The following is a 144,179-nucleotide window of genomic DNA, read 5'->3' on the forward strand; positions in this document are numbered from 1 at the left end:
TCGTTAACTTATTATCTACATTACATTTTTAAATAAATAAAATATTCATGTCACTAATTTAATTATCGAATTTAAGTGAATTAAGGTTTTGACTACCGAATTTAGACAATCGATAATCAAAACTCATCGTACGTTGAAATTCGATAGTTAAATCGATAACATTAATCTTTTAGATGACACATAAATAATAAATTATCGGCTTTTGAAGCTGTTAAACAAAACATTGTTTTATATAACTTTAACAATAAGAAACCCCGAGTTGTGAAGTTGAAAAGAAGATGTCCGAAATATCAATTGATCATAATAAAGCCTCGATTTGACAATTCAGTCTTTAGAATTTGTATTGTTTTTAATGATAATCGAATCTAAAATATTTGGTCATTGCATTAAGAATAAATTTACATTGATCTTTTTTTATTTCACCAAACATAGCAAAAACACATAGAAATGTGACGAATTGAGTAGTTTTATTGGTTATTTATTTTTATTGTAAATTACCTAACAATATTAGTGCATATTTCAACCACCACCAACCAAAAGGTCGTGCATCAAAATCATTTATAACAAATATATATTGCCTAGAAGGAATAGTCGTTAAGATTTGAATATTTGATCACTTATTATTTGGCTCTACATAAGAATATATTATTAAATTAAAATCATAATAAATAATAAAGTCACGTTTGAATTGAGTGATATAATCATTTGTGGGTGAGTGGGGTTGGTCGAATGTTATTAGAAAAAGACGATTTTGGAATTGGTGTTATAATGTATGAATGTGTTAGGTCGAGGTTAGATTTGTCATTTTGATACTCACCAAACCTTTGACCACTACATAGGACTTAACTTTCATATTGTCCATTCTAACATATAATGAATTTATTTTAATATTCATGATCATGTTTTCACATTTATTTATTTTTTTATTCTATTAGAACACTTTAACAAACACATAATTAATTATACATATTTTTTATCACATGAAATATTATATATTTAATTTTTAAATTGAGATTTTTTACTATAAATTAAACAATTATCTAAATTAAGTAAGGTATTTAATAATTTATAATATTTTATTCAAATATATATATATAGCAAACTTTCTTAATTAACTTCACACAATAGTTGAAATGAGGAGGATGTGACATATGTTTACGTAAATTACTATCCACGGAGGGTTTATTCGAATTCGGGTTATTTAAATAACTCGATTATTTAATTGATTGTTGATGATTTAAAGTTAAATTTTTTTTTAATAAAAATACTTAAAATGTATTAATATATAATGATAAAATAAAAAATAATAATTTAAAATATAATGTATTTTTTTTATTTAGGAAATAAATTAAATATGAATGATGTGGTGTTTTTGGGTTATAACCTTATAGATTATTTAAATAACTTATACTGTCTAAGTTGAAAATATGTGTATACTTTAATTAAAAAATATTAAAAATTATATATATTAGTTTATTACTTGTATATAGCATCAAGCAAAAAAATGTAACAATCTGTGGTAGGAAAATAGGTTTATTTATTTATTTATTTAAGATTTAATAGATAGACAATTTACACAAGCAATACATTTTTATTATTGTTTATCCAATCAGAAAATTCTTCACCAAACATCCACCAACCATCCAACTTTCTTGTAGCTTATAACTTAAATATAAATTTTAAATTATTTATGAGAAAGGTTGCTCAATATATAATGACACAATTGGGATTTTATATATTTTTTTAGAATTTATTTTTTTATAATAAAATTATAGTTTAACCTACTTTTTTTTTTTATCAAACACAAGTTTTTTTTGGGATAAAATCCAAAAAAAATAAAAGTAGAAGAAATAATATCAAACAAGTTCCAAGGAGTTTGTTTGATTTTTTTATGGATATTTTTTATAAAAAAAATGAAGTATGTTATTTGCTTGGATCAATTATAAAAATGTTTTTTATATATATAAAATTTAATAAAAGTTAAGTAATATATTTTTGTATATTAATTGATAAATTAAGTGATTTAATTGTTCAAATTATAATAATTGATAAATAAAAATATTTTTAAAAAATCTAAGAGCAAACTTAATTTGATCAATGGGTTACACTTCAATTCGATAAATGTTTTTTTTAATCCAGTTACAAGATATTTCTTTATGCTCTCATATAATTGTTAGCATTTTTGCGTCTCTTTAATTTTATCCTTATTTTAGTTTATTGTTTTCATTTGTTAAACCATCATCATTTTTTTAGTACCTCAATCACATTTTAATAATTAATTAACTGACCTATTGTTTAAAGTTACTAATGTCATTTTTTGAAAACATATACTTATCGCAATTTAAAAAGACAGAATAAAGATATTACTTTGTTATGACAAATTCAATTTCAACAATTTATTTAATCAATTGTTTATTTATTGTTTTTATATATTTTTTTAATGTATAGAGATATACACAGAATAAAATTAATAATAGATATGTTATTTTATGAAAAATATTTACTTAAGTTAATCTAGTGTAATTGTCTATTTCCTAAATAAATAAATAAAGTGTTAAATTTAAACTTATTTGTTAGGCTTAAAAATAATATTCATTGAAATAAAATTTATGTATATACATAAAGACATTAAAGGTTGAATTCATTCTAAAGTGTTATATATATATATTATTTTTTAAATAACCATGAATCTAATACTTTAGTTAATCCACTAAAATATTTGTAGAATATTAATAAAATATTTATTTATCAATTTTAAAGGATTATTAATAATAAAGCAAATGCATATTTTAGTTAATTGTTATGTAACCTTTTATTTATTATTTAAATAAAATGCATGTTTTAAAAAATACATATTTTAGTTAAATATGTTCGCATAATTACAGAATTTGCAGTGTATAATTATATAAAATAAAATCTAGGGAAACGTGTCAAGATGTGTACATGTTCTACCTATTAAAAAAAAATAATTAAATTATTTTATGGCTAGATCTTAGATCCACCAACAATTTATTAGTAAATTATTTAGATCTAGATTGTTGTAAAAAAACACAATGAAATAGTTTTGAAGGAAAAATATATCCAATTTCAAACAAGCATATAATGTGCTCATAATTTGACATAGGTTACTCAATTTCAATTGACCAAATACTTTTTTCTATTATATTTATTATTATATAATTTAATAAATTTATTAAAATATTAAAATATATATAATTGTCATATATTTATTTTTAACCATTCAATTTATATCAAAATGTAAACTGTTAGCATAATTCAAGTGACAAAAGTTATATTTACTATATAAGATATTACATTTTTTATTCTTATTTATAGACCCTTAAATTGAAACTAGAATTTAAAATAAAAAATCAATCAAAATATTAAAAAATAAATTAATTTTATAAAATTTAAATTTTAAATATAAAAAACATTATAACAATTAAAATGACAATATAGTTTATAAGAAAATAAAAGTTGGGTTGATTTTAAAAATAATATAGTGTCTTCTAGCTTTTTATATTCGAAAAAATTTAAATTTATAATAATTAAACTAAAACTTAAAAAAAAATCAAATAACCCACAATCAAACAAACTCCAAGTATTTTACTAAAACAACAATTTCTATAAATGTTTTACAAAATAAAGTTATTTAAAAAAATTATTCAAATAACTACGATTTATGAATAAAATGTTTTAAGTTGAATCAACAAAAAGTAATTTAAAATGTATATTTATTTGTTTAAAATATGATTTGTTCACCAACTCCCCTCTCAAGTTTCACTGTCGTGCTGTCGCACTAAGAAAATAGCATCTTCCAACCACGTTTCATGTTTTTTTTATTAATAACTTTTACTATTTTTTTATTTTTCCATTTCATTTAAAAGATTTTAAGAAAAATAAAATAAAATTTAAGATAATGATTTTCAATAGTTAAATGGGATGAAAAGATATTAAAAATTATTATTATTATTTAAATTATGTTTATTATTCATATATTAGCGCACTGATACAATTAGCTAATTATTTTTAAATGAGTCAAGATGTACAATAAATTACTGTTCTTATAGTTTAATTTATGGAGTGATTTTTTAATATAATATTTACATAATTAATAACTAATAATTAATAATTTCATAATAAATCATAATTTTTTTTAAAAAAAAGAAAAAGAATACATCATTTAATAAAAATTATTAAAACATACCAAAATAAGTCAAATTTCATTTTACTTAGGGGTAGTTTGATCTTGATTATATTTATTTAGTTAAAAAAAAACTTTTCTATCTTATCACTATATCATAATCATTAAATCACTCAATTCAACCATCAAAATTTTATTTTTATTAAAGTTAAATATCATTTCTCCTAAATAACCTAAGTTATCAAAATAATTTAAAAAACCCAAGATCAAACAACTCCTTAGTTTATATTCTATTTTATTATTATTTTAGGACCAGTAGGACCCTCACCACCAACTAAATCCCACCAATACAATGTCTTGTTTGGTTATCAAAGTAAAAAAAATTAAGAAAAGAAAAAGATGACATTACAAATGACTTTTTCAGTTTTACTTTACTTTACTTTACATTTCCTTTCATATTGATATATTTATTTCAATAATAATCATAAATGTAAGAGTTTGCTTGATATTTAATTTATTTGAAATTTCTATTCATTTTTAACTTTTTTTTTTTTTAATTGAGATTCTATAAAAATAAATAAATATATATATCTTAACATTGAATTGATGAATTAAATAATTAAACTAAAATAAAATGTAATATTGGTCTAAAAATAATAAAATTAAATTTGTTAAGGGTAGTGAAGCCTTATTCAATTAGTTAAATAACAATAAATAATAAACATTATTTCACTTTCTTCCTTCCATCTCATAATTACCTAGATCCGAATAAAAACGAATTTAAATTTTCTAAATAATTCAGCAAAATCAAATATCACTTCACTCCCTTCTCATTCATCAAATTAATCAATTTATTATACAAAATGTTATATATTTTAAATTATTATTTATTATATATATATATCAATATTATTTAAGTCTTTTTATAATAATATTAAAAAAAAAATATCATCATCTCCTTAAACTTATACAAATAATTATATTTTTTTTTTAAAAACAAAGCCTAAGAATTTGGGCTTATTTGGTATTTGCTATAAAAAAGTAAATAAACAATTGACCCTATTCCGGGTCGAACTAGGGTTTCCGAACCCGACGTTTATGGAATTCAGATCTAGGCTAATTTTAGTTAATTATTTAATATATTTTTCTTATTTAAATCTCATGAGAATATTATTATTAATAATAATTTAGAAATAGAAAAAATATTGGATCGTGAAAAATCCGAAACCCTAATCTTAACCGTTCATCTGAAACCTTCAAACCTATATAATACCCTTTAACCTCCCTCCATTTTCGTCGTCCGCAGCCTTTCTTTCATCTTCATTCTCAGATCTCAGATCTCATTTTCAGATCCAAAACAATGGCTCTCCTCGTCGAGAAAACCACTTCCGGTCGTGAATACAAGGTCAAGGACATGTCTCAAGCCGACTTCGGTCGTCTCGAGATCGAACTCGCCGAGGTTGAAATGCCCGGTCTCATGTCCTGCCGTACTGAATTCGGTCCTTCTCAACCATTCAAGGGTGCAAGAATCACCGGATCTCTTCACATGACCATCCAGACTGCCGTCCTCATCGAAACCCTAACCGCACTTGGTGCTGAAGTCAGATGGTGTTCATGCAACATCTTCTCGACTCAGGACCATGCTGCTGCTGCTATTGCTCGTGATTCGGCTGCTGTGTTCGCATGGAAGGGTGAAACTTTACAGGAGTATTGGTGGTGTACTGAACGTGCTTTGGATTGGGGTCCTGGTGGTGGACCAGATCTGATTGTTGATGATGGTGGTGATACTACTCTTCTTATTCATGAAGGTGTTAAAGCTGAGATTGAGTTTGAAAAGACTGGTGCTTTTCCTGATCCCACTTCTACTGATAATGCGGAGTTTCAGATTGTTCTTTCTATTATCCGTGATGGGTTGAAGGTTGATCCCAAGAAGTACCATAAGATGAATGAGAGACTTGTTGGTGTTTCTGAAGAGACCACCACTGGTGTCAAGAGGCTTTACCAGATGCAGTCGAATGGAACTCTCTTGTTCCCTGCTATCAATGTCAATGACTCTGTCACCAAGAGCAAGGTTTGTCTTTTCATAATTTTGTTTAGATCTGAGATTATGGTATTGATTCTGTTGATAGATTAGTTTAGATCTGAGATTATAGATCTGTTTGATTGATTCTTGAATTTTGATTTTTTAACAGTTCGATAACTTGTATGGTTGCCGTCACTCTCTCCCTGATGGTTTGATGAGGGCTACTGATGTTATGATTGCCGGAAAGGTAGCTGTGATCTGTGGTTTCGGAGATGTTGGAAAGGGTTGTGCTGCTGCCATGAAACAAGCTGGTGCCCGTGTGATTGTTACTGAGATCGATCCAATCTGTGCTCTTCAAGCACTGATGGAAGGTTACCAGGTCCTAACACTAGCGGATGCTGTCTCAGATGCTGACATCTTCGTGACCACCACAGGAAACAAGGACATCATCATGTTGAGCGACATGAAGAAGATGAAGAACAACGCAATCGTGTGCAACATTGGTCATTTCGACAATGAAATCGACATGCTTGGACTTGAGACATACCCAGGAGTGAAGAGGATCACAATCAAGCCACAGACAGACAGGTGGGTGTTCCCTGATACCAAGACTGGTATCATCATCCTTGCTGAGGGTAGGTTGATGAACTTGGGTTGTGCTACTGGACATCCTAGCTTTGTCATGTCTTGCTCGTTCACAAACCAGGTGATTGCTCAGCTTGAGCTGTGGAAGGAGAAGGATACAGGAAAGTATGAGAAGAAGGTTTATGTTTTGCCCAAGCATCTTGATGAGAAGGTTGCTGCTCTTCATTTGGCTAAGCTTGGGGCTAGACTGACCAAGTTGAGCAAGGACCAGGCTGATTACATCAGTGTGCCTGTTGAGGGTCCATACAAGCCTCCACACTACAGGTACTAGGTTGAAGATGAATCGATCGATGAAGAATGAATGGGTAAGAGAAGACCCTTCTTTTGGTTTTTCATCCTTGATTCGAACTAGAACAATTCATATCCAGTTTTTTTTTTTTGCTTTTTTTCTTTGAATTTTGCTTTATGAAGGTTGTTTGGGTTGTTGGGTTATGGAAAATTTGGTCTCTTTTTTTTGGTTTAAAAAGAGGACCGAACATGAAGGGAATGGTGGCAGAATAAGGTTCAGAGTTGTTTTGCTTGTGTCGGTTGGTATTATTATTAATTAATTTTGCACTTTTTCAACTTTGGAGTAAACTTCATTTTTTATGCTTTTTTTTCAATGAATCTGAATTAATCATGTTAATTAAATCCCATGCCCTTTCAATATAAATCATAATCATATACATTCTCTATTAATTCAAAATTTCAAATAAATCAATTTCAGAACTTGCCTATATGGAGTTGGCCCAACAAATCTCCTAATATTCAATAGTTGAAAATAGTAAGCAAAAATATCTCTAAACAAAAATTAGTTCATCAAACAGATGTAATTAGTATGATGTAATTAGTATGTTTTGAACTCAACCAATATTGATTATAAACTGGTTAATCGTGAATTGGGTTATACTCTATATTCGATTATAATATATGTTTTTCGGGTTCGGTTTAGGTCGAAGTGATAATAAATTTTGTGATGCTTGGTTGGTCATTCATATTACATTATATTTTAACCAACCCTTATTTGGTCACATGATTCTAATTGTCCCAATTAAAATTAACTCTAACCTAAGTCCATACATGTCAATCCACAACATTAAGCCCACTTAATTAAATTGTTAATCTATATTCAATTCCTTGTAAAAAAACAATATCACAAAATAAAACTAGCATTTAGCCCGTGCATTTGCACGAATAATAATATAAAAACAGTGAAAAAAAATTACGGATAACATTTTTTATTTTATTTTTAACCGTTTTAAGTTTATGGGTGAGTAAACCCACAATCCGACTCAATTATCCATTTACTCAACATCATTATATATTAGTTAGTTAAAAAGTTGAACTTATATTAATATTAAAACGTCCCGCGTTTATCAAATTTGGTGTTGAATTTAAAATATAAAGTCTTTGTAGCCTAGTTGGTTAAAGAATTGTACTTGTTTTGTTAGGTTGCAAATTCGAAACATACCTCTAGCATTTTTAATTTTATTTTTAACCGTTTTAAATTTAAAAACGGGTCAACCCACAATCCGACCCAAGTATCCAAATTAACCACAGCTCTCGACCCGGCAATCCGGACACTTTAAAAATTAAGCATCATTATATATATATATATAGATTAGTTAGTTAAAAAGTTGAACTTATATTAATATTAAAACGTCCCGCGTTTATCAAATTTGGTGTTGAATTTAAAATATAAAGTCTTTGTAGCTTAGTTGGTTAAAGAGTTGTACTTGTTTTGTTAGGTTGCAAATTCGAAACATACCTCTAGCATTTTTAATTTTATTTTTAACCGTTTTAAATTTAAAAACGGGTCAACCCACAATCCGACCCAATATATATAGATTAGTTAGTTAAAAAGTTGAACTTATATTAATATTAAAACGTCCCGCGTTTATCAAATTTGGTGTTGAATTTAAAATATAAAGTCTTTGTAGCCTAGTTGGTTAAAGAGTTGTACTTGTTTTGTTAGGTTGCAAGTTCGAAACATACCTCTAGCATTTTTAATTTTATTTTTAACCGTTTTAAATTTAAAAACGGGTCAACCCACAATCCGACCCAAGTATCCAAATTAACCACAGCTCTCGACCCGGCAATCCGGACACTTTAAAAATTAAGCATCATTATATATATATAGATTAGTTAGTTAAAAAGTTGAACTTATATTAATATTAAAACGTCCCGCGTTTATCAAATTTGGTGTTGAATTTAAAATATAAAGTCTTTGTAGCCTAGTTGGTTAAAGAGTTGTACTTGTTTTGTTAGGTTGCAAGTTCGAAACATACCTCTAGCATTTTTAATTTTATTTTTAACCGTTTTAAATTTAAAAACGGGTCAACCCACAATCCGACCCAAGTATCCAAATTAACCACAGCTCTCGACCCGGCAATCCGGACACTTTAAAAATTAAGCATCATTATATATATATAGATTAGTTAGTTAAAAAGTTGAACTTATATTAATATTAAAACGTCCCGCGTTTATCAAATTTGGTGTTGAATTTAAAATATAAAGTCTTTGTAGCCTAGTTAGTTAAAGAGTTGTACTTGTTTTGTTAGGTTGCAAGTTCGAAACATACCTCTAGCATTTTTAATTTTATTTTTAACCGTTTTAAATTTAAAAACGGGTCAACCCACAATCCGACCCAAGTATCCAAATTAACCACAGCTCTCGACCCGGCAATCCGGACACTTTAAAAATTAAGCATCATTATATATATATAGATTAGTTAGTTAAAAAGTTGAACTTATATTAATATTAAAACGTCCCGCGTTTATCAAATTTGGTGTTGAATTTAAAATATAAAGTCTTTGTAGCCTAGTTGGTTAAAGAGTTGTACTTGTTTTGTTAGGTTGCAAGTTCGAAACATACCTCTAGCATTTTTAATTTTATTTTTAACCGTTTTAAATTTAAAAACGGGTCAACCCACAATCCGACCCAAGTATCCAAATTAACCACAGCTCTCGACCCGGCAATCCGGACACTTTAAAAATTAAGCATCATTATATATATATAGATTAGTTAGTTAAAAAGTTGAACTTATATTAATATTAAAACGTCCCGCGTTTATCAAATTTGGTGTTGAATTTAAAATATAAAGTCTTTGTAGCCTAGTTGGTTAAAGAGTTGTACTTGTTTTGTTAGGTTGCAAGTTCGAAACATACCTCTAGCATTTTTAATTTTATTTTTAACCGTTTTAAATTTAAAAACGGGTCAACCCACAATCCGACCCAAGTATCCAAATTAACCACAGCTCTCGACCCGGCAATCCGGACACTTTAAAAATTAAGCATCATTATATATATATAGATTAGTTAGTTAAAAAGTTGAACTTATATTAATATTAAAACGTCCCGCGTTTATCAAATTTGGTGTTGAATTTAAAATATAAAGTTTTTGTAGCCTAGTTGGTTAAAGAGTTGTACTTGTTTTGTTAGGTTGCAAGTTCGAAACATACCTCTAGCATTTTTAATTTTATTTTTAACCGTTTTAAATTTAAAAACGGGTCAACCCACAATCCGACTCAAGTATCCAAATTAACCACAGCTCTCGACCCGGCAATCCGGACACTTTAAAAATTAAGCATCATTATATATATATAGATTAGTTAGTTAAAAAGTTGAACTTATATTAATATTAAAACGTCCCGCGTTTATCAAATTTGGTGTTGAATTTAAAATATAAAGTCTTTGTAGCCTAGTTGGTTAAAGAGTTGTACTTGTTTTGTTAGGTTGCAAGTTCGAAACATACCTCTAGCATTTTTAATTTTATTTTTAACCGTTTTAAATTTAAAAACGGGTCAACCACAATCCGACCCAAGTATCCAAATTAACCACAGCTCTCGACCCGGCAATCCGGACACTTTAAAAATTAAGCATCATTATATATATATAGATTAGTTAGTTAAAAAGTTGAACTTATATTAATATTAAAACGTCCCGCGTTTATCAAATTTGGTGTTGAATTTAAAATATAAAGTCTTTGTAGCCTAGTTGGTTAAAGAGTTGTACTTGTTTTGTTAGGTTGCAAGTTCGAAACATACCTCTAGCATTTTTAATTTTATTTTTAACCGTTTTAAATTTAAAAACGGGTCAACCCACAATCCGACCCAAGTATCCAAATTAACCACAGCTCTCGACCCGGCAATCCGGACACTTTAAAAATTAAGCATCATTATATATATATAGATTAGTTAGTTAAAAAGTTGAACTTATATTAATATTAAAACGTCCCGCGTTTATCAAATTTGGTGTTGAATTTAAAATATAAAGTTTTTGTAGCCTAGTTGGTTAAAGAGTTGTACTTGTTTTGTTAGGTTGCAAGTTCGAAACATACCTCTAGCATTTTTAATTTTATTTTTAACCGTTTTAAATTTAAAAACGGGTCAACCCACAATCCGACCCAAGTATCCAAATTAACCACAGCTCTCGACCCGGCAATCCGGACACTTTAAAAATTAAGCATCATTATATATATATAGATTAGTTAGTTAAAAAGTTGAACTTATATTAATATTAAAACGTCCCGCGTTTATCAAATTTGGTGTTGAATTTAAAATATAAAGTCTTTGTAGCCTAGTTGGTTAAAGAGTTGTACTTGTTTTGTTAGGTTGCAAGTTCGAAACATACCTCTAGCATTTTTAATTTTATTTTTAACCGTTTTAAATTTAAAAACGGGTCAACCCACAATCCGACCCAAGTATCCAAATTAACCACAGCTCTCGACCCGGCAATCCGGACACTTTAAAAATTAAGCATCATTATATATATATAGATTAGTTAGTTAAAAAGTTGAACTTATATTAATATTAAAACGTCCCGCGTTTATCAAATTTGGTGTTGAATTTAAAATATAAAGTTTTTGTAGCCTAGTTGGTTAAAGAGTTGTACTTGTTTTGTTAGGTTGCAAGTTCGAAACATACCTCTAGCATTTTTAATTTTATTTTTAACCGTTTTAAATTTAAAAACGGGTCAACCCACAATCCGACCCAAGTATCCAAATTAACCACAGCTCTCGACCCGGCAATCCGGACACTTTAAAAATTAAGCATCATTATATATATATAGATTAGTTAGTTAAAAAGTTGAACTTATATTAATATTAAAACGTCCCGCGTTTATCAAATTTGGTGTTGAATTTAAAATATAAAGTCTTTGTAGCCTAGTTGGTTAAAGAGTTGTACTTGTTTTGTTAGGTTGCAAGTTCGAAACATACCTCTAGCATTTTTAATTTTATTTTTAACCGTTTTAAATTTAAAAACGGGTCAACCCACAATCCGACCCAAGTATCCAAATTAACCACAGCTCTCGACCCGGCAATCCGGACACTTTAAAAATTAAGCATCATTATATATATATAGATTAGTTAGTTAAAAAGTTGAACTTATATTAATATTAAAACGTCCCGCGTTTATCAAATTTGGTGTTGAATTTAAAATATAAAGTCTTTGTAGCCTAGTTGGTTAAAGAGTTGTACTTGTTTTGTTAGGTTGCAAGTTCGAAACATACCTCTAGCATTTTTAATTTTATTTTTAACCGTTTTAAATTTTAAAACGGGTCAACCCACAATCCGACCCAAGTATCCAAATTAACCACAGCTCTCGACCCGGCAATCCGGACACTTTAAAAATTAAGCATCATTATATATATATAGATACCAAACTAATGCTAAAACTCTAACATACATTATGATCACAAGACAACATTAATTGTTTAAAAACTTAGAATAGTTCTTAATTTATAGAACTATCCCTTAAGTGCACTTGGATCAAATTTGGTTATCATATGAGCTTGTCTTGTCTTGATGATAGGATATGGACCCGTTTCTATTTTGCCTGCATCAAAAGACAAACCATTTAATTTGATTAACAATAATTTCATCTATATGAACAATAATAACAAAAATATGATTCATAATCATACCCGATATGAGCCTATGGATATGGATGATGTTTCTGAAAACCCTAGCTTCGCAATGTTCGACAGTTGCAACGAGAAAAATGCACATCATAACAATCAATGTCGTCGATTTGCAGGAAGTAGCCATTTTTGTGTTCTTCCCTTTATTTTATTTTTGTTTCCTTTTTCAATGTTTTCTTTTTTCTTTGTGGGAGAATGAAAGAAGATAGAAGTATATATAAGAACATTTGTGAAGTAGATAATAGCAAGTTGGGAGGTTGTCCGGAACAATAGGATATTGTTAAAATGTTGATATGGTTTATGGTTGGAGTAAAAATGACCTTAAATGAATAAATATATTTTAATATCTTAGAGCTAGTTTGATGTGATTTTTGTTTTGGGAGTTTTATGTAAATTAATTATTTTATTTTTAAATAAGAAGAACGAGCATGACACATTGACACCCCATAGTCATGACCCTCCTCCACTTCTATTCAAAACGATTTTCATGACATTTTGATCTCTTAGCCGACTATTTCTATCGGGACAACTCTAGTAGGGTAAAGTTAAAGTAATATATTTTTATAATTTATTAATTAAAACCCTAAAAATATATTTACTTTATTTTTATAATTTAAATTTTAAATAGAAAAACAAACAATTAATAAACTTAAATATTTTTTTATTAAACAAATTTTTTTTTAATAAAAACTCACTTAAAAACATTTTGAACCAACATCAAACAAGTTCTTAATGCTAATGTCATTATAGTTTTTTAGTATAAGAAAAAGAAGAATATGTCATCGATAGTAAATTATTAACCTAATTCTTCTTTATTTAGCATTTAAACTATATTTACTCTAAAACTGTTTTTCTTACTCAATCTGAATTGAAAAACATCAAATCTGTTATAATAGAAAATTAGATTTTGATATAAAACAACTGTTCTATTGTGGTCGAATACATAATCTGTTCAAATTATCGAACTAACGCTATTATGATTAAAGAATTTTTATTTTTAAGTTTTGTTTGATAATTGTTTTTTTTTGTTTGAAATTGTTATTATATTAGTATTATATACTTAATTTTTTTAATTAGTTATTTTAAAATATATGGAATATGAATGATTGAATATATATAAACTCAACTATCTAAACAATTATCAAACAAACCATATATTTGATACATCCAATCCATGGAATATAAAATCGCTAAAAAAATTTGGTGGACTTCGACTAATCTCAAAGATAAAAAAAAAAGCTAGATCGAAGATAATTTGTATAAAAGAAATTAATTCAAGAAACTCTTAAATAATTTAAATTATGAATAGAAAATTTAAATTAATATTTATTTTTAAATTTTATATTAAATAATAATAAATTTTAGTCACTTTAAATAACCCTAATATATATGTATTTTTAAGATTATTTGTATATAGGCTTAAGAGATAAAGGGGCTAATATTTCCATTATCTTTGTACATGGGCATATGTATTAAGATATAAAATAAATAGAGGGCCAAAATAGACATTTAGTATTTCTTGCGAATCAACCCAAGTCGGGCATCATCAGCATATAGCAGAGCGGCTCTCTGAAAAAGACTCGTTTTTCATTTCGATCGAAGATCGATTCTCGCAGATTCATCTGAGAATAGTGAAAGAGATATAGATCGGCATCGCATTTTGATTCCGAACAAAGATGGAGTGTGTATTTGGACTTGTCGGTAAGGGTTTCGCTCTTGTAATCTCCGATACATCGGCCGTTAGTAGTATTCTCGTTCATAAGTCTAACGAGGACAAGATCATGGTCCTCGATTCTCACAAACTCATGGGAGCCAGCGGTGAAGCCGGCGACAGGTCTCTATTCTACTTTCCCCTCTATCTGTCTATCTGTCTATCTATCTATACGGATATGTAATACTTGGTTGATTTTGACTGTTTGTATCATCTTTCAGAGTCCAGTTTACTGAGTACATACAAAAGAATGTGTCTTTGTATCAATTCCGTAACGGAATTCCATTGACGACTGCAGCTACTGCTAATCTTACCCGTGGAGAGCTAGCTACTGCCTTACGCAAGGTATATATGATCTTTCTAGGGCTTATGTTATCAATTGATATTTCTATCTAGTATAGAAACTTTCTGGCTTAGATTAATCAACCATATTGCTAGATGTGACTTGTAGATCAAGCTGGTAAGTACATGGTTGCTGTGGTTAAAATCTGAAACAAGATTCTGTTAGGTTTGAACTTAGAAAAGCCTTGATACTATAAGGGTAGATAAAGTAACCTTAAACTTTGCAATGTTCTCATAAGACTTTCCATTCTTAAGGTCACTGTCTTTGGGAGCCTGAATAATAACTCATGACAATTTGACATCATGTACTTGGGGATTACTTGGAATGTTTTTTTAATTAATATCATCCTTCCCACTTTAAATATAACTTCTCTTTTTCATAAGGCCAACATGCTTTCCATTCTTTCTAGAATCGGGTTACAAACTTCCTTACTTTGAGTCTTTGCCCCTACGGGTAGTTCCACATATGTGGCTGAGAACTTATTTTGTTTAAACTCGTCACTTCTGCCATTTTTTCTCACTTCGACCACAATTTTAAAAGAACACTTTTGAACCTGCTCAAAATATGATAAGAACAAACTCTTTCTGTTAGCCTTAATAATACAGAAAACATCATGTGCAGATATTAAATGTGATATCTGGAACGTTGTTTTGCTAAACTAGCACCCCACCCCATATATTAGAAGCTCCCAATTTATGTATGTGATCACTCACTACATACATCTGAAACTACCAGTTCACATGATCATAACAAACACACACTTGATCTTCTTACTATCTGCTGAATCCAATAGGTTCATTAGCAATCAACTAATTCGTCAAATATATGTATACCTTGGTTACAATGCCATTTGGTTACCTGGGACCACCTTCTGGAGAACCCTTCACAGTCGATTTGCTATACATTTCACTGTGATTTTATATGAAGATGACACGAGACTAATTAGCCGAAAGTTTTTGAATTCTAATATCCTGCTGCTTTCCGAATAAGTACTATTAGCGTTGATTTCCATGTCACTACAATTACTATTACGGCAAAAGTGTAATTTACACTCAAATAATCTATAATTTGATTATTTACACTAACAAGAATATACTACAAATAATTTAATCTAATCAAAACAACCCTAAACCAGACAAGCTCATGTTTGGGTGACCTTGAGAATCAGTCAAGAATTAGAGGTTTCCCACATGTTTCCTCCACAGTCACAAACCAGTCGTTTGTATCTTCTCTTCAAAATTGAATGGTTTTGGAAGTTTCTCGGAATGCGTCTTTTATAATGTCTTTGATGTCTTGGGGGGGTGTTCTTTAGTGCTTGGAGATGCTTCAAACATGATTTGAGGTCTTTTCTTTCTCTTCCTTCACCATGTAAGAAGTTTCATCTCACAATTATTCTTTATCTAAAAAATCCTAAATTGTATTAGATTTTTCAGCATCATGAAAGGCTCTCTTATCTCATAAAGTATCACTATTTATTAATTGGCCCCATTTAAAAACACTTTAGCTTACATTATCTTCTTGTTTATGTTTGCAAGATTTGGAAGTAAATGAATTTGCTGATTAATGATTTTGATTATATTATTGCTAGAGTCCGTATTCTGTGAACATTCTACTAGCTGGATATGACAAGGAAAAGGGTCCTTCCCTATACTACATTGACTACATCGCATCACTTCACAAGGTTAACACTGCTGCTTTGGGTTATGGCTCATATTTTTCACTAGCCATGATGGACAGACACTACCACAAGAATATGAATTTGGAAGAAGCCATTGAACTCGTGGATAAAGTCATAATAGAGATCCGTTCAAGACTTGTTGTAGCTCCTCCAAACTTTCTTATCAAAATCGTTGATGAAGATGGTGCTAGAGAATACGCATGGCGCGAATCTATCAAGGACACCAAGGCTCCACCAACTCTTTGAAGGCGTATGATGTTCAAGACTCGTTTTTATTCAATGTTATGAAAAAATTATGTTATGGGATTTGACTAATTTGAAATTTGTGGTTTCTTTTGTTTTGGTGGTAATGAGTTGGATTTTCCTTCAAAACTTTGGATAGATTTATATGCACTATTAGTCTTTAATCCTCCTCCCTTGCATTGTTGAGATTCAGGCTCTTATATTCCTTCCATATTGAAAAATGAAAGAAAAACTATTTAGGTCATTTCCCAATTGGGCCACATATCATGTTTTAGCAAGATTATCTTCCTTACTAGTTTATGTTTTTTTTTAAAATCTATTATATGACAATGGTTGATTCTTTGAAGGGGGTTATATCTTACTCGCAATTCAATTTGTTTGAGTTTGCGAGTCAACTTTAGCTCGTTCGTGTATTAAGTTAGATAAACTTGTTTAGGCCTATAATCGGGAAGTTTAGTGGTATTTAAAAATTCTTATCATTTAATTAATGTATTGAATATGAACATGACTAGTGCATATTTATTTAATAATCAATTATTTTTTATATTTGAAATTTACTTCCAATGAAGAATATTATAAATAGGGAGTTGTTTATTTTCTCTCATTTTCTTTTATATCTATAAATAAAATATAAATTTTATAATTTGATTGCTACAATATGATAACTTGTTATTGTTTAAATTTCAAGAAATTAAGGAGTTGTTAGTATTATTTTATTTAACTAGCATGTAACCGTGAAAAAAATATTACGGTAAAATTTTTATGAGCGGGTCAACCCACAATCCGACCTAAGTATCCATTTACTCTCACATATATATCAAAATTAACCACAGCTCTCGACCCGACAATCCGGACACTTTAAAAATTAAGCATCATTATATATATATAGATTAGTTAGTTAAGAAGTCGAACTTATATTGTTAAAATGTCACACGTTTATCAAATTTTGGGTTGAATTTAAAATATAAAGTGTTATTAGCTTAGTTGGTTAAAAGGTCATATTTATTTTGTTAGGTTGCAAGTTCGAATCATACCTTTAACATTTTTAATTTTATTTTTAACCGTTTTAAGTTTATGGGCGGGTCAACCCACAATCCGACCCAAGTATCCATTTACTCTCGCATATATCCAAATTAACCACAACTCTCGACACGACAATCCGAACACTTTGAGGCTTATTTAGATAAAATAAAATCTCACTAATAAATCAAACAAGTTAAAATGGACTTAAAGTGAATACTATCTATATTAGTTTGTTTGTTTTATTTTGCAAATGGAAGAAATATAATATATATATATATATATATATATATATATATATATATATATATATATATATATATATATATATATATATATATATATATATATATATATATATATATATATATATATATATATATTCAAGGCCTAGGCAAGGATGCCCACTCCATTTTCTTTCCTTATTCACCGGATGGACAAGTATGAGCAGCAAAAGTCAGAACCACATTTCCCCTTCTTGATGGTGAGTAGTTTAAAATTTAACTTCCCAAATTAGTTTAATTTATTCCATTTTCTAACTATCTTTTTTTTTTTTGAAATTTGATTAAATAACCTCAAAGATAAAGATAAGGTTATAAGATCTGATGGTAACTTATTAATTAAATTGCGCTCGTGGTCTTTTTATTTTTTTTTGACGAAATTGTCCTTTTCGCGAAACGCGAAGGGACTTCGCGTTTCGCGAAGTGACAATGTGTGAAATGTCCAGATTACCCTTACTATTTAATATAACCTCTCTCATTTTTTTTCATTTCTTTTCTTCTACTTCTCTCTCTTCCCGCTCTTCTCCTCCTTCTCTCTAAACTCCGGCGGCGATCTCGTCGGCGATCTCGGCGGCGACGGGTCGAAATCCACTATGAGCTCCACGACGAGCACGAGCTGTATTCCAATTGGCACGTTTATTTTAAGCATGTTTATTGATGTTTGGTTTCTTCGAATCACTGTTGTTTAGGGTTTGCTTCCCGTTTCGCTAAGTGCCTAGCGATTCACGAAGGCCTTTCCGTTTCGCTAAGTGCCTAACGATTTGCGAAGGCCTTCCCGTTTCGCTAAGAGCCTAGCGATTCACGAAGTATTAATTATCCGTTTCTAAATCAAATCATGTTTTTTATTGCAGCTAAAGTTTTCGTTTTCTATAACAGAGAGTGGAAACTTGATGCTGATGGAATACTGTATTTTGATGCATCTTCAATCAAAACATTGTGGTCAGATATGTACTTAGTAAGTTCAAAATTCTAAATCTTACCTCATTCTCCTCCACATTCTGGTCCTCCTCCTCAAATTCTTCGACTTTCACATCCTTAGGATCCTTCGCCTGCAAAATAGCAACATTGTGGTTAGATATGTACTTAGTAAGTTCAAAATTCTAAATCTTACCTCATTCTCCTCCACATTCTGTTCAACCTTAGGATCCTTCACATGCAAAATACATACTGGTCAGATTCATACTTAGCGAATCGGGAGGTACCTAGCGAAACACTAGGTACTTAGCGAATCGCGAGGTACCTAGTGAAACGCTAGGTACTTAGCGAATCGGGAAGCACTTAGCGAAATGCTAGGACTTAGTATGGACAAAATTTTACCTCGTTCTTCTCCTTCTTCTTGCCCACCTTGCTCTTCTTTTTCATCTTCTCCATATCATCTAATTTGGTTAATAATATGGACATCCTTTTGTTGGATTTATCTAACAACTGTTGGGACATACTAAAAACCATCCTCTTCATCGAATCAAGGTGAGTTTGTTGAGTTTCTTTGATTGTGATTTTCAACTCTTCGATGATCACTGTTTTCAATACTTTCAGCTCCTCCTTCAACTCTATTTTCAGCTCTTTCACCTCCTCCTTCAGCTCTTCACATTTACATCCAACACCAACAGTAGGTGTCCGAGGACTTGACATCGCGGTGGGGGGAGATTGAATGCGGGTCGGACTCGATTCATAAACAAGCCTCCTCTTCAAGTTGACTGATTCTTTGAGAGTACCTTCAGCCTTTCTCTTCCCGGAGGCAGGTTTGGGGGGAGTACAATCTTCATGTTCACTTTCATCTTCATCAAAATCTTCTTTGATTACCTTCCCTTCAGTAAATCCCTAAAAAAAACATCAGTTGTCTCGTCCATTTCTTCAAATTCCTCACCACTATATAACCTCTTCTCCATGGAGGACTCTTCCATTTCAGTCACATCCGTGGTCACAAGGGCAGATTTTACCTCGACCAATGTGTTTTTCCTGTTGGAATGATAGAGTAACAACCTTGGGCGTAGAGGGTCATTAATCTGATTCTTTCTGGCGAATTTAGGGACAAAGCTTTGGATGACCTCATACGTCCACACTTGAAGTGTCAGTGCGAACCCATATATGTTATATGCAAAAGGAGCATAAGGATCAACAGTCTTCTCCTTCTTCGAATAATATGAGCTACTGAGATGTTTCATGTTCTTGTTTAAACCCTTGAGGGTGGCCCTAAAGGTGACCTTCCCCCATGGATATCGGAGGAAAGTTTCCTCGTCTTCCACCATGTGGAGTATTTTTGGAAATATCACCCTCCTTGGGTCAAATGTAAATAGGTACTCGTAAATCAGGCATACCAGCACCATCTTGAATGCATCGTCCTTGTCTTTGCATTTCAAAAAAGCAGTCTCCAACTCGCTCATTCGCACACTATTTTCCCCTTTGAAATATTTAACCGAGAGAGGTGGACAACCTCAGAATTCTTCTTCGTTCAACTCAGGAAAACTGCCGAAGTATAGGCCTGTAACCAACGCATACTCCTTCATACCAAATATAAGTTCATGCCCATTCACAATGAAAGTTATCTCCTTGGAGTTTGAGCTTACCCTCCTCATCAACATATGATGTACTATTGTTCTTGAGAACTGCAAAACTGGGGCTGTGAATAATGATCTGAACTGGGTATTGTAAACCCTCTCCAAAAGATCCATATCCTTGAACTTCTTAACAATCTTCTTCAGGCAGATGGCACTTTTCCAAGAAATCCGACTAGGAAACTAGTAACTGTGGTTTCTGCCATCTACAAAATGAACAACATCATTAGAAATGTAAGAACAAACACATACACCATCGCAAACCATATGTACTTAGCGAATCGGGAGGTACTTCGCGATTCGCTAGGTACTTAGCGATTCGCTAGGTACTTAGCGATTCGCTAGGAACTTTGCGAATCGGGAGGTACTTCGCAAATCGGGAGATACTTCGCGAATCGCTGGGTACTTCGCGAATCAGGAGATACTTCGCGAATCGGGAGGTACTTCGTGAATTGGGAGGTACTTCGCGAATCGGGAGGTACCTAACGAAACCCTAATGGCGAAAACTGAACATAAGATAACAAAAACCATACATAAACTAATAAAAAACCTTAAACAAAAAATCAGAAACAACTTAACATGCAAAAACCCTTAAACTTTGCATGTAGAAACCAAAATCCATAAACAAAAAACCAGAAAATGATCGGCTTTGGAAGGGAGAAGAATGAACCACTAGGTATTTAGCGAATCGCTATGTACTTAGCGAATCGGGAGGTACCTAGTGAAACCCTAATAGCGAAACCATTAACTGAACATAAGACAACAAAAATGGACCATACTAATAAAAACCAGAAACAAACAAGAAACACTAAAACTTAACATGCAAATACCCTTAACATGCAAAAACCAAAACTCATAAACAAAAAACCAGAAAATGATCGGCAGGGAGAAAAATGAACCAACCTTTTTAATGACGAACGAGAAGAAAGAACCGAGAAGACGACGGGTAAAAATGATCGGCCTTGGCAAGATTTAGTGAAGACAAAAGGTTAGAGAGAGAGACGAGTCGGGAGGTTGAAATGAAATGTTATGATTTTTTTAAAAATATAAGGTATAGCGCGTGTGCGTACGCGCGCCTCTTCAACTTCCGTAGCGAGTCGGGAGGTACCTAGCGAATCGCGAGGTACTTATCGAATAGTGAGGTACTTAGCGAATAACGAGGTACTTAGTGAATCACGATGTACTTAGCGAATCGCGAGGTACTTAGCGAATCGCGAGGAACTTAGCGAATCGCGAGGTCAATGAGCTCCAGGTAAGAGAAGATGGTTTGAATACGATTTCGTTAGTATATTTGTTTAATAACGAATAAAATCGAATTCAAACCATTCTCTTACCTAGAGCTCGTAGTAATTTACGAATCGTGAAGTACAAATTTTTTTATTGGTTTCATAGGTAATCTATCTCGTTTGACAAGGTATCAACAACAAAGTCATGGTTTTGAAGAGAAGATGTGTTAACAAAATAAACCTTATAATTTTACATGGAAACATTTAGATTCTTCAGAAAAGGCCTTTGAAGAATCAATCATTGAGCTCCAGCTAAGAGAAAATTGTTTGAAATTTATTTCTTTAGCTTAATGACTAACAAAATCAAAGTAAGCCAATCTTCTCTTATCTGGAGCTCAATGCTGGATTCTTAAATGGCCTTTTCTGAAGAATCTAAATGTTTCCATTAATGTAAAAAGATAAGGTTTGTTTTGCTAACACAACTTCTCTTCATAACCATGAAGTGATGTAGATACCCTGTCAAATGAAGTTCATGATTAACTATAAATAACAAAAAATCTTGACACTTATCAAATCGCGAGGTACTTCTTCGCGAAACGGTAAGTCCGTAGCGAAACGATAAGTCAGTAGCGAAACGATAAGTCCTTAGCGAAATGATAAGTCCTTAGAGAAACGTTAAGTCCTTAGAGAAACGTTTAGCGAATCTTCCCTAAAACGGAAACCCATATGATCAAAGATTTTATGCAAATATGAACCATGAACCTAACGAAATGCTCAAATATGAACCAATATGAACCAAATAACAAATAAGAACCCACAAATATGAACAAATATGAACCAAATATGAACGAAATATGAAAAGGTTTTTGAAATGAAGAAAATGTAAACATGAACATAACTCGAATTAGGTTTATGTTTGAAATGAACATCTTCTTCGACCTTCAAATCTTCTTCGACCTTCAAATACATAGAATCGGAGACCTGCATACAAAATAGATTTAGGGTTAGTTTATGAAGATCGTGTAAATAAAAACATAAATGGATTAGATTAGAAATAAATATGTTGTAAATCTGTATGAATTGAACCGCCGCCCCGCCAGCAGCCTCCGTCGCCGTCGTCGCCGTCGCCGCCTTGAAAGTGAGCACATGAGAAGAGAGAGAAAGAAAATGAAGGAAATGAAAAAATTACAGTATTTATACTAAACCTAATCCACTTCGCGACATGCTAAGTCCCTTAGCGTTTCGCAAAAAAAGCAATTTCGTCTAAAAAAAATATAGAATCACGAACGCAATTTAATTATTAAATCACCACCAGATCAAATAAGTGGATCTTTGAGGTCATTTCCTCAAATTTCCCCTTTTTTTCACTATAAAAAATCTTAACTCGGTATATATATATTTTTAATTTTTTTATTAATATAATAACTTATTATTAAATATATATTATATATTTAATTACTTAAATAATTTTTTTATAATATAATAAATATTATCATTATCTTTATAAATAATTAATATATAATTATTTCAATATAACAATTTTTTTATGAATGATTCAGCAAATTATAAAAATAAAAGTTATTTAAGATAACGATAAAACAATATAAAATGAGTGACACAAATACAACCACTTAATAATTAATAAAAATATATCACACCAATCTTATTTTAAACTCTTGACGATTTTGCTGAAAACATCGTTTATTACGTCTCGTAAGACCTTCTTGGTCACACCTCCCACAAATTATAATCCTTAGTGAATTGTCTATTTCAGTTCAAATTCGTTGACTTTGACCTCGTTTATTTTTCTCCTTTCTCAAATTTTCACTGGGAATGAGATTATCATATTTTTCTCAATTATGTGCTAATGGAAACGTCCAATATGCTTCGTTAGGTATTAGATGAAATTCATACTGTCGCATCTCAGAAAGTGTTGTCAAATTGTGATATGACTCAATGTATTGAGTCCAATCAAGCTTGCATACTAAACAACCAACAACAATATGCGAACATGAAGAGTTATACCAATACCATTTTCCACAAGAACAAAATCCTATACGTAGGTCGACGATATGCTTGTTGTCACCTTTCAAAAAACTTTTATTTGTTTTGTAACGTGTAGTAGTCACCTCAAAGATCCCGATTTACTGATGGTATGGAATAATTTTATGTGTTGATGCCTTGATTTTAATCTTTTCAAATAAATCTCTTGACAACTTGCAATAAATATGGCTATTTTGAAGATCATTAAAAAAATTTCGTCCGTCTTTCTACAATAATTTTTACTGAGCGATAATATATATATATATTCAGTCATTGATGTGATCGGTGAAAAACGAGCAGACCTTAACATACCGTTGAAACTTTCAACCATATTAGTTGTTACTTGACCATAACAATATCCTTCATCGTGAGACATAGTCCACATCTCTAATGGAATATTTCATAACCATTTTTCAGAATCAACATTAATCTCTTTGATTTGTCTCATCGCTGTTTTAAATTTTCTCACTTGACTAGTGTCTCTAGCCAACCAGAAAAATATCTTTAAATGTGACCCTGAATGAGCAGAACTAAAATGACTATAAATATGGAAAAGACAAAAACGATGTATACCCATATCTCCAGTAAAACCATTTTGTTATTTCTTCATTGCTTCAATGATTGCGGCATGGCAATATGAAATTATGCACACTCTCATTCTATTTCGGCATATAAATCTGCGAATGTAACATAAGAACCAGGACCAGTTATCAATCATTTCTTCATTAACTAAAGAATAAACAAGTGGATATTGGAATCAAATCCATTGCAATTAATAACTTCCCGTTATATTTTTTTTGAAAAATGTACAGTCAATACTAATAACTGGGCGAGCATGTTGTCACCCTTCATCCATCGATTTGAATGCCCACCATACACACTTTAAAACAAACGTATGGCATTTTGTAACATCAGTTTCAATTGAAGCACTCGTCCAGGATTAAAATGCATCAATGAACTTAAAAATTTAGGAACTTTAGAATAAGAGGTCGTTCAATTACCGTACACATATGATATTGCCTTTTGCTTTGCAATCCAAGCCTTCTTGTAGCTAACATAATAGTTATACCTATACATTGCTACTATTTGATTCCTTATGTTATTTACTTTGAAGTATGAACTCTCTATTACCTAAAAATGTAAATTTGAAATAATAAATAACGATTCAAAAATTATATAAGATCAACAATATTCAATACTAGAAATATTCTTACTTGTGACTTTATAGCACTTGTAATCAATTTTGAGCTAAGTTTTTTGTGATCTCGTTGGATTGTTCGTAAAAAGCACGTATGCTCAACAAGAAGTTTTGTGATTTGAAAGTAACTATATTGCTTTCTTTTTATAACTCTAGTTTTCCATGAACGGTCAGCTACGGTACATTTTGTCTCCTATCGAGCCGTAATGCTTCTTACAACATGATAGTTTTTAGATTTTTTATGTGGTTTGATTTTATTGCAGTTTGCTTATCTACAAAACATTGACCTTCAAACAGATCATCGATAAGCGGGTTAAAATTAGGAAAATCACCTGAATTTTCCGTAACATTGTTGTTGAGGATCTCCTCTGTTGTAAACCATGGTGCGGTAGGAATATGTTCTTCCATATTTGATAGTCATTAATTTGAATATTTCCTTCTTCGTCATCGTTACTTGATGAATCCGAGTCATCTGCGTTATCATCACTATTATTTTCATTGCTTTCTAACTTTTGGTAAGAATTAAAATTATCAGTTTCATTTATATATCTTGTCACTCCATTATTGATGATTTTTTCCATCTGAATTTGTTGTGATTAATACAAACTTGAGAAAAAATCCATTCTAGTATCACTGTATAATGTTTGGAAAAGAAAATAATTATAATCATCATGATTAGAGTAATTATTTCAATTGTTTGAATTTTTCATCCGCTAAAAATATATAATAATAACTATCAATATTAATAATAAGAATTAAATAAATTTTAAAAACTATTAGAAACTTAATTACTTGGTTTTGATTCCTTATTTTCTTTCTTTCTTTTATATATATATATGTATATATAATTTCACAAGGTTTAATCTAATGTTTATATTATTTATCAAATAGTAGAAAAGATAATTCAATGAAAAATTATGAAACGAAAACTCAATGAAAAGTTTTGAATATAGAAAAAATGTTTTGAATATACATAAAAAGTTGTGAATTGATCCTACAATACAAATATTTTTATTTATTTATTTCTACATTGAAAAAGTGTAAGAAGAGACAAAAAAAAAAAAAAAAATTAAATAATTTATAATAAATATTTGAATGAAAAAGTTTTAATAATATATGAAATGTTATAAAGAAATCATAAAAAACAAATGGTAAAGAAACCACCTATATTAATTATTTATAAAAGTGATGATATAATAAAAATAATTATTATTTAAATAATTAAATATAATGTATATTTAATAATAAGTTATTATATATATATATATATATATATATATATATATATATATATATATATATATATATATATATATATATATATATATATATATATATATATATATATATATATATATATATATATATATATATATATATATCGAATTAAGAGTTTATACTGTAAAAAAGACTAGTTTGAGAAAATTGAACAATGAGATTTTTCCGGTCGGACAAAAAGGTAATTAAGCGATTCGTATCTTCCGACTGGGGAATGAAGGGATTTCGTATGTCTTAAATCCTTTCTCGAGTTTTTAATATGTAAAAGGATCCTGTCGTGTTGTGTAGTTCCGAAATCGGGCAATGAATCTCTTGATTTCTTTTGATTCCAGCAAAAGATTTGGGATTAATGCATGTTAGAAGATCTAAGACTCTATTTGAAGAGGTCTGAATGTTTGACAGCCTAATATTGTTCTTGTTATTTTTAAGTAGGGCTGTTTCAAGAGTTGAGAGGCTAATTTTATAAAATTAAAATAAATATAATAATTATACATTTTATTAAAATCATATTAAATATACAAATTAAATATATAATAATATTAACTAGTATAAAAATTATTTCAAAATATATATTACAAACATTAATATAATAAGTTGTAAACGAAAAAATATACTATAATAATTTATCAATCAACTAAGTATTATTATTCTTGTATTCAATTAATATCTTGATTAATTATATTGGAGCGCTAGCAACCATAAATGATATTTTTACATTTTGAAAACAAAATGCTCTCTACTTATCTATTTACTGGTTGTGTTTCAAGAAATTTTTAATTTAGTACAATAAATCAATAATTACTAGTCAATAATATTTTTTAATTTTTCATTGAATACAAATTCAAAGAGTTTCTCATATCGTTCAAAATCAAATTGCTCAAATCGATCTCGAAGCCCATAAATAAATTTATGGGCATTAAAATGTAACCTCAAAAATGATTTTTACAACCTTTGTAAACTTTAAGATGATTTTTAATTTCTATAATAGGGTTGAATTTATAATAAGAAAAAATTAAAATATTAGAAATAGAAAGAACAACTAAAATATAAGTAAGGTTATGATATAAAATAGTTACATAAAAGATAAAAAAAAAAAATGAGTCAAATATTAAGGAAAAAAAGCTATAAAAATAATAAAACACTTACAAAATTTAAAAATTGGAGAGAGAAAAAATTAGTATATTATTATATATATTATGGAGGAAATTTTTTTAAACATATTATATGGAAATAAATAGAAAAAAATATGAACTCAAGTGTGTTTTAAAACCTCCGGTATATCTAAATATGAACTCAGTTATTACTGTTCAAAAAATCACATTGTACCTGGTTGGAGAACTTTTAGTTCATATATTTATAATAGTTGAGATATTTGAAAACATGTATTTTGGTGATACGTAGATGAATATGGTTCAGCAGGTTGAATTCAAGATAAAAAAAAAGAAAAATTAAAATTAAAATTAAAAGAAAAGTGATTTTAGTCTTATAAAATTTCATTTATTTCATTAATTAAAATATTATTTATTTTATATTATTATTTTTTTATTTTATTTTTATATATTAATTCCTTAAAATCTTCCACCATTATTATTTTTTTCTCCTTTCTAAATTATTTAAATAATTCACAAATCCAAAAGAAAGGCCTAATTGACTACCAATAATTGCTAAAATGCTAACGCATAAAAAAAAACCCTGGTGACACATTTATTTTTTTAACGAAAATACCTCAGTTGTGAGAGATAACCGGCATTCGCGAGACGCACCCGACATTCGCGAGATGAAACGGCATTCACGAGACGAAAGTTAAAAAAAAAATTAAAAAAAATCGTTTCGCGAATGTTCGGTTGCTTCTCGCGAATGCTGGTAGCGTCTCGCAATTGTGGACGTCTCGCGACATGAGCAAAATCGTCCGAAAAAAAAAATGTTACCCGCGTTTTTTTTCATGCGATAACACCTTTAGCCATTAGGGGTATTTTAGTGTCATTTCATCCGATTTTTCCAATAATTCGACAAATAAAAAAATCAAACCTGGGATTGGAATAAGGGTCGGTTGCTTTGTTCCAAGATCACTGTCAAAACATTTTTTTTATTTAATAATTAGCTGTTCTAAGGACCAATTTGATTTACTCATTTTGTTATTTTTTGTTTATTTCTTTATTTAAAATACTTTACATAATTCTAAGAAATTAAAAAAATATATAAAACATCAAAAAAATATATTATTTTCAACAAAAACTTGATTGGCTCTTTCTTTTTATTTTATTTATCTACTTTATTTATATTAATAAAATTCTAAGAACATATATAAAATAAAATTATTTCTAATGAAATCAATATATAAATAAATAAAAATTAAATACAAGTTTGTTTGGATTTTTCTTTCTTTTAAACTAACATTTATTTCTTTGTAGGTGTCATTTTATGAGTCTCATTTATCGTTTACAAGTACTAGTATTTTATTTTATTTTATTACATTTTAAATTTAAGACCATGACATAGACGAATGTGTTAGAAACAAAATAATACAAAACTATACATATGTTTATGTGTCGATTACCTTTCGACTTATGATTGGATAAATAAATAAGGTGTAAAATAATATTTTTTTAAATTCTAAAAAATTAAAATAGAGACTGAAAAGTGATAGACACATGAGATCTCACGTGTAACCAAGCACCGAACCAATTACAAAATTTCTAAAACGCGTTTGAACACACCAAATATTTTTCTTTCATAATTTCTCGAATAGTATATTAGGTGATAACTCTAAGAAAAAAATCAAAGGCGGTCTAAATCGATGTTTTAAATGTATTTTAGTTGCGTTTACTATTTTTGTTTCTCGTCTCACTTGAAACTTGAGGAAAATGTGAGTTATAAAGCGCGGCTACATAGTAACGAAAACCCTTTCTCGGTAAGGGTCAATTTTTGACATTATATATATAATTATACTTGTTCACAAATAATTTTTTTTTTTTTAATTTTGATGAACTTGAGCATTGCCCTCTTAATAACAAATAAAACATAAGAAGCTTTCTCTTTTACACATGATTAAATTATTTTTAAATAATTGGTTTATATATTAAAAAATCGGTTAATTAAAAAGTTATCAGAATTTAGGAATATGAATATAAAGAAAAATAAATAACATTTTGATATTTTAGTCTAGCTATTCAAATACATTCCCTTGTTAAATTTAAACCTAATCAACCTCCACTACAGAATCCCTGTTCATGGATTTCTCTTTGAAGAACTAAAAATAAGAGGATCTTACATATTATTATTTTTATGTTAGTTAAGATAGGATAATAATGTGTATTTAATTTATTTAAATTTAAAACTATTATGAAAAAATGTTATTGTTGAATGTTAAATTACTCTTTAATGCCAATCTTTTGTGATTTTAAAAAGTTAAATTTGTAGTTATTTTTTTTTTTTTTTGGGAAAAAATTTGTAGTTATTTGTCAATTAGAGGTAAATTAGAGGTAGAGTTATTTGCATTTTAGAGGATAAGAATACAAATGGTACTAAGACTAGACATTAATGCTCAATTATTTTATTATTATTATGTGAAACTGAAGAAGTAAATAACATAAATAAGTTATTTAATTTTATAATTTTTTTTAAAATTTATAATAATATGTTTATAATTATTAATATATTTTAATATAAATTAATTTATAAACATGTTATGTATTTTACAGAAATAGATATTTGTTTTTTAGTCCATACTCTTTTAACTAAAACGAAAAGAAATCAAGTTTCCTAGGTGTGAAATCAATATAGTAAAATGAACCATTTATCCCATGAAAGAAGATATGGTAAAAAAATATTTTGATATATATTTCTAAATAGATAATTAGCATATCTAAAGAAACTTTAATAATAATTGATTTGCTTTATTAAATTTTCAATTAAAAAAAAAGGTGTAATAATTAGTCAGTTTATAAAGTATTTGAAAATAATAAAGGTAGATAATTGTTTCTAACCATTTAAAAAACTCTCAGACAACTAACTTGAGTTGGAGATTAAATGATAGAATTTCGTCCATCATCTTACCTATAATATCTTCAAGGACATTCGCTTTTATAAGACAAACTTAGGGATAATCGGGTAGTTAGTACCTATCTCTGAGCCGATTATTATTTTACTACCCGACACCGATGAATATTTCTTTTTATATCATCATTCCTGATTTGATCAATTATTCAATTAAATTTTTATAAGATTACATAAGTTAAAAAATAAGAAACATAATTTTATTAAATAATAAATATTTTTAAAAATTAATAAATCAAAATGTTGAAAAAACAAATTAAAACATTACTTACTTTACCTACATATTTTTGTTTAGACGTGGAAGAAGATAACAAATTTATTATAGAGTTGAAAATATAAATATTAGAATAAAGTTTGAAAAAAAGTTAAAGAACGAAGATTAATAAGATAATAGAGAAATAACAATTTATTATTTAAAGAAAAGTTAAAGGTGAAAAATTGAAAAGTAATGAAGGGAAGGGCATAAGACTATAATATATCCCAAGAGCGGACCATTGGACCATTGGACCCGACGACTTATGGGTGACTTGTGGCCCACGCCTCCTATTTGTCCAGGGCGGACGGCGTGCCGACCCATAATCAAGCTCTAAGCTAATTATAACTCGAATCTAACAAGATCCTAACTCGAATCTAACAAGATCCTTTCATACCTATGTTAACAACTTTTCTTTCAAAATCCACCGGATAAACCTAGTGTCCATGATGAATTAATGTATTTATTAAATCTGTCGGGGGTCGGGAATGATGGGACAATTCTCGAGAATGATTAAAATGTGTTTGGAGTCATATATATTTATATTTTTAGAATATTAAGATATAAAATTAAAGTGAAGTGTGGATAAGAACATGATAAATGATGTATTAAAAATAATGTTTATCTGATGAGGTATTTGAAAGATCACATTAATTACTAATAAAAAATATTTTATTTTTATTATTAATATAACGGGTATTCAGTTTGAATTTCACACACTCCTCATTCAGACCCCGAATCTGATCGGGTACTTTTTCCCCTACTCATGTCTGTCCCAACCTCAAACTCGTTTTAAAATACCCGAACCCAACTATTAAATGCTCACGAATATTAATATACGAGTATCCATTATCATCTTTAGGTAAACTTCCATTCTTGTATTAATTCGATACGATACTTTAGGGCAAGTGAAAGTATTTGAAAATTTTGAATTATAAGTTATAAGTATAGTGATTGAAAGTTTATGTTAATGCCTTTCACAACTTAAATCTCGAAACAAAATGAATATAATGGTGTGTCTTGATTATAAGTATTTTTTTTTATTAATTTGATTGGTTTGGTAGTCCATTTAACCTAGGAAAGAAATTTCAATTTCTTAAAGAATGATATTATATATATATATATATATAATTTAATAATTCAAATTTAAATCTAGGTAAATAAAAAATAAATCTTAAAATGCATTTTTGTTGTTGGGTTATAATATTCTTTAAAAATTTTAAAATATTCATGATCCATAAAAATATTTCAATATTACATTAACATTTTAAAAAAATAAACTTTAATTTAAAAAATATTAAAAATTACAAATATTTGAGATATCTAATTAGATAAATGAAAATAATTCCATTAAACCCATTTAAAGATATTATAGATATTTAAGAGATTTCAAATATTCATTTTTAAGATTATCTATTTTTGTTAATATTTATTTATTCCCCTTTATATATATATTAAAATCACTTAAATTAAAAAGATTTATATTATTTATTGTGTTATTTTTGTAATAATTAATTAAAGTTTCCTTAAATTAATTAAGAAATTTGATAAATAAATAAATAAATAAAAAGCAATGTTGTATCATTTAATTTATTAATTTTCTTATTAAAATAATAAAATTTCTTGTTATGGTGTTAAAAGGCTTAAAAAGCCTAAGGACAGAAAACGTGAAATATTGGTAGTACTATCTTCTCTAACTCCCTCCCCCCACTCTCTCTCTTCTCATCCACCGGCCGGCGGCGTCGACGGCGACGGCGACGACGGCACCCGCATCAGGTTTACCGGTTTCATCTAGTGATCTCTTCTTTAACTACTGTCGTCAGAAAGAACGGAAGCAGTTGCTGGCATTGATGGAGAAGCAGAGAGGGAATGGCGCCGATCAAACGATAGATGATAAAGCTTCATAGAAGGAATACGATTTCTCGTATATTTTTGGTAAAATCTGATCATTTCTGCTTGTTTGATCGCTCTTTCGTCTTCTCATTTTCCGATTATATAACTGTTAAACCTTGTGGTTTTTAGTGTATGTGATTATAGTCTATGTGTAGTGTGTACGACCGCGCTAGTATTTCTCTTTTGTGAATGTGTATTTGAGAAGATTTGAACTAAGAGATGCCATTAGAAAGAATAAAGTATAGAAATGATGACATAAAGCAGTATTCCAGTTGGAAATCATCACGAATCCTTCCTTTTCCTGTAATATATGATTATTATAACTCAAATGTTGTTAAAGTTATTGATTGTTGTTTTGTTCTTTATGGAGTAGTTTAAGCAACCCTAAGCTGCTAAGGTGATGGCAATTGTACAAGAGGAGTTTTCTTTCATTGAAGATAAAGGAGAATTGGGATTCATAGACTTTGATGATGATAAATCTGTTTGTAGTTATAAACCTGAGGAAGAAGGGTCAGTTATTATATCTGTTCCATTTCCACCAGTCAATGGAAAACCTCAATCAATTACTGTTGGAGAGTCTTCTTCTATCCAAATTACTATAAACAACACCAATGATGAATCTGTGGAGCTATGGACTATTGATATTTACGATTCAAACCCTAAGGACTCGTTCACCCTTTCGCTGATGGAACCTCCTTCGGCGAATTCTGATCCAGATTATGTGCAGAGGTTTCGGGAATCTTTTAGCTTGGGAGACAGAGTATTACTTCCACACAAGATATTAACTGTTTGGTTAACATGCAAACCAAAGGATATTGGGTTGCACACTACTGTAGTGAATTTCGACTTGGAGGGTGTGGTTACAGAGAGAATGGTTTTCCTTTTAGCGGAAGACAAGGTTTCTCAATTCTTAACATCCAACAAACCATACCGTAGAGATAGGAAAACTAGGCTGCCAGAAGTCTATAATCGCAACAATTTTGTAGCTGGTTCACCACCTCCAAGGAATTCAAATAGAAGGTGTAAAGTTAAGCTTCCAATGCATAAAATTCCAGACGATGTGAGGGGTCTGTTAGAGGCAAAGCAGATACCTGAATCTATCACTCTTGGTTTAACTAAAGAAAATTACTGTCAATTCTTCAAAACCTTGTTAATCATGGAAGAAATCAAATTGGAGGTAAGTTTCCACCATCTGACCCAATCATATTTTTATTCTAATTTTAGCTTAATAAAAATTGTGCTTCTTCATTGATACAGGATGTAATGAGAGGCTATGATATGGAGAACATCTCATTCAGGAATAAGGGTCTTTTGTTGGCCCTTGAAGTACCAGGACTAGCTGAGAAGAGGCCTTCACTAGTTTATGGAGATTTCATATTAGTTAAGTCCACATATCAAGATCCCAACAATGAAGCAACTCCTACATATCAGGTATCCACATATTATGCCATTTTCTTTTACCTTCTTTTTACGAAATTTCCCTGAATTTACTTGAGCTAGATTAGAGAACTCAGCTCTATGAGGAGATTAGAATTAATCTATAGGTCCTGTTAGGTTTTGTGCTTTTTAGTTTGAAAATGCTAACTTTTGGTGTTCTTGGTTTGTAAGACTTTAACTCTCAAAAAAGGGCAAGTTATCCATCTCTTTACCCCCTCAAAAAATAAAGTCAATCTTTGCAAATAAATTGGATAAGTATTTAGAATGTAAGGCTTGGGGCTTGTTTGATCTGGGTTTATTTTGTAAACACTATTGGATGAAAAAGTGGATTATTTGGTTCAATTCCAAATAAACTAACATCCCATTATCAATCATCTGAATCCCTTCTAAGCTATTATGAATATCTCTAGGGTCTTGTTTGATCTGGGGTGGAAACAAATCTGGATTATGAAATCAAAACCTTATTTGTTATTTGTTTAAAAATGTGAATTATTTGAGTTAAAATAGTTTTGCATTTAATATTTTTTAAAATTAAAATTTGCATAATTTGGTATTTTTATTGATGAATGGAATGATTTGATTGATAAAGTGACAGATGATAGGATATAAAACCTCCACATATCTAAATAATCTTGTTTGATGAAAGACTTTTTATTTTGATTTATGATTTGAAAGATGAGTAATTGTGACGTGGTAGTGGGTTATTTGAAATTAATCCCGAATAACCAATGTTAAACAAAGGCCTAGATTTAGCATTTTCCTGGATTGAATCACTTTATATGAACTGAGCATATATATACAATAAATCTGTTAGCTAAGTTTGATTTATTTTCTTTATATTCAACTGTATTCCATGTCTGCAGGGTCATATACATAGGGTGGAGGCAGAAGTTGTGCTTTTGAAGTTTGCAGATGATTTCTATAGCCAGCATAACTCTAGGAGCGTCTACAATGTTCAATTCACTTACAATAGGGTAAACATGAGAAGGTTATATCAGGCCATTGAAGCAGCAGAATCATTAGGCATTGATTTTCTCTTCCCATCTGAATCTTCAGAACATAGAAGAGTAATTAAACCAATCAATCTATCCTCAACAACTTTTACTTTAAACGAGGAGCAAACGCGTTCAGTCGAGATGATCCTCGGCTGTAGAGGAGGATCTCCTTACGTCATTTACGGGCCACCAGGCACAGGCAAAACCGTAACACTAGTTGAATCAGTTCTACAACTCTACACACGGTATAAGAACGCCAAGATACTCGTCTGCGCGCCTTCAAACAGCGCAGCCGATCACGTCCTGGAAATGCTGATCGGCCATGTTCAAGTAAACGACGTTTTCAGGCTGAATGCTATCGCCAGGCCATTCGAGGAGATAAACCCCGACATTCTCCAATTCACTTATCATGTAGATGGAGTCTTCCAATGCCCGCTTTTAAGTAGGCTGAAACATTTTCGGATCACAGTGTGCACTTACATGAGTGCGTGTCTTCTCTATGCAGAAGGAGTTTCGAGAGGTCATTTCTCGCATATTTTTCTAGACGAGGCTGGGCAAGCCTCGGAGCCTGAGACGATGATTCCGATATCACATTTCTCTAATAGAAATACGGTTGTTGTGCTCGCCGGAGACCCTAAGCAGCTCGGGCCCGTGATTCATTCCAAGGAATCAGAGGTTTACGGGATGGGAATGTCGTACCTCGAGAGATTGTTCGAGTGCGGTTTATACAAAACCATGGAACCAAACTACGTTACAGAATTGGTTCGTAACTATAGATGCGAACCGGAGATTCTCTACATATCGTCGAAACTTTTCTACGCAGGTAGCTTGATCGCATGCAAAGACGAAGAATCTGGTTTCGCGACAACATGTCTAGATTTCCTACCGAACAAGGAGTTTCCGGTTGTTTACATCGGAGTGCAAGGTTGTGACGAAAGGGAAGGGAACAATCCTTCTTGGTTTAACCGTTTCGAGGCAAGCAAGGTTGTTGAGATTATAACGTCGCTCAAGGAGAATCAGGTGGTGAGTCCGGAGTGCATTGGCGTGATAACGCCTTACAGGCAGCAGGTGCTGAAACTTACTCGAGCTCTCGAGGATTTTGGTTGTTCTGGTGTTAAGGTTGGTAGTGTGGAACAATTTCAAGGGCAGGAGAAAGATGTGATTATTGTATCTACGGTCAGATCAACAATCAAACATAATGAGTTTGATAAAACTTATTGCTTGGGGTTCTTGAGCAACCCGAAAAGGTTTAACGTCGCCATTACCCGTGCCAAGTCTTTGATGATCATTATCGGTAATCCACACATCACAAGCAAGGTAAATTAATCAAATCAATTGTATTGTTCAAATCATCAACAAGAATAACTAACCATAATCATCATATGTACAAGTGCAGGATCCATATTGGAATGCGCTATTATGGTACTGTGTAGATGGGGGTTCATACATGGGGTGCATTCTTCCCGAACGAGAGAAGACGATTTTGGAGGAAGTTGTAGAGGAGGTGGTGGTGGTTGAAGAAGAAGACGGTTTTAATGGCGATTATAATATCGGAAAAGAGTTTCCTGAAATGGAGAGTACATGGAGTGCAACAGGAATAGTCGATGAAGCACATGATGGCAATATGGGAAAAGAGTTTCCTGAAATGGAGAGTCTATGGAGTGCAACAGGAATAGCCGATGAAGCACATGATGATAACAATGGAGATCATGAATGGACAGAAACTATTAATGATGGCACTCTTAGTAGTAGTGTAGTAAAACCTAGTTTTAATGAAGATGATTGGGAGGATGGTTGGAAGTAGTAGTAAGAAATAGGCCTATTCTGATTTGGATTAGACTAAGTTTAATTTTGAAATTTGATACTTGTTTTCTTTCTTCAATTTTAACAACTCTTCAGATTACATTTTTAAACTATTCAATTCCCGCCTCGTATTTTAGTTCATTTGTTAATCTTAACGAGCGCAAACATGTTTGTTTAGACATGTTTGTTTAGAGGCATCTTGACTCGATCACAACGCCAAACAAACTAAATACCACAGTTTGGGTGCTGTTTATTGATTTTCCCAAATGCTATAAGTACTAGGTATTCAGACAAGATCAATAGTAAAACCTCATTATCAATAGTATTAATACACAAACAAACATTTGGGGTTCAAATATCTTCCCAAATCAATTTGCATTTGGGATGAAACAAAACTTGTGATTAAAACACCTAACAATGATTCATTCATGTAAACCCTAATAAATGAAGGATAAGTTATCGTGCTCGCATAAATTCTTCTAATCTATCCCACACTTCCAGTGCAGCAGCTCTATCCTGATGTCTCTTGTTCTTGCTAATCTGCATTACCATTACCATTACATTAGTCTATTGTTTGAAGAAACCAAACCCACATAGAGAGGAGTCTCATACCGATATAATCTTCACATTCCATTGTTTGGCTGTCTTTGCAGATTCCACGCTATCGTCCTCAAATCGCATATAGAATCCAAGAACTGTCACAAAAGTTGAGTTAGTATATACAATACAAATACTTCTTCTTCCAATTGAAACAAAATACTCACTTTTGTTGAAGATTTCGACATGATCCTTAAAAGGCCAATCCTTGAACTGCCATTCCTTCCCCAACACAAAAACAGACACTACACGATCCCAGTCCTCTGCTTTCAATGCTGAAGGCTTATCTCGAACCTCATACGCCATAACAACCCTATCCTTACCGAGCTTTCTCTGAACCGTTACACAATCAGGCTTCGGCCCATTCATCTGCTTAGCCTTCACATCAGTTGGTATGAACACACCATCTTCTAAGAACTCCTTCACATTATACATTGTAATCAAAGTAGTAAAAGCACTTGGAACAAGGATAATCGGAACACCTCCTCCAACTTTACTTCCTTTCAAATGATGCATCTTATTAGCTTTAGAACCAGAATCATATCCAATTTCATTCCCAAACCCTCTTTCATCTCCTCCACTCATTAACCTGTTCTTAGCAACCAGCCCATCCTTCCTCTGCTGCGCTTCCATTCTCATCCGCTCATCTTCTCTCTTCACCACACTGTAGAAATCCCTATTCTTACTCTCTAATATCGCTTCCCTATCCCTCAACGGCCGCTCAATAGACCGAATCATGGCGATGAAATTATCTGGAACCCCGATTCCAGCTTCCTCATTGATGTCGAAATCATTCTCAGTCGGAGCAATCTGCATCATACCCGGATCTTCCGGTCGATACTCTTCTCCAAGGACAACGGCGGCGGCGGAAAATTTCTGATTTTGTGGGGCGACGAATTCAATGGCGTCGACGGAGGAGACGCGGCCTTGGAGGTAATCAAGCAAGGGTTTTCGATCGGGTAAGGTAACGGCGGCGATCTTTTCAGCGCGGGTGTTCTGGAAATAGTCTCCATGTTTGAGGTGATGGTTTTTGATGAAATGTACTAGGGTTTCAATGGTGTAGAGATTACCCTGTTTAGAGCGATAAGCGGTGGCGGTAGTGCATGGAAACGCGTAATCGTTTCCGAATCGGAAGTCGTCGCCGATTCGAATGATTTTGTCGAGCTCGTTACGGATTGTGAAATCGCGGAGGGCTGAGAGGGGATCCATTGGAGAAGAAAGTGAAAGTGAGTACAGTCTTCTTAAACCTGAAAATATATATATACATATATATATATAATTTTTTATTTAACTTTTATTTTAATGTTTTATTTTTTAATTATTTTTATTTAAGAGTGAATACAAATTCTTATGATATTGTTATAAATCAAATATGCAATCAATTTGATAAAGCATAAATATTTTAAAATTTTTAAAAATTATAAATATTATAATCTTTTTCTATAGGTAACCAAAACGCCGAACTCGGAAAAAATCTCTTAAACGACGTTTATACATCTAGCTTTTCCTTTTCCTCGTTTTGTAACATTCGGTGGCAACTCTTAAATCGTGATGTTTAAATGAAATAAAAATCGAAAAACTCTAAAAAAAGGTGATGACTTCTCATTAAATATCTTAATCTTTTCAAGACTCTACGGGATGAAAAACTATGAAGTTGTATATAAAATCTCGTTTTCTATTTGAATTTCTGATTAACATTAAAATTAATTTCCCTCACAATTTCTAAAATCAAAGTAGAATGTAAAATGATAAACATTCAAAGCCCATATTTGCAAACTTGGCGACACGTTATTCTCGCACACAATATTTTGATGATTCTAGTGGGGATGTGATCGACGTTTTAAGCATATTTACGTTTTAATTAAACTCCAAAAATAACATTTATTTTCTTAATTTTGCATGAGAATTGGAACTCAAAAGTAAAGATAATATAAGTATATATAGTTGGATAAAGCTTATACATCTATATTTTATATGTTAGGGATAATCAATATGGATGACATCCTCAACTAGTGACGAATTCAGAGCCAAATTTCAACGGGTGCTTCAAAATTTATCAAATATAATGTTTTTTTACTATACTACATTTATATCAAAATAAAAGTATAATTAATAATGATAATAATAAAGATACAAAATCACGCAATACTAATAAAATATTTATCCTTTTACAATTCAACTATAGTAGGTCAATTCAACTACTAGACGTACAAACAAATGAAGATAATTGTGGTCGCGGTTGCTAGTTGCTTGTCAAATCAAGAACGTGTGCACAATCGACACGATCGACACAATTGGCACGAACGACACGATATCGACTCTAATAACTAGGTCGTTCATTCATCTGCAAAGTTTGGTTGGAAGGTTAGGGCTTCTAGTTTACCATGTTCTGTAATAGTTAGGGTTTCTAGTGTACCCTATTATATTATTGCTCCGTTTTGTTGTTGTGTTCTGCTATTCATCAAAATGTAAAGAAAGAAAAGCAATAAGAATAAGGAAGTCAGAGAATTTGTGATGGAATGTTTAAGGAAGGTAGCTAAAATAAAAACGATAGGATTGCTGAAGAAATTATCCATGAAAAATAGGAATGCATCAAAGGTAAGGAACCAATTACTGATATAAATTTTGAAGAAAGTGCAACAGGAAAACAGGGGAAAAATGAAGGAATATGAAATGTTGGATATAATGAAAGAGAAAACCTCTTTGGACTTAAAAATTAAATCACAAAACTACTAATGCATGCAAAGAAAGGAGAGATTGTGTTCAACAAAAAGAAAATACAGCAAACAACCGTCCAATTGAATATACATTATATTTAAGATTGGAACCTACCAAAGAAAAAAGAATACGAAAAGATAATAAACTGGTCAGTGGAAACAATGAGAGAGTTATTGAAGTCCTCAAAATCAAAGACCTATATACTATCAGGAGCAATTCCAACAGGAAGGTAAATTAAGTATGGAAAAAGAATGCAGAAGATCATGCATACAAAGGTCAAATCTACTTGGGTGAGTTTAAAATAAAAGTTGAGATTCTCAACTCTTCTTTTGAATTTAAATTGTCCATTGAAGTGGAGGAGAAATGCATCAAAGAATAAAAAAATGTAGTGGTTGTGAACTACATATGAAAGAACCGTGTATCTTTTCTAGACACTAAGGAATCACTAATGAAACAATGAGAGCAGAAGGGACTGGAGAAGATTTCTGCAAACATCCATGATCTCTATTTTCTACAACTCAAAAAGGGAATGAACTTGGATGATATTCTAAAAATTGGGCATACTTATATTGGATCTAACTGTATGAAGTTGGAGAGATGATATGAAGAATTGTGTCTTCTAAGCAAGTTAAAGGAAACAACCCGAATATGGTTCAAACTTAGGAATATCCCAACACACATGTATAATGCAGAAGCTCTAAGTCACTTTGCTAGTCTATTAGGGAAACCATTATATATGGACCCAATTATAGTGGGAGGAGAGCACCTTACTTTTTATAGAATAAGCATTGAAGTGCATCCTCAAAGTACATTGCCAAAGAACATGACAATTGTTGATAGGAAGGGAAAGTCCATCGTCATGAAAATCTCATATGAATGGAGGCCAAACATGTTTGTTTTCTACAATACTTTCCAACATGTTAGTACTAAATGTACAAAAGCAATTGAGGAGGAACAAAAAATCATGAAAGCCCAAGAAGCAAAAAAATAGGAAAATAAAACGGAAGAATCAAGAATGGAAGAGCATATTGTGAAAGTCAAGGATAATAATAAAAAAGACAAAAATGAGGAAAATGCAGAGGAAGAAAGAAAGAAGGATTTTGAGAAAAATGAAAGCAGTGAAAGAAGGAAAGTAAAAGGGAATCAAGGTGAAAAGGAAAATAAAATTTTATGTAATGCAAAGGATTAAGATGAAAATGGAAGATGAACCTCAAGTTGTTGTTGAGGAAACTCAAGAGGAAAACACCCAGAATTTCAAAGCTGAATCAAAGAATTCTAAAACCGATGTGGAGTCTGAAGCTAAAGCTGAAGATAAGGAAGACAAGAATATATAAATTCAAGTTGAAGATAACAAAAATAAAAACCCTAAAATTCTCAAAAATATTTCTTTATATCAAATCAGAACGGGCTCGTACAAAGAGAGAATTCAAAATGAGAAACAACAATACTCATCATCCTCTTCAATACAATCTCATTTTATCGTGAGAGGAAGAGGAAGAGGAAGAGGAAGAGGAAGAGGAAGAGTAAGAGGAAGAGGAAGAGGAAGAGGAAGAATACATCTCAATGAAAATAGATGGAATGCGAAAATCCTAGGCTGGGATGATTATGTTTGAATGTAGTCTTTTCTGTTTATAATTTATGTTTTTTAGAATGTATGAATGCTTCTAATAAGTTTTTTAGGGTCTTTTGATTGTCATCCTTAATCATAGTTAGAGTTTGTATAGCTTTGATTTTCTGACCCTCCCACTTTTGGAATTTTAATGAAATAGTTTTAACCGTTTCTCCCCCCAAAAAACAAATGTAGACAATTGAGTTCTTAGGATGTTCATTTGTTGAAACATTTGTAAAATTTGTTCATTTTCAATTGTGGCAAAACTCTTTTTCTCGATGTATACTACCAAACTGTCGTTCATCCACTCATCACCTGATAATTTTCATCATAGAAAAGACCCTTTCAATAGAAGCAACCATAACAGGTAAAACCATTACTAACTTAATCAACCGATATACCAATGTAAAAACTCTATGTTTCCCAGTTTTAACCATCTTCTTATCAAGACTTCCCGAATCTTGAATCATAGAAAATTCATTTCGTACATTTTGAATGTAAGTCTGAAGCTGATTCTCAAATACTATATGGTCAGTTAACGAAAAATCCTCCGGATAAAGTTCAGCAAGGTAGAATATCTCACCAATATCAAATTGAGAAAATGAGTCATTTGGACCTAAACAAGCAATGCAAGTAAGTACCTCTGTAATTGATTCCGAAAACGATTGTTCATCACTTGAATCATCATATCAAGAACCTATTATTATTATAAAAAAACGAATAAAAAATGCTATTAGAAAATAATAAAGTTCAATAGATTATTTGACCATGAGTGATGAAAATTAATACCTCACAAAAAATTCCAACACGATAGTGATGAAAATTAGTAATCATTTGCCTATTACGTTTACTTCGACCACTAGTTCTCATATTCTCTTCCATATTCGGCATTGGGATCATACACTGACTACAAAATGTGTTGAAGTTGTCCAAATGTTTCTCCCATCATTCCTCTCTAAATTTTTGTAACTTATCTTTCATCGTCTTGATCAAACTGACAACTAGTACCATGTTTTGATCCTTTTGTTGTAAGGAAAGTGACAATTTATTTACGATCCCAAACAAATATTTCATGAAATGCATCACAAACAAAAACACAAACACAAATTCATAATTCTCCATCTTATCAATTAGAAATATCAAATAGCTATGACTAAATGGTTGACAATTACCTCTAATCAAATATTCTCTTCGAATTTAATCTCTAATAGAAATACCAAATTCATTAATCGGTTTGCGTTGTCCTGGATCACTAATAACCTCATCCGGATTGAATTGAACACAAGAATGTTTATTTTTCTAATAAGTAGTAGAATCTAAAAGAAATCACTATGGCTTCATTAGAACTTTTAGAAGAGTCAATACTTTGTTTTAAATACATCTCCATTACCTATATTAAAAAAACACAATAATTAAATAAAATCTATCAAATTTGATTACTGTTTATCATTTCTTGATTGAATGATTGGTTAGAAACAAAACAAGAGGAAATACAACATTTGAAACCCCTAAGTTCCAATTCCCCTAAGTTCTAACTAATTCCAGCATTAATCTAATTCTTAGAATATAAGATAATATATATGTAAGATATTATCACAATATTATAAATTGTGATAATATCATTAGTATATTATATTAATATCATTAGTATATTATATTAATATTATATTATATTATATTAGTTTCTTATAAGCTCAATGTAATGTCTATATAATAGACATAACCTTTCAATAGATCAACCAATACAATCTTTATTCTCAATATTTTATCCTGGTATCCGAGCTAAAACTTTGTTCTTATACACTAACACTAATAATGAAATACAGAATAAAAACCAAAAAACCTCTTATGTTTTGATTTTTCCGAAGAAGTAGAATGGAATCAATGGATAAATAATAAAATACATAACATATGAAGAATGGATGAATAATAACATAAACCTATAACCTATGCATATGAAAAATGAATGAATAATAACATAAACATATAACCTTACCATTTACTAGAGATCAAATTAGTGTGCCGTCTCCAAAATTGATGACAGAAGATTTTAGGCCGGGGCGCCAGGTTGTCGAAGAAGTCTGTAAACCTAATTTAATTATGAATTTATAATTTATAAGGTTAAAGGTTTTGAAATTAGCCTCTTATTTATTGAAATTTTTAAACAGGTTCTTAATTTTATTATTTATTCAACTTTACCCTTAAATAATTAATTTGTATAAATTATATACCAAACTTTTCACAAATGTCAGGGGGTGCTTAAGCCCCTTCTTGCACCCCTTGGATCCTCCACTAACCTCAACCCATTTCTTGAAAGCTGTGTGTGATTTGTTCAATGAGAAAAGATTAAGAAAAAACTCGGATTAATCCTCTCTTTCATTTAAATCCCTACTATTGAAAATGAGGGATTTTTAATTAGTGTGAGGGGTACATCAAATTGAGAACACCCCTTGCATCGGTGGTCTAAGGACTCCACTTGTTGGTGGCACCACACTCTCTTAAGCCATTCCAAACTTTAGAACAAAACTCCAAAATTCATTTTACCAAGAAATCGCGCATCTCGTCTCGTCATGGCGAACGATAAAGGTATATTACGATGCCTTTCTATTATGTGACTACTACTTATATGTAAATACATGTATGCATATAGTTATTTAGATGCTCATTAACATACTAGCGGATATTTTAAAAAATTCTAGAAAAAGAGACTAAATCAAAATTTTAAAAAATTCTAGAAAAAGAGACTAAGTCAAGATTTAGAAATTTTTAAAAAAGTCAAGAAAGACTAAGTCCAACCTTAGAAATATCTAGAAAATCTAAAAAGAGAAAAAAATTCAAGAAAAATCTAGAAAAAAAAAGAGTCGAATCTAACTAGTTCTTATTTTGTATTTTTAATACTCAAATCACGATGTCAATGTTAGATGTTAAGAGAGTTGGTCAATGGGCAAGGAAGTTCGAAGAGGAAAGATTGTAATGCAACACTTATGACCTAAACAACATCTTGAGACTTTGGAGGGCACGACCATATCATGACCTCATGACGTAAATGTGTAAAAGATGGAGTCTAATCACCAGAACATTCCACATAGCTGACAAACAAATGTGCCACACGGTTGAGGAGTTTAAGGCAATAATGATGTTCATGCCTTATCCTATGCTACTTCTAAAGCCAGCCAGTATCAAAATAAATGTTGTTGAAAATGGTGTTGAAGGAAGAATTCGGTTACATCAAGGCAGATGCGAATATGATACTCAAATATAACTTCATTGACTTTAACAAGTGGCACAATCTCGTGGGCAAGCATGAAGACATTCCGAACATCCTTAACGTTCTACTTAATGGTGATGATGATCCTTATTGCACACTACTTGTTGGCTCCTAGCGACGATCGAACTTCTTCGAAAGTTCTTAAAGTCTCTTATCCTCTAAAGATTTCAGGATAATATGACATTTCGAGAATGGTTTGAGTAGAAACGCTCATGGGTCTTAATGAGCCTTTTTAAGATCGGATGCCCAGACGAGGATTGCCCATGGTTCTATGCATATGGGCTCGCGAGAAGATCGAATTTCTTGACTCAATTCCCACCACTACAATCTTTAGCTAAGATGTCCAAAGAGAACATCTTAAAGCGATCTGACCTCATGTGGCGATCACAGACAACTAGCCTATTCAGAACTTGATGCCTTTTTACAAGATAAACAAAATGGTGTACTCTATGGACAAACAACCTGTCGTCAGTCATATTGTGCAGATTGCTTCAAACAAAGTCCTACTTCACCACGTCCCTCTTTACCACGTCCCTCTTTAGACAATTCAGGATCAAGAGAAGCAAATCTTTCGAGGGAACACTATCATCCATGTAGGTTGAACTATTACATTGCCTAAGTATTTATACCAATACATTTGAGTTATACAAGGAAAATAAAATCAGGGATTGATTATTTGATTTATTCATTTTCTCATAATCTCCGATTAACTCAAATAATCTTCAACCATGCATAAAAATGAGATTTATTCTTATGTTATAATTTAGAATTAAATGAAAACTAACTTAATATAAGTGGCCAACGATTACAAGGTTTTGAATATTTAGATTAAATAATCAAAAAATGAGAAATTGTTAGATAAAATAGGTAATTAATAATTAGGATTAATTAATTATTAATTAATACTTAATCAAGTTAATTTTGTGCAGGATAAAGAAAGCCGAGAATTAAAACCGTTCGGTTTTTCATCAAAGATAGCTGCAAGAATCAGCCTACACTTGTTAAGAAGACCGGTAGTATCTTTGGCTTTATAAAAGATGGCACAATCGGTAGTCTAACCGGTAGTCAAATCGGTAGACCGATCGGTATCATATTCGGTAGACCAATTGGTAGTCTGACCGGTAGTCAAACTGGTAGACGGATCAGTAGAATATTCGGTAGACCAATCAGTAGTCTGACCGTTAGTCAAACTGGTAGACCGATCGGTAGCACATTCGGTTTTACATCAGAAGCGCAACCGGTAGACTACCCGGTAGACTTCTCGGTAGACTACTCGGTCATATAAGAGGCGTAACTGGTAATATGTCATAACGACTTTATACAAGGCGCATCCGGCAGTTTCCACATCAATGATATGCAAAAAGGATCCGATAATTGTAGAAAGCAGTCCTCAAGCGTCCATACTGTCTTATTACCATTTTGGTGAAGTCTGATGAAGATCTCTTGGGAGCAGACGTCTGCCAACCTAATCCATATTACCATTTTGATGCAAGTCTGATGAAGCATATTGGGAACAATTGTCTGCAATATTATTCTAGAATGCAAACCCATTAGAAAACAAAACTGTATGCTGATTGCCCTTCGGAAATCATTAATCCAATTAATGATCTCTTGGATTATCTTCACCAAAATACAGACAAGATCAAAGCATATCCTTAAAGATGTACTACACTGATATTCAACCAATCAAATTCAAGAAATGATGTACTATGAATGGATTATATCCGTTGAAGAAGCAGAATACGACCGTTGTCATATTTCTATATAAGCGAACGAAGTTCAACCGGATCAAACACCTTTTTCACAACAACCTTGATCATTATCTTTATTGAAGCTATCCATTTGAAAAGCTAATCAATATTCACAAGTGTTAGAGCTTTACAAGTGTGTATTACAATTTCATATAATCTGTGTGAGTGGTGAGTATTGTAAGTTGACAGAATCTGTTTCTGTTCAACAGAATGAGCTTATTGATAGGTCGAAAACGAACAATTACTAAGCCTCGAGTGTTCGATGTAAGTGTTGTAAACGGTCTGAATATTCTAGCGAATATCCTTCTCAAAGGTTTGAGAAGAAGGGGTGACGGAGAAGTTTATCTCTGAACATCAATAAATCTTGTGTTGTGTCTTCTTTCCCACATTACTTTCGAAACCGATTACTTGTTGCTTCAAGTTAAAACAAACACTTCCGCGCTTGAACTCGGTTCAAGAGTTTGTGACAACTTGTGTGGAATAGAGACCGATATTAATCTCTAACAGGGTTATTATCAACCGACGTGTGTGTAAGCGTTCACCTTTATGAGACGCCAGTCTCCTTTGGCGATCCCGATCCTAACATTATATTTTACTCTTTTATTATTTTATCATTCATATACAAAAGAATAATGTGATATTGGTATTGGAAGCTCTAAGGAATTTAAAAAATGTTGTTCTTATTTAAGTGGAGTTCAATTGCACAGAAAAGACTGTCATGTGGTGAGATGGATCCATTATATTTTTTTCAAGAGTAATAACATAGTAACATATATATTGACATCTAATGTCATAATGATATTTTTTGGGCCACTGGCGGCAACTCAAGAAAGTATGATGCTAGTTAGTGTGGTCTTTGAAATTGATGGCGGTAAGGAAACCTTGTTAATTATGACAAGATATCATTGACATGGTTATGATCCACTTATTCTTGTCTGAAATTTAAAGTTGGTGATCTTCGTAGATGAGTGTTAGGTGATGATTTTGGAAATTTAGCACGAAAAATAGAAGCATTTGCATGAATTCACTCCCTATGGAATAAATACTCTATTTTCTTATAACAAAAATCAAGTGAGTTATTCAATAACCAATATTAATGATTGTAGGTTAAAAATGATCAATTCTCAACTTTTAAATTTTGCAATTTGTTAGAAAAAATCAATGCAAACTAATATAAGTGATGATAGTTGATGTGGTACTCACAAGTCACAAAATGTTCGAAGACAACAATATGACTATCATAATTCAACTCACTAATAATTTTGATCACTTTTATTTCATGTTTCTCTCAAATTTAGTAGAAAATTTATCAAGAATCTCAACTTATTCATGCTATACATTGTATTATCATTATCAATTCTGGTTGATCCTCAAGTTTTCACTTGAGGCTTATTGACACAAGTGTAGTGTTCAAATATTCTACGTAGAACCAACAAAAGTGTTAGAAAGCAGTGGTTCGATCTAGCACAAGGCTATACTGATTCCTGCCCAGATTTATCGCCGTGTAGAGTAGGATTATCAATACAACGAAAATAAATAATATTGTTTTTTAGATATTAAAGATATATTTCAATTTTCAATTTTTTTTTTATCTAATTGTGAGTTCTAGTTCTAGTTTAAATAAGTATTAGTTTAAATAATTTTGGACAACATATAAAATGAAACATTGATCCACATTGACATGCAGTTACTTCTTTCCACAATGAACATTGAAAGAATTTTAAGAGTTTTTTTTTTTAATGTTACTTCATTCCATGTTGACATTGTTAACCAATAAAATATAAGTACATTAAAATAATATGGTTCATAAAATTAAAAGCAAATAATGATATTATCCACACAATAAAAAAAATAAGAAAACCATTATGAAATATTTAAACAATCATAATTCTCCATATAATTGCCTTCTTTGAGAAAGAAATATTGTTGTATGCCGAAAATATTATCTCCATTAATCTTTCACCTGCAAACAAATAATAAAAATTAATTAAACTTTATTTTTTTTTAAAATAATTAAAATAAAATATATATGTACTCACATTTATTGAATAATTGTATTAGAGTTTTAATAAACACTTGGAGGAGGAGGCGACTTATAAACGTATGAAGGTGGAGGAGGTGACTTGTAAACGTAAGATGGTGGAGGAGGGGATGAGTACACATATGCAGGTGGAGGAGGTGACTTGTAAACGTAAGATGGTGGAGGAGGAGACTTGTAAAGGTATGCAGGTGGAGGAGGGGAAGAATACACATATGCAGGTGGAGGAGGGGACTTGTAAACATATGCAGGTGGAGGAGGAGACTTGTAAACGTAAGATGGTGGAGGAGGAGACTTGTAAGCGTATGCAGGTGGAGGAGGGGAAGAGTACACATATGCAGGTGGAGGAGGAGACTTATAAACGTAAGATGGTGGAGGAGGTGACTTGTAAACGTATGCTGGTGGAGGAGGTGACTTATAAATGTAAGATGGTGGAGGAGGGGAAGAGTAAACATATGCAGGTGGAGGAGGAGACTTGTAAACGTATGTAGGTGGAGGAGGGGAAGAGTACACATATGCAGGTGGTGGAGGAGACTTGTAAATGTAAGATGGTGGAGGAGGGGATTTGTAAACGTATGCAGGTGGAGGAGGGGAAGAGTACACATATGCAGGTGGAGGAGGTGACTTATAAACGTAAGATGGTGGAGGAGGAGAAGAGTACACATATACAGGTGGAGGAGGTGACTTGTAAACGTATGATGGTGGAGGAGGTGACTTGTAAACGTATGATGGTGGAGGAGGGGAAGAATACACATATGCAGGTGGAGGAGGAGACTTGTAAACGTATGCAGGTGGAGGAGGGGAAGAGTACACATATGCAGGTGGAGGAGGTGACTTATAAACATAAGATGGTGGAGGAGGTGACTTGTAAACGTATGATGGTGGAGGAGGTGACTTGTAAATGTATGATGGTGGAGGAGGGGAAGAATACACATATGCAGGTGGAGGAGGAGACTTGTAAACGTATGCAGGTGGAGGAGGGGAAGAGTACACATATGCAGGTGGAGGAGGTGACTTATAAACATAAGATGGTGGAGGAGGTGACTTGTAAACGTATGATGGTGGAGGAGGTGACTTGTAAATGTATGATGGTGGAGGAGGGGAAGAATACACATATGCAGGTGGAGGAGGAGACTTGTAAACGTATGCAGGTGGAGGAGGGGAAGAGTACACATATGCAGGTGGAGGAGGTGACTTATAAACATAAGATGGTGGAGGAGGTGACTTGTAAACGTATGATGGTGGAGGAGGTGACTTGTAAACGTATGCAGGTGGAGGAGGAGATTTGTAAACGTAAGATGGTGGAGGAGGAGAAGAGTAGATGTATGCAGGTGGAGGAGGTGACTTATAAACATATGAAGGTGGAGGAGGTGACTTGTAAACGTAAGATGGTGGAGGAGGGGAAGAGTACACATATGCAGGTGGAGGAGGTGACTTGTAAACGTATGGTGGTGGAGGAGGTGACTTGTAAACGTAAGGTGGTGGAGGAGGGGATGAGTAAACATAAGGAGGGGGTGGAGGAGACTTGTACATGTAAGGTGGTGGTGGAGGAGAAGAGTAAACATAAGGAGGTGGTGGTGGAGATTTGTAAACATAGGGTGGTGGTGGTGGAGATGTGTAAACATAAGGAGGTGGAGGAGGAGACTTATAAATGTAAGGCGGCGGTGGTGGAGACGAGTAGACATAAGGAGGAGGCGGGGACGACTTGTAAACATAAGGTGGTGGTGGAGGAGATGAATAAATATAAGACGATGGCGGTGGTGGAGATTTATAAAGATATGGAGGCAACCATGATGATGAAGGTGACTTATAATGGTGATGCGGAGACTTATGGTGATGATGGTTATCACCATAATCTGCTGCTGCCAAAGCAGCAGCCATTAGATAAAGGGCCAGGGCACAAAGAATACTATATGATCCATGAGTGGCCATTGCTTAACGGAGGGGATGATGTCTTGCAATGGCAGGGCGCATCCTATATATAGTCATATTACCCATAGACTTTAACACTTTTTAAAATATATATTTTTTCTATTAAACAGATATGTATATATAAGATTTTAATTTAATAATTGACTTTAGATTACTTTAATAGAGGTGGAAGTTTTATTATAAGACGTGCTTGCATTGTCCTATTAAAAGAGAGAGCTCTTATAATGGAAACCGGCTTAATTGTACTTCGTGGGACACAAGTCACCCTCATGGTCCTCTAATTATAGGTATTCTCACTAAAAAAACATTAATTTTTGGACAGAGGTGCAAAGAGTTGTCACTAAAACTTTTTAACTTGTGATAATTTTTTAGTGCATCTTTATTACATAGTCCGTAATGTTTTATACACTGAAAAATATATAACAAATATTATTAAAATTATTAATTTATAAGATTTGCTCATAATCTCCTATTAGCTCAAATAATCTTCAATCATGCATAAAATTGAGATTCATTTTCTTATGTGATAGTTGACGGTCTCCAACTTATTAAATCAAAATATGTTTTTAATATTATATTTTTACATTATATAATAAATTTGAATTTACATGTCAATTTATTTTTTCTGATTTGATATTTTCTATTAATAAGAATTCTATTTTCTTTCATAATTCTAATTAGTATAATATCATTTTATTCTAAGTAGAGTGAATTTTGCATTACGAGGCATTATACGGTCATTCATATTATATTTTTGCCTTTTTAAATTTTAGATAATGCAATTCTCAAACTATGAAAGAGACCCATATAATAGTTTGGTTGACCCAATGGACGATTTAATTGTTATTTTGGAAAACCTTCCAATTAAATAAGTTTATATTTGTTTTTTTAGTTAACTTTTACACTATTTTTTGTTTCTTAACTCTAATCATATGTTTTAGTCATTACGATTAAACGATTTATTGGTTACCCAGACTAATTGGTTACCCACACTAGTTCAAATGGAATAAGAAATCAAGGGAAAGAAGTCAATGCACAGCAGCAGCTGCAACAACCCTTTTCAATCTCGAAGATGTTAAAGAACAAAATAAAATAAAATAAGGTGATTAAGAAACAAATCATGGAGATTATGGAAAACCTTACAGCAATGGTGAAGCAATTAAAGCAAAATAAAGGGAAAGAAGCTTCAACTAATGTTCAGATTTTTCCACTTGTGAACTCTTAAATAAATATTTTGTTTTCAAAATCAATGCACCAAAAATTCACAAAACAATAATTTTAAAATCCAGATTTGGGTAATAAAACAACTTTTACCTTGTACATTCTTTTGTTCTATACCATGTGATGTTTGTAATAAGTAAAAAATACATAGATTGCCTTTTACAAAATCTACTTCAGAATGTACAAAATGTTTTGAACTAATTCATATAGATATATGAAGTCAATATATAGAAGAATTCATCATTTTAAGTTCTTATATGTTTACTATCGTTGATGACCTAAGTAGATGTACATGGACTTTCTTATTAAATGACATAAGTCTTTTTAATTATATACTCAAAGTTTTGTTAAAATAATAAAAACTCAATATGAATTTGATGTTAAAAACATACGAACATATGATAGTTTTAAATTTCTCAATTTCAAATGTTCAGAATATTTTAAATTAATAAAACAGAATTGCTGAAAGGAAACATAGACACTCACACATTTGCTATTCTCATGGCAACCTTTTTAATTATAGACTTCCAACAGAAAGTCTTAATTGGAAATTATCTTTTGAAATTCTTAAATAGAAAACCCATTTCGAATGAAATTAAAACTTTTGGATGCCTTTGTTACAGTATAAACATACAACCATTTAAGTCTAAATTTGAAGAAAGGAGAATAAAATGTATTTTTTTAGGCTTTCTAAATAATTAAAAATCTTTTCTTTTTTTAAATTTAAAAGAAAACAATATTTTTACATCTATAGATGTTTTTCATGAAGATGTTTTTCCATATTATAAAAATGCTTTTTCTAGACATAAAATTCTTTTGAAAACAATCATCATTATGACTATGTATCATTTGATGACAATAATAGTTATTATGATTTAGACACTGCTACTTTTCAAAAAGAAAAACCAAAATCCTTGAAAGATTAAAATATTCATTCACAAAATTTTCAAAAATCGGTTAATGAAAAAGTATTAGAAAAGAATTAGATCAGTGTCATTCATCCTCAAATGAAGACGATGACCTGATTAGAGAACCAATTCATTAATCCTCAAATTAATGAAGATGATGATATAGTTCAAAATAATGAAACAATTTTCACACATAGGAAAAGTGAGAGTTTTAAAGGTAAATCTGCTTGGACAAAAGACTACATTACGAATGTTTCTAAGTCTCATTATGTCCCTAGTACATTATCTTTTTGAGATTATGTTAATGATCCTAAACTTCATTATTTTTTGATGAAAATTATTGAAATTAATGAAAAACATTATAATGAGACTTGACGGTTTTCAGAATGGCAAATAACCATGAACGAAGAACTTCAAGCCTTAAATGATAATAAAACATGGATTACTACATATCTTTCAAAATGGAAAACAACAATAGGATCCAAATAGATTTTTAAGACCAAAATAAATTAAAATGAATTTATTCATAAACTTAAAGCTATACTTGTATCAAAATATTACAATCAAAAAGAGGGAATTGATTTTCTTGAAAAACATTCATCTATTGCTAAGACAGTTACAATCAAGATTGTAATTGTTTTAGCAGCATCCCATGATTGACATCTTCACAAGGTCAATGTCAAAAATATCTTTTTAAATTGATACATTAATGAAGATATTTACATGAATTCTCCTAAAGGTATTCGAGACATTACACCTGGTAAGGTTTGAAAACTTGTTAAAAGTCTTTATGAACTTAGACAAGTTTTTCGAGAATGGAATAAAGAATTCACTTATCGACTTATTAAATATGGTTTCAAACAATTTCTTAATGATAATTATCTTTTTTTTTTTGTTAAGAATGATTAATCAAAGATCATTATTTTTGTTTTGTATGTCGATGACATATTACTATATATTAGTATGCGGAAATGATTTTGAAGAAATTAATAAGATCTTAATGAAGCTAAATATTTCCTTTGCTTAGAAATTAAAAAAAACAAGTATTGTGATTTTGTTAATCAAAGAAATACATTCTAAATATTCTTAAAGAAACGAGTTTAAGAAGTGCTAAACAAAAAAAACGCATATGCTTAAAAGTTCAAAACTTGAAGAAAAAGGTCATGCACCCTAAAAAAACCTGATAAATATAGGAGACATGTTCGAAGACTTATTTACTTGAATTTTAAAAGACCTGATATTGTTGAGTTATGGAGTCTACACTTATAATAAACTCTACATTTTGAATTAGAGTTTATTGGTTTTTTTTTTGGTTTTGGGCTTGGGCCTGACCAAAGTTATTTAGGTTTATTACATGAATGTTTACCCTATAAATATGTGATTATTAAGGGTTTACATGGTTAAGATAGAATTCTAGAGAGATAAAGTGTGAGACAAAAATCTCTGTATTCCTTCTTCTTCTTCTTCATAGTGAAATCTGGTGGTGGCTGAAGTGGATGTAGCTCAATTTGAGTGAACCACTATAAATCTGTGTGTTCTTGTATTCTTCTTTCTTATGTTTTTTTACAAATTGTTTTCAAGCAGGTTGGATTTGGGAGATACAAATCCTAACAACTGGTATTAGAGCATTTAGGCTAGATCTGAGCATTGGAAACAATTGCAAGTGAGAACAGTATAAGACATGGGATTGGAAGATTCGATGTGACAGATTATGCCTTCTAGAGAATGCAGATTGAAGATTATCTCTATAGAAAGAAGCTTCATGTTCCTTTGAGTGAGAAATCAGAGAAGATGGATGAAGCTGAATGGAAACTCCTTGATAGACAGGTTTTGAGAGTTTTCGATTGACGCTAGCCAAGACGGTTGCTCACAATGTAGCAAAGGAGAAGACCACCATGGGTCTGATGAAAGCTCTTTCTAATATATATGAGAAACCATCTGCTAACAACAAGGTACACTTAATGGAAAGACTCTTTTACTTAAGAATGATTGATGGTACTTCTATCACTACTCATTTGAATGAATTCAATACAATTGTGAATCAATTGCTATTTGTTGAGATTGATTTTGGGAATGAATTAGTGCCATGATTTTGTTAACATCTCTACCAAATATTTGAGAACCTATGTGTACAACAATTAGTAATTCAGTTGGAAATGCTAAACTGAAATTTGTTAAAGTTAGAGATCGTATATTTACTAAAGAGGATCGTAAAATTGATTCTGGTGAAACGTTCAAAGGTTCTGCTCTGAATGTGGAAAACAGGGGCAAATGTAATGATAGAAATTTCAACCGAGGTAAGAGCAGATCTATGTCGAGGAGCAAGAGGAGTCAGTCCAAGTCTGGGCGGACATTTGAGTGCTGGAATTGTGGTAAACAGGGTCATTTGAAGAGGAACTACAAAGCACCAAAGAGAAACAATAATGATAAAAATGATCCAGCCAACATTGTTACAGAAACTGTCACTAATGCGTTACTTTTTTCTGTTGATAGCCCGATAAATTCATGGGTTTTGGACTCGGGAGCGTCTTTCCACACCACTGCCCACAAAGAATTAATGGAGAATTATGTGGCTGGAAACTATGAGAAAGTTTATCTCGCAGATGGTGAGCCACTGGATATTGTTGGCATGGGGGACATCAAATTAAAGATAACAAATGGTTCTGTTTAGAAGATTAATAAGGTGAGACACATTCCAGGTTTAATGCGAAATCTGATCTCTGTTACACAACTTGATGAAGAAGGTCACAATTTCAGTTGTGGAAATGGTACATGGAAGATGACTAAAGGAGCAATTGTTGGTTCTCGAGGTCACAAAACTAGAAAGTTATATACGACTTCAACTTGTAGAGAAACAATTGCTGCTGTAGTTGATGACTTGAAGAACAGTGAGTTGTGGCATTGCGGGTTGGGCCATATGAGGGAAAAAGGGATAAAAATTCTTTTGAAGAATGGACAGATTCCAGAACTGAAGTCTGTTGAATATCAGTTATGTGAAAACTGCATTATTAGAAAACAGAAACGGGTGAGTTTCTTAAAAATTGGGAAGGAGCTCAAGAAAGAAAGGCTAGAGTTGGTACACACTGATGTGTGGGGACCTGCACCTGTTTCTTCTATTGGCGGATCATACTACTATGTGACTTTTAAGGTCATGCACCCTAAAAAAACCTGATAAATATAGGAGACATGTTCGAAGACTTATTTACTTGAATTTTAAAAGACCTGATATTGTTGAGTTATGGAGTCTACACTTATAATAAACTCTACATTGTGAATTAGAGTTTATTAGTTTTTTTTTTGGTTTTGGGCTTGGGCCTGACCAAAGTTATTTAGGTTTATTACATGAATGTTTACCCTATAAATATGTGATTATTAAGGGTTTACATGGTTAAGATAGAATTCTAGAGAGATAAAGTGTGAGACAAAAAACTCTGTATTTCTTCTTCTTCTTTATAGTGAAATTTGGTGGTGGCTGAAGTGGATGTAGCTCAATTTGAGTGAACCACTATAAATCTGTGTGTTCTTGTATTCTTCTTTCTTGTGTTTTTTTACAGATTGTTTTCAAGCAGGTTGGATTTGGGAGATACAAATCCTAACAACTGGTATTAGAGCATTTAGGCTAGATCTGAGCATTGGAAACAATTGCAAGTGAGAACAGTATAAGACATGGGATTGGAAGATTCGATGTGACAGATTATGCCTTCTAGAGAATGCAGATTGAAGATTATCTCTATAGAAAGAAGCTTCATGTTCCTTTGAATGAGAAACCAGAGAAGATGGATGAAGCTGAATGGAAACTCCTTGATAGACAGGTTTTGAGAGTTTCCGATTGACGCTAGCCAAGACGGTTGCTCACAATGTAGAAAAGGAGAAGACCACCATGGGTCTGATGAAAGCTCTTTCTAATATGTATGAGAAACCATCTGCTAACAACAAGGTACACTTAATGGAAAGACTCTTTTACTTAAGAATGATTGATGGTACTTCTATCACTACTCATTTGAATGAATTCAATACAATTGTGAATCAATTGCTATCTGTTGAGATTGATTTTGGGAATGAATTAGTGCCATGATTTTGTTAACATCTCTACCAAATAGTTGAGAACCTATGAGTACAACAATTAGTAATTTAGTTGTAAATGCTAAACTGAAATTTGTTAAAGTTAGAGATCGTATTTTTACCGAAGAGGTTCGTAAAATTGATTCTGGTGAAACGTTCAAAGGTTCTGCTCTGAATGTGGAAAACAGGGGCAAATGTAATGATAGAAATTTCAACCGAGGTAAGAGCAGATCTATGTCGAGGAGCAAGAGGAGTCAGTCCAAGTCTGGGCGGACATTTGAGTGCTGGAATTGTGGTAAACATGGTCATTTGAAGAGGAACTACAAAGCACCAAAGAGAAACAATAATGATAAAAATGATCCAGCCAACATTGTTACAGAAACTGTCACTAATGCGTTACTTTTTTCTGTTGATAGCCCGATAAATTCATGGGTTTTGGACTCGGGAGCGTCTTTCCACACCACTGCCCACAAAGAATTAATGGAGAATCATGTGGCTGGAAACTATGAGAAAGTTTATCTCGCATATGGTGAGCCACTGGATATTGTTGGCATGGGGGACATCAAATTAAAGATGACAAATGGTTCTGTTTAGAAGATTAATAAGGTGAGACACATTCCAGGTTTAATGCGAAATCTGATCTCTATTACACAACTTGATGAAGAAGGTCACAATATCAGTTGTGGAAATGGTGCATGGAAGATGACTAAAGGAGCAATTGTTGGTTCTCGAGGTCACAAAACTAGAACGTTATACACGACTTCAACTTGTAGAGAAACAATTGCTGCTGTAGTTGATGACTCGAAGAACAGTGAGTTGTGGCATTGCAGGTTGGGCCATATGAGGGAAAAAGGGATAAAAATTCTTTTGAAGAATGGACAGATTCCAGAACTGAAGTCTGTTGAATATCAGTTATGTGAAAACTGCATTATTAGAAAACAGAAACGGGTGAGTTTCTTAAAAATTGGGAAGGAGCTCAAGAAAGAAAGGCTAGAGTTGGTACACACTGATGTGTGGGGACCTGCACCTGTTTCTTCTATTGGCAGATCATACTACTATGTGACTTTTATAGATGATTCAACAAGAAAAGTATGGGTTTACTTTATGAAGCACAAGTCTGAAGTATTTGCTATTTTCAAGAAGTGGAAGGCTTTGGTTGAAAATGAAACAAATCAGAAAGTTAAGTGTTTGAGATCCGACAATGGATGTGAATATATCAATTCAGATTTCAAAGAGTATTGTGCTATGAATGGGATCAGTATGGTGAAGACTATTTCCCGAATGCCTCAAGAGAATGGAGTAGCTGAACGAATGAATCAAACATTGAACGAGCGTGCTAGGAGCATGAAATTGCATGTAGGGCTGCCTAAAACCTTCTTGGAAGAAGCTATTAATACTGCTGCCTATTTGATAAATAGGGGACCCTCTGTTCCTCTTGAATTCAGAATTCCTGAAAAAGCCTGGAGCAATAAAAAGGTAAATCTTTCTTATTAGAAAATGTTTGGTTGTTTATCATATGTTCATATTAATGAATGTGATAGGAGCAAACTTGATCCAAAGTCTAATAAATGTTTTTTCATTGGTTATGGTGATATCGAGTTTGGTTATCATTTATGGAATAATCAAAATCGGAAGATCATTCGTAGCAGAAATATTATCTTCAATGAATAGGTTCTCTACAAAGATTGTGTTGGGAAGACATCAAATGGTGATTCCAAGTTGGAAGAGACTAGTACCGTCGATTTTAGAGAATTTTCAGCTGAATATATACCGATTGTCGAAGAAGAACAATGTGTTGTTGAAGATGAAATCGTTGAGAATGTGGCCCCAGAGGTAAATCAGCAAACACCGGTTATATAGTTGAGAAAACCGTCAAGGAATCGAAAACCAGTTGAGTGGTGGTCTCCATCTCTGAACTATATCTTGTTGACAAATAGAGGTGAACCTGAATGCTATGAGGAAGCAATACAATCTGATTAATTAGTTAAGTGGGAGTCTGCGATGAAAGATGAGATGGACTCTTTGATGTTGAATCAGACTTGAGAGCTCACTGAGCTGTCAAAGGGAAAGAAAACACTTCACAACAAATGGATCTTCAGGATTAAAGAAGAACATGATAAAACCATGAGGTACAAGGCAAGGTAGGTTGTGAAAGGATTTCAACAGAAAGAAGGTATTGACTATAATGAGATCTTCTCTCCAGTAGTTAAATTGATGACAATCAGAACTATTTTGAGTTTGATTGTGAAAGAAGACCTTCATCTTCAACAAATGGATGTCAAAACTGCTTTTCTTCATAGTGATTTAGATGAAGAGATTTATACGAGACAACCAGAAGGATTTGAAATCAAACGAAAAAATGAGCTTGTGTGTAAGCTTCAGAAGAGTCTATATGGTTTAAAACAGGCTCCAAGGCAATGGTACAAGAAGTTTGATAGCTTTATGAAAAGTAACGATTTTCTAAGGTATGAAGCTGATCATTGCTGCTATATCAAGAGGTTTGATAAATCGTACATTATTCTGCTCCTCTACGTTGATGATATGTTGATTGTTGGAGAAAGCTTGTATGGGATTAACAATCTCAAGAAAGAGTTGTCTGAAAAGTTTGCAATGAAGGATTTGGGTGCTGCAAAACAAATCCTTGGGATGAGAATTTTCAGGGATGAAGAAGTTCTCAAGCTTTCACAAGAAGAATATGTGAAGAAAGTTTTTAGCAGGTTCAACTTGTATGATGCAAAACCAGTTACTACCCCCTTATCTAGTCACTTCAGACTATCTAAAGATTAGTCGCCTTCAACAAAGGATGAGAAAATTTACATGACAACTGTTCCGTATGCCTCTGCCATTGGTTGTATTATGTATGCGATGGTTTGCACAAGACCAGACATAGCACATGCAGTGGGAGTTGTTAGCATATTCATGAGCAATCCGAGTAGACAACATTGGGAAGCAGTAAAGTGGATACTACGATACTTAAGAGGAAGTACGAGTCTCGCTTTGTGTTTTCAAAAGTTTAATATGGGTTTGGAAGGATATGTTGATGCTCACAATGGTGGTGATGTTGATAGTAGGAAGAGCACAATATGGTACATTTATACTCTGAGAGGTACTGCAATCAGTTGAGTTTCAAAATTGTAGAAGATTGTTGCTCTTTCTAGTTGTGAGGCAGAGTATGTTGCTGTGACAAAAGCTGCTAAGGAGATGATGTGGTTACAACCCTTTTTCCAAGAATTGGGTCAAGACTATGAGAGGAGTGTGTTGCGATGCGACAGTCAGAGTGCCATTCATTTGGCAAAGAATACTATTTATCATGGCAGGACGAAGCATATACATGTTCGTTATCATTTCATCCGGTCAACTTTAAAAGATGGAGTATTAGCTCTTGAGAAGATTCCCGGGAGTGAGAATCCATCTGATATGTTGACGAAAGCTGTGACAAATGAGAAACTGAAGTTGTGTGCAACTTCAGTTGGTCTTCTTCGTTAAGACATCGAATGGAAATCCACTACCGATCGAGAGATGATGAAGTTAGTCTCAAAGTGGAAGATTGTTGAGTAATGGGATCTACACTTATAATAAACTCTACATTGTTAATTAGAGTTTATTGAGTTTTTTTTGGTTTGGGGCTTGGGCCTGACCAAAGTTATTTAGGTTTGTTACCTTAATGTTTACCCTATAAATATGTGATTATTAAGGGTTTACATGGTTAAGACATAATTTTAGAGAGATAAAGTGTGAGGCAAAAAACTCTATATTCCTTCTTTTTCTTCATAGTGAAATATGGTGGGGGCTGAAGTGGATGTAGCTCAATTTGAGTGAACCACTATAAATCTGTGTGTTCTTGTGTTCTTCATTCTTGTGTTTTTTTACAGATTGTTTTCAAGCAGGTCAGATTTGAGAGATACAAATCCTAACATATATTACCTTTAGTGTGCAACAACTTAGTCAATTTATGCATTCTCGTCATACACATCAAGTCATACACATCAATGTCAAGCTGCTTTGAGAGTAGTTATATATTTGAAAGGATGTACTTCTTTAGGATTATTTTATGTTACCAATAGTTTACAAATTTAGAATCTTTTATAGATGCTGATTGGGCCAATTGTTCCGGTTATAAAGCTTGGAAATCCAGTCATTTCTTTAAATAAAAAACAAACATCGGTGTCTCGATCTAGTGTTGATGCTGAATATAGAAACTTAGGATATTAAGTTAATTAATTAAAATAAAGAATATGACTGAAGGTTGTGTATCACTATTCTTCTAGACATTCATAACTATCGGTGTTAGCCTTTTTTAATTTATATTTATTTTCAATAGAGGTGATAGATTTCTGAACGACATGATCCAGGATTTTATCAACTAAAATAAAAGCAAATGATCTAGAGAATCAAATTGGAAAATATTGTCAATCCAAAACGAAGTATTTAATTGTGAGGGGAGAGTTGAAGAAAGACTTAGTTTTATAATTTTATTGTAGGTTGAACTATTACATTGCCTAGGTATTTATACTAATACATGCATGAGTTATACAAGAAAAATAAAATCAGGGATTGATTGTTTGATTTATCAATTTTCTCATAATCTCTGATTAGCTCAAATAATCTTCAATCACGCATAAAAAAACTGACATTTATTCTTACTCGATATTTTACTCTCTTATTTTTTTTATTAATATACAAAAGAATAATGTGACATTGGTATTGTAAGCTCTAAGGAATTGAACAAAATGTTGTTCTTATTTAAGTAGAGTTCAATTGGACAGAAAAGACTGTCATGTGGTGAGATGGCGTAATTCTAACTTTTTCAAGAGTAATAACATAGTAACATATATATTGACATCTAATGTCATAATGATATTTTTTGGGCCATCGACGGTTTTTAAACTCAAGAAAGTATGATGCTAGTTGGTGTGGTCTTTGAAATTGACGGAGGTAAGAAACCTTGTTAGTTATGACAAGATCATTGACATGATTATAAACCAATTATTCTTCGTCTGAGATTTAAAGTTGGTGATCTTCGTAGATTTAGATGCGTGTTAGGTGATTATTTTGGAAATTTAGCATGAAAAATAGAAGCATTCGCATGAATTCACTCCCTTTGGAATAAATACTATATTTGCTTATTCCAAAAATTAAGTGGGTTATTCAATAACCAATATTAAGGATTGTAGGTTAAAATGGTCAATTCTCAACTTTTAAATTTTGCAATTTGTTAGAAAAAATAAATGCAAACTAATTAATGAAGTTGTTGTGGTACTCACAAGTCACAAAATGTTCGAACACAACCATATAGATTATCATAATTCAACTCACTAATAATTTTGTTCGATCTATAAAAATATTTAGAAAGACATTAAATTAGATTTATAAGAAAACTACTATAATATAATATTGATATTATCATAATTTATCGTATTCTAACATAGTATAAGAGCCAAAATTTTATTTTTGAACTACAAGATCTAGTCTTACGTTGCCTCCATCAATGGTTACCATAACCATTGATGGAGGGATCTAATAAATCTATATTAATTCTTATTATATTTTTTAATAATATTTTTTTCTTTCAAATAGTTTTAATGATGTTCTTATTTTTTTCGGCAATCATATTCTCTGAGTTTTGTTTTTAATTGTTGATTTATCCCAGTAGTCAATGCATATATTATTTCTCCTCCTCTTCTCTATTCTCCCTTGCGTTGTCCGTTACCTCATCTTTTTGGCCATTCGGTCCATTATTTCCTATGTCTTCTTCAAACCCTAACCCCAGCGTCATCCGCTTCCGCCAGTTCATTTTGTTTTGGAGCAAGTGGTGTCCCTACCTTCGGATTCAGAACAACTAGTGCCTCGACTTTAGCCGCTTCCACACCTTTCTCTGGAACAACTGGTGCATCGGATTTAGGCACTTCCATACCTTCCTTTGGATTTAGCGCACGCACAATTGAAGTCTCTACTCCTTTCAGATCTGGATTAACCAACAATACTACTTCAACAACCTCCACTCCTTCATTAGGATTTGGATCAACCATCGCTAGTTCTTCGCCAACTCCTCTTTTTGGGATAACAACCAATTCATCGTCGTATCCTTTTGGTGCATCTAATTTCGGATCATTTGCGACCTCAGTAGCACTTGGATCTTCATCTTCTACTACTTTGACTAGGACACCTTCTTCGGCTTCGGCTGCTACACCATCACTGTTTAGGGTTTCTTCGGGTTCAGCTTCAACTGCACCCACTTTTCCTGGTTTGTTTGGATCTTCTTCATCTAGCATAAGTGCCTCCTTAACTTCATTTTTAGAAGCCTCTACCCCTTCACTTTCCTTTCATTCTACATCCTCAGTTTCAAAAACACCTATTGCTTAATCGACTTCTTCATACATCATCAACTTGTGGTTATCTTCACGAAGGGGTTTCCGAGAGTTCTTTTTAAAGAGTTTCGATCCAATCTCAGCATACATCGTCCACCTGCTTTGATTGCGGGAGTGTAATAAATATAATAAATCTAATATATTGGAGATATAATATAAAGATAATATATCTTCTATAAGATATTATCACAATAAATATATATTATCTTTATATTGTATTACTAATATATTAAATTGATTATATTTATTACAATCTTTTATTTCATGTTTCTCTCAAATTTAGTAGGAACTTTATCAAGAATCTCAACTTATTCATGTTATACATTATATTAATATTTTTAATTCTGGTTGATCCTCAAGTTTTCATTTGAGGCTGATGGACAAAAGTGTACTGTTCAAATATTCTGCCTAGGACCAACAAAAGTGTCAGAAAGCGGTGGTTCTGTTAACCACAAGGCTTTGTTGATTCTTGCCCAGATTTATCGTCGTGTGCATTATCAATACAGTGAAAAAAAACATTATTGATTTTTAGACATTAAAGATATATTTTAATTTTTAAATTCTTATCTACTTGTCGGTTCTAGTTCTAGTTCTAGTTCTAGTTTAAGTAAGTATTAGTTTACATAATTTTGGACAACAATGCCAAACAACATATTATAAAAGGAAACATTGTTCCACACACTGACATTGTTACTTCTTTCCATACTGAGCATTGGAAGAAATTTAGAGTTTTTTTTAATGTTACTTCATTCCATGTTGAATTTGTTAACAATTAAAATATAAGAACTTTTAAATAATATGGTTCAAAAAATTAAAAGCAAATATTGATATTATCCACACAACAAATAATAATAATAAGAAACCCATTATGAAACATTTAAATAGTCATAATTCTCCATATAATTGTCTTCTTTGAGATAGATATATTGTTGTGTCAAAAATATCATCTCCATTAATCTTTCACCTGCAAACAAATAATATAGATCACTTAAACTTTATCTTTTTTTAAATAATTTAAAGAAAAATTATAGGCACTCACATTTATTGAATAATTGTATTAGAGTTTTAATAAACACTTGGAGGAGGAGGTGACTTGTAAACGTAAGATGGTGGAGGAGGGGAAGAGTACGCATATGCAGGTGGAGGAGGTGACTTGTAAACGTATGCAGGTGGAGGAGGTGACTTGTAAACGTAAGATGGTGGAGGAGGGGAGGAGTACACATATGCAGGTGGAGGAGGTGACTTGTAAACGTATGGAGGTGGAGGAGGAGACTTATAAACATAAGATGGTGGAGGAGGGGAAGAGTACACATATGCAGGTGGAGGAGGTGACTTGTAAATGTATGTAGGTGGAGGAGGTGACTTGTAAACGTAAGACGGTGGAGGAGGTGACTTGTAAACGTATGCAGGTGGAGGAGGTGACTTGTAAATGTATGCAGGTGGAGGAGGTGACTTATAAACATAAGATGGTGGAGGAGGATATGAGTACACATATGCAGGTGGAGGAGGTGACTTGTAAATGTATGATGGTGGAGGAGGGGAAGAATACACATATGCAGGTGGAGGAGGAGACTTGTAAACGTATGCAGGTGGAGGAGGGGAAGAGTACATATATGCAGGTGGAGGAGGTGACTTATAAACATAAGATGGTGGAGGAGGTGACTTGTAAACGTATGATGGTGGAGGAGGGGAAGAATACACATATGCAGGTGGAGGAGGTGACTTGTAAACGTATGCAGGTGGAGGAGGAGATTTGTAAACGTAAGATGGTGGAGGAGGAGAAGAGTAGATGTATGCAGGTGGAGGAGGTGATTTATAAACGTATGAAGGTGGAGGAGGTGACTTGTAAATGTAAGATGGTGGAGGAGGGGAAGAGTAGACATATGCAGGTGGAGGAGGTGACTTATAAACATATGAAGGTGGAGGAGGTGACTTGTAAATGTAAGATGGTGGAGGAGGGGAAGAGTACACATATGGTGGTGGAGGAGGTGACTTGTAAACGTAAGGTGGTGGAGGAGGGGAAGAGTACACATATGCTGGTGGAGGAGGTGACTTGTAAACGTATGGTGGTGGAGGAGGTGACTTGTAAACGTAAGGTGGTGGAGGAGGGGATGAGTAAACATAAGGAGGGGGTGGAGGAGACTTGTAAATGTAAGGTGGTGGTGGAGGAGAAGAGTAAACATAGGGAGGTGGTGGTGGAGATTTGTAAACATAGGGTGGTGGTGGTGGAGATGTGTAAACATAAGGAGGTGGAAGAGGAGACTTATAAATGTAAGGCGGAGGTGGTGGAGACGAGTAGACATAAGGAGGAGGCGGGGGCGACTTGTAAACATAAGGACTTGGTGGAGGAGATGAATAGATATAAGACGATGGTGGTGGTGGAGATTTATAAAGATATGGAGGCAACCACGATGATGAAGGTGACTTATAATGGTGATGCGGAGACTTATGGTGATGCGGAGACTTATGGTGATAATGGTTATCACCATAATCTGCTGCTGCCACAGCAGCAGCCATTAGACAAATGGCCAGGGCGCAAAGAGTACTATATGATCCATGAGTGGCCATTGGTTAACGGAGGGGATGATGTATTGCAATGGCAGGGCACATCCTATATATAGTCATATTACCCATAGACTTTAACACTTTTTATAATATATATTTTTCTATTAAATAGATATTTATATATATAAGATTTTAATTTAATAATTGACTTTAGATTACTTTAATAGAGGTTGCAGTTTTATTATAAGACGTGCTTACATTGTCCTAATAAAAGAGAGAGCTCTTATAATGGAAACCGGCTTAATTGTACTTCGTGGGACACAAGTCATCCTCATGGTCCTCTAATTATAGGTGTTCTCACTAAAAAAAACAATATTTTTTGGACAGAGGTGCAAAGAGTTGTCACTAAAAATATATAACAAATCATATTAAAATTATTCGATAAATTTATAAGATTTGCTCATAATCTCCTATTAGCTCAAATAATCTTCAATCATGCATAAAAATGAGATTCATTTTCTTATGTGATAGTTGACGGTCTCCAACTTATTAAATCAAAATATGTTTTTAATACTATATTTTTACATTATATAATAAATTTGAATTTACATGTCAATTTATTTTTTCTGATTTGATATTTTCTATTAATAAGAATTCTATTTTCTTTCATAATTCTAATTAGTATAATATCATTTTATTCTAAGTAGAGTGAATTTTGCATTTCGAGGCATTATACGGTCATTCATATTATATTTTTGCCTTTTAAATTTTAGATAATGCAATTCTCAAACTATGAAAGAGACCCATATAATAGTTTGGTTGACCCAATGGACGATTTAATTGTTATTTTGGAAAACCTTCCAATTAAATAAGTTTATATTTGTTTTTTTAGTTAACTTTTACATTATTTTTTGTTTCTTAACTCTAATCATATGTTTTAGTCATTACAATTAAAGCAAAATAAAGGGAAAGAAGCTTCAACTAGTGTTCAGATTTTTCCAGTTGTGAACTTTTAAATAAATATTTTGTTTTCAAAATCAATGCACCAAAAATTCACAAAACAATAATTTTAAAATCCAGATTTGGGTAATAAATAATTTAGATCACAAGTTTACAATCTCTTTGTCTTCTTTTAGTCCGAATTGTTACATGTGTGAATGAACATTCCTTAGACAGGGTAATAAAACAACTTTTACCTTGTACATTCTTTTGTTCTATACCATGTGATGTTTGTAATAAGTAAAAAATACATATTGTCTATTACAAAATCTACTTCAGAATTTACAAAATGTTTTGAACTAATTCATATAGATATATGAAGTCAATATAAAGAAGAATTCATCATTTTAAGTTCTTATATGTTTACTATCGTTGATGACCTAAGTAGATGTACATGGACTTTCTTATTAAATGACATAAGTCTTTTTAATTATATACTCAAATTTTTGTTAAAATAATAAAAACTCAATATGAATTTGATGTAAAAAACATACGAACATATAATAGTTTTAAATTTCTCAATTTAAAATGTTCAGAATATTTTAAATCAACGTGTATTATTCATCAAAGAACACGTGTCTATACTCCTCAACAAAATAGAATTGTTGAAAGGAAACATAGACACTCACTAATGTTGTTAACTTTAAAATTCCGAACTTAATTGGAAATTATCTTTTGAAATTCTTAAATAAAAAACCCATTCCGAATGAAATTAAAACTTTTGGATGCCTTTGTTACATAGAACCATTTAAGTCTAAATTTGAAGAAATGAGAATAAAATGTATTTTTTTAGGCGCTCCAAATAATTAAAAATGTTTTCTTCTTTTAAATTTAAAAGAACAATATTTTCACATCTATAGATGTTTTTTATGAAGATATTTTCCCATATAATAAAAATGATTTTTCTAAACATAAAATTCTTTAGAAAACCATCATCATTATGACTATGTATGATCTGATGACAGTAATAGTTATTATGATTTAGACACGGCTTTTTTCAAAAGAAAAATCAAAATCTCCTTGAAAGATTAAAATATTCATTCATAAAATTTTGAAAAATCGGTTAATGAAAAAAAATTAGATCATTGTCATTCATTCTCAAATGAAGATGATGACCTGATTAGAGAACCAATTCATTAATCCTCAAATGAAGATGATGATATAGTTCAAAATAATGAAACAATTTTCACACATAGAAAAAGTGAGTTTTAAAGGTAAATCTGCTTGGACAAAAGACTACATTACGAATGTTTCTAAGTCTCATTATATCCCTAGTACATTTTCTTTTTGGGATTATGTTTATGATCCTAAACTTCATTATTTTTTGACGAACATTATTGAAATTAATGAAAAAAATTATAATGAGGCTTGACGGTTTTCAGAATGGCAAATAACCATGAACTAAGAACTTCAAGCCTTAAATGATAATAAAACATGGATTACTACTTATCTTTCAAAATGGAAAACAACAATAGGATCCAAATAGATTTTTAAGACCAAAATAATTTAAAATGAATTTATTCATAAACTTAAAGCTATACTTGTATCAAAATATTACAATAAAAAAAGAAGGAATTGATTTTCTTGAAAAACATTCATCTATTTCTAAGACAGTTACAATCAAGATTGTAATTGTTTTAGCAACATCCCATGATTGACACCTTCACAAGGTCAATGTCAAAAATACATTTTTAAATGGATACATTAATGAAGATATTTACCTAAATTCTCCTAAAGGTATTCAGGACATTACACCTGGTAAGGTTTTAAAACTTGTTAAAAGTCTTTATGAACTTACGCAAGCTTCTCAGGAATGGAATAAAGAATTCACTTATCGACTTATTCAATATGGTTTCAAACAATCTCTTAATGATAATTATCTTTTTTTTGATAAGAATGATTAATCAAAGATCATTATTTTTGTTTTGTATATATGTTGATGACATATTACTATGTGGAAATGATTGAGAAGAAATTAATAAGATAAAAAATTTCATTAACAATTATTTTTCTATTAAAGATCTTAATGAAGCTAAATATTTCCTTTGCTTAGAAATAATAAAACAAGTATTGTGATCTTTGTTAATCAAAGAAATACATTCTGAATATTCTTAAAGAAACGAGTTTAATAAGTGTTAAAAAAAACCCGCATATGCTTAAAGGTTCAAAACTTGATAAATATAGGAGACATGTTGGAAGACTTATTTACTTGAATTTTAAAAGACTTGATATTACCTTTAGTGTGCAACAACTTAGTCAATTTATGCATTCTCCTAATACACATTAGTGTCAAGCTGCTTTGAGAATAGTTATATATTTGAAAGGATATCCTTCTTTAGGACTATTTTATGTTACTAATAGTTTACAAATTTAGAATCTTTTATAGATGCTGATTGGGCCATTGTTCCAATGGTAGAAGATTATCAGATTATTGTATAAAGCTGGGAAATTAAGTCATTTATTTAAATAAAAAAACAAACATCGGTGTCTCGATCTAGTGTTGAGGCCGAATATAGAAGCTTAGGATATTAAGTTAATTAAAATTAAGAATATGATTGAAGGTTGTGTATCACTATTCTTAAAATTAAGAATATGATTGAAGGTTGTGTATCACTATTCTTCTAGACATTCATAACTATCGGTGTTAACCTTTTTATTTTCAGTAGAGGTGATAGATTTCTAAACGACATGATCCAGACTTTATCTACTGAAATAAAAGCAAATGATCTAGAGAATCAAATTGGAAAATATTGACAATCCAAAACGAAGTATATAATTGTGAGGGGAGAGTTGATGAAAGACTTAGTTTTATTGTAGGTTGAACTATTACATTGCCTAGGTATTTATACTAATACATGCATGAGTTATACAAGAAAAATAAAATCAGGGATTTATTGTTTGATTTATCAATTTTCTCATAATCTCTGATTAGCTCAAATAATCTTCAATCTCGCATAAAAAAACTGACATATATTCTTAATCGATATTTTACTCTCTTATTCTTTTTATTATTCATATACAAAAGAATAATGTGACATTGGTATTGTAAGCTCTAAGGAATTGAACAAAATGTTGTTCTTATTTAAGTAGAGTTCAATTGGACAGAAAAGATTGTCATGTGGTGAGATGGAGTAATTCTAACTTTTTCAAGAGTAATAACATAGTAACATATATATTGACATCTAATGTCATAATGATATTTTTTGGGCCACCGACGGTTTTTAAAATCAAGAAAGTATGATGCTAGTTGGTGTGGTCTTTGAAATTGATGGCGGTAAGAAACCTTGTTAGTTATGACAAGATCATTGACATGATTATGAACCAATTATTCTTCGTCTGAGATTTAAAGTTGGTGATCTTCGTAGATGTAGATGCGTGTTAGGTAATGATTTTAGAAATTTAGCATGAAAAATAGAAGCATTCGCATGAATTCACTCCCTATGGAATAAATACTCTATTGCTTATTCCAAAAATTAAGTGGGTTATTCAATAACCAATATTAATGATTGTAGGTTAAAATGGTCAATTCTCAACTTTTAAATTTTAAAATTTGTTAGAAAAAATAAATGCAAACTAATCTAAGTGAAGTTGTTGTGGTACTCACAAGTCACAAAATGTTCGAACACAACCATATAGATTATCATAATTCAACTCACTAATAATTTTGTTCAATCTATAAAAATATAGAAAATGACATTAAATTAGACTTATAAGAAAACTACTATAATATAATATTGATATTATCATAATTTATTGTATTCTAACATAGTTTGAGAGCCAAAATTTTATTTTTGAACTACAAAATCTAGTCTTACGTTGCCTCCATCAATGGTTACCATAGCCATTGATGGAGGGCTCTAATAAATCTCAATTAATTATTATTATATTTTTTAATAATATTTTTTCTTTCAAATAATTTTGTTGATGTTCTTATTTTCTTCGGCAATCATATTCTCTGAATTTTGTTTTTAATTGTTGCTTTATCCTAGTAGTCAATGCACATATTGTTCCTCCTCCTCTTCTCTATTCTCCTTTGCGTCGTCCGTTACCTCATCTTTTTCGCCGTTCGATTCATTATTTCCAATGTCTTCTTCAAACCCTAACCCCAGCGTCATCCGCTTCCGCCAGTTCATTTGGTATTGGAGCAAGTGGTGCCCCTACCTTCGGATTCGGAACAACTGGTGCATCGACTTTAGCCGCTTCCACACCTTCCTTTGTAACAACTGGTGCATCAGATTTAGCCGCTTCCATACCTTCTTTTGGATTTAGCGCACCCGCAACTAAAGCCCCTACTCCTTTCAGGTCTAGACTAACCAACACAACGACTTCCACAACCTCCACTCCTTCATTAGGAATTGGATCAACCATCACTAGTTCTTCGCCAACTCCTCTTTTTGGGATAACAACTAATGCATCATCTTATCCTTTTGGTGCATCTACTTTCGGATCATTGCGACCACAGTAGCACTTGGATCTGTATCTTCTACTACTTTGACTAGGACCCCTTCTTCGGCTTCGGCTGCTACACCATCGCTGTTTAGGGTTTCTTCGGGTTCAGCTTCAACTGCACCCACTTTTCCTGGCTTGTTTGGATCTTCTTCATCTAGCATAAGTGCCTCCTTAACTTTATTTTTAGAAGCCTCTACCCCTTCACTTTCCTTTCATTCTGCATCCTCAGTTTCAAAAACACCTACTGCTTAATCGACTTCTTCATACATCATCAACTTGTGGTTATCTTCACGAAGGGTCTTCCGAGAGTTCTTTTTAAAGAGTTTCGATCCAATCTCAGCATACATCGTCCACCTGCTTCGATTGCGGGGTGTAATAAATATAATAAATCTAATATATTGGAGATATAATATAAAGATAATATATCTTCTATAAGATATTATCACAATACATATATATTATCTTTATATTTTTTTAATATATTAAATTGATTATATTTATTTCAATCTTTTATTTCATGTTTCTCTCAAATTTAGTAGGAACTTTATCAAGAATCTCAACTTATTCATGTTATACATTGTATTATCATTTTTAATTCTGGTTGATCCTCAAGTTTTCATTTGAGGCTGATGGACAAAAGTGTACTGTTCAAATATTCTGCCCAGGACCAACAAAAGTGTCAGAAGGCGGTGGTTCTGTTAACCACAAGGCATTGTTGATTCTTGCCCAGATTTATCGTCGTGTAGGGTAGCATTATCAATACAGTGAAAAAAAACATTATTGAATTTTAGACATTAAAGATATATTTTAATTTTTAAATTATTATCTATTTGTCGGTTCAAGTTCTAGTTTAAGTAAGTATTAGTTTACATAATTTTGGACAACAATGCCAAACAACATATTATAAAAGGAAACATTGTTCCACACACTAACATGGTTACTTCTTTCCATACTGAGCATTGGAAGAAATTTAGAGTTTTTTTTTAATGTTACTTTATTCCATGTTGAATTTGTTAACCAATAAAATATAAGAACTTTAAAATAATATGGTTCATAAAATTAAAAGCAAATAATGATATTATCCACACAACAAATAATAATAATAATAAGAAAACCATTATGAAACATTTAAATAGTCATAATTCTCCATATAATTGTCTTCTTTGAGATAGATATATTGTTGTATGCCAAAAATATTATCTCCATTAATCTTTCACCTGCAAACAAATAATAAAAATTAATTAAACTTTATTTTTTTTAAATAATTAAAAGAAAATATATATGTACTCACATTTATTGAATAATTGTATTAGAGTTTTAATAAACACTAGGAGGAGGAGGTGACTTGTAAACGTGAGATGGTGGAGGAGGGGAAGAGTACGCATATGCAGGTGGAGGAGGTGACTTGTAAACGTATGCAGGTGGAGGAGGTGACTTGTAAACGTAAGATGGTGGAGGAGGGGAGGAGTACACATATGCAGGTGGAGGAGGTGACTTGTAAACGTATGAAGGTGGAGGAGGAGACTTATAAACATAAGATGGTGGAGGAGGGGAAGAGTACACATATGCAGGTGGAGGAGGTGACTTGTAAATGTAAGACGGTGGAGGAGGTGACTTGTAAACGTAAGACGATGGAGGAGGTGACTTGTAAACGTATGCAGGTGGAGGAGGTGACTTGTAAATGTATGCAGGTGGAGGAGGTGACTTATAAACGTAAGATGGTGGAGGAGGAGATGAGTACACATATGCAGGTGGAGGAGGTGACTTGTAAATGTATGATGGTGGAGGAGGGGAAGAATACACATATGCAGGTGGAGGAGGAGACTTGTAAACGTATGCAGGTGGAGGAGGGGAAGAGTATACATATGCAGGTGGAGGAGGGGACTTGTAAACGTATGAAGGTGGAGGAGGAGACTTGTAAACGTATGCAGGTGGAGGAGGGGAAGAGTACACATATGCAGGTGGAGGAGGGGACTTGTAAACGTATGCAGGTGGAGGAGGAGACTTGTAAACGTAAGATGGTGGAGGAGGTGATTTGTAAACATATGCAGGTGGAGGAGGTGACTTATAAACGTAAGATGGTGGAGGAGGGGAAGAGTAAACATATGCAGGTGGAGGAGGAGGGGAAGAGTACACATATGCAGGTGGAGGAGGAGACTTGTAAATGTAAGATGGTGGAGGAGGGGATTTGTAAACGTATGCAGGTGGAGGAGGGGAAGAGTACACATATGCAGGTGGAGGAGGTGACTTATAAACATAAGATGGTGGAGGAGGAGAAGAGTACACATATGCAGGTGGAGGAGGTGACTTGTAAACGTACGATGGTGGAGGAGGGGAAGAATACACATATGCAGGTGGAGGAGGTGATTTGTAAACGTAAGATGGTGGAGGAGGGGAAGAGTAGACGTATGCAGGTGGAGGAGGTGACTTATAAACATATGAAGGTGGAGGAGGTGACTTGTAAACGTAAGATGGTGGAGGAGGGGAAGAGTACACATATGCTGGTGGAGGAGGTGACTTGTAAACGTAAGGTGGTGGAGGAGGTGACTTGTAAACGTAAGGTGGTGGAGGAGGGGATGAGTAAACATAAGGAGGGGGTGGAGGAGACTTGTAAATGTAAGGTGGTGGTGGAGGAGAAGAGTAAACATAGGGAGGTGGTGGTGGAGATTTGTAAACATAGGGTGGTGGTGGTGGAGATGTGTAAACATAAGGAGGTGGAGGAGGAGACTTATAAATGTAAGGCGGCGGTGGTGGAGACGAGTAGACATAAGGAGGAGGCGGGGGTGACTTGTAAACATAAGGTGGTGGTGGAGGAGATGAATAAATGTAAGACGATGGCGGTGGTGGAGATTTATAAAGATATGGAGGCAACCACGATGATGAAGGTGACTTATAATGGTGATGCGGAGACTTATGGTGATGCGGAGACTTATGGTGATAATGGTTATCACCATAATCTGCTGCTGCCAAAGCAGCAGCCATTAGACAAAGGGCCAGGGCACAAAGAGTACTATATGATCCATGAATGGCCATTGCTTAACGGAGGGGATGATGTCTTGCAATGGCAGGGCACATCCTATATATAGTCATATTACCCATAGACTAACACTTTTTAAAATATATATTTTTTCTATTAAACAGATATGTATATATAAGATTTTAATTTAATAATTGACTTTAGATTACTTTAATAGAGGTGGAAGTTTTATTATAAGACGTGCTTGCATTGTCCTATTAAAAGAGAGAGCTCTTATAATGGAAACCGGCTTAATTGTACTTCGTGGGACACAAGTCACCCTCATGGTCCTCTAATTATAGGTATTCTCACTAAAAAAAACATTAATTTTTGGACAGAGGTGCAAAGAGTTGTCACTAAAACTTTTTAACTTGTGATAATATTTTAGTGCATCTTTATTATATAGTCCATAATGTTTTATACACTGAAAAATATATAACAAATATTATTAAAATTATTAATTTATAAGATTTTCTCATAATCTCCTATTAGTTCAAATAATCTTCAATCATGCATAAAATTGAGATTCATTTTCTTATGTGATAGTTGACGGTCTCCAACTTATTAAATCAAAATATGTTTTTAATATTATATTTTTACATTATATAATAAATTTGAATTTACATGTCAATTTATTTTTTCTGATTTGATATTTTCTATTAATAAGAATTCTATTTTCTTTCATAATTCTAATTAGTATAATATCATTTTATTCTAAGTAGAGTGAATTTTGCATTACGAGGCATTATACGGTCATTCATATTATATTTTTGCCTTTTAAATTTTAGATAATGCAATTCTCAAACTATGAAAGAGACCCATATAATAGTTTGGTTGACCCAATGGACGATTTAATTGTTATTTTGGAAAACCTTCCAATTAAATAAGTTTATATTTGTTTTTTTAGTTAACTTTTACATTATTTTTTGTTTCTTAACTCTAATCATATGTTTTAGTCATTACGATTAAACGATTTATTGGTTACCCTGTCTAGTTCAAATGGAATAAGAAAATAAGGGAAAGAAGTCAATGCACAGCAGCAGCTGCAACAACCCTTTTCAATCTCGAAAATGTTAAAGAACAAAATAAAATAAAATAAGGTGATTAAGAAACAAATCATGGAGATTATGGAAAACCTTTCAGCAATGGTGAAGCAATTAAAGCAAAATAAAGGGAAAGAAGCTTCAACTAATGTTCAGATTTTTCCACTTGTGAACTCTTAAATAAATATTTTGTTTTCAAAATCAATGCACCAAAAATTCACAAAACAATAATTTTAAAATCCAGATTTGGGTAATAAAACAACTTTTACCTTGTACATTCTTTTGTTCTATACCATGTGATGTTTGTAATAAGTAAAAAATACATAGATTGCCTTTTACAAAATCTACTTCAGAATGTACAAAATGTTTTGAACTAATTCATATAGATATATGAAGTCAATATATAGAAGAATTCATCATTTTAAGTTCTTATATGTTTACTATCGTTGATGACCTAAGTAGATGTACATGGACTTTCTTATTAAATGACATAAGTCTTTTTAATTATATACTCAAAGTTTTGTTAAAATAATAAAAACTCAATATGAATTTGATGTTAAAAACATACGAACATATGATAGTTTTAAATTTCTCAATTTCAAATGTTCAGAATATTTTAAATTAATAAAACAGAATTGCTGAAAGGAAACATAGACACTCACACATTTGCTATTCTCATGGCAACCTTTTTAATTATAGACTTCCAACAGAAAGTCTTAATTGGAAATTATCTTTTGAAATTCTTAAATAGAAAACCCATTTCGAATGAAATTAAAACTTTTGGATGCCTTTGTTACAGTATAAACATACAACCATTTAAGTCTAAATTTGAAGAAAGGAGAATAAAATGTATTTTTTTAGGCTTTCTAAATAATTAAAAATCTTTTCTTTTTTTAAATTTAAAAGAAAACAATATTTTTACATCTATAGATGTTTTTCATGAAGATGTTTTTCCATATTATAAAAATGCTTTTTCTAGACATAAAATTCTTTTGAAAACAATCATCATTATGACTATGTATCATTTGATGACAATAATAGTTATTATGATTTAGACACTGCTACTTTTCAAAAAGAAAAACCAAAATCCTTGAAAGATTAAAATATTCATTCACAAAATTTTCAAAAATCGGTTAATGAAAAAGAATTAGAAAAGAATTAGATCAGTGTCATTCATCCTCAAATGAAGACGATGACCTGATTAGAGAACCAATTCATTAATCCTCAAATTAATGAAGATGATGATATAGTTCAAAATAATGAAACAATTTTCACACATAGGAAAAGTGAGAGTTTTAAAGGTAAATCTGCTTGGACAAAAGACTACATTACGAATGTTTCTAAGTCTCATTATGTCCCTAGTACATTATCTTTTTGAGATTATGTTAATGATCCTAAACTTCATTATTTTTTGATGAAAATTATTGAAATTAATGAAAAACATTATAATGAGACTTGACGGTTTTCAGAATGGCAAATAACCATGAACGAAGAACTTCAAGCCTTAAATGATAATAAAACATGGATTACTACATATCTTTCAAAATGGAAAACAACAATAGGATCCAAATAGATTTTTAAGACCAAAATAAATTAAAATGAATTTATTCATAAACTTAAAGCTATACTTGTATCAAAATATTACAATCAAAAAGAGGGAATTGATTTTCTTGAAAAACATTCATCTATTGCTAAGACAGTTACAATCAAGATTGTAATTGTTTTAGCAGCATCCCATGATTGACATCTTCACAAGGTCAATGTCAAAAATATCTTTTTAAATTGATACATTAATGAAGATATTTACATGAATTCTCCTAAAGGTATTCGAGACATTACACCTGGTAAGGTTTGAAAACTTGTTAAAAGTCTTTATGAACTTAGACAAGTTTTTCGAGAATGGAATAAAGAATTCACTTATCGACTTATTAAATATGGTTTCAAACAATTTCTTAATGATAATTATCTTTTTTTTTTGTTAAGAATGATTAATCAAAGATCATTATTTTTGTTTTGTATGTCGATGACATATTACTATATATTAGTATGCGGAAATGATTTTGAAGAAATTAATAAGATCTTAATGAAGCTAAATATTTCCTTTGCTTAGAAATTAAAAAAAACAAGTATTGTGATTTTGTTAATCAAAGAAATACATTCTAAATATTCTTAAAGAAACGAGTTTAAGAAGTGCTAAACAAAAAAAACGCATATGCTTAAAAGTTCAAAACTTGAAGAAAAAGGTCATGCACCCTAAAAAAACCTGATAAATATAGGAGACATGTTCGAAGACTTATTTACTTGAATTTTAAAAGACCCGATATTGTTGAGTTATGGAGTCTACACTTATAATAAACTCTACATTTTGAATTAGAGTTTATTGGTTTTTTTTTTTGGTTTTGGGCTTGGGCCTGACCAAAGTTATTTAGGTTTATTACATGAATGTTTACCCTATAAATATGTGATTATTAAGGGTTTACATGGTTAAGATAGAATTCTAGAGAGATAAAGTGTGAGACAAAAAACTCTGTATTCCTTCTTCTTCTTCTTCATAGTGAAATCTGGTGGTGGCTGAAGTGGATGTAGCTCAATTTGAGTGAACCACTATAAATCTGTGTGTTCTTGTATTCTTCTTTCTTATGTTTTTTTACAAATTGTTTTCAAGCAGGTTGGATTTGGGAGATACAAATCCTAACAACTGGTATTAGAGCATTTAGGCTAGATCTGAGCATTGGAAACAATTGCAAGTGAGAACAGTATAAGACATGGGATTGGAAGATTCGATGTGACAGATTATGCCTTCTAGAGAATGCAGATTGAAGATTATCTCTATAGAAAGAAGCTTCATGTTCCTTTGAGTGAGAAATCAGAGAAGATGGATGAAGCTGAATGGAAACTCCTTGATAGACAGGTTTTGAGAGTTTCCGATTGACGCTAGCCAAGACGGTTGCTCACAATGTAGCAAAGGAGAAGACCACCATGGGTCTGATGAAAGCTCTTTCTAATATGTATGAGAAACCATCTGCTAACAACAAGGTACACTTAATGGAAAGACTCTTTTACTTAAGAATGATTGATGGTACTTCTATCACTACTCATTTGAATGAATTCAATACAATTGTGAATCAATTGCTATTTGTTGAGATTGATTTTGGGAATGAATTAGTGCCATGATTTTGTTAACATCTCTACCAAATATTTGAGAACCTATGTGTACAACAATTAGTAATTCAGTTGGAAATGCTAAACTGAAATTTGTTAAAGTTAGAGATCGTATATTTACTAAAGAGGATCGTAAAATTGATTCTGGTGAAACGTTCAAAGGTTCTGCTCTGAATGTGGAAAACAGGGGCAAATGTAATGATAGAAATTTCAACCGAGGTAAGAGCAGATCTATGTCGAGGAGCAAGAGGAGTCAGTCCAAGTCTGGGCGGACATTTGAGTGCTGGAATTGTGGTAAACAGGGTCATTTGAAGAGGAACTACAAAGCACCAAAGAGAAACAATAATGATAAAAATGATCCAGCCAACATTGTTACAGAAACTGTCACTAATGCGTTACTTTTTTCTGTTGATAGCCCGATAAATTCATGGGTTTTGGACTCGGGAGCGTCTTTCCACACCACTGCCCACAAAGAATTAATGGAGAATTATGTGGCTGGAAACTATGAGAAAGTTTATCTCGCAGATGGTGAGCCACTGGATATTGTTGGCATGGGGGACATCAAATTAAAGATAACAAATGGTTCTGTTTAGAAGATTAATAAGGTGAGACACATTCCAGGTTTAATGCGAAATCTGATCTCTGTTACACAACTTGATGAAGAAGGTCACAATTTCAGTTGTGGAAATGGTACATGGAAGATGACTAAAGGAGCAATTGTTGGTTCTCGAGGTCACAAAACTAGAAAGTTATATACGACTTCAACTTGTAGAGAAACAATTGCTGCTGTAGTTGATGACTTGAAGAACAGTGAGTTGTGGCATTGCGGGTTGGGCCATATGAGGGAAAAAGGGATAAAAATTCTTTTGAAGAATGGACAGATTCCAGAACTGAAGTCTGTTGAATATCAGTTATGTGAAAACTGCATTATTAGAAAACAGAAACGGGTGAGTTTCTTAAAAATTGGGAAGGAGCTCAAGAAAGAAAGGCTAGAGTTGGTACACACTGATGTGTGGGGACCTGCACCTGTTTCTTCTATTGGCGGATCATACTACTATGTGACTTTTAAGGTCATGCACCCTAAAAAAACCTGATAAATATAGGAGACATGTTCGAAGACTTATTTACTTGAATTTTAAAAGACCTGATATTGTTGAGTTATGGAGTCTACACTTATAATAAACTCTACATTGTGAATTAGAGTTTATTGGTTTTTTTTTGGTTTTGGGCTTGGGCCTGACCAAAGTTATTTAGGTTTATTACATGAATGTTTACCCTATAAATATGTGATTATTAAGGGTTTACATGGTTAAGATAGAATTCTAGAGAGATAAAGTGTGAGACAAAAAACTCTGTATTCCTTCTTCTTCTTCATAGTGAAATCTGGTGGTGGCTGAAGTGGATGTAGCTCAATTTGAGTGAACCACTATAAATCTGTGTGTTCTTGTATTCTTCTTTCTTGTGTTTTTTTACAGATTGTTTTCAAGCAGGTCGGATTTGGGAGATACAAATCCTAACAACTGGTATTAGAGCATTTAGGCTAGATCTGAGCATTGGAAACAATTGCAAGTGAGAACAGTATAAGACATGGGATTGGAAGATTCGATGTGACAGATTATGCCTTCTAGAGAATGCAGATTGAAGATTATCTCTATAGAAAGAAGCTTCATGTTCCTTTGAATGAGAAACCAGAGAAGATGGATGAAGCTGAATGGAAACTCCTTGATAGACAGGTTTTGAGAGTTTCCGATTGACGCTAGCCAAGACGGTTGCTCACAATGTAGAAAAGGAGAAGACCACCATGGGTCTGATGAAAGCTCTTTCTAATATGTATGAGAAACCATCTGCTAACAACAAGGTACACTTAATGGAAAGACTCTTTTACTTAAGAATGATTGATGGTACTTCTATCACTACTCATTTGAATGAATTCAATACAATTGTGAATCAATTGCTATCTGTTGAGATTGATTTTGGGAATGAATTAGTGCCATGATTTTGTTAACATCTCTACCAAATAGTTGAGAACCTATGAGTACAACAATTAGTAATTTAGTTGTAAATGCTAAACTGAAATTTGTTAAAGTTAGAGATCGTATTTTTACCGAAGAGGTTCGTAAAATTGATTCTGGTGAAACGTTCAAAGGTTCTGCTCTGAATGTGGAAAACAGGGGCAAATGTAATGATAGAAATTTCAACCGAGGTAAGAGCAGATCTATGTCGAGGAGCAAGAGGAGTCAGTCCAAGTCTGGGCGGACATTTGAGTGCTGGAATTGTGGTAAACATGGTCATTTGAAGAGGAACTACAAAGCACCAAAGAGAAACAATAATGATAAAAATGATCCAGCCAACATTGTTACAGAAACTGTCACTAATGCGTTACTTTTTTCTGTTGATAGCCCGATAAATTCATGGGTTTTGGACTCGGGAGCGTCTTTCCACACCACTGCCCACAAAGAATTAATGGAGAATCATGTGGCTGGAAACTATGAGAAAGTTTATCTCGCATATGGTGAGCCACTGGATATTGTTGGCATGGGGGACATCAAATTAAAGATGACAAATGGTTCTGTTTAGAAGATTAATAAGGTGAGACACATTCCAGGTTTAATGCGAAATCTGATCTCTATTACACAACTTGATGAAGAAGGTCACAATATCAGTTGTGGAAATGGTGCATGGAAGATGACTAAAGGAGCAATTGTTGGTTCTCGAGGTCACAAAACTAGAACGTTATACACGACTTCAACTTGTAGAGAAACAATTGCTGCTGTAGTTGATGACTCGAAGAACAGTGAGTTGTGGCATTGCAGGTTGGGCCATATGAGGGAAAAAGGGATAAAAATTCTTTTGAAGAATGGACAGATTCCAGAACTGAAGTCTGTTGAATATCAGTTATGTGAAAACTGCATTATTAGAAAACAGAAACGGGTGAGTTTCTTAAAAATTGGGAAGGAGCTCAAGAAAGAAAGGCTAGAGTTGGTACACACTGATGTGTGGGGACCTGCACCTGTTTCTTCTATTGGCGGATCATACTACTATGTGACTTTTATAGATGATTCAACAAGAAAAGTATGGGTTTACTTTATGAAGCACAAGTCTGAAGTATTTGCTATTTTCAAGAAGTGGAAGGCTTTGGTTGAAAATGAAACAAATCAGAAAGTTAAGTGTTTGAGATCCGACAATGGATGTGAATATATCAATTCAGATTTCAAAGAGTATTGTGCTATGAATGGGATCAGTATGGTGAAGACTATTTCCCGAATGCCTCAAGAGAATGGAGTAGCTGAACGAATGAATCAAACATTGAACGAGCGTGCTAGGAGCATGAAATTGCATGTAGGGCTGCCTAAAACCTTCTTGGAAGAAGCTATTAATACTGCTGCCTATTTGATAAATAGGGGACCCTCTGTTCCTCTTGAATTCAGAATTCCTGAAAAAGCCTGGAGCAATAAAAAGGTAAATCTTTCTTATTAGAAAATGTTTGGTTGTTTATCATATGTTCATATTAATGAATGTGATAGGAGCAAACTTGATCCAAAGTCTAATAAATGTTTTTTCATTGGTTATGGTGATATCGAGTTTGGTTATCATTTATGGAATAATCAAAATCGGAAGATCATTCGTAGCAGAAATATTATCTTCAATGAATAGGTTCTCTACAAAGATTGTGTTGGGAAGACATCAAATGGTGATTCCAAGTTGGAAGAGACTAGTACCGTCGATTTTAGAGAATTTTCAGCTGAATATATACCGATTGTCGAAGAAGAACAATGTGTTGTTGAAGATGAAATCGTTGAGAATGTGGCCCCAGAGGTAAATCAGCAAACACCGGTTATATAGTTGAGAAGACCGTCAAGGAATCGAAAACCAGTTGAGTGGTGGTCTCCATCTCTGAACTATATCTTGTTGACAAATAGAGGTGAACCTGAATGCTATGAGGAAGCAATACAATCTGATTAATTAGTTAAGTGGGAGTCTGCGATGAAAGATGAGATGGACTCTTTGATGTTGAATCAGACTTGAGAGCTCACTGAGCTGTCAAAGGGAAAGAAAACACTTCACAACAAATGGATCTTCAGGATTAAAGAAGAACATGATAAAACCATGAGGTACAAGGCAAGGTAGGTTGTGAAAGGATTTCAACAGAAAGAAGGTATTGACTATAATGAGATCTTCTCTCCAGTAGTTAAATTGATGACAATCAGAACTATTTTGAGTTTGATTGTGAAAGAAGACCTTCATCTTCAACAAATGGATGTCAAAACTGCTTTTCTTCATAGTGATTTAGATGAAGAGATTTATACGAGACAACCAGAAGGATTTGAAATCAAACGAAAAAATGAGCTTGTGTGTAAGCTTCAGAAGAGTCTATATGGTTTAAAACAGGCTCCAAGGCAATGGTACAAGAAGTTTGATAGCTTTATGAAAAGTAACGATTTTCTAAGGTATGAAGCTGATCATTGCTGCTATATCAAGAGGTTTGATAAATCGTACATTATTCTGCTCCTCTACGTTGATGATATGTTGATTGTTGGAGAAAGCTTGTATGGGATTAACAATCTCAAGAAAGAGTTCTCTGAAAAGTTTGCAATGAAGGATTTGGGTGCTGCAAAACAAATCCTTGGGATGAGAATTTTCAGGGATGAAGAAGTTCTCAAGCTTTCACAAGAAGAATATGTGAAGAAAGTTTTTAGCAGGTTCAACTTGTATGATGCAAAACCAGTTACTACCCCCTTATCTAGTCACTTCAGACTATCTAAAGATTTGTCGCCTTCAACAAAGGATGAGAAAATTTACATGGCAACTGTTCCGTATGCCTTTGCCATTGGTTGTATTATGTATGCGATGGTTTGCACAAGACCAGACATAGCACATGCAGTGGGAGTTGTTAGCATATTCATGAGCAATCCGAGTAGACAACATTGGGAAGCAGTAAAGTGGATACTACGATACTTAAGAGGAAGTACGAGTCTCGCTTTGTGTTTTCAAAAGTTTAATATGGGTTTGGAAGGATATGTTGATGCTCACAATGGTGGTGATGTTGATAGTAGGAAGAGCACAATATGGTACATTTATACTCTGAGAGGTACTGCAATCAGTTGAGTTTCAAAATTGTAGAAGATTGTTGCTCTTTCTAGTTGTGAGGCAGAGTATGTTGCTGTGACAAAAGCTGCTAAGGAGATGATGTGGTTACAACCCTTTTTCCAAGAATTGGGTCAAGACTATGAGAGGAGTGTGTTGCGATGCGACAGTCAGAGTGCCATTCATTTGGCAAAGAATACTATTTATCATGGCAGGACGAAGCATATACATGTTCGTTATCATTTCATCCGGTCAACTTTAAAAGATGGAGTATTAGCTCTTGAGAAGATTCCCGGGAGTGAGAATCCATCTGATATGTTGACGAAAGCTGTGACAAATGAGAAACTGAAGTTGTGTGCAACTTCAGTTGGTCTTCTTCGTTAAGACATCGAATGGAAATCCACTACCGATCGAGAGATGATGAAGTTAGTCTCAAAGTGGAAGATTGTTGAGTAATGGGATCTACACTTATAATAAACTCTACATTGTTAATTAGAGTTTATTGAATTTTTTTTGGTTTGGGGCTTGGGCCTGACCAAAGTTATTTAGGTTTGTTACCTTAATGTTTACCCTATAAATATGTGATTATTAAGGGTTTACATGGTTAAGACATAATTTTAGAGAGATAAAGTGTGAGGCAAAAAACTCTATATTCCTTCTTTTTCTTCATAGTGAAATATGGTGGGGGCTGAAGTGGATGTAGCTCAATTTGAGTGAACCACTATAAATCTGTGTGTTCTTGTGTTCTTCATTCTTGTGTTTTTTTACAGATTGTTTTCAAGCAGGTCAGATTTGAGAGATACAAATCCTAACATATATTACCTTTAGTGTGCAACAACTTAGTCAATTTATGCATTCTCGTCATACACATCAAGTCATACACATCAATGTCAAGCTGCTTTGAGAGTAGTTATATATTTGAAAGGATGTACTTCTTTAGGATTATTTTATGTTACCAATAGTTTACAAATTTAGAATCTTTTATAGATGCTGATTGGGCCAATTGTTCCGGTTATAAAGCTTGGAAATCCAGTCATTTCTTTAAATAAAAAACAAACATCGGTGTCTCGATCTAGTGTTGATGCTGAATATAGAAACTTAGGATATTAAGTTAATTAATTAAAATAAAGAATATGACTGAAGGTTGTGTATCACTATTCTTCTAGACATTCATAACTATCGGTGTTAGCCTTTTTTAATTTATATTTATTTTCAATAGAGGTGATAGATTTCTGAACGACATGATCCAGGATTTTATCAACTAAAATAAAAGCAAATGATCTAGAGAATCAAATTGGAAAATATTGTCAATCCAAAACGAAGTATTTAATTGTGAGGGGAGAGTTGAAGAAAGACTTAGTTTTATAATTTTATTGTAGGTTGAACTATTACATTGCCTAGGTATTTATACTAATACATGCATGAGTTATACAAGAAAAATAAAATCAGGGATTGATTGTTTGATTTATCAATTTTCTCATAATCTCTGATTAGCTCAAATAATCTTCAATCACGCATAAAAAAACTGACATTTATTCTTACTCGATATTTTACTCTCTTATTTTTTTTATTAATATACAAAAGAATAATGTGACATTGGTATTGTAAGCTCTAAGGAATTGAACAAAATGTTGTTCTTATTTAAGTAGAGTTCAATTGGACAGAAAAGACTGTCATGTGGTGAGATGGAGTAATTCTAACTTTTTCAAGAGTAATAACATAGTAACATATATATTGACATCTAATGTCATAATGATATTTTTTGGGCCATCGACGGTTTTTAAACTCAAGAAAGTATGATGCTAGTTGGTGTGGTCTTTGAAATTGACGGAGGTAAGAAACCTTGTTAGTTATGACAAGATCATTGACATGATTATAAACCAATTATTCTTCGTCTGAGATTTAAAGTTGGTGATCTTCGTAGATTTAGATGCGTGTTAGGTGATTATTTTGGAAATTTAGCATGAAAAATAGAAGCATTCGCATGAATTCACTCCCTTTGGAATAAATACTATATTTGCTTATTCCAAAAATTAAGTGGGTTATTCAATAACCAATATTAAGGATTGTAGGTTAAAATGGTCAATTCTCAACTTTTAAATTTTGCAATTTGTTAGAAAAAATAAATGCAAACTAATTAATGAAGTTGTTGTGGTACTCACAAGTCACAAAATGTTCGAACACAACCATATAGATTATCATAATTCAACTCACTAATAATTTTGTTCGATCTATAAAAATATTTAGAAAGACATTAAATTAGATTTATAAGAAAACTACTATAATATAATATTGATATTATCATAATTTATCGTATTCTAACATAGTATAAGAGCCAAAATTTTATTTTTGAACTACAAGATCTAGTCTTACGTTGCCTCCATCAATGGTTACCATAACCATTGATGGAGGGATCTAATAAATCTATATTAATTCTTATTATATTTTTTAATAATATTTTTTCTTTCAAATAGTTTTAATGATGTTCTTATTTTTTTCGGCAATCATATTCTCTGAGTTTTGTTTTTAATTGTTGATTTATCCCAGTAGTCAATGCATATATTATTTCTCCTCCTCTTCTCTATTCTCCCTTGCGTTGTCCGTTACCTCATCTTTTTGGCCATTCGGTCCATTATTTCCTATGTCTTCTTCAAACCCTAACCCCAGCGTCATCCGCTTCCGCCAGTTCATTTTGTTTTGGAGCAAGTGGTGTCCCTACCTTCGGATTCAGAACAACTAGTGCCTCGACTTTAGCCGCTTCCACACCTTTCTCTGGAACAACTGGTGCATCGGATTTAGGCACTTCCATACCTTCCTTTGGATTTAGCGCACGCACAATTGAAGTCTCTACTCCTTTCAGATCTGGATTAACCAACAATACTACTTCAACAACCTCCACTCCTTCATTAGGATTTGGATCAACCATCGCTAGTTCTTCGCCAACTCCTCTTTTTGGGATAACAACCAATTCATCGTCGTATCCTTTTGGTGCATCTAATTTCGGATCATTTGCGACCTCAGTAGCACTTGGATCTTCATCTTCTACTACTTTGACTAGGACACCTTCTTCGGCTTCGGCTGCTACACCATCACTGTTTAGGGTTTCTTCGGGTTCAGCTTCAACTGCACCCACTTTTCCTGGTTTGTTTGGATCTTCTTCATCTAGCATAAGTGCCTCCTTAACTTCATTTTTAGAAGCCTCTACCCCTTCACTTTCCTTTCATTCTACATCCTCAGTTTCAAAAACACCTATTGCTTAATCGACTTCTTCATACATCATCAACTTGTGGTTATCTTCACGAAGGGGTTTCCGAGAGTTCTTTTTAAAGAGTTTCGATCCAATCTCAGCATACATCGTCCACCTGCTTTGATTGCGGGAGTGTAATAAATATAATAAATCTAATATATTGGAGATATAATATAAAGATAATATATCTTCTATAAGATATTATCACAATAAATATATATTATCTTTATATTGTATTACTAATATATTAAATTGATTATATTTATTACAATCTTTTATTTCATGTTTCTCTCAAATTTAGTAGGAACTTTATCAAGAATCTCAACTTATTCATGTTATACATTATATTAATATTTTTAATTCTGGTTGATCCTCAAGTTTTCATTTGAGGCTGATGGACAAAAGTGTACTGTTCAAATATTCTGCCTAGGACCAACAAAAGTGTCAGAAAGCGGTGGTTCTGTTAACCACAAGGCTTTGTTGATTATTGCCCAGATTTATCGTCGTGTGCATTATCAATACAGTGAAAAAAAACATTATTGATTTTTAGACATTAAAGATATATTTTAATTTTTAAATTCTTATCTACTTGTCGGTTCTAGTTCTAGTTCTAGTTCTAGTTTAAGTAAGTATTAGTTTACATAATTTTGGACAACAATGCCAAACAACATATTATAAAAGGAAACATTGTTCCACACACTGACATTGTTACTTCTTTCCATACTGAGCATTGGAAGAAATTTAGAGTTTTTTTTAATGTTACTTCATTCCATGTTGAATTTGTTAACAATTAAAATATAAGAACTTTTAAATAATATGGTTCAAAAAATTAAAAGCAAATATTGATATTATCCACACAACAAATAATAATAATAAGAAACCCATTATGAAACATTTAAATAGTCATAATTCTCCATATAATTGTCTTCTTTGAGATAGATATATTGTTGTGTCAAAAATATCATCTCCATTAATCTTTCACCTGCAAACAAATAATATAGATCACTTAAACTTTATCTTTTTTTAAATAATTTAAAGAAAAATTATAGGCACTCACATTTATTGAATAATTGTATTAGAGTTTTAATAAACACTTGGAGGAGGAGGTGACTTGTAAACGTAAGATGGTGGAGGAGGGGAAGAGTACGCATATGCAGGTGGAGGAGGTGACTTGTAAACGTATGCAGGTGGAGGAGGTGACTTGTAAACGTAAGATGGTGGAGGAGGGGAGGAGTACACATATGCAGGTGGAGGAGGTGACTTGTAAACGTATGGAGGTGGAGGAGGAGACTTATAAACATAAGATGGTGGAGGAGGGGAAGAGTACACATATGCAGGTGGAGGAGGTGACTTGTAAATGTATGTAGGTGGAGGAGGTGACTTGTAAACGTAAGACGGTGGAGGAGGTGACTTGTAAACGTATGCAGGTGGAGGAGGTGACTTGTAAATGTATGCAGGTGGAGGAGGTGACTTATAAACATAAGATGGTGGAGGAGGATATGAGTACACATATGCAGGTGGAGGAGGTGACTTGTAAATGTATGATGGTGGAGGAGGGGAAGAATACACATATGCAGGTGGAGGAGGAGACTTGTAAACGTATGCAGGTGGAGGAGGGGAAGAGTACATATATGCAGGTGGAGGAGGTGACTTATAAACATAAGATGGTGGAGGAGGTGACTTGTAAACGTATGATGGTGGAGGAGGGGAAGAATACACATATGCAGGTGGAGGAGGTGACTTGTAAACGTATGCAGGTGGAGGAGGAGATTTGTAAACGTAAGATGGTGGAGGAGGAGAAGAGTAGATGTATGCAGGTGGAGGAGGTGATTTATAAACGTATGAAGGTGGAGGAGGTGACTTGTAAATGTAAGATGGTGGAGGAGGGGAAGAGTAGACATATGCAGGTGGAGGAGGTGACTTATAAACATATGAAGGTGGAGGAGGTGACTTGTAAATGTAAGATGGTGGAGGAGGGGAAGAGTACACATATGGTGGTGGAGGAGGTGACTTGTAAACGTAAGGTGGTGGAGGAGGGGAAGAGTACACATATGCTGGTGGAGGAGGTGACTTGTAAACGTATGGTGGTGGAGGAGGTGACTTGTAAACGTAAGGTGGTGGAGGAGGGGATGAGTAAACATAAGGAGGGGGTGGAGGAGACTTGTAAATGTAAGGTGGTGGTGGAGGAGAAGAGTAAACATAGGGAGGTGGTGGTGGAGATTTGTAAACATAGGGTGGTGGTGGTGGAGATGTGTAAACATAAGGAGGTGGAAGAGGAGACTTATAAATGTAAGGCGGAGGTGGTGGAGACGAGTAGACATAAGGAGGAGGCGGGGGCGACTTGTAAACATAAGGACTTGGTGGAGGAGATGAATAGATATAAGACGATGGTGGTGGTGGAGATTTATAAAGATATGGAGGCAACCACGATGATGAAGGTGACTTATAATGGTGATGCGGAGACTTATGGTGATGCGGAGACTTATGGTGATAATGGTTATCACCATAATCTGCTGCTGCCACAGCAGCAGCCATTAGACAAATGGCCAGGGCGCAAAGAGTACTATATGATCCATGAGTGGCCATTGGTTAACGGAGGGGATGATGTATTGCAATGGCAGGGCACATCCTATATATAGTCATATTACCCATAGACTTTAACACTTTTTATAATATATATTTTTCTATTAAATAGATATTTATATATATAAGATTTTAATTTAATAATTGACTTTAGATTACTTTAATAGAGGTTGCAGTTTTATTATAAGACGTGCTTACATTGTCCTAATAAAAGAGAGAGCTCTTATAATGGAAACCGGCTTAATTGTACTTCGTGGGACACAAGTCATCCTCATGGTCCTCTAATTATAGGTGTTCTCACTAAAAAAAACAATATTTTTTGGACAGAGGTGCAAAGAGTTGTCACTAAAAATATATAACAAATCATATTAAAATTATTCGATAAATTTATAAGATTTGCTCATAATCTCCTATTAGCTCAAATAATCTTCAATCATGCATAAAAATGAGATTCATTTTCTTATGTGATAGTTGACGGTCTCCAACTTATTAAATCAAAATATGTTTTTAATACTATATTTTTACATTATATAATAAATTTGAATTTACATGTCAATTTATTTTTTCTGATTTGATATTTTCTATTAATAAGAATTCTACTTTCTTTCATAATTCTAATTAGTATAATATCATTTTATTCTAAGTAGAGTGAATTTTGCATTACGAGGCATTATACGGTCATTCATATTATATTTTTGCCTTTTAAATTTTAGATAATGCAATTCTCAAACTATGAAAGAGACCCATATAATAGTTTGGCTGACCCAATGGACGATTTAATTGTTATTTTGGAAAACCTTCCAATTAAATAAGTTTATATTTGTTTTTTTAGTTAACTTTTACATTATTTTTTGTTTCTTAACTCTAATCATATGTTTTAGTCATTACAATTAAAGCAAAATAAAGGGAAAGAAGCTTCAACTAGTGTTCAGATTTTTCCAGTTGTGAACTTTTAAATAAATATTTTGTTTTCAAAATCAATGCACCAAAAATTCACAAAACAATAATTTTAAAATCCAGATTTGGGTAATAAATAATTTAGATCACAAGTTTACAATCTCTTTGTCTTCTTTTAGTCCGAATTGTTACATGTGTGAATGAACATTCCTTAGACAGGGTAATAAAACAACTTTTACCTTGTACATTCTTTTGTTCTATACCATGTGATGTTTGTAATAAGTAAGAAAATACATATTCTCTTTTACAAAATCTACTTCAGAATTTACAAAATGTTTTGAACTAATTCATATAGATATATGAAGTCAATATAAAGAAGAATTCATCATTTTAAGTTCTTATATGTTTACTATCGTTGATGACCTAAGTAGATGTACATGGACTTTCTTATTAAATGACATAAGTCTTTTTAATTATATACTCAAATTTTTGTTAAAATAATAAAAACTCAATATGAATTTGATGTAAAAAACATACGAACATATAATAGTTTTAAATTTCTCAATTTAAAATGTTCAGAATATTTTAAATCAACGTGTATTATTCATCAAAGAACACGTGTCTATACTCCTCAACAAAATAGAATTGTTGAAAGGAAACATAGACACTCACTAATGTTGTTAACTTTAAAATTCCGAACTTAATTGGAAATTATCTTTTGAAATTCTTAAATAAAAAACCCATTCCGAATGAAATTAAAACTTTTGGATGCCTTTGTTACAGTATAAACATAGAACCATTTAAGTCTAAATTTGAAGAAATGAGAATAAAATGTATTTTTTTAGGCGCTCCAAATAATTAAAAATGTTTTCTTCTTTTAAATTTAAAAGAACAATATTTTCACATCTATAGATGTTTTTTATGAAGATATTTTCCCATATAATAAAAATGATTTTTCTAAACATAAAATTCTTTAGAAAACCATCATCATTATGACTATGTATGATCTGATGACAGTAATAGTTATTATGATTTAGACACGGCTTTTTTCAAAAGAAAAATCAAAATCTCCTTGAAAGATTAAAATATTCATTCATAAAATTTTGAAAAATCGGTTAATGAAAAAAAATTAGATCATTGTCATTCATTCTCAAATGAAGATGATGACCTGATTAGAGAACCAATTCATTAATCTTCAAATGAAGATGATGATATAGTTCAAAATAATGAAACAATTTTCACACATAGAAAAAGTGAGAGTTTTAAAGGTAAATCTGCTTGGACAAAAGACTACATTACGAATGTTTCTAAGTCTCATTATATCCCTAGTACATTTTCTTTTTGGGATTATGTTCATGATCCTAAACTTCATTATTTTTTTACGAACATTATTGAAATTAATGAAAAAATTATAATGAGGCTTGACGGTTTTCAGAATGGCAAATAACCATGAACTAAGAACTTCAAGCCTTAAATGATAATAAAACATGGATTACTACTTATCTTTCAAAATGGAAAACAACAATAGGATCCAAATAGATTTTTAAGACCAAAATAATTTAAAATGAATTTATTCATAAACTTAAAGCTATATTTGTATCAAAATATTACAATAAAAAAAGAAGGAATTGATTTTCTTGAAAAACATTCATCTATTTCTAAGACAGTTACAATCAAGATTGTAATTGTTTTAGCAACATCAAGGTCAATGTCAAAAATACATTTTTAAATGGATACATTAATGAAGATATTTACCTAAATTCTCCTAAAGGTATTCAGGACATTACACCTGGTAAGGTTTTAAAACTTGTTAAAAGTCTTTATGAACTTACGCAAGCTTCTCAGGAATGGAATAAAGAATTCACTTATCGACTTATTCAATATGGTTTCAAACAATCTCTTAATGATAATTATCTTTTTTGATAAGAATGATTAATCAAAGATCATTATTTTTGTTTTGTATATATGTTGATGACATATTACTATGTGGAAATGATTTAGAAGAAATTAATAAGATAAAAAATTTCATTAACAATTATTTTTCTATTAAAGATCTTAATGAGCTAAATATTTCCTTTGCTTAGAAATAATAAAACAAGTATTGTGATCTTTGTTAATCAAAGAAATACATTCTGAATATTCTTAAAGAAACGAGTTTAATAAGTGTTAAAAAAACCCGCATATGCTTAAAGGTTCAAAACTTGATAAATATAGGAGACATGTTGGAAGACTTATTTACTTGAATTTTAAAAGACCTGATATTACCTTTAGTGTGCAACAACTTAGTCAATTTATGCATTCTCCTAATACACATTAGTGTCAAGCTGCTTTGAGAATAGTTATATATTTGAAAGGATATCCTTCTTTAGGACTATTTTATGTTACTAATAGTTTACAAATTTAGAATCTTTTATAGATGCTGATTGGGCCATTGTTCCAATGGTAGAAGATTATCAGATTATTGTATAAAGCTGGGAAATTAAGTCATTTATTTAAATAAAAAAACAAACATCGGTATCTTAGGATATTAAGTTAATTAAAATTAAGAATATGATCGAAGGTTGTGTATCACTATTCTTCTAGACATTCATAACGAATAGGTGGTGATAGATTTCTGAAAGACATGATCAACGCCTTTATCTACTGAAATAAAAGAAAATGATCTAGAGAATCAAATTGGAAAATATTGACAATCCAAAACGAAGTATTTAATTGTGAGGGGAGAGTTGAAGAAAGACTTAGTTTTATAATTTTATTGTAGGTTGAACTATTACATTGCCTAGATATTTATACTAATACATGAGTTATACAAGAAAAATAAAATCAGGGATTGATTGTTTAATTTATTCATTTTCTCATAATCTCCGATTAGCTCAAATAATCTTCAATCACGCATAAAAAACTGACATTTATTCTTACTCGATATTTTACTCTCTTATTTTTTTTATTATTCATATACAAAAGAATAATGTGACATTGGTATTGGAAGCTCTAAGGAATTGAACAAAATGTTGTTCTTATTTAAGTAGAGTTCAATTGGACAGAAAAGACTGTCATGTGGTGAGATGGATCAATTATAACTTTTTCAAGAGTAATTGCATAGTAACATATATATTGACATCTAATGTCATAATGACATTTTTTGGGCCACCGACGGTTTTTAAACTCAAGAAAGTATGATGCTAGTTGGTGTGGTCTTTGAAATTGACGGCGGTAAGAAACCTTGTTAGTTATGACAAGATCATTGACATGATTATGAACCAATTATTCTTCGTCTGAGATTTAAAGTTGGTGATCTTCGTAGATGTAGATGCGTGTTAGGTAATGATTTTACAAATTTAGCATGAAAAATAGAAGCATTCGCATGAATTCACTCCCTATGGAATAAATACTCTATTGCTTATTCCAAAAATTAAGTGGGTTATTCAATAACCAATATTAATGATTGTAGGTTAAAATGGTCAATTCTCAACTTTTAAATTTTACAATTTGTTAAAAAATAAATGCAAACTAATCTAAGTGAAGTTGTTGTGGTACTCACAAGTCACAAAATGTTCGAACACAACCATATAGATTATCATAATTCAACTCACTAATAATTTTGTTCAATCTATAAAAATATAGAAAATGACATTAAATTAGACTTATTAGAAAACTACTATAATATAATATTGATATTATCATAATTTATTGTATTCTAACATAGTTTGAGAGCCAAAATTTTATTTTTGAACTACAAAATCTAGTTTTACGTTGCCTCCATCAATGGTTACCATAGCCATTGATGGAGGGCTCTAATAAATCTCAATTAATTATTATTATATTTTTTAATAATATTTTTTCTTTCAAATAATTTTGTTGATGTTCTTATTTTCTTCGGCAATCATATTCTCTGAATTTTGTTTTTAATTGTTGCTTTATCCTAGTAGTCAATGCACATATTATTCCTCCTCCTCTTCTCTAATCTCCTTTGCGTCGTCTGTTACCTCATCTTTTTCTCCGTTCGATTCATTATTTCCAATGTCTTCTTCAAACCCTAACCCCAGCGTCATCCGCTTCCGCCAGTTCATTTGGTATTGGAGCAAGTGGTGCCCCTATCTTCGGATTCGGAACAACTGGTGCATCGACTTTAGCCGCTTCCACACCTTCCTTTGTAACAACTGGTGCATCAGATTTAGCCGCTTCCATACCTTCCTTTGGATTTAGCGCACGCGCAACTAAAACCCCTACTCCTTTCTGGTCTGGATTAACCAACCCAACGACTTCCACAATCTCCACTCCTTCATTAGGATTTGGATCAACCATCACTAGTTCTTCGCCAACTCCTCTTTTTGGGATAACAACTAATGCATCGCCTTATCCTTTTGGTGCATCTACTTTCGGATCATTTGCGACCACAGTAGCACTTGGATCTTCATCTTCTACTACTTTGACTAGGACCCCTTCTTCGGCTTCGGCTACTACACCATCGCTGTTTAGGGTTTCTTCGGGTTCAGCTTCAACTGCACCCACTTTTCCTAGTTTGTTTGGATCTTCTTCATCTAGCATAAGTGCCTCCTTAACTTCATTTTTAGAAGCCTCTACCCCTTCACTTTCCTTTCATTCCACATCCTCAGTTTCAACAACACCTACTGCTTAATCGACTTCTACATACATCATCAACTTGTGGTTATCTTCACGAAGGAGCTTTCGAGAGTTATTTTTGAAGAGTTTCGATCCAATCTCAGCATACATCGTCCACCTGCTTCGATTACGAGAGTGTAATAAATATAATAAATCTAATATATTAGAGATATAATATAAAGATAATATATCTTCTATAACATATTATCACAATACAGATATATTATTTTTATATTGTATCTCTAATATATTAAATTAATTATATTTATTACAATCTTTTATTTCATGTTTCTCTCTCAAATTTAGTAGGAACTTTATCAAGAATCTTAACTTATTCATATTATACATTGTATTATCGTTTTTAATTCTGGTTGATCCTCAAGTTTTCACTTGAGGCTGATGGGCAAAAATGTACTGTTCAAATATTCTGCCTAGGACCAACAAAAGTGTCAGAAGGCGGTGGTTCTGTTAACCACAAGGCTTTGTTGATTCTTGCCCAAATTTATCGTCGTGTAGGGTAGCATTATCAATACAGTGAAATTTTTTTTTATTGATTTTTAGACATTAAAGATATATTTTAATTTTTAAATTCTTATCTACTTGTCGGTTCTAGTTCTAGTTTAAGTAAGTATTAGTTTACATAATTTTGGACAACAATGCCAAACACCATATTATAAAAGGAAACATTGTTCCACACACTGACATGGTTACTTCTTTCCATACTGAGCATTGGAAGAATATTAAGAGTTTTTTTTTAATGTTACTTCATTCCATGTTGAATTTGTTAACCAATAAAATATAAAAACTTTAAAATAATATAGTTCATAAAATTAATAAAACAATCGGAGCAGAAGGGACTGAAGAAGATTTTTGCAAACATCCATGATCTCTATTTTCTACAATTCAAAAAGGGAACGAACTTGAATGATATTCTGAAAATTGGGCATACTTATATTGGATCTAACTGTATGAAGTTGAAGAGATGATATGAAGAATTGTGCCTTCTAAGTAAGTTAAAGGAAACAACCCAAATATGGATCAAACTTAGGAATATCCCTACACACATGTATAATGCATAATCTCTAAGTCACTTTGCTAGTCTACTAGGGAAACCATTATATATGGACCTAATTATAGAGGGAGGAGAGCACCTTACTTTTTCTAGAATAAGCATTGAAGTGCATCCTCAAAGTACATTGCCAAAGAACATGACAGTTGTTGATAGGAAGGGAAAGCCCATCGTCATAAAAATCTCATATGAATGGAGGCCAAACATGTTTGTTTTCTGCAATACTTTCCAACATGTTAGTACTAAATGTACAAAAGCAATTGAGGAGGAACAAAAAATCATGAAAGCCCAAGAAGCAAAAAAACAGGAAAATGAAATTGAAGAAGGAAGAATGGAAGAGCATATTGTGAAAGTTAAGGATAATGATAAAAAAACAAAAATGAGGAAAATGCAGAGGAAGAAAGCAAGAAGGATTCTGAGAAAAATGAAAGCAGTGAAAGAAGGAAAGTAAAAGGGAATCAAGGTGAAGAGGAAAATAAAATTTTATGTAATGCAAATGATTAAGATAAAAATAGAAGATGAACCTCAAGTTGTTATTGAGGAAACTCAAGAGGAAAACACCCAAAATTTCAAAGCTGAATCAAAGAATTGTAAAGCCGATAAAAAAGATTCTAAAACCGATGTGGAGTCTGAAGCTAAAACTGAAGATAAGGAAGACAAGAATATATAAATAAAGTTGAAGATAACAAAGGTAAAAGCCCTAAAATTCTCAAAAACAATTCTTTCTATAAAATTAGAACGGGCTCGTACAAAGAGAGAATTCAAAAAGAGAAACAACAATACTCATCATCCTCTTCAATACAATCTCATTTTATCGTTAGAGGAAGAGGAAGAGGAAGAGGAAGGGGAAGAATGCATCTCAATGAAAATAGATGGCATGCGAAAATCCCAGGTTGGGATGATTATGTTTGAATGTAGTTTTTTCTGTTTATAATCTATGTTTTTTAAAATGTATGAATGCTACTAATAAGTTTTTTAGGGTCTTTTGATTGTCATCCTTAATCATAGCTAGGGTTTGTGTAGCTTTGATTTTCTGACCCTCCCACTTTTGGGATTTTAATAAAATAGTTTTAACCGTTCCCCCCCCCAAAAAAAAACAAATGGAGACAATTGAGTTCTTAGGATGTTCATTTGTTGAAACATTTGTAAAATTTGTTCATTTTCAATTGTGGCAAAAATCTTCTTCTCGATGTATACTACCAAACCGTCGTTCATCCACTCATCACCTGATAATTTTCATCACAGAAAAGACCCTTTCAATAGAAGCAATCGTAACTGGTAAAACCATTACTAACTTAATCAACTGATATACCAATGTAAAAACTCTATGTTTCCCAATTTCAACCATCTTCTTATCAAGACTTCCCAAATCTTGATTCATAGAAAATTCATTTCGTACATTTTGAATGTAAGTCTGAAGCTAATTCTCAAATACTATATGGTCAATTAACGAAAAATCCTTCGGATAAAGTTCAACAAGGTAGTGTTGTTTTTGGCACAATTAGAATCCCACATCGGAAGATAATGGGAGTGAAAGAAGTTTCTTAGTATATAAAAGAAACTATATTCACAATTAGCAGAAATCCCACATCGGAAGATGATGGGAGTTGGGGAAGTTTCTTAGTGTATAAAAGAAACTCTCCCCTCTTTGGTTTATTGCACCCAAATTTGTATCTCTTCTTCCTTATTAATTGATAGCCTTAGTGCTCGGAGACGTAGGCAACATTTTGGCCGAACTCCGTTATCAAATTCTGTTAGTGTTCTTTCAGTTTGTTTTCTTCTTTTGTGGTTCTGTCAGGGTTTTTCCCCAACAAGTGGTATCAGAGCCGAAGGTTCGTCCTTGGCATGGTGGAGTCTTCAAAAGGGGCGTCAACTCCTTCGTCATCTTGGACGAGGACACCGATGTCGAATTTGAAGTTTGCGGTGGAGATCTTTGATGGAACTGGGCATTTCGGCATGTGGCAAGGTGAGGTTCTAGATTGTCTTTTTCAGCAGGGTCTAGATGTTGCTATTGAGGTCGGAAAGCCAGATGGTATAGAAGAAAAAGAGTGGAGTATCATGAATCGGTTGGCGTGCGGAACAATTCGGTCGTGCCTGTCCAGAGAGCAGAAGTATGCTGTGAAGAATGAAACTTCTGCACAGAAGCTGTGGCAAGCATTGGAGGACAAGTTTCTGAAGAAGAGTGGTCAGAATAAGCTCCTTATGAAGAAACGACTGTTCCGGTTTGAATACCAATCAGGTACTACGATGAATGAGCATTTAACTAAGTTTAATCAGTTAGTAGCGGATTTGTTAAACCTTGACGTTAGGTTTGAGGATGAAGACTTGGCTTTGATGTTGCTATCGTCCCTTCCTGATGAATTTGAACACTTAGAAATAACGTTACTTCATGGGAAGGGAAATGTTTCTCTTGATGCTGTAAGTTCTGCTTTATATAGTAATGAATTGAGAAAGCAGGATAAAAGGAAAAGCAAAGTAGATACAGCAGATGAAGCATTGATGGTCAGGGTCCGTCAGCAGAGCAAATCAAAAGGGAAAGGAAGAAGATCTGAAAGTAGAGTTGCCAAAGATGAATGTGCTTTCTGTCGTGAGAAAGGACATTGGAAGATTAACTGCCCAAAGTTGAAGAAGAAAGAGAAAGATTCTGAAGATGCGAATGTTGCAGAAAACAAAGGTGATGCAGATTCAGAATACTCTTTATCGATGTCACACACAACATCACATCCTGATGCGTGGATATTGGACTCAGCCTGCACTTATCATATGACACCAGTTCGAAAGTGGTTCTTTGACTTTAAGGAGCTAGATGGTGGAGTTGTTTACATGGGAGATGCTAATACATGTAAAATAAAGGGGATAGGTTCAATCAAGCTGAGGAATGATGATGGATCCACCAGAATTATTAGAGATGTTCGGTACATACCGAATATGAAAAAGAATCTCATTTCTTTGGGGGCCTTGGAGTCGAAAGGCCTACATGTGAAATTGGAAAATGGAGTTCTTAAGGTAATATCTGGAGCGCTAGTGATGTTGAAAGCTATCAGGAAGAGTAATAATTTGTATTACTATCAAGGTAGTACAGTTAATGGGACATCATGTGTATCAACTTCCGGGAGCAGTAAGGAGTTAGAGGCAACAAAACTATGGCATATGCGATTGGGGCACGCTGGTGAGAAATCTATGCAAACTCTTGTCAAGCAAGGATTATTGAAAGGTACAAAAGTTTGTAAGTTAGATTTTTGTGAACATTGTATTCTGGGAAAACAAAGGCGAGTAAAATTTGGCACTGTTATGCATAATACCAAGGGTATTTTGGATTATGTGCACTCAGATGTCTGGGGACCTGCCAAGACTCCTTCTCTTGGAGGTAGACATTATTTTGTTACTTTTGTTGACGATTTTTCCAGAAGAGTATGGGTGTTTACGATGAAGAACAAAGGTGAAGTGTTTGAGATTTTTCTTAAATGGAAAACTCAAGTTGAAGACGAGACAGGAAGAAAGATCAAAGTTCTCCGGACTGATAACGGTGGAGAATACAAGAATGATCCATTCCAGAAGTTATGCCAAGAGTGTGGCATAGTTCGACACTTCACAGTTAGAAAAACACCACAGCAGAATGGAGTATCGGAACGTATGAACAGGACATTGGTGGAGAAAGTTCGATGTATGTTGTCTAATGCTGGGTTAGATAGAAAATTTTGGGCAGAAGCTGTGTCATACGCTCAACATTTGGTAAATCGCCTACCATCATCTGCACTTGGTGGCAAGACTCCATTAGAGGTATGGTCTGGAAAACCTGCAACTGATTATGATTCTTTACATATTTTTGGTTCTACTGCATATTATCATGTAGTTGAATCAAAGTTGGATCCACGAGGAAAGAAGGCTCTTTTTATGGGATTTACTACGGGAGTTAAAGAGTATCGCCTCTGGTGTTTGGATGCAAAGAAAACCATTATCAGTAGAGATGTTACTTTTGATGATTATTCAATGTTGAATAAGGTAACACCAGACAAAATTGATTGTACTCCACGACAGGTGGAGTTTGAGCAGATAAAGATAAGCCCAATTAGAAGTGACTCTCCGACGACAGACGAAGAGTTAAATGAGGAAGAGGTTCTGACCCAAGAACCTTCAGAACAAAGTGAATCAATTGCTGTGAATAGGCCAAGACGAGTTATTCAAAAACCAGGTCGGTTTGTTGACATGGCGGCCTATGCACTTCTAGTCGTAGATGATGTTCCATCAACTTTTCCAGATGTCAGTCGAAATACTGAAAATGGAAAAAGGAGAGGTGTTATGAAAGATGAAATGCAATCTATTCAGAAGAATGAGACATGCAAGTTGAAGCATCTACGAAAAGTGAAGAAGGTTATTGGTTGTAAATGGATCTTTGCTAAGAAAGAAGAATTTCCTGAAAAATTTGATGTTCGCTACAAGGAAAAATTGGTAGTTAAAGACTACGCTCAGAAGGAAGGAGGTGATTATAATGAGGTACTTTCTCCTGTTGTTAAACACTCTTCCATTAGAATTTTGTTGGCCTTGGTAGCGAAGATGAATTTGGAGCTAGCTCAACCAGATGTGAAGACCGCAGACATACACGGTCATTTGAATGAGGAAATCAACATTTATCAACCAGATGGATTCAAAGTTGCTGATAAAGAAAATTGGGTTTGCAAGTTGAACAGATCATTGTACAGGTTGAAGCAATCGTCGAGACAATGGTACAAGCGACTTGACAAGTTTATGATGGAGCACAGGTACACAAGAAACAGATTCAGTTCATGTGTGTATTTGCGCAAGTTGCAAGATGAGTCTTATATCTATTTACTCTTGTACGTTGATGATATGTTGATAGCATCAAAGAGCCAATATGAAGTTGACAAATTGAAGGCTCAATTGGGTAAAGAGTTCGAGATGAAAGACATGGGGAAAACCAAATCTAATTGTTTAGATTTGGTAAACATCTTCCGCGTTTGAGTCGGCGCTGAAGAGCGCCAATTGGAAGCACTGAAGGACTATTTTTAATATTGAAGAATTAGTATTTGGATATTGTGCCAAGGTGGAGATTTGTTGTTTTTGGCACAATTAGAATCCCACATCGGAAGATAATGGGAGTGAAAGAAGTTTCTTAGTATATAAAAGAAACTATATTCACAATTAGCAGAAATCCCACATCGGAAGATGATGGGAGTTGGGGAAGTTTCTTAGTGTATAAAAGAAACTCTCCCCTCTTTGGTTTATTGCACCCAAATTTGTATCTCTTCTTCCTTATTAATTGATAGCCTTAGTGCTCGGAGACGTAGGCAACATTTTGGCCGAACTCCGTTATCAAATTCTGTTAGTGTTCTTTCAGTTTGTTTTCTTCTTTTGTGGTTCTGTCAGGGTTTTTCCCCAACAGGTAGAATATCTTACCAATATCAAATTGAGAAAATGAGTCATTTGGACCTAATTAAGCAATGGAAGTAAGTACCTCTGTAATTGATTCCGAAAACAATTGTTCATCACTTGAATCATCATATCAAGAACCTGTTATTATATAAAAAACGAATAAAAAATGCTATTAGAAAATAATAAAATTCAATAGATTATTTGACCATAATGTGATGAAAATTAATACCTCACAAAAAATTCCAACACGATAGTGATGAAAATTAGTACATTTGCCTATTACGTCTACTTTGACCACTAGTTCTCATATTCTCTTCTATATCCGACATTGGGATCATACACTGACTACAAAATGTGTTGAAGTCGTCCAAATGTTTCAACCATCATTCCTCTCTAAATTTCTATAACATGATCAAACTGACAACTAGTACCATGTTTTGATCCTTTTGTTGTAAGGAAAGTGACAATTCATTTACGATCCCAAACAAATATTTCATGAAATGCATCACAAACACAAATTCATAATTCTCCATCTTATCAATTAGAAATACCAAATAGCTATGACCAAATGGTTGACAATTACCTCTAATCAAATATTCTCTTCGAATTTGATCTCTAATAGAAATACCAAATTCATTAATCAGTTTGCGTTGTCTTGGATCACTAATAACCTCATCCGAGTTGAATTGAACACAAGAATGTTTCTTCTTATTACTTTCTTCATTAGAACTTTTAGAAGAGTCAATACTTTGTTTTAAATACATCTCCATTACCTATATTAAAAAAACACAATAATTAAATAAAATATATCAAATTTGATTATTGTTTATTATTTCTTGATTGAATGATTGGTTAGAAACAAAACAAGAGGAAATACAACATTTGAAACCCCTAAGTTCCAATTCCCCTAAGTTCTAACTAATTCCAGCATTAATCTAATTGTTAGAATATAAGATAATATATATGTAAGATAATATCACAATATTATAAATTGTGATAATATCATTAGTATATTATGTTATATTAATATTATATTATATCATATTAGTTTCCTTATAAGCTCAATGTAATGTCTATATAATAGACATAACCTATGTAACTCAATAGATCAACCAATACAATCTTTATTCTCAATATTTTAACATGGTATCCGAGCTAAAACTTTGTTCTTATACACTAACACTAATAATGAAATACAGAACAAAAACCAAAAAACCTCTTATATTCTGATTCTTCTGAAGAAGAATGGAATCAATGGATAAATAATAAAATACATAATATATGAAGAATGGATGAATAATAACATAAACCTATAACCTATGCATATGAAAAATGAATGAATAATAACATAACCATATAACCTTACCACTTACTAGAGATCAAATTAGTGTGCCGTCTCCAAGATTGATGACAAAAATTTTTAGGCCGGGGCGCCGGGTTGTTGAAGAAGTATGTAAACCTAATTTAATTCTGAATTTAAAATTTATAAGGTTAAAAGTTTTGAAATTAGTCTCTTATTTATTGAAATTTTTAAATAAGTTCTTAATTTTATTATATATTCAACTTTACCCTTAAATATATTCGAGGGAACACTATCATCCATGTAGGTTGAACTATTACATTGCCTAAGTATTTATACCAATACATTTGAGTTATACAAGAAAAATAAAATCAGGGATTGATTATTTGATTTATTCATTTTCTCATAATCTCTGATTAGCTCAAATAATCTTCAACCATGCATAAAACTAAGATTTATTCTTATGTTATATGTTAAAATTAAATGAAAATTAACTTAATATAAGTGGCCAACGATTACAAGGTTTTGAATATTTAGATTAAATAATCAAAAAATGAGAAATTGCTAGATAAAATAGGTAATTAATAATTAGGATTAATTATATATTAATTAACACTTAATCAAGTTAATTTTGTGCAGGATAAAGAAAGCCGAAAATTAAAACCGTTCAGTTTTTCATCAAATATAGCTACAAGAATCATCCTACACTTGTTAAGAAGACCAGTAGTATCTTCGGCTTTATAAAAGATGGCACAATCGGTAGTCTGACCGGTAGTCAAACCGGTAGACCGATCGGTATCATATTCGGTAGACCAATCAGTAGTCTGACCGGTAGTCAAACTAGTAGACCGATCGGTAAAATATTCGGTAGACCAATCGGTAGTCTGACCGGTAGTCAAACCGGTAGACTGATCGGTAGCACATTCAGTTTTACATCAGAAGCGCAACCGGTAGACTACCCGATTCTCGATAGACTGATCGGTCATATAAGAGGCGCAACTAGTAATATGTCATAACGACTTTATACAAGGCGCATCCGGCACATCAATGATATGCAAAAAGGATCCGATAATTGTAGAAAGTAGTCCTCAAGCGTCCAGACTGTCTTATTGCCATTTTGGTGAAGTCTGATGAAGATCTCTTGGGAACAGTTGTCTGCCATATTGTTCTAGAATGCAAACCCATTAAAAAACAAAATTGTATGCTGATTGTCCTTCGGAAATCATTAATCCAATTAATGATCTCTTGGATTATCTTCACCAAAATACATACAAGATCAAAGCATATCCTCAAAGATGTACTACACTAATATTCAACCAATCAAATTCAAGAAACGATGTACTATAAAGGGATTATATCCGGTGAAGAAGCAGAATATGACCGTTGTCATATTTCTATTTAAGCGAACGAAGTTCAACCGGATCAAAAACTTTTTTCACGACAACCTTGATCATTATATTTATTGAAGCTATCCATTTGACAAGCTAATCATATTCACAAGTGTTAGAGCCTTACAAGTGTATTACAATTTCATTTATTCTGTTTGAGTGGTGAGTATTGTAAGTTGACAGAATCTGTTTCTGTTCAACATAATGAGCTTATTGATAGGTCAAAAATGAGCAATTACTAAGCCTTGAGTGTTCGACGTAAGCGTTGTAAACGGTCTGTATATTATAGCGAATATCCTTCTCAAAGGTTTGAGAAGAAGGGGTGACCGAGAAGTTGATCTCTGAACATCAATAAATCTTGTGTTATGTCTTCTTTCCCACATTACTTTCAAAACCGATTACTTTTTACTTCAAGTTGAAACAAACACTTCCGCGCTTGAACTCAGTTCAAGAGTTTGTGACAACTTGTGTAGAATAGAGACCGATATTAATCTCTAACAGGGTTATTATCAACCGACGTGTGTGTAAGCGTTCACCTTTGTGAGACCCCAGTCTCCTTTGGCGATTCTGATCCTAACATTATATTTTACTCTTTTATTATTTTATCATTCATATACAAAAGAATAATGTGATATTGGTATTGGAAGCTCTAAGGAATTTAACAAAATGTTGTTCTTATTTAAGTGGAGTTCAATTGCACAGAAAAGACTGTCATGTGGTGAGATGGATCCATTCTATTTTTTTCAAGAGTAATAACATAGTAACATATATATTGACATCTAATGTCATAATGATATCTTTTGGGCCACTGGCGGCAACTCAAGAAAGTATGATGCTAGTTGGTGTGGTCTTTGAAATTGATGGCGGTAAGGAAACCTTGTTAATTATGACAAGATATCATTGACATGGTTATGACCCAATTATTATTGTCTGAGATTTAAAGTTGGTGATCTTCGTAGATGCGTGTTAGGTGATGATTTTGGAAATTTAGCATGAAATATAGAAGCATTTGCATGAATTCACTCCCTATGGAATAAATACTCTATTTTCTTATAACAAAAATCAAGTGGGTTATTCAATAACGAATATTAATGAGTGTAGGTTAAAAATGATCAATTCTCAACTTTTAAATTTTGCAATTTGTTAGAAAAAATCAATGCAAACTAATATAAGTGATGACAGTTGATGTGGTACTCACAAGTAAAAAAATGTTCGAAGATAATAATATGACTATCATAATTCAACTCACTAATAATTTTGATCACTTTTATTTCATGTTTCTCTCAAATTTAGTAGAAAAATAATCAAGAATCTCAACTTATTCATGTTATACATTGTATTATCATTATCAATTCTGGTTGATCCTCAAGTTTTCACTTGAGGCTGATTGATACAAGTGTAGTGTTTAAATATTCTACATAGGACCAACAAAAGTGTCAGAAAGCAGTGGTTCGATCTACCACAAGGCTATGCTGATTCTTGCCCAGATTTATCGCCGTGTAGAGTTGGATTATCAATACAACGATAATAAATAATATTGTTTTTGTAGATATTAAAGATATATTTCAATTTTTAATTTTTTTTTATCTAATTGTGAGTTCTAGTTCCAGTTAAAATAAGTATTAGTTTAAATAATTTTGGACAACATATAAAAAGAAACATTGTTCCACATTGACATGCAATTACTTCTTTCCATAATGAACATTGAAAGAATTTTAAGAGTTTTTTTTTAATGTTACTTCATTCCATGTTGACATTGTTAACCAATAAAATATAAGTACATTAAAATAATACGGTTCATAAAATTAAAAGCAAATAATGATATTATCCACACAAGAAAAAAAATAAGAAAACCATTATGAAATATTTAAACAATCATAATTCTCCATATAATTGCCTTCTTTGAGAAAGAAATATTGTTGTATGCCGAAAATATTATCTCCATTAATCTTTCACCTGTAAACAAATAATAAAAATTAATTAAACTTTATTTTTTTTAAATAATTAAAAGAAAATATATATGTTCTCACATTTATTGAATAATTGTATTAGAGTTTTAATAAACACTTGGAGGAGGAGGCGACTTATAAACGTATGAAGGTGGAGGAGGTGACTTGTAAACGTAAGATGGTGGAGGAGGGGATGAGTACACATATGCAGGTGGAGGAGGTGACTTGTAAATGTAAGACGTTGGAGGAGGAGACTTGTAAACGTATGCGGGTGGAGGAGGGGAAGAATACACATATGCAGGTGGAGGAGGGGACTTGTAAACGTATGCAGGTGGAGGAGGAGACTTGTAAACGTAAGATGGTGGAGGAGGAGATTTGTAAACGTATGCAGGTGGAGGAGGGGAAGAGTACACATATGCAGGTGGAGGAGGGGACTTGTAAACGTATGCAGGTGGAGGAGGAGACTTGTAAATGTAAGATGGTGGAGGAGGTGACTTGTAAACGTATGCAGGTGGAGGAGGTGACTTATAAACGTAGGATGGTGGAGGAGGGGAAGAGTAAACGTATGCAGGTGGAGGAGGAGACTTGTAAATGTATGCAGGTGGAGGAGGAGACTTGTAAATGTATGATGGTGGAGGAGGGGACTTGTAAACGTATGCAGGTGGAGGAGGGGAAGAGTACACATATGCAGGTGGAGGAGGTGACTTATAAACGTATGAAGGCGGAGGAGGTGAGTTATAAACATAAGATGGTGGAGGTGGGGAGGAGTACACATATGCAGGTGGAGGAGGTGACTTATAAACGTATGAAGGTGGAGGAGGTGACTTATAAACATAAGATGGTGGAGGTGGGGAAGAGTACACATGTGCAGGTGGAGGAGGTGACTTGTAAACGTATGATGGTGGAGGAGGGGAAGAATACACATAAGCAGGTGGAGGAGGTGACTTATAAACGTATGCAGGTGGAGGAGGTGACTTGTAAACGTAAGATGGTGGAGGAGGGGAAGAGTAGACGTATGCGGGTGGAGGAGGTGACTTATAAACATATGAAGGTGGAGGAGGTGACTTGTAAATGTAAGATGGTGGAGGAGGGGAAGAGTACACATATGGTGGTGGAGGAGGTGACTTGTAAACGTATGGTGGTGGAGGAGGTGACTTGTAAACGTAAGGTGGTGGAGGAGGGGATGAGTAAACGTAAGGAGGGGGTGGAGGAGACTTGTAAATGTAAGGTGGTGGTGGAGGAGAAGTGTAAACATAGGGAGGTGGTGGTGGAGATTTGTAAACATAAGGTGGTGGTGGTGGAGATGTGTAAACATAAGGAGGTGGAGGAGGAGACTTATAAATGTAAGGCGGCGGTGGTGGAGACGAGTAGACATAAGGAGGAGGCGGGGGCGACTTGTAAACATAAGGTGGTGGTGGAGGAGATGAATAAATATAAGACAATGGTGGTGGTGGAGATTTATAAAGATATGGAGGCAACCACGATGATGAAGGTGACTTATAATGGTGATGCGGAGACTTATGGTGATAATGGTTATCGCCATAATCTGCTGCTGCCACAGCAGCAGCCATTAGACAAATGGCCAGGGCGCAAAGAGTACTATATGATCCATGAGTAGCCATTGCTTAACGGAGGGGATGATGTTTTGCAATGGCAGGGCACATCCTATATATAGTCATATTACCCATAGAGTTTAACACTTTTTATAATATATATTTTTCTATTAAATAGATATGTATATATATAAGATTTTAATTTAATAATTGATTTTAGATTACTTTAATAGAGGTTGAAGTTTTATTATAAGACGTGCTTACATTATCCTAATAAAAGAGAGAATAAAAGAGTGAGGTCTTATAATGGAAACCGGCTTAATTGTACTTCGTGGGACACAAGTCATCCTCATGGTCCTCTAATTATAGGTGTTCTCACTAAAAAAAAAAACAATATTTTTTGGACAGAGGTGCAAAGAGTTGTCACTAAAACCTTTTAATTTATGATAATTCTTTAGTACATCATTACTACATAATCCATAATGTTTTATACACTGAAAAATATATAACAAATCATATTAAAATTATTCGATTTGATTTATGCGATTTGCTCATAATCTCCTATTAGCTCAAATAATCTTCAGTCATGCATAAAATTGAGATTCATTTTCTTATGTGATAGTTGACCGTCTCCAACTTATTAAATTAAAATATGTTTTTAATATTATATTTTTACATTATATAATAAATTTGAATTTACATGTCAATTTATTTTGTCTGATTTGATATTCTATTAATAAGAATTCTATTTTTTTCATAATTCTAATATATATATATATATAATGATGCTTAATTTTTAAAGTGTTCAGATTGCCGGGTCGAGAGCTGTGATTAATTTGGATATATATGAGAGTAAATTAATACTTGGGTCGGATTGTGGGTTGATCCGCCCATAAAAATTTTACCGTAATATTTTTTTCACGGGTTTTTAAATTATTACTCGTGCAAATGCACGGGATACATACTAGTTACTAGTTAGTATAATATCATTTTATTCTAAGTAGAGTGAATTTTGCATTCCGAGGCATTATACGGTCAATCTTATTATATTTTTGCCTATTAAATTTTAGATAATGCAATTCTCAAACTATGAAAGAGACCCATATAATAGTTTGGCTGACCCAATGGACGATTTAATTGTTATTTTGGAAAACCTTCCAATTAAATAAGTTTATATTTGTTTGTATAATTAACTTTTACATTATTTTTTGTTTCTTAACTCTAATCATATGTTTTAGTCATTACGATTAAACGATTTATTGGTTACCGGACTACTACTTCAAATGGAATAAGAAAATAAGGGAAAGAAGTCAATGCGCATCCGCTGCAACAACCCTTTTCAATCTCGAAGATGTTAACGAATAAAAAAAGGGTGATTAAGAAACAAATCATGGAGATTATGGAAAACCTTAAAGCAATGGTGAAGCAATTAAAGCAAAATAAAGGGAAAGAAGCTTCAACTAGTATTCAGATTTTTCCAGTTGTGAACTCTTAAATAAATATTTTGTTTTCAAAATCAATGCACCAAAAATTCACAAAACAATAATTTTAAAAACCAGATTCGGGTAATTTTCCCCCCAAAAAAAAACAGATTTGGGTAATAAATAATTTAGATCACAAGTTTACATTCTCTTTGTCTTCTTTTAGTCCGAATTGTTACATGTGTGAATGAACATTCCTTAGATAGGGTAATAAAACAACTTTTACCTTGTACATTCTTTTGTTCTATACCATGTGATGTTTGTAATAAGTAAAAAAATACATAGATTGCCTTTTACAAAATCTATTTCAGAATGTACAAAATGTTTTGAACTAATTCATGTAGATATATGAAGTCAATATAAAGAAGAATTCATCATTTTAAGTTCTTATATGTTTACTATAGTTGATGACCTAAGTAGATGTACATGGACTTTCTTATTAAATGACATAAGTCTTTTTAATTATATACTCAAATTTTTGTTAAAATAATAAAAACTCAATATGAATTTGATGTAAAAAACATACGAACATATAATAGTTTTAAATTTCTCAATTTCAAATGTTCAGAATATTTTAAATCAATGTGTATTATTCATCAAAGAACACGTGTCTATACTCCTCAACAAAATAGAATTGTTGAAAGGAAACATAGACACTCACTAATGTTGTTAACTTTAAAATTCCGAACTTAATTGAAATTGAAATTATCTTTTGAAATTCTTAAATAAAAAACCCATTTCGAATGAAATTAAAACTTTTGGATGCCTTTGTTACAGTATAAACATAGAACCATTTAAGTCTAAATTTGAAGAAAGGAGAATAAAATGTATTTTTTTAGGCTTTCAAATAATTAAAAATGTTTTCTTTTTTCAAATTTAAAAAAACAATATTTTCACATCTATAGATGTTTTTTATGAAGATATTTTTCCATATAATAAAATTGATTTTTCTAACATAAAATTCTTTAGAAAACCATCATCATTATGACTATGTATGATCTGATGACAGTAATAGTTATTATGATTTAGACACGGCTTTTTTCAAAAGAAAAATCAAAATCTCCTTGAAAGATTAAAATATTCATTCATAAAATTTTGAAAAACCGGTTAATGAAAAAAAATTAGATCATTGTCATTCATCCTCAAATGAAGATGATGACCTGATTAGAGAACCAATTCATTAATCCTCAAATGAAGATGATGATATAGTTCAAAATAATGAAACAATTTTCACACATAGAAAAAGTGAGAGTTTTAAAGGTAAATCTGCTTGGACAAAAGACTACATTACGAATGTTTCTAAGTCTCATTATATCCCTAGTACATTTTCTTTTTGGGATTATGTTCATGATCCTAAACTTCATTATTTTTTGATGAACATTATTGAAATTAATGGAAAAAATTATAATGAGGCTTGACGGTTTTCAGAATGGCAAATAACCATGAACGAAGAACTTAAAGCCTTAAATGATAAAACATGGATTACTACTTATCTTTCAAAATGGAAAACAACAATAGGATCCAAATAGATTTTTAAGACCAAAATAAATTAAAATGAATTTATTCATAAACTTAAAGCTATACTTGTATCAAAATATTACAATAAAAAAGAGGGAATTGATTTTCTTGAAAAACATTCATCTATTGCTAAGACAGTTACAATCAAGATTGTAATTGTTTTAGCAGCATCCCATTATTGACACATTCACAAGGTCGATGTCAGAAATACATTTTTAAATGATATTTACATGAATTCTCCTAAAGGTATTCAGGACATTACACATGGTAAGGTTTGAAAACTTGTTAAAAGTCTTTATGAACTTAGACAAGTTTCTCGAGAATGGAATAAAGAATTCACTTATGGACTTATTAAATATGGTTTCAAAACTCTCTTAATGATAATTATCTTTTTTTTTTTGTTAAGAATGATTAATCAAAGATCATTATTTTTGTTTTGTATGTTGATGATATATTACTATGTGGAAATGATTTAGAAGAAATTAATAAGATCAAAAATTTCATTAACAATTGTTTTTCTATTAAAGATCTTAATGAAGATAAATATTTCATTTGCTTAGAGATTAAAAAAACAAGTATTGTGATCTTTGTTAATCAAAGAAATACATTCTAATAAATATAAGGGTGTGTTTGATAGCCATGGAATTGGCATTGGAATTGGAATTGGAGGGTCCAATTCCAATTCTTATGTTTGTTAGACACTTTAATATTAAGAATTGGAATTGGAATTAGAATTCCAATGGAATTCAATATAGTGTAATTTGATGGTTCTCAATTCCTATCTTTTTAGGTCGGAATTGTAATTCCAAATTAACACGTTTTGTATGTTTTTGACATTTTAACACGTTTTTCACACATTAAACACGTTTTACACGTTTTTCACACGTTTTTTACACGTTTAACATAATTTTATATTTTGGCACGTTTAACACGTTTTTGGCACGTTTAACACGTTTTTGGCACGTTTAACACGTTTTTGGCACGTTTAACACGTTTTTGACACATTTAACACGTTTTTCACGTCCTTGACACGTCTAACACGTTTTTGACACGTTTAACATGATTTTCACGTTTTTAACACGTTTAACACGTTTTTGGCACGTTTAACACGTTTTTGTCACGTTTAACACATTTTGACATATTTAACACATTTTTCACGTTCTTGACATGTTTAACACGTTTTTGACACATTTAACACGTTTTTCATGTCTTTGACACGTTTAACACGTTTTTGACACGTTTAACATGACTTTCACGTTTTTAACACGTTTAACACGTTTTGACACGTTTAACATGATTTTCACATTTTTAACACGTTTGACACGTTTGACACGTTTTTTATGTTTTGGCACATTTTGCACGTTTTGGCACGTTTAACAAGTTTTTCACATATTTAACACGTTTTTGATGCGTTTAACACATTTTCACGTTTTTGACACATTTAACACGTTTTTTTACGTTTTGACATGTTTAACGCGTTTTCATGTTTTTGACACATTTAACACGTTTTTTTTACGTTTTTGACAAGTTTACCACATTTTTGACACGTTTTTTACGTTTTGGCACGTTTAACAAGTTTTTCACATATTTAACACGTTTTTAACACGTTTAACACGTTTTTGACACATTTAACACAATTTTTTACGTTTTTGACACGTTTATCATATTTTTGACACGTTTAACACGTTTTGGCACGTTTAACAAGTTTTTCACACGTTTAACACGTTTTTGACACGTTTAACACGTTTTCACGTTTTTGACACATTTAACACATTTTTTTACGTTTTTGACACGTTTAACATGTTTTCACGTTTTTAACACATTTAACATTTTTTTTACGTTTTTGACACGTTTACCACATTTTTGACACGTTTAACACGTTTTCACGTTTTGGCATGTTTAACACGTTTTTCACATGTTTGGAACGTTTAACACGTTTTTGACACGTTTTCATGTTTTTAACACGTTGTTGACACGTTTCACATATTTTTTACGTTTTTGACACGTTTGACACATTGAACATGTTTAAAACGTGAAAAACGTGAAAAACGTGTTAAAACATGTGAAAAATGTGAAAACGTGAAAAACGTGTGAAAATGTGTGAAAACGTGAAAAACGTGTGAAAAACGTGTGAAAAACGTGTTAAAACGTGTAAAAAACGTGAAAACGTTTGAAAACGTGAAAACGTTTGAAAACGTGAAAAACGTGTTAAAACGTGTGAAAAACGTGAAAAACGTGTAAACTGTGTTAAAACGTGTGAAAAACGTGAAAACGTGTGAAAAATGTGTGGAAAACGTGAAAAACGTGTTGTAATGTGTGAAAAACGTGAAAACGTATTAAAATGTGTAGAAAACGTGAAAACGTGTGAAAAACGTGAAAAACGTGTGAAAATGTGAAAACGTGAAAAACGTGTGAAAAACGTGAAAACGTGAAAAACGTGTGAAAAACGTGAAAAACGTGAAAAACGTGAAAAACGTGTGAAAAACATGAAAAACGTGTTAAAACGTGTGAAAAACGTGTAAAAATGTAAAAAACGTGTGAAAAACGTGAAAAACGTGTGAAAATGTGAAAAAATGTCAAAAACGTATTAAACGTGCCAAAACGTGAAAACATATTTTAAAAGTTAACATTTTGAACCGATATTTTATTTTACAAACATTGGAATTAGAATTGAATTACAAATCTATCATTTTCCCAAACATAAGAATTGGAATTGAATTACAATTCTATCATTTTTCCAAACATAGGAATTGAATTGTAATTTAATGCCAATTCTCATGGAATTGGAATTAGAATTCCAATGCCAATTCCAATTCCAATTCCCCCTCATCAAACACACCCTAAGAGATATGTTCGAAGACTTATTTATTTGAAATTTAAAAGACCTGATATTGTTGAGTTATGGAGTCTACACTTATAATAAACTCTATATTGTTAATTAGAGTTTATTGTTTTTTTTTTGGTTTCAGGCTTGGGCCTGACCAAAGTTATTTAGATTTATTACCTGATTGTTTACCCTATAAATATGTGATTATTAAGGGTTTACATGGTTAAGACAGAATTCTAGAGAGATAAAGTGTGAGGAAAAAAACTATGTATTCATTCTTCTTCTTCATAGTGAAATCTGGTGGTGGCTGAAGTGGATGTAGCTCAATTTGAGTGAACCACTATAAATCTGTGTGTTCTTGTGTTCTTCTTTCTTGTGTTTTTTACAGATTGTTTTCAAGCAGGTCGGATTTGGGAGATACAAATCCTAACAACTGGTATCAGAGCATCTAGGCTAGATCTGAGCATTGGAAACAATGGAAAGTGAGAATAGTATAAGACATGGGATTGGAAGATTCGATGGAACAGATTATACCTTCTAGAGAATGCAGATTGAAGATTATCTCTATGGAAAGAAACTTCATGTTCCTTTGAGTGAGAAACCAGAGAAGATGGATGAAGCTGAATGGAAACTCCTTGATAGACAGGTTTTGGGAGTTGTCCGATTGACGCTAGCCAAGACGGTTGCTCACAATGTAGCAAAGGAGAAGACCACCATGGGTCTGATGAAAGCTCTTTCTAATATGTATGAGAAACCATCTGCTAACAACAAGGTACACTTAATGAAAAAACTCTTTTACTTAAGAATGGTTGATGGTACTTCTGTCACTACTCATTTGAATGAATTCAATACAATTGTGAATCAATTGCTATCTGTTGAGATTGATTTTGAGAATGAAGTAGTGCCCTGATTTTGTTAACATCTCTACCAAATAGTTGGGAACATATGAGGACAACAATTAGTAATTCAGTTGGAAATGCTAAACTAAAATTTGTTGAAGTTAGAGATCGTATTTTTGCTGAAGAGGTTCGTAAAATTGATTCTGGTGAAACGTTCAAAGGTTCTGCTCTGAATGTGGAAAACAGAGGCAGAGGTAATGATAGAAATTTCAATCGAGGTAAGAGCAGATCTATGTCGAGGAGCAAGAGGAGTCAGTCCAAGTCTGGGCGCACATTTGAGTGCTGGAATTGTGGTAAACATGGTCATTTGAAGAGGAACTGCAAAGCACCGAAGATAAACAATGATGATAAAAATGATGCAACCAATATTGTTACAAAAACTGTCACTGATGCGTTACTTCTTTCTGTTGATAGCCCGATAAATTCATGGGTTTTGGACTCGGGAGCGTCTTTCCACACCACTGCCCACAAAGAATTAATGGAGAATTATGTGGCTGGAAACTATGGGAAAGTTTATCTCGCAGATGGTGAGTCACTAGATATTGTTGGCATGGGGGACGTCAAATTCAAGATGGCAATTGGTTCTGTTTAAAAGATTAATAAGGTGAGACATATTCCAGGTTTAATGCGAAATCTGATCTCTGTTACACAACTTGATGAAGAAGGTCACAATTTCAGTTGTAGAAATGGTGCATGGAAGGTGACTAAATGAGCAATTGTTGTTGCTCGAGGTCACAAAACTGGAACGTTATACACGACTTCAACTTGTAGAGAAACAATTGTTGTTGTAGTTGATGACTCGAATAACAGTGAGCTGTGGCATTGCAGGTTGGGCCATATGAGTGAAAAAGGGATGAAAATTCTTTTGAAGAATGGACATATTCCAGAACTGAAGTCTGTTGAATATCAGTTATGTGAAAACTGCATTCTTGGAAAACAGAAACGGACGAGTTTCTTAAAAATTGAAAAGGAGCTCAAGAAAGAAAGGCTAGAGTTGGTACACACTGATGTGTGGGGACCTGCACCTGTTTCTTCTATTGGCGGATCATACTACTATGTGACTTTTATAGATGATTCAACAAGAAAAGTATGTGTTTACTTTATGAAGCACAAGTTTGAAGTATTTGCTATTTTCAAGAAGTGGAAAGCTTTGGTTGAAAATGAAACAAATCAGAAAGTTAAGTGTTTGAGATCCGACAATGGATGTGAATATATCTATTCAGATTTCAAAGAGTATTGTGCTATGAATGGGATCAGTATGGTGAAGACTATTTCCCGATCGCCTCAAGAGAATGGAGTAGCTGAACAAATGAATCGAACATTGAACGAGCGTGATAGGAGCATGAGATTGCATGTAGGGTTGCCTAAAACCTTCTGGGAAGAAGCTATTAATACTGCTGCCTATTTGATAAATAGGGGACCCTCTGTTCCTCTTGAATTCAGAATTCTGAAGAAGCCTGGAGCAATAAAAAGGTAAATCTTTCTTATTAAAAAATGTTTGGTTGTTTATCATATGTTCATATTAATGAATGTGATAGGAGTAAGCTTGATCCAAAGTCTAATAAATGTTTTTTCATTGGTTATGGTGATATCAAGTTTGGTTATCGTTTCTGGGATAATCAAAATCGGAAGATCATTCGTAGCAGAAATATTATCTTCAATGAATAGGTTCTCTACAAAGATTGTGTTGGGAAGACATCAGATGGTGATTCCAAGTTGGAAGAGACTAGTACCGTCGATTTTAGAGAATTTTCAGCTGAATATATACCGACTGTCGAAGAAGAACAATGTGTTGTTGAAGATGAAATTGTTGAGAATGTGGCCCCAGAGGTAAATCAGCAAACACCGGTTATACAGTTGAGAAGATCGTCAAGGAATCGAAAACCAGTTGAGAGGTGGTCTCCATCTCTGAACTATATCTTGTTGACAGATAGAGGTGAACCTAAATGCTATGAGGAAACAATACAATCTGATGAATCAGTTAAGTGGGAGTCTGCGATGAAAGATGAGATGGACTCTTTGATCTGCCAAAAGGAAAAAAAACACTTCACAACAAATGGATCTTCAGGATTAAAGAAGAACATGATAAAACCATGAGGTACAAGGCAAGGTAGGTTGTGAAAGGATTTCAACAGAAAGAAGGTATTGACTACAATGAGATCTTCTCTCTAGTAGTTAAATTGATGACAATTAGAACTATTTTGAGTTTGGTTGTGAAATAAGACTTTCATCTTCAACAAATGGATGTCAAAACTGCTTTTCTTCATGGTGATTTAGATGAAGAGATTTATACGAGACAACCAGAAGGATTTGAAATCAAACGAAAAGATGAGCTTGTATATAAGCTTCAGAAGAGTCTGTATGGTTTAAAACAGGCTCCAAGGCAATGGTACAAGAAGTTCGATAACTTTATAAAAAGTAACAATTTTCTAAGGTGTGAAGCTAATCATTGCTGCTATATCAAGAGGTTTGATAAATCGTACATTATTCTGCTCCTCTACGTTGATGATATGTTGATTGCTGGAGAAAGCTTGTATGAGATTAACAATCTCAAGAAAGAGTTGTCTAAAAAGTTTGCAATGAAGGATTTGGGTGCTGCAAAACAAATCCTTGGGATGAGAATTTTCAGGGATGAAGAAGTTCTCAAGCTTTCACAAGAAGAATATGTGAAGAAAGTTTTTAGCAGGTTCAACTTGTATGATGCAAAACAAGTTACTAACCCCTTAGCTAGTCACTTCAGACTATCTAAAGATCAGTCGCCTTCAACAAAGGATGAGAAAATTTACATGGCAACTGTTCTGTATGCCTCTGCCATTGGTTGTATTATGTATGCGATGGTTTGTACAAGACTAGACATAGCACATGCAGTGGGAGTTGTTAGCAGATTCATGAGCAATCCGGGTAGACAACATTGGGAAGCAGTAAAGTGGATACTACGATACTTAAGAGGAAGTACGGGTCTCGCTTTGTGTTTTCAAAAGTTTAATATGGGTTTGGAAGGATATGTTGATGCTGACAATGGTGGTGATGTTGATAGTAGGAAGAGCACAACAGGGTATATTTATACTCTGGGAGATACTGCAATCAGTTGGGTTTCAAAATTGTAGAAGATTGTTGCTCTTTCTAGTTGTGAGGCAGAGTATGTTGCTGTGATAAAGGCTACTAAGGATATGATGTGGTTACAACCCTTTTTGCAAGAATTGGGTCAAGACTATGAGGGAAGTGTGTTGCGATGCGACAGTCAGAGTGTCATTCATTTGGCAAAGAATTCTGTTTATCATGGCAGGACGAAGCATATACATGTTCGTTATCATTTCATCCGGTCAGCTTTAAAAGATGGAGTATTAGCTCTTGAGAAGATTCCCGGGAGTGAGAATCCAGCTGATATGTTGACGAAAGTTGTGACAAATGAGAAACTAAAGTTGTGTGCAACTTCAGTTGGTCTTTTTCGTTAAGACACCGAATGAAAAACCACTACCGATCGAGAGATGATGAAGTTAGTCTCCAAGTGGGAGATTGTTGAGTTATGGGGCCTACACTTATAATAAACTCTACATTGTTAATTAGAGTTTATTGGGTTTTTTTTGGTTTTAGGGCTTGGGCCTGACCAAAGTTATTTAGGTTTGTTAACTGAATGTTTACCCTATAAATATGTGATTATTAAGGGTTTACATGGTTAAGACATAATTTTAGAGAGATAAAGTGTGAGACAAAAAACTCTGTATTCCTTCTTTTTCTTCATAGTGAAATCTGGTGGTGACTGAAGTGAATGTAGCTCAATTTGAGTGAACCACTATAAATCTGTGTGTTCTTGTGTTCTTCATTCTTGTGTTTTTTTATAGATTGTTTTCAAACAGGTCGGATTTGAGAGATACAAATCCTAATAGATATTACCTTTAGTGTGCAACAACTTAGTCAATTTATGCATTCTCGTAATACACATCAGTGTCAAGTTGCTTTGAGAGTAGTTATATATTTGAAAGGATGTACTTCTTTAGGATTATTTTATGTTACTAATAGTTTACAAATTTAGAATCTTTTATAGATGCTGATTGGGCCAATTGTTCCGGTTATAAAGCTTGGAAATTCAGTCATTACTTTAAATAAAAAACAAACATCGGTGTCTCGATCTAGTGTTGATGCTGAATATAGAAACTTAGGATATTAAGTTAATTAATTAAAATAGAGAATATGATTGAAGGTTGTGTATCACTATTCTTCTAGACATTCATAACTATCGGTGTTAACCTTTTTTATTTATATTTATTTTCAATAGAGGTGATAGATTTCTGAACGACATGATCCAGGACTTTATCAACTAAAATAAAAGCAAACGGATCTAGAGAATCAAATTGGAAAATATTGACAATCCAAAACGAAGTATTTAATTGTGAGGGGAGAGTTGAAGAAAGACTTAGTTTTATAATTTTATTGTAGGTTGAACTATTACATTGCCTAGGTATTTATACTAATACATGCATGAGTTATACAAGAAAAATAAAATCAGGGATTGATTGTTTGATTTATCAAGTTTCTCATAATCTCTGATTAGCTCAAATAATCTTCAATCACGCATAAAAAAACTGACATTTATTCTTACTCGATATTTTACTCTCTTATTTTTTTTTATTATTCATATACAAAAGAATAATGTGACATTGGTATTGGAAGCTCTAAGGAATTGAACAAAATGTTGTTCTTATTTAAGTAGAGTTCAATTGGACAAAAAAGACTGTCATGTGGTGAGATGGATCCATTCTAACTTTTTCAAGAGTAATAACATAGTAACATATATATTGACATCTAATGTCATAATGATATTTTTTGGGCCACTGACGGTTTTTAAACTCAAGAAAGTATGATGCTAGTTGGTGTGGTCTTTGAAATTGACGGCGGTAAGAAACCTTGTTAGTTATGACAAGATCATTGACATGGTTATGAACCAATTATTCTTCGTCTGAGATTTAAAGTTGGTGATCTTCCTAGAGGCGAGTTAGGTGATGAGTTTAGAAATTTAGCATGAAAAATAGAAGCATTCGCATGAATTCATGCCCTATGGAATAAATACTCTATTGCTTATTCCAAAAATTAAGTGGGGTTATTCAATAACCAGTAGGTTAAAATGGTCAATTCTCAACTTTTAAATTTTACAATTTGTTAGAAAAAATAAATGCAAACTAATCTAAGTGAAGTTGTTGTGGTACTCACAAGTCACAAAATATTCCGAAGACAACCATATAGATTATCATAATTCAACTCACTAATAATTTTGTTTAATCTATAAAAATATAGAAAATGACATTAAATTAGACTTATAAGAAAACTACTATAATATAATATTAATATTATCATAATTTATCGTATTCTAACATAGTTTAAGAGCCAAAATTTTATTTTTGAACTACAAAATCTAGTCTTACGTTGCCTCCATCAATGGTTACCATAGCCATTGATGGAGGAATTTAATAAATCTCTATTAATTATTATTATATTTTTTAATAATATATTTTTTTTAAAATAATTTTGTTGATGTTCTTATTTTCTTTGGCAATCATATTCTCTGAGTTTTGTTTTTTAATTGTTGCTTTATCCTAGTAGTCATTGCACATATTATTCCTCCTCCTCTTCTCTATTCTTCCTTGCGTCGTCCGTTACCTCATCTTTTTCGCCGTTCGATTCATTATTTCGTATGTCTTCTTCAAACCCTAACCCCAACGTCATCCGCTTCCGCCAGTTCATTTGGTATTGGAGCAAGTGGTGCCCCTACCTTCGGATTCAGAACAACTGGTGCATCGACTTTAGCCGCTTCCACACCTTCCTTTGGAACAACTGGTGCATCAGATTTAGCCGCTTCCATACCTTCCTTTGGATTTAGCGCACGCGCAACTGAAGCCTCTACTCCTTTCAGATCTGGATTAACCAACACAACGACTTCCACAACCTCCACTCCTTCATTAGGATTTGGATCAACCATCGCTAGTTCTTCGCCAACTCCTCTTTTTGGGATAACAACTAATGCATCGTCGTATCCTTTTGGTGCATCTACTTTCGGATCATTTGCGACCACAGTAGCACTTGGATCTTCATCTTCTACTACTTTGACTAGGATCCCTTCTTTGGCTTCGGCTGCTACACCATCACTGTTTAGGGTTTCTTCGGGTTCAGCTTCAACTGCACCCACTTTTCCTGGCTTGTTTGGATCTTCTTCATATAGCATAAGTGCCTCCTTAACTTCATTTTTAGAAGCCTCTACCCCTTCACTTTCCTTTCATTCTGCATCCTCAGTTTCAAAAACACCTACTGCTTAATCGACTTCTTAATACATCATCAACTTGTGGTTATCTTCACGAAGGGGCTTCCGAGAGTTCTTTTTAAAGAGTTTCGATCCAATCCCAGCATACATCGTCCACCTGCTTCGATTGCGGGGTATAATAAATATAATAAATCTAATATATTGGAGATATAATATAAAGATAATATATCTTCTATAAGATATTATCACAATACAAATATATTAAATTGATTATATTTATTACAATCTTTTATTTCATGTTTCTCTCTCAAATTTAGTAGGAACTTTATCAAGAATCTCAACTTTAGTATAACATTTTTAATTCTGGTTGATCCTCAAGTTTTCATTTGAGGCAGATGGACAAAAGTGTACTGTTCAAATATTCTACCTAGGACCAACAAAAGTGTCAGAAGAAGGTGGTGGTTCTGTTAACTACAAGGCTTTGTTGATTCTTGCCCAGATTTATGTGTAAGGTAGCATTATCAATACAGTGAAAAAAAACATTATTGATTTTTAGACATTAAAGATATATTTTAATTTTTAAATTATTATCTATTTGTCGGTTCTAGTTCTAGTTTAAGTAAGTATTAGTTTACATAATTTTGGACAACAATGCCAAACAACATATTATAAAAGGAAACATTGTTCCTCACACTAACATGGTTACTTCTTTCCATACTGAGCATTGGAAGAAATTTAGAGTTTTTTTTTTTAATGTTACTTCATTCCATGTTGAATTTGTTAACCAATAAAATATAAGAACTTTAAAATAATATGGTTCATAAAATTAAAAGCAAATAATGATATTATCCACACAACAAATAATAATAATAAGAAAACCATTATGAAACATTTAAATAGTCATAATTCTCCATATAATTGTCTTCTTTGAGATAGATATATTGTTGTGTCAAAAATACCATCTCCATTAATCTTTCACCTACAAACAAATAATATAGATCACTTAAACTTTATCTTTTTTTTAAATAATTAAAAGAAAAATTATAGGCACTCACATTTATTGAATAATTGTATTAGAGTTTTAATAAACACTTGGAGGAGGAGGTGACTTGTAAACGTAAGATGGTGGAGGAGGGGAAGAGTACGAATATGCAGGTGGAGGAGGTGACTTGTAAACGTATGAAGGTGGAGGAGGTGACTTGTAAACGTAAGATGGTGGAGGAGGGGAGGAGTACACATATGCAGGTGGAGGAGGAGACTTATAAACATAAGATGGTGGAGGAGGGGAAGAGTACACATATGCAGGTGGAGGAGGTGACTTGTAAATATATGCAGGTGGAGGAGGTGACTTGTAAACGTAAGACGGTGGAGGAGGTGACTTGTAAACGTATGCAGGTGGAGGAGGTGACTTGTAAATGTATGCAGGTGGAGGAGGTGACTTATAAACGTAAGATGGCGGAGGAGGAGATGAGTACACATATGCAGGTGGAGGAGGTGACTTGTAAATGTATGATGGTGGAGGAGGGGAAGAATACACATATGCAGGTGGAGGAGGAGACTTGTAAACGTATGCAGGTGGAGGAGGGGAAGAGTACACATATGCAGGTGGAGGAGGTGACTTATAAACATAAGATGGTGGAGGAGGTGACTTGTAAACGTATGATGGTGGAGGAGGGGAAGAATACACATATGCAGGTGGAGGAGGTGACTTGTAAACATATGCAGGTGGAGGAGGAGATTTGTAAACGTAAGATGGTGGAGGAGGAGAAGAGTAGATGTATGCAGGTGGAGGAGGTGACTTATAAACGTATGAAGGTGGAGGAGGTGACTTGTAAATATAAGATTGTGGAGGAGGGGAAGAGTAGACGTATGCAGGTGGAGGAGGTGACTTGTAAACGTAAGATGGTGGAGGAGGGGAAGAGTACACATATGCTGGTGGAGGAGGTGACTTGTAAACGTAAGGTGGTGGAGGAGGGGATGAGTAAACATAAGGAGGGGGTGGAGGAGACTTGTAAATGTAAGGTGGTGGTGGAGGAGAAGAGTAAACATAGGGAGGTGGTGGTGGAGATTTGTAAACATAGGGTGGTGGTGGTGGAGATGTGTAAACATAAGGAGGTGGAGGAGGAGATTTATAAATGTAAGGTGGCGGTGGTGGAGACGAGTAGACATAAGGAGGAGGTGGAGGTGACTTGTAAACATAAGGTGATGGTGGAGGAGATGAATAGATATAAGACGATGGCGGTGGTGGAGATTTATAAATATATGGAGGCAACCACGATGATGAAGGAGACTTATAATGGTGATGAGGAGACTTGTGTTTGTAGTGATTGTCGCCATAATCTGCCGCTGCCAAAGCAGCAGCCATTAGACAAAGGGCCAGGGCGCAAAGAGTACTATATGATCCATGAGTGGCCATTGCTTAACGGAGGGGATGATGTCTTGCAATGGCAGGGCACATCCTATATATAGTCATATTACCCATAGAATTTAACACTTTATAAAATATATATTTTTCTATTAAATATATATGTATATATAAGATTTTAATTTAATAATTGACTTTAGATTACTTTAATAGAGGTGGAAGTTTTATTATAAGACGTGCTTACATTGTCCTAATAAAAGAGAGATCTCTTATAATGAAAACCGGCTTAATTGTACTTCGTGGGACACAAGTCATCCTCATGGTCCTCTAATTATAGGTGTTCATTAAAAAACAACAATAATTTTTGGACAAAGGTGCAAAGAGTTGTCACTAAAACTTTTTATCTTGTGATAATTTTTTTTAGTGCATCTTTAGTACATAGTCCATAATGTTTTATACACTGAAAAATATATAACAAATAATATTAATGATGACAATACACGCTTCACGCGTCGAAGCATACACGATATGCTCATGACGTGACTCACATATTTTGGTTAAGGATGAGATTTCTCTATTTTCTATGCAAAATCCATTAGCAATGGTGGAAGATAGTTTAAAGACTTGTTTTATTCGTCAAGACATTCATAACTATTGGTGTTCATATTTTTTATTTTCAATAAAGATGATGAGACTTATGGAAGAGATGATTCGCGACTTTATCTACTGAAATAAAAAGCAAATGAACTAGCAAAGTCAAATAAGAAAATATTGACAATCCAAAATGAAGTAGTTATCTCAGGGGAGAGTTGAAGACAAAATTAGTTTTATGATTTTATTGTTGGCTGGACTAATACATTGCCTAGGTATATATACTAATACAAGAAAAACAAAATCAGTGATTAATTGCTTGATTTATGCAATTTGTTCATAATCTCCTATTAGCTCAAATAATCTTCAAACATGCATAAAATTGAGATTCATTTTCTTATGTGATAGTTGACAGTCACCAACTTATTAAATCAAAGCATGTTTTTAATATTATATTTTTACATTATATAATAAATTTGAATTTACATGTCAATTTAATCTTTCTGATTTGATAATCTACTAATAAGAATTCTATTTTCTTTCACATAATATTATTTTATTCTAAGTAGAGTGAGTTTAGCATTATGAGGCATTGTACAGTCATTCATATTATATTTTTTCCCGAAGAAGGGATGCATGATGTCAATAATATATTTGGCTGACCAATGGACGATTTAATTGCTATTTTGGCTGACCTTATGTAAACATACTCTGCCTCGCAACTAGAAAAAACAACAATCTTCTATAGTTTTGAAACTCAACTGATTGTAGTACCTTCTAGAGTTTAGATGTACTATGTTGTGCTCTTCTTACTATCAACATCACCACCATTTTCAGCATCAACATATCCTTCCAAACTCATATTAGACTTTCAAAAACACAAAGCAAGACCCATACTTCCTCTTAAGTATCATAGTATCCACTATTACTTTCCATTGTTGTCTAACCGGGTTACTCATTAATCTGCTAACAACTCTCACTGTATGTGCTATAGAAAATTTTCAAATTAAATAAGTTTATATTTTCTTTTTAATTAACTTTTACATTTTTTTGTTTCTTAACCCTAATCATATGTTTTAGTCATTACGATTAAACGATTTATTGTTCCAAAGAACCGAGGATAAGTTATCGCGTTTGCATACATTTTTGTAATTTGTCCCACACTTCCAGAGCAATAGCTATATCCTGATGCCTCTTGTTTTTGCTAATCTGCATTACTTAAGTACAGATATAATCTTCACATTCCATTATTTAGGCTGTCTTTGCTGATTCCACATCGTTGTCTTCAAAACCGTGTATAGAATCCAAGAACTGTTACAAAAGTTGAGTAAGTATACATACACATTTCTTTATGTTAAAATTTGGATCCCAAAATATAATCTGCTTGAAATGATATGTAAAATGCAAAAAAAGAAGAACACAAAAAGACAAAAATTTATAGTGGTTCACTCAAATGAGCTACATCCATTTCAGCCGCAACCAGATTTTACTATGAAGAAAGAACAAATAATTTTTTTTGCCTCACACTTTATCTCTCTAGAATTATCTCTCATCAATGTAAACTCTTAATAATAACATATTGATAGGGTAAATATTCAAATAATAAAACATAAATAACTCTTGGTCAGACCCAAGCCCCAAACCCAATAAACTCTAAAAATTAACTATTGTAGAGTTTATTATAAGTGTAGAACTCATAACTCAACAATATCCTACTTGGAGACTAACATCTCTCGATCGTTAGCGACTTCCATCTGGTGTCTTAACGAAGAAGACCAACTGAAGTTGCACACAACTTTAATTTCTCATTTGTCACACCTTTCGTCAATATATTAGCCGAATTCTCACTTCCGGGAATCTTCTCAAGACTAATACTCCATCTTATAAAGTTGATCGGATGAAATAATAACGAACATGTATATGCTTTGTCCTACCATGATAAACTGGATTCTTGGTCAAATGAATGACACTCTGTCTGTCGCATCACAACACACTTCTCTCGTAGTCTTGACCCAATTCTCGCAAAAAGGGTTATTTCCACATCATCTCCTTAGCAGCCTTTGTCACAGCAACATACTCTGCATCACAACTAGAAAGAGTAACAATCTTCTATAGTTTTGAAAATCAACTGATTGTAGTACCTCTTAAAGTATAAATGTACCATGTTGTGCTCTTCTTACTATCAACATCACCACCATTTTCAGCATCAACATATCCTTCCAAACTCATATTAGACTTTCAAAAACACAAAGCAAGACCCATACTTCCTCTTAAGTATCGTAGTATCCACTTTACCACTTTTCAATATTGTCTAACCGGGTTACTCATGAATTTACTAACAACTCTCACTGCATGTGCTATGTTTGGTCGTGTGCAAACTACATACATAATACAACCAATGATAGAGGCATACAGAATAGACAATAACTTTTCTCGTCTTCTATTGAAGACAATTGATATTTTAGATAGTTTGAAGTGACTAACTAAGTGAGTAGTAACTAGTTTTGCATCGTACAAGTTGAATCTACTAAGAACTTCTTCACATATTCTTCTTGTGAAAGTTTGAGAACTTCTTTATCCCTAAAAATTATCATCCCAAGGATTTGTTTTGTAGCACCCAAATCCTTCATTACAAACTTTTCAGATAACTCTTTCTTTAGCTTGTTAATCTCAAGCTTGTTTTAGCAATCAACATGTCATCAATGTAGAGAAGTAGAATAATGTATGATTTATCAAACCTCTTAATATAATAACAATGATCAACTTCACACCTCAAAAATTGTTACTTTTTATTAATCTATCGAACTTCTTGTACCATTGCCTTGGAGCCTGTTTCAAATCATATAGACTCTTCTGAAGCTTACACACAAGCTCATCTTTTCCTTTGATTTCAAATCCTTGTAGTTTTCACATGTAAATCTCTTCATCTAAATCACCATGAAGAAAAAACGGTTTTGAAATTCATTTGTTGAAGATGAAGGTCTTCTTTTACAACCAAACTCAATATAGTTTTGATTGTCATCAATTTGACCATTAGAGAAGATCTCATTGTAGTCAATACCTTTCTTCTATTGAAGTCCTTTCACAACCAATATTGCCTTGTACTCCATGATTTTATCATATTTTTCTTAAATATTGAAGAACCATTTGTTTTGAAGTGCTTTATTTCCCTTTGGTAGCTCAATGAGCTCCCAAGTCTAATTCGACATCAAAGACTCCATGTCATCTTTCATAGTAGACTCCCACTTAACTGATTTATCAGATTATATTTCTTCCTTGTAGCATTCAACTTCGTCTCTATCTATCAACAAAATATAGTTTAGATAAGGGGACCATCTCTTGACCGATTTTCGATTTCTTGACGATCTTCTCAACTATATAATTGGTGTTTGTTGATTTGTCTCTAGGGGCCACATTCTCAACAATTTCATCTTCAACAACACATTGGTCTTCTTCGACAGTTGGTATTAAGAATGACAATTTGAAACCGCCATGCGAAAACTGAACCAAATTGCCCCATTTAGGACGGTTTTTCCCTAAAACCGAATGGGATGAGGCGGGGATGGTATTTGTGTCCCCGCCCCGAACACCATAAACATATTTAAATATATTAAATCACTAATATATTTATTTATTCACTATATTTTATAAGAGTAGAAAAGTTATTTCTTTATAATAATATAAAATTTTAATATATTACAATATATATTATATTAAAAAATTCGTTTATATAATTTAATTTTTAATATTTATTTATTTTTTTCAAAAATAATTATTAATGGTTCCCTACGGGATTCCCCAAACCGAAAAAAACCCGAACAGGACAGGGATGATATTAAAAAAATCCCCGAAATTAAAACGAGGTGGGGATAGTAAATACATTCCTCGCCCCGAACCGCCCCATTTTCATCCCTAGTTGTATATATTCAGCTGAAAAATATCTCAAATTGACTGTACCACTCTCTTCTAGTTTGGAATCACCATCTGATGTCTTCTCAACACAATCTTTGTAGAGAATCTGTTCATTGAAGATAACGTTTCTGCTACGAATGATCTTCCGATTTTTATTATCACAAAAACGATAACCAAACTCGATATCACCATAAACAATGAAAAAATATTTATTAGACTTGAATCAAGCTTTTTCCTATCACATTAATTAATATGAACATATGATAAAACAACTAAAACTTTCAAATGAAAAAGATTTACCCTTTTATTGCTTTAAGCTTCTTTAGGAATTTTGAATTCAAGAGAAACAGAGGGTCCTCTATTTATCAAGTAGGTAGTAGTGTAATAGCTTCTACCAAGAAAGTTTTAGACATCCCATAATGTAATCTCATTCTTCTAGCATGCTCGTTCAATGTTCGATTCATCCGTTCAGCTACTCTATTCTCTTGAGGTGTTCGGGGAATAATCTTCACCATACCGATCTCATTCACATCACAATATTCTCTGAAATCTAAGCTTATTTACTTGTCTCTATTGTCAGATCTCAAACACTTAACCTTATGAATTGTTTCATTTTCAACCAAAGTCTTCCACTTCTTGAAAATAACAAATACATTAGACTTATTCTTCATAAAGTAATCCATACTTTTCTTGTTGAATCATCTATAAAAGTCATGTAGTAGTACGATCCACCAATAAAAAAACAGGTGCAGGTCCCCACACATTAGTGTGTACCAACTCTAGCATTTCTTTCTTCAGCTCCTTCCCAATCTATAAAAAACTCACCCATTTCTATTTTCCAAGAATACAATTTTCACAAAACTGATGTTCAACAAACTTCAGTTATGGAATCTGACCATTCTTCAAAAGAATTTTCATCCATTTTTCGGTCATATGGCCCAACCTGCAATGCCATAACTCACTGTTCTTTGAGTCATTAACTATAACAACAACTATTTCTCTACATGTTGAAGTTGTGTATAACGTTCCAGTTTTGTAACCTCGAGCAACAACTATTGCTCCTTTAGTCACCTTCCACCCACTACTTTTACAACTGAAATAATGACCTTCTTCATCTAGTTGTGTAACAGAAATCATATTGCGCATTAAACCTAGAATATGTCTCACCTTATGAATCTTCTAAACAAAACCATTTGTCATCTTCAATTTGATGTCCCACACGCCAACAATATTCAGTGGCTCACCATCTGCAATATAAACATTCCCACAGTTTCCAACCACACAATTCTTCATTAATTCTTGGGGGAAGTGGCATGGAAAGATGCTCCCGAGTCCAAAACCCATGAATCTATCAGGCTATCAATAGAGAGAAGTAATGCATCAGTGACAGTTTCTGTAACAACGTTGACTACATTATTTTTATCATCATCGTTTCTCTTCGGTGATTTGTAATTCCTCTTCAAATGACCCTACTTACCACAATTCTTTGACTTAGATCTGCTCTAACCTCGATTGAAATTTCTATCATTACCCTTGCCCCTATTTTCAATATTTAGAGCAAAACCTTTGAACATTTCACCAGAATCAATTTTACGAGCCTCTTCAGCAAGAATACGATCTCTACTTCAATAAATTTCAGTTTAGAATTTCATACAGAGTTACTAATTGCTTTCCTCATATGTTCCCAACTATTTAGTAGAGATGCTAACAAAATTAGGGCACTAACTTGATCCCCCAAATCAATCTCAATAGATAGTAATTCATTCACAATCGTATTAAATTCGTTCAAATGAGTAGTGAGAGAAGTACCATCAACCATTCTTAAGTAAAAGAGTATCTTTATTAAATGTACCTTGTTGTTAGTATATTATTTCTCACACATATCAAAAAGAACTTTCATCAGACCCATGGTGGTCTTTTCCTTTTCTACATTGTGAGCAATTGTCTTAGCTATCATCAATCGGAAACTCTCAAAACCTGTATATCAAGGAATTTCCATTCAGTTTCATCCATCTTCTCTGGTTTCTCATTCAAAGGAACATGAAGTTTCTTTCCATAGAGATAATCCTCAATCTGCACCCTCCAGAAGGCATAATATGTTCCATCAAATCTTCCAATCTCGTGTTCTATACTGTTCTCGTTTTCCATCGTTTCCAATGCTCCGATCTAGTCTAATAGCTCTGATACTAGTTTTTAGGATTTGGAACTCCCAAATCTGACCTGCTTGAAATGATCTGTAAAAACACAAAAAAAGAAGAACACAAAAAGACACAGATATATAGTGGTTCACTCAAATGAGCTACGTCCACTTTAGCCGCCACCAAATTTCACTATGAAGAAGAAAAATACAAAGTTTTTGCCTCACACTTTGTCTCTCTAAAACTCTGTCTTATCTATGTAAACCCTTAATAATAACATATTTATAGGGTAAATATTCAGGTAATAAAACCTAAATAAATCTTGGACAGACCCAAGCCCAAACCAAATACAAACCCAATAAACTCTAATTAACTATGCTAGAGTTTATTATAAGTGTAGACTCCATAACTCAACAAGTCGGGCAATATGCAACAGGTAGGGGCATTGGTCAAAACTATGTCTTCTCTTAGTCAGGCGGAAGTCAGCACTAGCAGTAGACCTCTCTCGGTCGGAAGCATAACCAAACTTAGTCAGGCACAGGATTTGATCCATTTTCTCGGTTGAATATTCTGCGAGCTGCAGGAGTGGGTCAAGAGACGGCATCCGAGCATTCTTATGCTTGAAGAACAACCAAAGACTCCTTGAAGGAGCGCCACTATAGTAGAAAAATATATTGTTCTTCGTTTTCTTACCTATATCCTATATTTCTAATTTAATGGTGGCCAAGATTGCCCCCAAACTCAATAAAATTCATATAATAATTAATAACATGTAAATAAACAAAATCATGCAAGAAAATCTTATAACTGACAACATTAAAATCAAAGATCAATTAAAGGCATAATTATTTTATTTTTAAATAATTTTTGGGTCAAGTGACCCCTTCTTTTCATTTAGTTTTCTGTTTTTTAGTTTTCATTCAGGTTATTTATATGTTGGGCATTGACTATGAGGAGACTTTTGCTCCTGTTACCCGTTTGACTTATGTTCGTTGTCTTTTGGCTATTGCTGCTGTTCGTCGATGGTCTCTTCACCACTTGGATGTAAAGAATGCTTTTCTTCATGAACATATTTATGAGGAGGTTTATATGAGTCCGCTTCCGGGTTCAGACATTTTGGAGAATGTATATAATCTATGTCGTGCTCTTTATGGTTTGAAGTAAGCACCACACGCTTGGTTTGCCAAGTTCAACTTAACACTTATTTTGTATGGGTTTACCGCCTCTCCCTATGGCTCTGCTTTATTCATTCGTCGATTCTCATCTAGAATTATTATTCTATTATTATATGTTGATGATATAGTAATTATTAGCGACTATGCGTATGGAATATCTGATTTACGGACCTATATTCATAAACATTTTGATATAATGATTCTTGGTAAGCTGTGTTACTTTATAGGTCTTGAGATTTTCGACACAACAGATGGTATCTATTTATCTCAGGCGAAATATGCTTCTTACCTCATCTCCCATGCTGGATTGACTAATAGCAAAACTACCTCAACTCCACTTGAAGTAGATTGTCGTCTTACTCCTCTCGATGACACCCCTCTTAAGGACCCACTCTCTATCACCAATTAGTGGGCTCCCTGATATATATGACTGTCACTCGCCTTGACATAGGTCATGCAGTTCTCATCTTTAGTCAATTCATGACTAGTCTTCATACAACTCATCACTTTACTGTGTTACATATTCTCCGCTATATTAATGACATTCTCTTACATGGTCTTCACTTCTCTATGCTGATTAATTATTGGTACTCACTAGTTACTCAGATGCTGATTGGATAGACGATCCAACTGACCGACACTCCATCACTAGTTATTGTTTCTTCTTTGGGGATTCTCTTGTTTCTTGGTGAAGCAAGAAATAGACTATCGTTTCATGTTTCAACGCTGAGTTAGAGTATCGTGCACTTGCTGATTCTACTTCTAAACTTCTTTGGATTAGATGACTTCTCTCTGATCTTGGCGTTCCTCAGCCTCCAGGCACCGATCTTCATTGTGATAGTTAGAGTGCTATTCATATTTCTCGGAATGATGTGTTTTATACGTCAACATATTGGTGCTGATACTATACAATTACGATACATGTCTACCGAACACCAGACTACAAATGTCTTCACCAAGTCTCTCTTTCTGGGTCATTTTTACATGTTATTGAGCAAATTCAAGTTGATCTATACTCTACCACTTTGAACTTGAAGAGGGGTGTTAGAATATATTATGTGGTCCAGCCCATTTAGAAGTTTCCTTAATTTGAACGCTAAGATAAACCTTGTATATATATGTTGTAACATTTTAGTATCATATCAATTTTATATAAATATAAAATATTTCCAATAACTTTGTTTGGATGGTTTAAAGCATTCATTTATTATTTCTTTACTAAATTATTTTTATTGGTATAAATTGATTGTCTGTACTGGAAAATAAAATCACCAACAAATTGGCTAGGAAGATATATGACTGCAAATGAGTCAAACCGAGCTCAAGTTAGGTTGAACTCGAGCTCAAATCAATTAAGTATTTATTAGTTCCAACAAATTGGCTAGGAAGATGTAGGGCTGCAAATGAGTCAAATCGAGCTCAATTCGATTAAGTATTTATTAGCTCGACTCGACTTGAAAAACTTGAATAAAATTAAAATTTCAAAGATTTGTGTAGAAAATATATTTATTTTAAATTTTAGGTTTTAACAATAAAATAAATAAAAAATATATTATTTATTATCGGGCTCGAAAAAGTTCAGCAAGTCTTTGGGCAAGTATTTATATGAGCCCGACTCGAATATTAAACGAGTCGGCTCGACTCGAACTTGGTCAAAATCGTACTTTGACCGAGTGGCTTACTATTAGCTTAACTCATTTGTAAACCAAGGATGATGTAGTGAATGGAAGCCACCTATATTGTCTCACTTATTACCAACAAATTCCTATTTTTTTGAAATATTTGAAAAGGCCATAAATATGTCAACAAATAAAAATAGAAAAAAAGGAGAACTTGGCTGGGAGAGACGCGGACCATGGGATGGAAGTCACCTAGTTTTTCATGCATTATCTCTTGAAGACCTACCTATTCCCAACAAATCCCATATTTTATTGAAATATTTGAAAAGGTAGTAAATATGTCAACAAATTAAAAAAAAAAAAGATAAGTTCCTCAAATTTTGTGGAATTTTCCAAAATTATCTAGTTTAAACTCCTTTTATTTTCTATTTATTCAATAGAGAGCTCTCATTTTTTTACTTAGTATTTTTATTCATAAAAAGCTTTGGTCTTCTTGATAACTTGAGTTTTTCCATTCACTTTGTAATCAATAGAAGTTATTCTTAGAGTCATCCATAAACATTGTAAGAAGATCCGGGAATGATGCAGATTGCTCCGACTAAGAATGATTTCGATATCAACAAGGAATATAAAATTGCAATGATTGGCTCGATTGAGCGGTTGTTGAGAAACAGGGAGGCAATATTGAAGAGTAAGAAAAGAGATTTTACTGACTCTTATTTTGCGTCGCCAGTAGCTGCGTCGTCATAGGTTTCGGCGACACTTAAATAAGTGCCGGTGAATTTAAAATAAGCGTCGCTACAATTATTTATTTTCCGAATTAAATTATAGCATTTTTTAAAAGGAAATTCCTGGTTTTCTTTTTTTCAGTTTCTAAACGATTATAATTTTAATTATTTTAGCCTTTTATTATAAATTGAAACAAAAATTCTAAAATGTATTAAATAATAAATATTTACAATTAATATATAAATTTTAATTAATAATATTTTGACAATAACAAGATAATTAAAATCCTACCGTTCTTGCATTTCTCATTTTGTATGTAACAGTTAAAATTAAATAATCTATAGGTATAATATTCAAGCTTTTAAACCAGATAAACGAAATGAAAAGAATAAAAATAGATTTAATCACTTTTTTTTTTCTTTATCCATTTGAATAACAACACAATTATTTAATATTTTTTTTCAAAAAGAATGCTTCATTGGTAAGAAATCATCCTGCAAAACAAAAAATAACTCATGAAATAGTATTTAAGAAGACTAGGCACTATTTAACATTAATTTGATACCAAACATAGATGATTTATCATATTAATTTATTTCAATTGACATGAAAGTAAAAAGAAAAGTCTAGTTATGCAATGAATAAGCCAAATACTACTTCTTTTAGTTGTAAAACAGGAAAAAAAGAAAGAGTCCAATTTGCAAGTAACCTGAATTTAATGAGAAAAAAAATATATCTTTCAAATGAAACACACACATCCAATCTAAAAATTAGTAAGCCATGACAATTATTTTTGTAATAATTATAGGAAAATGATATTTTCTCTAAATCGGATTAATATCGTCTCCGGTTAAAAGAAAATTTCCAATTGAATTAAGTAATTAGCATAACTAAAATTAACAACAATCAAATATTTTTATATCTTTTTCATGTTTAAAGGTACTATTTATTTTCATAAATGATAGTTAAAATATTATCTCATTAAATAGTGAGGTCTTCAAATCTATAGCTGGAACAAAATGACCAAATCTGTAGCGATGTTTAAAGAAAGTGATGAAAATTTCAAAACAAATTTATAATTTTTGATATTTAGCTCATGGTACTAGGAATGAACTAAACCTGAAGGTACAAAAAAATATGTGAGTCACGTCGCGAGCATATCGTGTATGCTTCGATGCGTGTAGCATATACTGTCATCATTAATATTATTTGTTAGATATTTTTCAGTGTATAAAACATTTTGGATTATGGAATAAAGATGCACTAAAAAATTATCAAAAGTTAAAAAGTTTTAGTCCTAGTTAACAACAACTCTTTGCACCTCTGTTTTAGGTTTAATCTTAACAAATATTTGTGTTTTCTCCAAAATTTATTGTATTTTTTTAGTGAGAATACCTATAATTAGATGACCATGAGGATGACTTGTGTCCCACGATGTACAAATGCTTCCTATAATTAATCTGGTTTCCATTATAAGAGCTCTCTCTCTCTTATTTGGACATATAAGCACGTCTTATAATAAAACTTCCACCTATATTTCTATTAAAGTAATCTAAAGTGAATTATTAAATTAAAATCTTATATATACATATCTATTTAATAGAAAAATATATATTTAAAAAGTGTTAGTCTATGGGTATTATGACTATATATAGGATGTGCCCTGCCATTGCAAGACATCATCCCCTCCGTTAAGCAATGGCCACTCATGGATCATATAGTACTCTTTGCGCCTTGGCCCTTTGTCTAATGGCTGCTTCTTTGGCAGCAGCAGATTATGGTGATAACCATTATCACCATAAGTCTCCGCATCATCATAAGTCTCCGCATCACCATTATAAGTCACCTTCATCATCGTGGTTGCCTCCATATCTTTATAAATCTCCACCACCGCCATCGTCTTATATTTATTCATCTCCTCCACCACCACCTTATGTTTACAAGTCGCCCCCGCCTCCTCCTTATGTCTACTCGTCTCCACCACCGCCGCCTTACATTTATAAGTCTCCTCCTCCACCTCCTTATGTTTATACATCTCCACCACCACCACCCTATGTTTACAAATCTCCACCACCACCTCCCTATGTTTACTCTTCTCCTCCACCACCACCTTACATTTACAAATCTCCACCACCACCTCCCTATGTTTACTCTTCTCCTCCACCACCACCTTACATGTACAAGTCTCCTCCACCCCCTCCTTATGTTTACTCATCTCCTCCTCCACAACCTTACGTTTACAAGTCTCCTCCTCCACCAGACGTTTACAACTCACCTCCTCCACCAGCATATGTGTACTCTTACCCTCCTCCACCATCATACGTTTACAAGTCTCCTCCTCCACCTGCATATGTGTACTCTTCTCCTCCTCCACCATCTTACGTTTATAAGTCACCTCCTCCACCTGCATATGTGTACTCTTCCCCTCCTCCACCTGCATACGTTTACAAGTCCCCTCCTCCACCATCTTACATTTACAAGTCTCCTCCTCCACCTGCATATGTTTACTCTTCCCCTCCTCCACCATCTTACGTTTATAAGTCACCTCCTCCTCCTGCATACGTTTACAAGTCACCTCCTCCACATGCATACGTTTACAAGTCACCTCCTCCACCATCTTATGTTTACAAGTCCCCTCCTCCACCTGTATATGTTTACTCTTCCCCTCCTCCACCATCTTACGTTTATAAGTCACCTCCTCCACCTGCATACGTTTACAAGTCACCTCCTCCACCATCTTACGTTTACAAGTCCCCTCCTCCACCTGCATATGTTTACTCTTCCCCTCCTCCACCATCTTACATTTATAAGTCACCTCCTCCACCTGCATACGTTTACAAGTCACCTCCTCCACCTGCATACGTTTATAAGTCACCTCCTCCACCATCTTACGTTTACAAGTCTCCTCCTCCACCTGCATACATTTACAAGTCCCCTCCTCCACCATCTTACATTTACAAGTCACCTCCTCCACCATCTTACATTTACAAGTCACCTCCTCCACCTTCATATATTTACAAGTCACCTCCTCCTCCGAGTGTTTATTAAAACTCTAATACAATTATTCAATAAATGTGAGTACATATATTTTCTTTTAATTATTTAAAAAAATAAAGTTTAAGCGATTTTTATTATTTGTTTGCAGGTGAAAGATTAATGGAGATAATATTTTCGACATACAACAATATTTCTTTGTCAAAGAAGGCAATTATATGGAGAATTGTGACTGTTTAAATATAGCATAATGGTTTTCTTATTTTTTCTTGTGTGGATAATATCATTATTTGCTTTTAATTTTGTGAACCATATTATTTTAAAGTACTTATATATATTTTATTGGTTAACAATGTCAACATGGAATGAAGTAACATTAAAAAAAACTCTTAAAATTCTTTTTAAATGTTCAGTGTGGAAAGAAGTAATTGCATGTCAATGTGGAACAATGTTTCTTTTAATATGTTGTCCAAAATTATTTAAGCTAATACTTATTTAAACTAGAACTAGAACTCACAAGTAGATAAAAATTTAAAAATTGAAATATATCTTTAATATCTACAAAAACAATATTATTTATTATCGTTGTATTGATAATCCTAATCTACATGGCGATGAATCTGGGAAAGAATCAACATAACCTTGTGGTAGACCGAACCACTGCTTTTTGACATTTTTGTTGGTCCTAGATAGAATATTTGAGCACTACACTTTTGTCAGCTTCAAGTGAAAACTTGAGGATCAACTAGAAATGATAATGATAATACAATGTATAACATGAATAAGTTGAGTTTCTTGATAATGTTTCTACTAAATTTGAAAGAAACATGAAATAAAAGATTGAACAAAATTATTATGAGTTTAATTATGATAGTCCATATTGTTGTCTTTGAACATTTTGTGACTTGTGAGTACCACATCAACTGTCATCACTTAGATTAGTTTGCATTGATTTTTTCTAACAAATTGCAAAATTTAAAAGTTGAGAATTGATCATTTTTAACCTACAATCATTAATATTGGTTATTGAATAACCCACTTAATTTTTGTTATAAGCGAATAGAGTATTTATTCCATAGGGAGTGAATTCATGCAAATGCTTCTATTTTTCATGCTAAATTTCCAAAATCATCACCTAACACGCATCTACGAAGATCACCAACTTTAAATCTCAAACGATAAATAATTGGGTCATAACCATGTCAATGATCTGGTCATAATTAACAAGGTTTCCTTACCGCCATCAATTTCAAAAACCACACCAACTAGCATCATACTTTATTGAGTTGCCGCCAGTGGCCCAAAAAATAACATTATGACATTAGATGTCAATATATATGTTACTATGTTATTACTCTTGAAAAAGTTAGAATGGATCTGAGCAATTGAACTCCACTTAAACAAGAACAACATTTTTTCAATTCCTTAGAGCTTCCAATACCAATGTCACATTATTCTTTTGTATTTGAATGCTAAAATAATAAAAGAGTAAAATATAATGTAAGAATAAATCTCAGTTTTATGCATGATTGAAGATTATTTGAGATAATCGGAGATTATGAGAAAATGAATAAATCAAATAATCAATCTCTGCTTTTATTTTTCTTGTATAACTCAAATGTATTGGTATAAATATATACCTAGGCAATGTAAAAGTTCAACCTGCAATAAAATTATAAAACTAAGTCTTTCTTCAACTCTCCCCTCACAATTAAATACTTCATTTTGGATTGTCAATATTTTTCAATTTTTTATCTAGATCATTTGCATTTATTTCAGTAGATAAAGTCGTGGATCATGTTATCCAGAAATCTCTTCACATCTATTGAAAAAAAATGTGAACACCGATAGTTATTCTCAATTTTAATTAACTTAATATCATAAGCTTCGGCATCAACACTAGATGGAGACACCATTGTTTGTTTTTATTTTTATTTTTCAATAAATGACTGAATTTCTCAGCTTTATATAATAACCTGATAATGACCTTCTACTATTGGAACAATTGGCCCAATGCAACTATTAATAACATAAAATAGTCTTAAAGAAGGACATCCTTTCAAATATATAACTACTCTCAAAGCAGCTTGACACTGATGTGTATTAGGAGAATGCATAAATTGACTAAGTTGTTGCACACTAAAGGTAATATCAGGTCTTTTAAAATTCAAGTAAATAAGTTTTCAAACATGTCTCCTATATTTATCAGGTTTTTTTAAGGGTGCATGACTTTTTTCTTCAAGTTTTGAACCTTTAATCATATGTGTTTTTTTTTTTGTTTAACACTTATTAAACTCGTTTCTTTAAGAATATTCAGAATGTATTTTCATTGATTAACAAAGATTCCAATACTTAATTTTTTTTATTTCTAAGCCAAGGAAATATTTAGTTTCATTAAAATCTTTAATAGAAAAACAATTGTTAATGAAATCTTTGATCTTATTAATTTCTTCTAAATCATTTCACATACAAAAGAAAAACAATGATCTTTGATTCATCATTCTTAACAAAAAAGATAATTATCATTAAGAAATTGTTTGAAACCATATTGAATAAGTCGATAAGTGAATTCTTTATTCCATTCCTGGGAAACTTGTTTAAGTTCATAAAGACTTTTAACAAGTTTTCAAACCTTACCAGGTGTAATGTCCTGAATACCTTTAGGAGAATTCATGTAAATATCTTCATTAATGTATCCATTTACAAGAAGGTATTTTTGACATTGACCTAGTGAAGGTGTCAATCATGGGATGCTGCTAAAACAATTATAATCTTGATTGTAACTGTCTTAGCAATAGGTGAATATTATTCATAAAATCAAATCCTCCTTTTTAATTGTAACATTTTTATACAAGTATAGCTTTATGTCTATGAATAAATTCATTAAATTTATTTTGGTCTTAAAAATTTAGTTGGATCCTATTGTTGTTTTCCATTTTGAAAGATAGTAGTAATCCATGTTTGATTATCATTTAAGGTTCGGAGTTCTTCGTTCATGGTTATTTGCCATTCTAAAATCGTCAAGCCTCATTATAATTTCTTAGTTCATTAATTTCAATAATAATTATAAAAAAATAATGAAGTTTATGATCTTGAACATATTTCCAGAATGAAAATGTATTAAGGACATAGTGAGACTTAGAAACATTCCTATTGTAGTCCTTTGTCAAGCAGATTTACCTTTAAACCTCTCACTTTTCATATGTGTGAATATTGTTTCATTATTTTGAACTATATCATCATCTTCATTTGAAGATTAATGAATTGGTTCTCTAATCAGGTCATCATCTTCATTTGAGGATGGATGACACTGATCTAATTTTTGTTCATTAATCGATTTTTCAAAATTTTGTGAATGAATATTTTAGTCTTTCAAGGATTTTGGTTTTTCTTGTTGAAGAGTAGCAGTGTATAAATTATAATAACTATTAGCTGCCATGGAAAGAATGACTCGAATTGTGTCCATTCGAGCGACTGGAGCGAAGGTTTCTTCGAAGTCAATGCATTGTCGTTGCACATAACCCTTTGCAACTAAACGAGCTTTGTGCTAGATCATCTCACTATCTAAGTTTTTATTGAGCTTAAATACCCATTTGAGTCCAATTACCTTGTGTCCGACTGACAATGGGATGAGAGACCAAGTCTCATTCTTCTCGATGGCTTTAATTTCTTTAGCCATTTCTTCTTCTCATTGTGGTTGTCTTGATGCTTCATTGAAGTAAGATGGCTCCTCCGTCTGTGCTAATATAAACTCTTCAAAATTAAATGTCACTTGAGGTGCTTCTTCCAAGATATCGGTCATATTCTTGTATCGAATATGTCCTTCATCACTCCCAACGTGTCCACCTGACCATGGAGTGGGTAGACCATCGCCTTGGTCTGTTTGTTCGGTCACTTGCTCGAGCTGTGGAGGATTTGAGACAGCCTGTTGGAACATTCCTGAAGTAGACTGTCCTCTTGTCGATCCACTCTCGAATGGGATCGTTCAAATTCTAACATGCTCGTGATTAACCTCTTCGTAAACTTTGAAGGGTTGATCACTCTTTCCACTTTGTCAATCCCATACTACACTTTCTTCAAATACAATATCACAACTCACATGGATCTTTCCATTTTGTGGTTCGATTAACTTATGCCTTATCCTTCTTCAACACCAAAATAGACAAGCGACTGACTCCTGCCGTCTAACGTTTTTAGATGGGGAGTGGTCACCTTGGCGTGCGTAGTACACCCAAACACACGAAGGTGCACTAGGTACAACTTCATTCCATTCCACATCTCAAATGGGATTTTGTCTCGAAAAACTTTGGTTGGAACCCAGTTGAGAAGATAGACTACATGACGAACTACCTCCCCCTAATACTTACTCGGGACTGCCATGCTTTTGAGCAATGACCTAGCCATGGCCATCACTGTTCGATTACACCTCTCCACCACACCATTTTGTTGAGCAGAGTACAATGCTGTGAATTGTCGCTCTATCCCTACTTCTTTACACAACTCTACAAACTCTCTCGAGAAGAATTCACCTCCTCTATCCAAACGAAGGACTTTGATTCGAAGTCCAATCACATTCTTAAGAAATTGCTTCGTCTTCTTAAACAAAGAGCATGCTTCATCCTTTACTTTCAACATATGGAGCTTTTAGAAACATAAGGTTACAGATCACGGATAACCAGAGGGTTCAGGTCGATGTAATTGAGTCGACCAGAGGGAGAGGAACTCCAAGACCTTATCGGTAGAACCCTATTTCGCCCAAGTTGTTGCGGAACCGGAACCTGGAATGATCATCAACAATCATCATGAAGTATCGATTTCCTCCCAGGGTTGTTGGAGTGATTGGCCCACATAAGTCAATGTGCAACAATTTTAGTGGCTTTTTCACTCGAAACTTGTCTTCTAGCACAAATGGTTGTCTCCTCTATTTTGTAACTAGGCATGTTCGACAAAGTTATTTTGGAGGAGAAATTTTTTCAGAATACCAACAGTCATTCCCTTATTTACGAGGGACTTTAGTGCTTGGAAGTTAACACGACCGAGATGAGCATGCCATAACTATGCTGGATCTTCAAGATAAGCTAAAAGACAAACCAATTTTTTTAATTTCAAGAAAATTTGATATATTCGATTATGAGTTCGTCTCACTTTCATGATAAGGCATGAAGGGTTCTTAGTGAAGACTTCAAGCTCTTCTCCGTCCATCACCACCCTGTGACCCATCTCGGTAAGTTATCCGAGACTCACCAGATTACTTTGTAAAGAATTAATGAAAAAAACTCCCTCGAGAAGTCACTAGTCGACATTTTTGCATTTAAACATGATAGAACCTTTTCCACAAATATATACCGTGGAACTGTCTCCGAACTTCACCTCCTCAGTGAACGCCTCATTTAGTTCAAAGAAATTCTCTTTATCGCAAGTCATGTGATTACTGGTGCCGTTGTCCAAGAACCAAACATCTCTTGACGTCTCGTCGTTCTTAGTTTCTTGAATTTCTAGAGACAGTTTCATTTCATTCAGCATGACAACTTTAATTGGCGAAATATCCTTCGACATTGCTACAAGAAATGTTGGTTCGACGTTGTCCGCGTGGATAAGGTGTGCTACCTCATTCTTCTTTGCTTGACATTGTGTTGAGTAATGTCCCATCTCGTTACAATTAAAACATTGAATGTGACTTTGGCTTCGAGGACCTCCTCGACCGCCCAAACCACCTTCTTTGTCTTTCCAAGACGGTTTTCCTCGGCCTCCTCTCCCTTGACCTCTGCCTCGATTTCTACCTCCTAGACCATGGGTCCCACTATCTGTGGAGTCCATTTTCTACTAGTTCAATGAGTTTTCCTCATCCTTTTTCAACTGTGCCTTCTACTCCTTCAAAATGAGTAGCACTTGTCATTCGTTTCCTCAAGTGTTTGTGCTTTTCTTGCGCATACGCTCCTCGAAGGTCTTCAACCTTCCAACTGCTTCCTGAATGTTAACGTCTCGAGTTTGTAAAACAGCTCAATCTCGGCTAACACACTGATAAACCTTTCTGGCACAGTGTCAAAGAGCTTCTTTACTATCACAACATCATTTAGTGTTTCTCCAAGGCTCAAGTACTTGATCGATATGGATGTGAGTAGATCAACATATTGATCGAGTGACTCAATGTCGTTCATATGCATCCTATTGAACTCACTCTTCAATGTCTATAATCGAGCATTATTCACACGATCTACGCTAAAAAACCTCGTCTTGAGACAGTCCCACACTTTCTTCGTCGTCTTCTTATTTGTCACATGCAGACCTCACCTTCTTATCGAGCTGGTCATCAATCTCTGTGCCTTTTGTTGACTCGACTGCCTCCCACACTACTTGGTCCTCCATCATAGCCTGTACACAATATAACCCAACTGGTGTAGTTCGTGTGTGTTAGTTGCGGATAGTGGAATATGCCATTGTTTTGTTGCGCCCCTGATGATCCTGCATCCTTCGACATTGGTCCCACCAGATGATTTTTGGCATTCACCTGATGCTTTGATACTAAATGTTGGCCTAGGGAGAGAATCACTCACAAGACTTGGAGAATTTTTCTATAATTTTTTAATATCTTAAAAGCAATTACAAGAGTTACTATCTCTCTCTTATTTTATTTTTTAATTCAGAGCAACATACATTTTATTTATACTAAATAGAGAAAGAAACTCTTAATTTTCTAATTTAATGAAATTTTTTGTAAATATTACGTCTTCCTTATTATTACAAATCTTTCGTTTTCCTCATTAATGCAGATCTTTCCTTTCTCACATTATTGTAATTCTTCCATTTCTTAGTAACAATTGTAACGTTTAGGAGTAATGCAACACTCACTAGTTACTCAGATGCTGATTGGACAGACAATCCCACTAACTGAGGCTCCATCACTAGTTATTGTTTCTTCATTGTGGATTCTTTCATTTCCTGGAGAAGCAAGATTTAGTCTGTCGTTTCTCATTATAACACTGAGTTTGAGTATGACGCGCTTGCTAATTCTACTTCTGGAGCTTCTTTTGATTCAATGCTTCTCTCTGAAATTGACGTTTCCTCAACCGTCAGTCATAGATCTTCATTGTGATAGTTAGAGTACTATTCACATTTGCTAGAATGATGTGTTTCATGAGCGCACTAAACACATCGAGATCGATTGCCACTTTGTACGACAACATGTTTGTGCTGGTACTATACAATTACGGTACGTGTCTACCAAACATCAGACTTCAAATGTCTTCACTAATTCTCTCTTGCTAGGTCGTTTTTACATGTTATTGAGCAAAATCAAGTTGATCTCTACTCTACCACCTTGAGCTTGAGGAGGAGTGTTAGAATAAATTATGTGGCCCATCCAATCTAAAGGTTGCCCTAACTTGGATGCTAAAATAAACCTTGTATATATATATATGTTGTAATCCTTTATTATCATATCAATTTTATATAAATATAAACATATTTCCAATAGCTTCGTTTGGATGGTCAACTTTTCTTGAAGTTAAAACATTCATTTATTATTTCTTTACTAAATTATTTTTATTGGTATAAATTGATTGTCAAAATATACTGGAAAAATAAAATCACCAACAAATAGAATATATAGGGCTACTAATGAGTCAAGTCGAGCTCAAGTTAACTTGAGTTCGAGCTCAACTCGATTAAGTATTTATTAGCACAACTCGAGCTCGAACGAGTTTATAAATTTGAGCACGAATTCAACTTAAATGAGTTTATAAATTTGAGCTCATACTCGACTCGACTACAAGCTCGAGCTCGAACGAGTTTACAAATTTGAGCTCAAACTCGACACGACTATGTACCTACAAGCTTTACTCGACTCGACTCGAAAAACTTGAATAAAATTAATTTTTCAAATATTTGTGTTGAAAATATATTTTTTAAAATTTCAGGTTTTAATATAAAAATAAATAAATATATGATTTATTATCAGACTCGAAAAAGCTCGACAAGCCTTTAAATAAGTATTTATATGAGTTCGACTCAAATATTAAACGAGTCGGCTCGAGCTCGACTCGAACTTGGTCAAAGTCAAGTTCAAGTCGAGCTTTGACTTACTAGAAGCAAGATGCAGTGAATGAAAGTCACCTAGATTGTCTCACTTATTACCAACAAATTCCTTATTTTTTTTGAAATATTTGCAAAGGTCATAAATATGTCAACAAATAAAAAAGAAAAAGAATAAAAGACGAGAACTT

The 144,179-nt window shown here is 32.8% G+C and overlaps 10 protein-coding genes across 11 annotated transcripts; 4 read left to right on the plus strand and 6 right to left on the minus strand.

Annotated features, from left to right (window-relative positions):
• The first annotated feature begins 5,428 nt into the window (after nt 1-5,428).
• Nucleotides 5,429-7,376, plus strand: LOC124937708 (adenosylhomocysteinase 1). The gene is made up of 2 exons (XM_047478020.1): nt 5,429-6,215; nt 6,337-7,376. Exons 1-2 carry the CDS (start codon nt 5,505-5,507, stop codon nt 7,081-7,083), a joined length of 1,458 nt encoding a protein of 485 aa, XP_047333976.1. The 5' UTR covers nt 5,429-5,504; the 3' UTR covers nt 7,084-7,376.
• A 6,889-nt stretch (nt 7,377-14,265) lies between these two features.
• LOC124940141 (proteasome subunit beta type-2-A-like) lies at nt 14,266-16,873 on the plus strand. The gene is made up of 3 exons (XM_047480623.1): nt 14,266-14,546; nt 14,645-14,768; nt 16,355-16,873. The coding sequence occupies exons 1-3, from the start codon at nt 14,389-14,391 to the stop codon at nt 16,688-16,690; spliced, it is 618 nt and encodes a 205-aa protein (XP_047336579.1). The 5' UTR covers nt 14,266-14,388; the 3' UTR covers nt 16,691-16,873.
• Nucleotides 16,874-32,278: 15,405 nt separating this feature from the next.
• LOC124937529 (probable RNA helicase SDE3) lies at nt 32,279-36,866 on the plus strand. 2 transcript variants are annotated; one of them, XM_047477805.1, is made up of 5 exons: nt 32,279-32,532; nt 32,861-33,667; nt 33,748-33,921; nt 34,791-36,239; nt 36,319-36,866. In XM_047477805.1, exons 2-5 carry the CDS (start codon nt 32,891-32,893, stop codon nt 36,724-36,726), a joined length of 2,808 nt encoding a protein of 935 aa, XP_047333761.1. In that variant the 5' UTR covers nt 32,279-32,532; nt 32,861-32,890; the 3' UTR covers nt 36,727-36,866. The 2 variants fall into 2 exon arrangements, with proteins under 2 accessions (XP_047333761.1, XP_047333760.1); XM_047477804.1 differs by having other exon boundaries at nt 32,864-33,667.
• Nucleotides 36,867-37,023: 157 nt separating this feature from the next.
• On the minus strand, nt 37,024-38,547 carry LOC124937985 (protein CDC73 homolog). The gene is made up of 3 exons (XM_047478331.1): nt 37,490-38,547; nt 37,338-37,420; nt 37,024-37,265 (listed from the first exon to the last, which is right to left on the minus strand). Exons 1-3 carry the CDS (start codon nt 38,529-38,531, stop codon nt 37,182-37,184), a joined length of 1,209 nt encoding a protein of 402 aa, XP_047334287.1. The 5' UTR covers nt 38,532-38,547; the 3' UTR covers nt 37,024-37,181.
• Nucleotides 38,548-48,733: 10,186 nt separating this feature from the next.
• LOC124939411 (extensin-2-like) lies at nt 48,734-50,638 on the minus strand. The gene has a single exon (XM_047479890.1). The coding sequence runs from the start codon at nt 50,636-50,638 to the stop codon at nt 48,734-48,736; it is 1,905 nt and encodes a 634-aa protein (XP_047335846.1).
• Nucleotides 50,639-62,582: 11,944 nt separating this feature from the next.
• Nucleotides 62,583-74,183, minus strand: LOC124939412 (extensin-2-like). The gene is made up of 3 exons (XM_047479891.1): nt 73,471-74,183; nt 64,311-65,535; nt 62,583-63,149 (listed from the first exon to the last, which is right to left on the minus strand). The coding sequence occupies exons 1-3, from the start codon at nt 74,181-74,183 to the stop codon at nt 62,583-62,585; spliced, it is 2,505 nt and encodes an 834-aa protein (XP_047335847.1).
• Nucleotides 74,184-87,834: 13,651 nt separating this feature from the next.
• LOC124939413 (extensin-2-like) lies at nt 87,835-89,289 on the minus strand (the record flags this gene model as incomplete). Its single annotated transcript, XM_047479892.1, has 1 exon — nt 87,835-89,289. A coding segment is annotated over exon 1 (1,455 nt), but the record flags the coding sequence as incomplete, so codon positions are not given.
• Nucleotides 89,290-106,010: 16,721 nt separating this feature from the next.
• Nucleotides 106,011-107,525, minus strand: LOC124939414 (extensin-2-like). Its single transcript, XM_047479893.1, has one exon. The coding sequence runs from the start codon at nt 107,523-107,525 to the stop codon at nt 106,011-106,013; it is 1,515 nt and encodes a 504-aa protein (XP_047335849.1).
• Nucleotides 107,526-121,584: 14,059 nt separating this feature from the next.
• On the minus strand, nt 121,585-122,949 carry LOC124937475 (extensin-2-like; the record flags this gene model as incomplete). Its single annotated transcript, XM_047477742.1, has 1 exon — nt 121,585-122,949. A coding segment is annotated over exon 1 (1,266 nt), but the record flags the coding sequence as incomplete, so codon positions are not given.
• Nucleotides 122,950-134,661: 11,712 nt separating this feature from the next.
• Nucleotides 134,662-136,011, plus strand: LOC124939416 (extensin-2-like). Its single transcript, XM_047479894.1, has one exon. The coding sequence runs from the start codon at nt 134,662-134,664 to the stop codon at nt 136,009-136,011; it is 1,350 nt and encodes a 449-aa protein (XP_047335850.1).
• The last annotated feature ends 8,168 nt before the right edge of the window (nt 136,012-144,179 follow it).

Source organism: Impatiens glandulifera, chromosome 5 (genome assembly GCF_907164915.1).
Source record: "Impatiens glandulifera chromosome 5, dImpGla2.1, whole genome shotgun sequence".
Lineage (NCBI taxonomy): Eukaryota > Viridiplantae > Streptophyta > Magnoliopsida > Ericales > Balsaminaceae > Impatiens > Impatiens glandulifera.

Excerpts from the sequence above, each read along its gene's own strand:
- LOC124939416 (XM_047479894.1), top strand. The coding sequence starts at position 134,662 with ATGGCCACTCATGGATCATATAGTACTCTTTGCGCCTTGGCCCTTTGT.
- LOC124937985 (XM_047478331.1), bottom strand. The coding sequence starts at position 38,531 with ATGGATCCCCTCTCAGCCCTCCGCGATTTCACAATCCGTAACGAGCTC. Across the intron at positions 37,421-37,489 it reads TGTCGAAATCTTCAACAAAA|TTCTTGGATTCTATATGCGA; the intron begins GTGAGTATTTTG and ends CTTTTGTGACAG. Across the intron at positions 37,266-37,337 it reads GGAATGTGAAGATTATATCG|ATTAGCAAGAACAAGAGACA; the intron begins GTATGAGACTCC and ends ATGGTAATGCAG.
- LOC124939412 (XM_047479891.1), bottom strand. The coding sequence starts at position 74,183 with ATGGCCATTCATGGATCATATAGTACTCTTTGTGCCCTGGCCCTTTGT. Across the intron at positions 65,536-73,470 it reads TCTTCCCCTCCTCCACCATC|TCCTTATGTTTACAAGTCGC; the intron begins GTACGTTTACAA and ends TCCTCCACCAAG. Across the intron at positions 63,150-64,310 it reads ATGCGTACTCTTCCCCTCCT|GAAAGTGAAGGGGTAGAGGC; the intron begins CCACCATCTTAC and ends GTAGAATGAAAG.
- LOC124939411 (XM_047479890.1), bottom strand. The coding sequence starts at position 50,638 with ATGGCCACTCATGGATCATATAGTATTCTTTGTGCCCTGGCCCTTTAT.
- LOC124937708 (XM_047478020.1), top strand. The coding sequence starts at position 5,505 with ATGGCTCTCCTCGTCGAGAAAACCACTTCCGGTCGTGAATACAAGGTC. Across the intron at positions 6,216-6,336 it reads ACTCTGTCACCAAGAGCAAG|TTCGATAACTTGTATGGTTG; the intron begins GTTTGTCTTTTC and ends ATTTTTTAACAG.
- LOC124940141 (XM_047480623.1), top strand. The coding sequence starts at position 14,389 with ATGGAGTGTGTATTTGGACTTGTCGGTAAGGGTTTCGCTCTTGTAATC. Across the intron at positions 14,547-14,644 it reads AGCGGTGAAGCCGGCGACAG|AGTCCAGTTTACTGAGTACA; the intron begins GTCTCTATTCTA and ends ATCATCTTTCAG. Across the intron at positions 14,769-16,354 it reads TAGCTACTGCCTTACGCAAG|AGTCCGTATTCTGTGAACAT; the intron begins GTATATATGATC and ends TATTATTGCTAG.
- LOC124939414 (XM_047479893.1), bottom strand. The coding sequence starts at position 107,525 with ATGGCTACTCATGGATCATATAGTACTCTTTGCGCCCTGGCCATTTGT.
- LOC124937529 (XM_047477805.1), top strand. The coding sequence starts at position 32,891 with ATGGCAATTGTACAAGAGGAGTTTTCTTTCATTGAAGATAAAGGAGAA. Across the intron at positions 33,668-33,747 it reads TGGAAGAAATCAAATTGGAG|GATGTAATGAGAGGCTATGA; the intron begins GTAAGTTTCCAC and ends TCATTGATACAG. Across the intron at positions 36,240-36,318 it reads ATCCACACATCACAAGCAAG|GATCCATATTGGAATGCGCT; the intron begins GTAAATTAATCA and ends GTACAAGTGCAG.